Source organism: Tamandua tetradactyla, chromosome 3 (genome assembly GCF_023851605.1).
Source record: "Tamandua tetradactyla isolate mTamTet1 chromosome 3, mTamTet1.pri, whole genome shotgun sequence".
Taxonomy (NCBI): domain Eukaryota; kingdom Metazoa; phylum Chordata; class Mammalia; order Pilosa; family Myrmecophagidae; genus Tamandua; species Tamandua tetradactyla.
In genome coordinates, this window is record NC_135329.1 from 70,849,836 (window position 1) to 70,971,909 (window position 122,074).

The window sequence follows — 122,074 nt, forward strand, 5'->3', positions numbered from 1 at the left end:
TCTATTCTTTTTAAAACAATTTTATTGAGGTATATTCACTTACCATATCATCATCCAAAGTGTACAATTAATAGTTCATAGTATCATCATATAGTTGTGCATTCATCACAATCAATTTTTGACACTTTCATTACTCCAAAAAATAAATACAAGAATAAAAATAAACATGAAAAGAAATACCCAAAACATCCAATATACCTTATCCTCCCTTATTTACTTTTGGTCCTTAATTTTTTACTCATCTGCCCACTGGATGGAACCTTGATAGGAAGTGAGACCACTGGATTAAGGGTTGTCACCACAAGGTTTTCACAATCACGTGGTCACACTGTAAAAGGTATATATACAATTGTCATATTGTATATATAGCAGGCTACTGGAGTGAGGACAACAGAATCCTCACTAGTCAAAACCCTCACTCTGGGGGGTTGTTCATATGATACTTATCCCCGAAAAAGAGAGGCTAAGCCTACTTAAAACTTTGCCTAAGCGTCACCCTCAGAGAACCTCTTTTGTTGCTCAGATGTGGCCTCTCTCTCAGCCAACCTGGCAAGCAAACTCACCGCCCTCCCCTTCTCTACGTGGGACAAGATTCCCAGGGGTGTGGACCTTCCTGGCAACGTGGGACAGAAATCCTAGAATGAGCTGGGCCTTGACATCAAGGGATTGAGAAAAATCTTCTTGACCAAAAGAAAGAAGAAGTAAATGAGAAAAAAATAAGGTATCTGTAGCTGAGAGATTTCAAACAGAGGTGAGAGGTTATCTTGGAGGTTATTCTTACACATTCCATAGATATCCCCTTTTCAGTCTAAGGTGTATTAGAAAGGATGGAGGGAAGTGCCTGAAACTGTACAGCTGTGTTCCAGTAGCCACGTTTCTCTAAGATGACTGTATAATGATATGGCTTTTGCAAAGTGACTGTGTGATTGTGAAAACCTTGTTCTGATGCTCTTTTTATCTATGGTATGGACAGATGAGTAAAAAATATGGATTAAAAATAAATAAGTAATGGGGGACAAATGTTAAAAATAAATTGGGTAGAGGGAAATACTAGTGGTCAATGAGAGGGAGGGGTAAGGGATATCGTATGTATGAGTTTTTTCTTTTTATTTCTTTTTCTGAAGTGATGTAAATGTTTTGAGAAATGATCATGGTGATGAATATACAACTATGTGATGATATTGTGAGCCATTGATTGCACACCAAGTATAGAATGTTCATACATTAAGAATGTTTGTATGTTGAGTGGTTTTATTAATAAAAATTAAAAAATAAAACTACCCTAGAGGAATTGATTATTAAAAAAAAAAGAATCAAAGCTACTAGAATACAGTTAAGCACTTTGTGGTATTTCCTTCTAGCTATTCTAATACACTAAAAACTAAAAAGGGATATCTATATACTGCATAAGAATAACTTCCATAATGACCTCTCAACTCTATTTGAACTCTCTCCGCCACTGAAACCTTATTATGTTTCATTTCTCTTCCACCTTCTGGTCAAGATGACTTTCTCTATTGCATGATGCCCAGTCCAAGCTCATTCTCAGGAGTCATGTCCCATGTTGCCAAGGAGATTTACACCTTTGGGGAGTTATGTCCCACATAGAAGGGAGGGCAGTGAGTTTACCTGCAGAGTTGGTTTACAGAGGCCACATCTGAGCAACAAAAGTTGTTCTCTGGGGCCAACTCTAAGGCATTATAAGCAGGCTTAGCTTCTCCTTTGCAGGAATAAGCTTCTTAAGGGTAAGCCCCAAGATTGAGGGCTCAACCTATTAAATTGGTAGTCCCTAGTGCTTGCGAGAATATTAGGAACTCACTAGGTAAGAAGTTTAATAGTTATACATTTTTCCCCAGTCCTTCAAGGGAGCTGTGCTGGTTTGAATCTGTTGTGTACCCCAGAAAAGCCAAGATCTTTAATCCTCATTCAGTATTGTTGGGTGAGAGCTTTTGATTATTTCCACGAGGATGTGACCCACCCAATTGTGGATGGTAAATTTTGAGTAGATGGTTTCCATGGAGATGTCTCCACCCATTCAAGGTGGGGTTGCTTACTGGAGCCCTTTAAGAGGAAAACATTTTAGAAAAAACTTTAAAGTACAAGAGCCACCAGAACCAACAGAACAGACAGAACCCTGGGGAATCCGTTGAAGAGAAAGCTAGCAGATCTCGCCATGTGCCTTTCCAGCCAAGAGAGAAACTAATGTCATCAGCTGTCTTGAACCAAGGTATCTTTCCCTGGATGCCTTAGATTGGACATTTTATAACCTTGCTTTAATTTGGACATTTTCATGGCCTTGGAACTATAAACTAGCAACTTAATAAAATCCCTTTTTTAAAAGCCACTCTGTTTCTGATATATTGCACTCTGGCAGCTTTCGCAAACTAGAACAGAAGCTTTGCAAATACTTTCTTAATTTTCTGTCCAAATTACTCTGGGATGTATCAGGGTATCACACTAACCTGTACAAACCAATAAGATCTCGATCCCTATCAAGGTTCCATGTAATTGTGGTGCTCAAATAAATTGACCATACAAGTTAAATTAGATAGTATGCTGCAAAAAATATAAATTTTACACCAAATAAACATCTCTCTTTGATCTCACACAGAAATTGCAGTTTTGAAGCACAGTCAATAGCATCCTTTACCCTTTAGTCTGATTTACCTTAGTTCTAACCAGATCTGCTTTGTTCATATTTCTTTTTCAGTCAACCATTGCTAGATGGAGTAATATTGACTTTCATAGCTGCAGAACACTTGCTTTGGGTCTCAAGACTTTCCTGTTAAGCTACACTCTTGGATGCAATTCTCAGAGTTTTCACATTATTGTCAGTTCATAATAGTGAGTCATTATACTATTTGTCTTTTCGTTTCTGGATTATTTCATTCACCATCCTGTCCTCAAGTTCCATTCACCTAGCTGCATGCCTCACAACTTCATTCCTTCTTACATCTGCTCAATATTCCATTGTATGCGTACATCACAGTTCCCCTTCCATTCCTCAGTCGATGTACCCTTAGGCCACCTCCATCCATTTCAAATTGTGAATACTACCACCATAAACACCAGAGTGCAAATATTCATTCATGTCCCTGCTTTCAGTTCTTCCAAGTATATATCTAATACAGGGGTTGCAGGCTCATATAGCAATCCTATATTTAGCTTCCTGTGGAACCACCTCCCTGCCCTCCAGACGGACTGCACCATTCTACTTCCCTACCAACAGTGAATAGGGGACAGTACATCCTCTCTCCATATTTTCTCTAGCACTCGTATCTTTCTGTTATTTTTTTTAAACAGTTTTATTCACACACCATACAATCCATCCTAAGTAAACAGTCAGTGGTTCCCAGTACAATCACATACACTGAATGTTTTTCACCCTAACATGAGGAATGAATAGGGATGCCTATTTTCACTACTTCTATTCAACATTGCATTAAGGTCTAAGCTAGTGTAATAAGACAAGAAACAGAAATAAAAGGGATTCAAATTGAAAAAGAAAATTATCTGTATTTGTAGATGACATGCCAGTCTATGTGGAGCAGTCAGTAGGCTTCAGGAAGACCTAAATAAATGGCGGTATGTACTATACTCATGGGCCAGAAGACTCAATATTGATAAGATGTCCATTCTTTCCAAACTAATGTTAAAACTCTATATAATCCCAATATTTCATCGGGGGGTTAGGTAGAAATCAACAAGCTGATTCTAAGAGTCATATGGAAATGCAGAAAGTCTAGAATAGACAAAACTACTTTGAAAATAAGAACACAAGTTGAAAGATTTGCATTATCTGAATTCAAGATTTATTATACAGCTATGTAACTGGGACAGAATGATATTTGTGCTGTTAGACAATTAGATTGATGGACTTGAACACAGGTCAGAATTTATTCACACGTGTGGTTGATTTATATTTGGCAGAGGTGCAAAGGCAGTTCAGTGAATAAAGGACAGTGTTGTCAACAAATGATGCAGAAAGTATTGGCCACTCATGTATAAATGGTAAAGTCCAACCATACCTTACACCATATAGAGATACTAATTCACACTGATCATAGATCTAAATGCAAAACCTATAATTATGCAACTTTTAGAATAAAAGTTAGGAGCATATCTTTGTAACTTTGGGTCAGGAAAAATTTCTTAAATATAACACCAAAAGTGCAATCTATGAAATAAAGATTGATTAATCAGATATCATCAAAATGATGAAGTTCTGCTTTACTAGAGAGCAATTTCAGTAGTGCCAATGGGGTAAGTGATAAACATTTGCTACTAGGTCCTATTTTTCTCCCTTGCCCAAATGTGTCATTGAAAGATAACCCATATATGAGATCTGTTTTAGTTTGAACATCTTGGGAAAATGTTTATATTGGAACTTCTTATCATAGATCCTGGATAGATTTATCTAGCTGAGAGCAGCAGAACTAAGGAGAGGCAGATACACTGGGAGGAGTGATAGGGATCCCATGGTTTCTGCATGGCCTGGAGCATGGATGTTGCAGGTCATACTCATTTTATGAGGATACAAAAGATATTCCTTCCTCAAAGCCCATCCAGCCCATGTCAAGAATCATGGCTTGGAGGATAAAGTCAGAGCTTGGTTACAGTCCTCATTGCCAGGCACCTATTTCATACCATGTGCAGTGCCTGGGAACGGAATTCTTGGCAAAGTGAAGCCCCGACCAGAGGGAAAACAGTAGGCAGAGCTGCATCTGTGTGAAAGCATGCGAGTCTACCCTCGCATGATTGGTGGCATGGCCTTGGCTTCAGCCTTGGATGAAATGAGGGAATTCATTTTCAAATGCACCAAATACATAATAAGTGCAAGCTTTCAGCTAGGTCATGTAAAGAGAGGGTTAAATCAGACACGAACTTCAAGAAATCCATGGTCCAGTGAGAAAAAAATGTCTCCAGGTCCTATCATTGAAAATTTTAGCTTATGGGTGACTTAGGAATAGTTAATAAAATGCAACTTTCAATTTGAAACAAAAAACAATCTGATGTTTTTTCTTTTGAGGGGGGAGAGAGAGAGATTACTTCTGCTTGGGTGGGACATGGAAATTTCAAAGAAGAAAGTATATTTCAAAAATGCCTTGAAGAGTGAGTAGAATTTTTCCAGGCAGGTGAGGGGAAATAGAATTTTAGACAGAAGGAACAGCACTATCAGAAACAAATACATATGAAAAAAAAATAGATGATGTGTTCAGAAAACTGTGAATAGCTTGTGAGCATGGTGAAATGGGATGCATGTTTGAGAGCAGGTGACTGAGATGAGGACACTAAACACAGTTCAACTCATGGAAAGCCTTATATCTTAAGCAATTGTGATTGAATTATCTTATTGACAGTGTTTCTTCGGAGTTCTGTCTGCGAGAACCTATAGATGTTCTGTGAAATATAAAATAATTTCTTCAATTGAGAATTGTTATATAACATATGCCCCACCTTCCTATGGAGATTTACAATTTATGCAAAAATCTGGTAGTAATATGAACAAGGATAGAAAATAATCTGTTTAACATTATTTAAAAAATAATTGAAAATTGATTTTTTCATGAATACCAATTAATATCTATGAGAAAATATTTTAGGAAATAAAACTAAAGAAAACAGTGTGCCACTGACCTGGTCAGACATATGTCTTGGAAGAGAGGGCAGTGGCTATGTGGAGTATGGATTAGAGAAGGGAGAGTAAAGGTTGCTGATCTTCTTTCTAGGGAAGAGATGACGAGGCTTGGAGTAAATAAAGCAAAACCCAATGGAGACAATGATTGATTCTGAGAGTTCTTTAGAAAGCACATTTTAAAGACTTGATTGATTGGAGGCGTGGAAGTTGTGAAGAAGAAGAAAGAGCCATTCCTATGAGTTTGGCTTGACTCTAAAAACCCCATAAATATGAAACCTCAAAATGATTCTTCAGCTTTTCCCAAACCACTTTCTGCTCATCCTATGTGATCTTCATAAGTCTCAGGACAAAGGAAAATGCTTTCCAAGCTATCTATTAACTTTATTTGAGGAAGGAACTTATTATGTTTGATACTTGGAGTTCTAGAGAGGAAGCTGAACTAACCAATAGGATTTGTAGATTCCAACATAAAAGGCTGTAGACTGTTATGGTAGCAGTGTTCCTGGATTGCTATCCAAGGTGCTGAATCAATTTGTTCTGTCACCCTTCTGCCTCTTATTACTCAGCTCTCTGACCTCGTAGCTTTGCCCCACATCAAGGAAAAACACACCTGGCTACCATGTTGGCTGACTACCCTTGCCAGGATTAGCTGACTCTGGCTTTTGATTAAGGCAACAGCTGGACTTCTGGCTGAAGCCTTCTGTGTCCACAGAGGTTAAAAACATCCCTCATAGGTTGGTAAATATTTCCTCCAGGAATAAAACTGGCCAGTGCAGGAAGCAGATAATTTGCTACTGTGGATACTTGGTGAGCTGCAGAAATTAATTCAGAGTTTCATTTCAGCACAGTCTTGTTTCAGGACCCTGAAATTTCCCCTTTAAAGTCAGCCTCTATTGCTCACTGACCTATTGAACTTGACCCTCTGAGGGACATTCTCTGCTCTCAAGCACATAAAATCTAGTGGAAAAAAACAATCACAGAATTTTAAATATCATGGGCAATAATCAGTAGTATGTAAATTCAATGCATTAGGAATCCAGAAGAGAAGACAGAGGGGTTAGCATGGGATGAGGTATTTAGGGAAAGCTTCTCAAAGGTGGTGGAGAATGCCCTGTTGTCATGGTTAGGGACAGGTGTCAACTTGGCCAAGTGGTGGTACCTGTTCATCTGATTGGGCAAGCACTGGCCTGTCTGTTGCAATGAGGACATTTCATAGGATTAGGTCATGATCACGTCAGCTACATCCACAGCTGATTCCATTTGTAATCAGCCAAAGGGGAGTGTCTTCTGCAATTAGTGATGCTAAATCCAATCATGGGAAGCCTTTTAAGGAGGACTCAGAGGAGACAGATTGCATTCCTGCTTTGGCTGGTGAGCTTCTCCTGTGGAGTTCGTCCAGGCCATCCATTGGAGTCATTGGCTTTGCAGCTTGCCCTGTGGATTTTGGACTCTGCGTTCCTACGGTCACGTGAGACACTTTCATAAATTTTATATTTGCCAGTGTTCCCTGTTGGTTCTGTTTCTCTAGAGAACCCTAACTAATACACCTGTCCCTTGATATTTGGAGGAAAACAATTTGAAATCCTCCTCCAAATCCTTTTGATATTTTCGAGAGACATACCTTTTCAAAGTATAAAGAGCCTCTTTCAGTTACTTGCCTTCAAGTCCTATCATTGAAAACTTCAGCTTGTGGGTGGCTTAGGATTGGTTAGGAAAATGCAGCTCCCAATTTGAAACAAAGTCTCCTCGTGGTGCAAAAAAAAATTAAGCAATGAATGGAAAGTGCAGGTAGGGGAGCAGGAGGAATCTGGAATGTGCAATTTGATGGGGAAAACTGGAAGATTTGAAAAACAAAAAGATTTTCTTGAGTGAGTATATAAACACTTTCAGCCTAAAGATACTTTTCAACAAAATTATGGGATTTTTTTTAAAAATCCTACTTATCACCATTTCAGAGGGTATTTTGATGGAGATATTTTGCATAAGGTATTTGCAAAGTACCCACTTTCAGCATTCCCAGGAATTCCAGATGCTTCCTCATGAGACAACAGACACAGGAAAAGCTACCGCAATAAAATACCATCTCTGGAACTTGATGTATGCAAGGCAGAAAATCTCCCTTCTCAGGAATTTGACCCTTGAGCTAAAACAGAGTGGCTGAGACCTCCTTTCACTTACCATGTAAGATGTACTATTTGGGTGTGATCAGCTGAGTTTCATACTAACAGAGACCAGGATTTTAGTATTGGATAGATTAATATATTTAATGACTATAAATACATTAAAAATTAACCAATCGATACTATTTAGTATTATTTAATCAGTCAATTCTGGTATGATTACCAAATATACTGAAAACCTTTCAAAAGGCAAATGACAAATTCTGCTTATTTATAAGCCAGAAAGTGAAATCAGGCATGAATACACATTTCAAATGTTCACCAGGTTTAAAGAATGTGGCCATTTACCCCTACCTTTTCCAAGAGAGCCTTAAACAACAACTGAGTTTCCGGCTGTTATGAAGGTTTTTATGAATCACATCCCCCGAGTTCTCATTATCTGTATTCCTCTTGAAAATCATATGCATACCCTACTTCCAATTTTTTGTAACTTTTGGCTTTCAATTAGTTCAATTAGGGGCACAAACACACACACAAGCTCCTCTTTTAAGGCCCCCTTTCTTCTTTCGGTTTCCAACCTTTATCCATTTACAATTTGTTCATTTGTCAATTTAAGAAAATTTTCTCATTCTTATTCATTTCTCTCTGTTACCCTCTGAGCACTGAATAGTCCAGTTATCGTGCCTTTCTCTTATATACAGGACAGCATGGAAGGTCTCTCCTGGGGACTCTGACCCACTGAAAGCACCACAATTAGATTTCAAGCAATCCGCTTGAAAGCTGCAGGAATTCAAAGTAATGTTCTAGAACAATCACAATGTTCAATAGTTAAGATAATTGTTTTAGTGCTTAAATTGTCTGAAATACGTTCTTACGCGAAATAGGTTATTTGATGATTCTGCAAAATCCACACAGTGCTGCTGCAGTCGAAAGAATTACAGAGCATTCCGCAGTTACCCTTGGTCAGAAATACTGATTATGGCAGGAGTTGATTAATTTTTACATCATCCTCAAAATTTAAGTCATACACACTAATATATTAATATTTAATAGTAATTCATTATGGCTTATTCTCTATGGATGTGTCTAAATACTTAAAAATTATTTCTAAAGCACTTTGCTGAGTAATAATTATGTATTCATATGTAGGTATGCAATAAGTGATTGCCTACTTATATGCAGATATATATACAGAATTGCTTTCTAATTTCAACTTCCAAAAGGTGTGTGTGTGCACACATGCATTTTGGGGGGCAGGCTGTAGGGGCAGAGTTTCTTAGCACCCCTGGACAAGTATGTCTCTTGTATCTTTAGATTCCCATGTTGTCACTGTTTGTTTTCTGCCTTTCTCATAATGAAGAGACTTTGCTGATATGAATAAAACACAGCTGGGCACCAAGAGTAGTCTATGTGGGCACTTGTTTCTGTAGTTGAGGAAACTGAGGCTTAGAGAGGTGGAGGGCAGATGGTGTGACTTCCTGGTCCTCAGAGTAGGTGCCAAGCAAGCATCTATGTGGAACACTGAGCACATGCTTCTCACCCACTCAGCCTTGAGCAGAATATAAAATAGAAGTGTCTTTTTAAATATATGTACCAAACTTTAATTTTCATTTCACACCCAAAACTTCTGTACAAAAAAGAGGCAAAGCAGGCAAAAAATTACAATGACTTTAGCAAACAGCACGTGATACCTTTAAAACAGCTTTGTGTATGCAACAGCCTTCATGGATGCAGCAGGGAAATTGGGTTCCAACATTTTTGGTTCTTTACGATAAGGTTCCAGTGTTTATCATTGACATCGAGAAAAAATGAGTAGCTGTCTAGGACACAAGCTTCAATGAGAAATCTCTGAATTCTATTGCACAATTGTGTCCCAAGATTAAGCAGGCTTCATTTTCGAAGGAGCATAAACTTATTTTTACCTAAATGTAATGATGTGTGAAAAAACTAAGTATACCATTAATATCTTGATATAATGGTGAAGACTAGCAGCAAATAGTGATGAAGCATGAGATTAGGTGATAGTTAGAAGATAATATCCAAGATTTTCTTTCTGGTTGTTACTTCACATCACAGTCTTAGCGGGCCCCCACAATTCAAAACATCCACTCACACTTGGTTTTTATTACTGATTGTTAATGGCACATGAAAGGTTTCTGAGACAAAGTTGTAATTCCAAAGTAGCAGTGCATCTGAGAGATGTGATTTTCACCTTGTTGCTTGCCCAAAAGAAATATCTGAGCTATGGCAAACACCCTTTATTTGAAAACTCTGAGACACTGATTATGAACTATGGCCAACACTGACATTGACATCGAATATAGCGTTTTCCCCTAACCCACCCACAGGTCCTAGACACGTGTGCATGCAGCACCAAAAAAAAAATCAGTGATTGTTCAAGGGTTCCCGGTGCCTGGTGGACAGTCTGTTAAAGGAATTTGTCTCCCATGATAGCTCTGGAGTGGACCCAATGCCCACCCCTGCTACTGATCACAGACACTCAGTTGGCCTGTCCGAGTGATAGTCAGGCTCGGGCTTTTCCAAATCCATGTGTTGGAGTCTCCTGGCTATGAAACAAGGTGGCCTGGCTAAAGTGGTACAAGCCAGCAGCCTCTCCCGTATGTTTGGTCCCATTTGATAGAAATCCTAATTAAAAATTATAAATGCACTCAACTATTTGATAGAGCTCTTGTTATATCTTTTTTCATTTTTAAAAAATTTGACAGCTATTCCTAACATTTTCTCATTTAACCGGTTGCGAGGCAGCTGTGGTGTGGACGTACAACTTGGGTTTAAGTTCTGGGTCTGTGCCACATGAGTTCTGTGACGGTTGACAAGTTCTTTCCTCTGTCCAAGCCTGGATTTTCTTACCCGATAAAGGAGGAAGATGGACCCAACGAGAGCAAACATTAGATGCCTCTAAATTCTAGTCTTGACAGTTGATTGCCCGAGCAAAACACATGACTGCCAAATAGAAGAACAGTTCTTAAGCTGAATATTTAATAAATTTGCTCACCTGGAGTTATCCCATTTTCTGGCTCCCTCCAGGGTTTTAGAATCCCTAAGTTTGAACAGGTCTTGAATGCCATCTCACGTAGTTCTGTTCTGATGAGGAGCCCCCATACAAGCAGCTGTACTTGTTCTGCTTGGAAAACTCCAAGGAAGGGGTCTTTCATTTAGATATAGACCAAGGAATCTATAGAAAAGTACTGTCCTGACACGTAAAAGCATTTCTTTGTTCAAACAAAACAACGAAAAAAGTATTTCTCCCCTTTTCTTAGAAGACTCAAGGGGATGCCAGCTGGCCACTGAAGTCTGAAAGCAGTGGTATCTGACCACTCATTCTTTGGGATGTGGCTAATGATGCCAAACACCGATAGAGCCAGACTTAACTTCTGGGGCTCTCATTCATGGGCAGTTCGCAGTCTTCTTTCCTTCTAGCAGAAACAGACAAGTCATTATATAGGCCAGACTGAGGATTTATTCAGAAGGGACCAGCCTCATCCCCGATTGTGGACCTGCAGGCCACAAGGAGGGAAGGAAAGAGCATGGAGCCAGGGGTGGGGCCTGCAGGGCTCGGGAGCCACAGTGTAGGGATCATGGTGGAGATGGAACAGGAGATGCCCAGGGCCCCATCCTCGTCTACACCCAGGCTGTCCGATCTACAGACACGTGGCCTTGTACTCTAGCTGGTCCTCCAGATAAGGCAGGTTGCTTCCTGGACTTGACCTATTAAGGAAGGGGGGGGGGGGGGTGGGGTGGTTCAGCCATTGGTGGCTCTGGCTTTAAATCGGTTCTTTGAGATGATCTACTTTCATTGACTGTTTTAAACATGAGGAAGATGAGATGCTGTGACCTTGAGCAAATGTCCCAAGACTGCACTGTGGGTCATTAGTAGGGCTGCATCCAGGCACCCTCAGGCCAGAGCTTTAATACCACAACAGGCTTGGGGAGGAGCTGCCTCGTAAATACAGGTACCCAGAAATCCAATGGTTCCAGTTCTCCTGTAACTAATGGGCCTACACCTCTGTCCCCACACGAATGGACCACAGAGGATGAAGCTTCTGTTGGGGGGGCTGTGTTGCCAGCACACCAAAGAGAACCGGAAGCTCAGGAAACTTACCCATAACTTCAAATCCCTGTCCCCAAAGACAGAGGGTGGGGGCAGAGCTGACTGCTGCCCGCGCCACCTGTTTCCCGCCCACCACCGTCACCTGTACAGCTGCAGCAGCACATCCATCCATCCCTGCTTTCCTCTCCGTGACTGACTGAATTGCAGGTTGATTTTCCTCTTGCAAAATTAAAAGTGAACATCAGAGGGATATAAAACCAGACAGAAAAGGGCATATGCTGATAAATAAAACACGTGCAAACAGAAAACTTGCACGTCTGGCTTGCAGTCTGAGGAAAGAGAGGGGGGCGTGATGAATTCAAAACACTTGGGGTTTGATACCCCACACATGCATTTTCCTTGGATTCCTCTCGCCTCTAAGGATAGCAGTTGTGTTTCCTGTAGCTGAAATGACACAGGAAATCAAACGCTCTGTGTTTCTATGACACTAATTCCTGGAGAGGAGCACATCTAGAATTAAAGCACTACCACGGAGCAGGAGGGACTTCCGACTGGTATAGTTATAGCGGAAGGACTTCAGTGACAAAGACCAAAGTCTCCAAAGCTGGTCGGTCCTTGGAGTCGGGGGTTTTGTTTCAGACGGCAAAGGTAAGGCTCTCGAGTCGATTTATGTTCTGCCGGGTTGAGTCAGTCTGGATACAAATTATGGTCCATATATTTTCAGTGACAAGAAGGAAAGGGTTATGTAAATACACAAGTATTAACATCAATCTGTATTAAATTATGTAAACATATACATCTTCTGAGGTCAGCACATAGATCCTCTTCTTGGAGCGGAGCTCTACTGAAGCATTGCTCGAATCTGTTTGGAAGTCGACTCGTCATTCAAGTGCTTCGTGGTGAACCTGGGCGGAGAGAAAAGGAAGAATGTCAGCCTGCACGGGCGCTCTGCGGACGCCACGGTAATGGCGCGCCAGCCCCGCTCTGCTGGGAAACAAAACCGGTACTTAGAAGTTAGACTTTGGCTTGGTTCTCTAGATCAAGAGCCATACTTTGGGGCCCAGGGTATTCTCAGCCAGATTTCAGTTTGATTCTTCCTTCTAAAGGAGTTCTGTATTACAATGATTAAACAAGCAGATCTCTCACCGATCCAATGCTTACACAGGGGAGATAGAGGCTATATAATTTTCTGGGAAGACTTCGTGAGATGGAGTGCAGAACACTGACCATCTGTGCTGCCCCTGCTGTGCCTCAGACTCCAAACCATGGATTTGCACACCAACATGGCCCAAAATGTTAATGCTCACAGCTCCTCATTCCCCGCTGCCATGACTAGGGGCACAGTACAGACCCACCAACCCCGCAGCAAGGAGTCTGTGTCCCCAGCTTCAAGAAATGGAATGAGCAGAAGGGAAAGGGGGAATTTACAAGCAATGGATTCCGGGCACGCCTTGTAGGTTCTCATTCAAAGCATTTAATCCTCCCAAGTTATAAATCTTTGCAGAAGAGGTTATTGCTTCCATTTTATAGATGATAAAACTGAGGTTCAGGGAGGTTAAATGGCCCATTCCAGATCAGAAAGCTAACCATTTGTGATTTGTGAACAATTTGTGATTTTGGATTTGAACCGACATCCGGGGGCCTCAAAAGCCTGTGCTCTTCGCTCTGTCGTCTGCAGGAGGCAGATGCCAGCACTCGGATGGAGCCCGTGGCCAGACCCAGGGCCCCTTCTCAGTGGAGCCTCGCCCGGAGCAGACTGAGCTGCGTACGCCTGTGCAGGAGCCCCGGCCGTCCTTGTTCGCAGGGGGCAGCTGTGACAAGCTGGCCACGCTGGGGCGGATGGCATGGAGCCGAGTCCCCGCGACACTGTCCGCCCACGGGAACCACCAGGAGCTCGAGAACAGGCCAGTTGACCCAAAATACATACGCAAGCCCCACCCGGTGACTCTGATTCCTTTCACCTGGGGCTGGAGCCCAAGCATTGGGATTCCTTAAAGCATCCCATCCAATTCCCCTGTGCAGCCAGGCCTGGAACCACAGGGGAAGGGAGAGGGACACCCAGGCAAGCCTCTGCCTCCAAACACAGAGCACAGTGGCCGGGAGTCAGGCTGGTGGCTTGGAGGTAAGGCCTGGCTTTTCACTCACTGCGTGACACTCGGCAGGTTGAGTTCTCTGAACCTCAGTTTCTTGCATCGGTGAAATGGGGTGACAGAAATGGTGCCAATGGCTCATGAGCTTGGTGGGAGGACTTAATGCGCCAAAATGCACGTGGGGTTTAGGCAGGCGCTTTAGCCCTTGGTCCCAAACAGTCTGTTGCCCTAGCAGCAGATGTGAGGCTCACCTGAGGGCGTTCAGCAGCCCCTCCACGCTGTCGGGAGCCTGCTCCTTCAAAACCTTTATGCAGCCTTTCATCTGGAGGTAGAAAGCACAGTTGCCCATCAGAATCTGGGGATCCCAGCCTGGATAAAATCTGTCCATAATTACGCATTAGTTCTGTCCACAGAACCCAAGCACAGAAAGGACCAACACACCTTCCCACGCCCCCAGGCAGCGGGGCGACAGCAGCTCCCCTGATGCTATGGGGTTCTGTGCTAAGTCGATTGGGCCACCATTCGCTAGAGACCACAATTGTACATTTTACTGTTCCAGTATTTGGGGACAAAGAATTGAGACTTGATTTTTCCTCCTTACGTCCCAGGGGCCAAGCATAGGGCTTTCCCTGTCGAAGGCGCTCACTTCGTATTTACTGAATGAGTTAAAATCCCGATCATCTTATGCCATCCTTCAGCCCAGAACCTCCCGCTCCCTCAGCTCTTCGATCGGTAAAGCGTAACGATGTTTCAGAACTCAGCTGAAGCTCACTGGGTCTGGGTAGCCTTTCCTGACCCTGCCGTCCTCACCCCTTTTGTGCTCACAATTGTTCTTTGGCACCTGTCAGAGTACCTCGGGGATTTCCGTGCCCAAATTAATTTGCAGCTGTTGGAGGTACAGGACTACGTATCTCAGAGGTGGTGAAGGACCATAGTTGAGAACACACACCATATGGGGGCAGAAGGCCTGGGTTTCGTCCAGACTCGGTGGGTTAGTATCTGCACCATCAGAGCACATCTCACAGCTCTTCATGCCTTTGGAACACCGTTTACCCATAATTTGAGAAGGGCATGAAAACTAAACATCTACAGGTCACATTATATTATGCACATCCTGGGGTGTTGTCTGGCAAAACAAGAATCTTTTGCAAAGAAGACATTCACTTGCTTTAAACTCAGGAGTTCGTGCCATCTGTTGGATTTGATCATACTAAGGGCCTCTTTTTAAATGATGGCTTCTAAAGGTTTTCTGCGGATCTGCTTCTGGGATGTCAAGGTTTTATCCCCAAAGCTTGATGGACCCGGACAGAGTGATGGAGGCAGCGGGAGCACAGGGTTGAGAATAAACTGGGGTCATGCAAAGGCCCACCAAGAGAGACTGTCAGGTGTGGGCAAGGCCTGGGGAGGCGGAGATGCGGCCCCTACCCCAGAGAGGCTGGCACTGCAGTGGGGGGAAAGAGAAGCTTGCTAAGTTAAGCCTCGGGGGCGGCGGGGACACAGAGGTGGGGAACAGGGTGGAAGAGGAGTGGGTGGGCTTCAGGAGCGGTCAGAGCCGGAGCAGGTGTAATGTCATGGCGTCTGAGGGGTCCGGGGGCTGGAGCGGTAGGAAATGGAGAATTCAGGATATCTCTTGATCAACTACAGGGAAAGGGGTCAGAAAGAAGCCAGGCTGGCGGAAAGGGGTGCGATGGGAGCCTCTGCAGGCGTGAAGTGTGCAAGCAGGAATGGGGGTGAGGAGGGCGGGCAAACGAATCGAGGCAGATTCCAGCCGGCAGTGACAGGCAGGAGGGGTGTGGGGTGAAGGAGAGGAGGCGTGCGGGCAGTTCCTGGAAACTGGGCTTGGCAATGGCGGGAGGTGTCAGAGGCCACCAGGAGGAGGACCTCATGTCTCGGGACGGCTGGGCGAGTTGGGATGGGGGCAGGGAATAAGGAGTAATGACAGATGCGCCGCTGAAAGGGACTGCAGGGAAATCAGCTGAAAATGGATTTGGGTGCTTGGCACCCAGAGTCACCCACTCTTTCCTCCACAGCGCATTCCCCGTGCCCCCGAGTGGTTTGCTCCGACATGCCCTCTGCTGAAGGGTCTTCCTTCCCCCCGTCCACCTGGGGAAATCCTCAAGGCCCACCCAAGCACCACCCTCTGGCCCCTGTCTCTGCCTCCCAGCAGGAAGGGCTCCTCCCCCACTGGGCGGGGGTGGCAGGAAGCACAGCTCTTTCACACCCCGGGGCCTGTCCTTGTAACAGCATCTGCAGCCCCCACTCTGGGTCCCGCCAAATAAGCACTGATGACCCACAGATGATCCTGATTCCCTCAGGATCTAGAAACCCAGTGCTTATCACGCCAGCCTAGAAGCGGATGGGCCCACGGGGGAGGCCCCTGTAGCATCAGAGGAAATGGCCATGTATATTTGTCCTCAGCAAACCCGAACCTGTTTTAGACACATGCAAGCGCCAATGTGAACAAACCATTCTCAGTGAGAGTGGCATGAACAGCCCATCAAAAGGACGTGTGAGTGGATGTGACATTATACCCTGGTCATGCACTCAGCAGAAATCCTAAGTGACATGTAAAGCCACACTTAGCAAAGATCAGGGCTGCAAGACATAATTATACCCTGTGTATTTTTAGTTGACTGTGAGAAAAGAAATAGCTATGATTAGAATGTCCTATGAGTACCAAGTACTAAACTCCATCCACGTTCAAGTGAAATTTACGGGTTATTCAGTTATTTATACTCAATCTATGGTCTAGAGATGTTGAAGCCTCACAAAGAATATGACAAAAAAAAACTTACTGATGTGAAAAAATGTCCATAATATACTGTGATGTGAATGATGTTTTTAAATAGCACATAGAGCATGGGCCTAATGTATTATGTACGTACACACGTGCACATAAATACCTACTAAAGAATGGGCATATACACCATGACTTCTTTTTTTTTTTTTTTTTTAACATGGGCAGGCACCGGGAATCGAACACGGGTCCCCGGCGTGGCAGGCGAGTGCTCTGCCGCTGAGCCACCGTGGCCCGCCCTGCATGATTTTTAACAGTGAACATCTGTCAAGGGACACGTTCCCACAGATACACTGAATTTTCTGTATTTTGATTTCCTATATATCCCAATTTCTTATAGTCAATATTTATTCTCTTGGTAAGTAAAAAATATTTATATTAAAAAAAGCTATGGAGACCCCATGAGGAGCTGTGCCCAGCTGTGTGAGGAACCCAGAATCTCAAAGCGAGTAATCCAAGTGGTGTCCTTCATGGTACTAGGTTCCTTGTGCTCTTCAGACTTATGACCAGCCTGGGCATCGGACTTGCTCTCTGTGCAGGGCTGGGGCAGCAGAGACGCTGGTCTGTGCGGGTGAATGAACACACAGACAGCAGGCCGTGTCAGAGCCAGTTAGTACAGGGAATGCGTGGCCCTCTTCTGCCCCGAAAGGTTTACATTCACCCCAGGGGCACACTATGCGGTGTGGGGCTGAGGGCAAAAGCTGGGTTAAAGGGCGGCGTGCTTCATCCCACAATCAGCAGGAAACCGCCTGCACACGGAAGTCACGTGTTGTCCATGTACACTCATTATTCGTGCATTCATTCATGCAGCCGCTTTAGGGTGCTGTGCCCTAGGTGCCGTGTCCTACATGTTGTGCCCTATGTGTCCGTGCCCTGTGTGCCACGCCATATGCTGTGCCCTATGTATCGTGTCCTATGTGTGTGCCCTGTGTGCCATGCCCTGTGTGACATGCCCTAGGTGCTGTGCCCTGTGTTCTGTGCCCTGTGTGCCATGCCCTCGGTGCCGTGTCCTATGTGTGTGCCCTATGTGTCCGTGCCCTGTGCGACATGCCCTAGGTGCCGTGCCCTATGGGCTGTGTCCTACATGTTGTGCCCTCCGTGTCTAGTGCTCTGTGTGCCGTGCCCTAGGTGCTGTGCCCTACGTGTGTGCCCTGTGTGCCGTGCCCTTTGTGCCATGCCCTAGGTGCTATGCCCCTATGTGTGTGCCCTGTGTGCCATGCCCTGTGTGCTGTGCTCCGTGTGCTGTGTCCTATGTGTGTGCCCTACATGCCATGCCAGCAGTGATGGGTCACGGTCTCTGCCCTGGTGAGAACCACCTGCGTTTCATATTTGAAGGTTCTGACCGAATGCAAGCGTCTCGGGGGCCAAGGAAAAGGCTGGCTCTGACCCACATGGGCACAGGAAATGCGCTCCCACACAAGGTGATCTTTGAGGAGTGTCTTACAGGCATTCTCCCATCAGAGAGGAGGAGGAGGGACTGTGTGGTAGGGAAAGGGCGGGAGCCCGTTCAGGTCAACAGAAGGCATAAAATCCAGGTGGGGCAACATGGAGGGCGTGTTGGGAGGGAAGTGGGCTCTGACCCTGGTGTCTTGTGCTCGGTAGGTCCCAACTCTTCACAGTTGAGCACGCTTAAAAAAAATAAAGAATATATGTGCATGTCCCACTGGGCAAAGCGAAGAGTGGTGTGGGGCTCCGTGACTCCCTCCACTCAGCTCCACCCGGGGACCAGCTGCTCTATCTCAGCCTCGCTGGCCTCCTGAGAAGTAGGGAGGTTTTGTTTTAGGTGCGTGGTGAAGCCTGGACCCCTGGCTCTGAGGACAGTGGCTGCGCTGCGGGTAGAGCAGGAAGGACTGTGGTCAGCGGGAGCCGGAGGAGGCAGGGGGCGAGGCAGGGTCTGCTCAGGCACACGCATGCGGGCCGCGCGCTCCGCGGCTGGCTCACGTCAATCTTGGACGTCTTGCAGAAGGCTCCCACGGGGTGCACGTGGTCGTAGAGGATGATGACGCCCACCATGACGCGCATGCAGAACATGAGGGTCTCCTCGCTGGTGAACCGGCTCCTGTACTCCCTGCAACGACAGCACACAGCCTCCGCACACGCGCCTCCGCGGGCCTCGTGGCTGCCCGCTATGCACTCCTCCACCCTGCTCAGGGGGACGGGGACAGTCCCAGCCCTGCTAGCGCCAGGTGAATATGTTCTTTAAGAAACCCATGATGATAATTCTCCTTGGCTCTACCCACCCGGCAATTCAGCGTGAAAATAAGGTAAATTAGAGGGTAGTAAATTCTCCGCCCGCCTGCCCTTCAGCCAGCCAGCTCATCATGCACATCGCTTCCCTGCACATCAATCTTGAATATTTTATAGCAGGTCCCTCTGGCTGTCCAAGATTATAGAGAATAATGGCTTCATTACAAAGAAAAAGAATCAGGCTCATTTCTACGGAGCAGCTATCTTGTCTCCAGCCAGAGTAACTTCCTTTGTTAAGATGCTGACTGCAGATCGAATTGGACTGGGAAAGATACCCGAAAGAAATGATGCACCATCCACTGGGCTGAGGGCATTGGTGGAGTTTGAATTTTGTGCCTTTCCCTTGACAGGGTCTTTGATGCTTCAGATGAGTCGGGCCGTTCTGAGGGCCCTCTTAGCACCCGCCCACCCCACCCCGAGGAAGACGGCGACTACTTCTGTTCTGGACTAACCCTTGACTTTGCTGTGAGCGAAATACTTGAAACGAATGCCATCTTGCACTTGAGCAGAGCATTAAACTGTAAAAACACTATTGACACCTCCGGCACTCAAAATACTCTGAAAGATGAGGGGTGCCCTGGGCGCGTCACTGGGTACAGAGAGTAAGGCTGAGGGAGACGAGATCCCCTGTGTCCTGTCTGGGGGTCCCGGCCACAGCGCACCCCAGCTGGGGCGTGCGCCTTCCCCATCCCCATTGCCGCCGCGCCCTCCGTAACTTCCACCCTTTCTTTAAAGTGAGGAGTTGGCCTGTATGCAGAGAAGCTGCTGAAAGAGAGAGAGACACAGAAGGTAGCCTGGCCGGGTGGACTCGGGACGGGAATTAAGGTCTGCTCTCACTTACGGGGTTTCCAGCATGACTTTGCAGACGCTCGTCATGGTGCTCAGGCAGTCCGTGGTGTTCTCAATGGGCAAGGTTTTGCTCTACATGGGAGACACCAGCAGGCAGTCAGCCCTGCGGCCGCTGGGACGCGCGAGCCAGGGATCACGCCTCGGGGCTCAACCGCACTTACTTCGGACACAAAATGCATCGTGGCATTGCTGAGGGTTTTCAGCATGGGGGTAGCTTCTGCATAGAAGAGGGACATTCGATTGGCCATTTCATTGTTGACTTCATTCTCAATGTCTAGCTGAATGAAAAGAAGAAGAGGAGGTGCAATTTGCAAAGAGATGAATGACGTGGCAAACTCACTCTTCTCCTGGCGCCCTTCTAGAAGCAGAAAACAAAACTGCCAAAGAGAAGGGCGTACGGCCCCTCGGGCCAGGGACTCACGTGCATGTTGTTGATCCGATTGCGGCTTATCGTCCTCCGGTAGTAGCTGAAGTCATTCTGAATCGCCGGGTTCCGCATCTGAAACGCAGACAGGAAAGAAGGACACTTCTCAGCCTCGGATAGGGGATGCATTAGGTGACTGATGCTAGAGGCTCAATATAGCAAGACTTCGCTTTGTTATGCAAGAGTCGGAGCAACTTCTAGTTAAAAAAAAAATTTTATATATATATACATTATATATATATATATATATATATATATAGCTTCATTATTTTAAAATATGCCCTGCTTTTACAGTGGGCTAGAATTCAGGGCAAGTATATTGTTCTCAGTGAGGAACGACACTTGAAAAGGTTTTTCTTATCCCATTCAGCAGATTCTGAATGTCCATGGACAAATCCTATCTTAAATTCGCGTGACTCCAAGGAACACAGACTTTTGCCACTTTATAAATACATCTCTGGGGCAGGACCGAGGCCTTCCTCGCCCCGCCAGCCCCCAGAGTGGCAGTGCGCCCACCGCTGTGGGTTCTCGGTGAAGGCTCGTGGTTACGTTTTCAAGGCGTTTTGATCCTAACCTTCAGCTCATCGAATCGGAGGGTAAAATGTAGAATTTCTGCAAACTCCTTGGCCAGGGCCTGCTCGCGTTCCAGGTGCTGCGTGGGCGTGTAGGGCGGGCAGGTCAGAGATTCTAATAAACTCTGAAGAGCTTTTTCTGCAAGTCAATGGATAAATAGAAACATAAACATGAAACAGCCTACGGAGATCCTTCAGAAACACGCTTCTCGGCCATGTGAACAATCTTGCAGATAACCTGCCTGCATCTTTCCTCTCCATGTCGCCTGCAGTGACTGACGTGTGGGGACAAGGAGAAGGCATCCCACAGGTGCCCAGGCAGGTGTCCTCCCCTGCCGGAGACTCCCAAGGCCACGAAGTTTTGTAACTGTCTCTCTAAACTCAGCTTATTTTATCATCACTCCTAATTCCTCAAACTCTTAGGAAACCAGATTTGTGGTTTTGGATCATGTGCAAGACACAGGATGAGATGAGGCTGCAGTCTGCACAATGTGAGCCAGACTGCCTGCTTGGCGGGGAAAGCCTTCTGGTCCTGGTTGAGCTTTTCTCTGCATCTGCCCGCTCACCTAATCCCAGGTTCGAACCTAATCCCTAAGCTTCTGACACAGCCCTGAGCATATCTTTCTTCACTCTTGTCCTTGCAGCAGACTCATTACCCCCACTTATCTGTTTCAAACCTATCCTTTTGTTTTCTCTTCCATATAATTCTAGCAACCCTGAGTCATTCAGCCAGCCCTGTCTACCAGAGACTGACAAACTGGCCCAGTGGCCAAATCCAGTCCATTGCCTGACTTCTTTTTTAAATAGCTTTACTGGAATGCAGCCATGCTTATTGGTTTAGATGCTGCCAGTGGTTGCTTTGGTGCTACAATGGCAGAGTTGATTAGTTGTGAAAAAGACTGCATGGCCCGCAGTGCCTAAATACTATCTAGCACTTTCCAAAAAAGTTTGCTGATACCTGTATACATAGTCCTTAAATGCCTTCCAGAGCACCTTTGCAAGAGAAACTTCTTGCCTTTGTTAAACATTTCCCACTCCAGGATCTCACTGCACTCCTGAGGCAGCCACTCCTACCCTGGCCTGCTCTGACCCTGATGTACATCTTCCCTTCTGTTGAACTATAACTTGACTCATTAGGAGCTCAGTTTGGGGGGCTTAGAACTGCCCTTTGAGGAAGCAGAGAGAAGTCCATCTCCTCTTTTACCAGACAGCCTCCAGGAAAATTAGTTCAATTCACTCAGCTTGGCTCCCATGGGGGCTTGGCTTTGAGTCTTGTGACCATCATGGCCATCTATCCCTCAACTTATTTCAACTCTTCTAAAATGAAGCACTTATTTTAAGGCAAAAGTAGAGTAGGACATGACTCTGCTTCCTTCTTCTTGACCCACCACAGCAACTCGTGTAACCTGATGCAGAATTCCTGCTGCAGAGAACATCACACTGATGAGTATGTTGAGCCTATCGTCAACCAGACCCTGCTTTACACTTGCTTCCTCAAGGCCATCCTCTACCTGCACAGTTTTTTAAAGCATATGGACAGAACTTTATGTTTGTTTTCCTTGTATTATTTATATTAAGTTCATCACACGACTCCAGGCAACCAAGTCTTTTTAGGTCTAGCAGGCAGCATGAGCTCCCAGTTCCTTTGACCACTGAAATGTGATGAGCCCACCGTGAAAGTGTCAGCAGTCGGACACAGCTGAGAACATGACCAAAGGGACATCCACCAGTGGAGACATTCCCAAGGTGCCACTGATTTCGGGGGAAGAAGCTCTGTGGTAGGCTGGAAGAAATAAAAGTGATGGGCCCTGCCGTCCACGAACCGCCTCTTAATACATGACAGGTGGGCACAGGGGCCCTAACCAATCCGTCAAGTTGATGCAGCTCTGTCCCCACAATAGAGCGTCACACGTGGGGGATGAAAACTACAAACACATACTCACCTAGCCTTATGGAAAACTCGTAAAATCTCTTTAGCCTCACAACCAGAGGACACACAGCATTCCAAGCTTTTTCTTGAAGCTGAATGTCATTGGGATTTTGAATTGCCTACAAAAAACATGATAGAATTGTCTGTTTAAGAAGGAATAAGCTTCACCTCAAAATGCCTTAAGATTGAGAAATGATTTTAGTAAAAAACACAATTCCTGGTATACTTTGTTAATATGGACTACTTAAATCGGAATCAGTTCATCAGACTGTCCTCTAAGATGCTCCTTTAAAACGGAGACATTAGCACCCGGGCATAATGTAAATGGCTCTGCAGTTGGGGCCCATGCAGCGTACTTGTTTCTGCTGTCCTGAATGCAAACCAGAAAAAGAAAACCCTGCACATCTAAACTGGAGGCAATTTGCCCCTCATCATCACCATTTGATTCTTCTCAGGTAGAGCTTGTGCGCGTCATAAAGTCCAAATTCTGTACTTAATTTCCTTTCTCTAAAATATGCATTACATTCCTGCCGATCTGTGATGTTACCTAAATTGCCTAAACTAAATCATGACCCCTAAGTGGAAAAATAACCTCTTAATAGGCTGCTGCTTTCCTAGATACACTGTCTTGTCAGGGTTTTAGCAGCCTGGGTGCTGTAATGGGAGCAGGGTTCTTTTCAAAAGGATGGCAGAGTGGTGGTGTGTGTGTGACTGCGTGTTGGTGTTTATATAAAATTAATTTTTTCAAATAAAAAGTGCATGAAGTGTCTTGCCTTTAAGGCATTATGAAGGCCCAGAAGTCAAATCAACAGTTCCCTTTCTTTTCTTTTCTGGTTGCTATTCTTTTGCTGTTTATTTATTTAGTCTCACATTACAAGATGACAGACCTGCGGGCTACTTGAAGCGAGGTCGTTTATAGCTGGTGTTTGTGACACTGGTGGGACCTGCCAAAATTCTTAAACTAGGCTGGAAAGTACATGCGAGTCCAGGCCGAGCAACTCATATTTCAACTCTTATTCATAGGCTTTCTGTGTAAGTTTCCCTTTTGTAAAGTAATATGCTGGCAAATTATTGTTTAAATGTGAGCCCTGCAAGATCAGATTTATGTCTGAGGAAAGAACGGCAAAATGTTACATGATCTACAGCAGGTTGTGCTCAGATTAATGCAGAGAATAAAAGGGGCCATTTGCATGTTTCTTTTTGGGGGGGGGGGGGCAGTGCATGGTCCACAAATTAAACCCTGGTCTCCTGCACAGAAGGCGAGCATCTGACCGCTGAGCCGCCCGTGCACCCTGCACTGTCCTCTGAAGACCACGGTACCCTCCTAGTTCATCCCCCTGCTCTAGAACATTCTACGGCTATGGCGCCATCGTGCTGTGTGCATGCGGGTGGGGACCCTTCTCCCAGCGCGCTCAGTGGCATACGTCTCGGATCTCGGGCCCCGCGCCCTTGTAGGCCTGCAGGTCTGCGAGGATGCTCTCGGAATCCTGGAGGACCGTGCTGATCTGGTTCCAGGTGTCCCTCTCTCCCTCTGTGGGCTGGGCATCTGCACGGCAGGGACACAAAGCACACACAGGGCTCGGGTTACACACGGCATAGGAAGAGGACTGACACTCGGTTGTACCTGGCAGATGGTTCTGTATCTTCCAGTGGGTTTGATACTCATACTTTAGCATAAACTGCTGGAAAGGGAAATGCAACTTCTGCCCATTACCCAGTTGAAAATATTCGTCTGTCTTTCTGCACTCAGTAACCTGAGCATGTTGCATGTTGCTACTGCAGCCACTCATTTATTAATTTGTGCAGAACACACAATGCTTGCACACTTTCCATATGCCAAGCAGTGCACTGGGTAATAGAAGGGATAAATGCTGCCTTTTAGGATATACTTCTAATAGGAAAAATGGTTGAGTATTTCTTTTAGATGGAAAACCTGTGAAAATGAGCATAAATGGGGGAAAACTGCCCTCACATTTCCATATAAAGGAAAGCTTAAAATCAGTTAATTAATCTGTCAGAGTCACAACCGAGAAGAATTTTTGTGGAATACACCAGTCTATGGAAAGCATCGAGACTTCTCCACTGAACATGAGCTTTTGCTCAAGAGTTTGGCAAAGAGATGCAGGTAGTTCATACCAAAAACACCTGTTCTGTTTACCTTTGGTGTGATCGTATTACGCAAAGAAATAAATGACACCTTTAGACTTACGTAAAAGAAGAAAATATTCTAACAACTGCAAAAAAGGCCAAGAGGAACCTCCTCTAAGCTCATCAATGAGTTGTCACTTGATTATATTCCCATAGTTGATATATGTGCTTGTCACCAGCAGCCATCCGTAGGAGGGGTAGGAGATGAGGGGTTACTTGCCTGGGGTGTAAGGAGTCAGCTCTCAGATATAAAAAAAGGCACTGCCAATGCCCAAAGGGGACACGTCGCCTCGTAAAATTGCATTTTTAAATATCTAAATCCTAAGGCACTGGGTGGGCCATGGTGGCTCAGCAGGCAGCGTTCTCACCTGCCATGCTGGAGACCCAGGTTTGATTCCCAATGCCTGCCCGTGCAAAAAAAAATGAAAACCAATATAAATCCTAAGGCACCGAATTCTCTCAGCAGACCTCAGTGATGAAAGGCTGGAGAAAGTTATACCTAGCCCAACACTTCCAGATCCCATTCCTGTTTTGACTAATCTTTGTGTGAGTACAAAGAGGTAATAGCTCACCTGGGTAACAGAAGGGATAAATGCTGCCTTTTAGAATACACTTTTCACAGGAGAAATGGTTGAATATTTCTTTTATGATGGAAATTAGGGGAATACAGTATAGTTGGATGGATGGATGGATGGATGGATGGATGGATGGATGGATGGGTGGGTGGGTGGGTGGGTGAATGGATGGATGGGTAGATGGATGATAGATAGACAAGATAAGTAGACAGATGGTTGGACAGATGGATGGATGGACGAGTGGTTGGATGGGTTTTATATAAAATGTATCACAGTATAGCTGCGATCTGAGGCAGGCAATGCCATGCTGACTGGGTCACAGAAACACACCTTCTTTAGAAGGACTACCAGTGAGGAAGCTGGGACAGATGTGGCTTTTCCTGCTCCCAGCACCGCTGATGGACCTGCATGAACCTAAGGCCAGGCCCTTCAGCTGAGAGGCTCTGGGACCTTTAGGACACTTTTCTTAGCAGGTCCTGCCTCAAACCTAAGAAATTGGTAGAGTTACTTGAGAGATGAAGGGCAAAATGTGTAATTATATGGTAAGGTCTTTTTTAAAAAAGCACAGGCACTCACATAATCCTGAAACATTGCGAACTGTACCTCCTAGAAATGAGATGGGTTTTAGCTAGGGAATGAGAAGGTACTAACGGACATGTGCAGCAGGGTTCCAGGAAGGGAAGAGTGAGTGTGGCCTTTGAGTGAGAGTGAGGAAAAAGCTTAATACAAGAGCTAGGACTTGAGCTGTGTAGATGCAAGTTCTGGAGAAATGCTTCCATGAAGAGAGTGCAAGATGAAGAGAGGTTGGCAGATGGAAACAAGAAAGCAGGGGCCAGGCAGAGAAAGGGGCTTCCAGGTTAAAATTAGAAGCTAGTCTGGGAAACAGGAAGGAGAAAAGAATCTTATTACTTTTTGTCCCTTTCTAACTTCCATTGTTTCCCACAAACCATGGGTAAGTTTTCCCAGGTACACTGTTACTCCCAGAATCAATCTACTTCACATTTTATCTTTTCCTGCTTCCCCAAACTGTTCTCAAAATGCAATGGGGATCTGAAACAGAAACACACAATCCCGCGAGCTGGAAGACTTTAACTGAAGAAAGCATTTCAGTGGAACAGAGATCCAGGGAGAGGCATGTAATGTCCCAGTCAGAGTAAATTCAAGGAGGGAGAATAAAAGAGAAATGTGCAAAGCAAAGATCCTAGAAAACAAGTAGAGGGCACTCTAGAGAGGGAAGTTTTCTAATCTTGGTCGTCACATGACTCAGCCTTAGCGAGTCACCCCCTGATGAGCTTAAGTCAAAACAAAACTAAAACCAAGTGGTGGGCTAGAAGAGGAGAGATGGAAAAGCAATAACATTCTTTCGATGATTACTTAAACACAAAAGGAAAACTATTTCAAAGTCAGTTTTTAAAAACAGACGGCTTCAAAAATAAAACCATTTCCAGTAGGGTGGTGGAAAAGCGACAGTGAGCAGAGAGAGAGGCGAGCTCCTCTGGCCATCCCAGGAAGTTCCAATACACCCCAACGCTGACATGCCTATAGCACAAACGGTCACTTGGACTGAGAGTACCAGGTAGAGCAGCTGCCCACCCAGGGGCGGCAGAGCTGGGGGGCCGTGGTGAATATATTCCAGGATGCAGTAACTCCTTCCTGGCACCCCCGGTGATGTGTGAAATAGTATCCTCAGCTCCCAGCCTCGCTCTCTGGGAAACTGTTTCTTTTGGCAATCTTCCTAGTGTCATGTTAGAAACGTTTCTGGTAAGGCCCGGGTTAGCAGGGCTGGGGCAGAGTGGGAGAAACCCAATCCGTCATCACTTCTTTCATCTGGACTTCGAAATCTGCTGCTTCATTTTCTTCCATAATTTGTTAGTCCCATTGGACATCCTGTTTCTTTCCTCCTTCCCAGTCATGGCCACCAAAGTCACCTCCCATTCCAGTTAATAATTAGGCTCTTGGTGCCAGCAGCCCAGTCCCTGTCCTGTGGGCTAGAGAGTTGAAAGCCTGGATTCTCAGGGGACTGAAATCACAAGTGGCATCAGCTTCCAAGCTGGAGCATGCTGGCTGGGAGAAGCTCTAGCCTGTCTGTGCATCTTCCTTTTTAAGTGGGAAAAGGACTGTGAAACCCTAGGTGACATTTAACATTGACCCTAGGAAATCCATGGTTTTCCTCCTTTCATCAACAGACTGTCAGGATGAATTAATGAGACTCTTCTCCATTAGACTGAATGGCTCTGGCTATATTTGTTTTCTTGACATTATATTCCAAAGCCTACCACAGTATGGGGCACATGGAAGGTGCTCAAGGAAACTGTGCTGAGTAAACAGTTGGGAAAATGACTTCAATGTACTTCCCCCACTGTTTGTGATGGTTTATCTCTCGTCTTTGAATTCTGAGAGCCCTGGAGACAGCGTCTCCATTCTCGTCCACACTGTTCCATGCGATGCCCCCATGTTGGGAACAACACAGCTGGGAGGGTTCTCAAATCCAAGCGCCATTGTCTTCGTGAATCCGCCCAAGACTCACGCTGCCCACAGATGTGCCAGGCACACACATGCCTCCTCCCAACAACCTATCTGGGATTGTATGGGAAACGCAGCAGAGAATCGAACAAATTAACACAAGGTAGAGAATAAATGAGGGAAGTGAGTAGGGTGATGGGAAGCAGTGAAAGTAATGAGGATGATAATCCTGCCCAATCATCTCCTCTGCTTCTTCTCCCCAAATGATTTTTGCATCATAACATCTCTGTTACAATGAAGATATCCTGTATTAGTCTACAAAATTTGGCCATCCCACTTTCATTAATACTTGTTGTTTAAAATCATCCATTAGTCATCCATGGCTTCAATGGCCCCTTGGTGTGGTTAGCACACTAATATGGGTTTTGTTGAATTGCAAAACTGCCATGTGCTTACTCTTCCAATCCTAAGGCTGTTATTATTTTCTTACTGAAATATGCCTTAAAGAGGCTTTGGATTCTATACATTTGTCATTCTCCATAGGCACAGCAATTGGGGACCATGTTTTTAATGTTTATTATGTTTCCGGATGTCAAGGACGGTATCCAGAGATCTCAAAGAACTGGTGATGGAAAAGGTCACCATCTTTAACCTATCAGCAACCCCCTAAAGCATTTGCTGAGCAAACAGGAACTCTGAACTATTAGTGTTCTATTCTTAACACAAAGATTGACTTTTAGACAAAGACACGCACCCCTAGGCACACACTGATAACCCATCTGATGGCTATGGGTCCCAATTCCCAGTTGTGGCCAAGGAATTCTGTGATGTTTCTTGTAAGAAGCATATTCTGAACTTCCAGTCATTACCAATGATTTCACTGAAATTGAGGAGATTGGTTACACAGAGCTGGGGATGCTCCTGCCCCACAACGAATCTGCTCAAACTCCCTATGATTTACACAGGCAATTTCAGAAACCAATACCTCTGGGCGCCCTGGAACAAGCCTAGCCAGGTCATTACGCAGGTGATGATTTAAGCCCCTCTTTCTGGATTAGCTAGTGCAGAAAGTATGAAAATGTATCATGTGCACTGTGACCTTGAAAACATATATTTATTGTCAGGAACTCACTAAATTCAAGGCACTTAGAAATTTTAATGGGGAAAAATTCCTCACTTAACAATTAATATAGCTGATGAGGATTAATTGTATTTCAGAGGACATGTGAGTCTTCCTTTGGCTCAATGTGCTACAGTGATACTGAATATTAGCTGTCAACATCTCGGTGTCACCAGAAACAGACTGGAGGACTTCTCTGTGGACTACAATGATATTTATTTAAAGCGGCATGCTTAGCATTCCATCCTGTTAATGGAGAGGAAGGTGGTGATGTGCTTTGTTTGTCAGGAATGTCTTTGATGAACTTACTACAGGACATAACTTCAGGGCTCAAGCTGGAGAACGGCTGTCAAATCAAAGTGTTCTTATCTTTGTAAATCAGCCAAGGCCTCCCTCTGTCTCCAAAGGCACCAGGAACACACATGCCTTGTCCTAACAACCTATTTAGGATTGTATGGAGAATTTGACAGAGAATCAAACAAATTAACCTACGATAATGTATGTAGAGGACCATTTATCTAGAGTTGTCTTTGGATATGAAGGAACTCCTGGCATTTCATCAGTGGGATATATAGCCATCTTTGCACCCCAAAGGTTGTTGTATAAACACTGAAGAAAGGTAGAGCAAAAAGGATTTGCTACAGTCATAAATTAAATGTACAGCTCTTCTTTCCCACACACTTCCTCACTCCTCCATCCCTTCTCCCCTTCAAGATAAACGAAGAAACATAAATAACCATCTATTATTAACATTTGGAGATGTAAAATGGCAATGATTTATAGCATAATATTAACTGCTTACAGACACAACATAAAATTGCAAAGGTCCATTGGAAAATTTAAGTGTGACTGGGCTGACATATTTATTTTTACAGGAATATTAGTCATCCTACACTAGAGTACAGAGCGGTTTCCTACAGAGCCAGCAATCAAGCCAGGGACTGGAAAGAGCTGGAAGGATTCAGGTACTTGAAGGGTTGTCTATTTCCTTCCCATTCAGTGGGATCCTGAGGGCAGAAGTGGGAGCCCAGGGGGTGGGAGAGATGGGGGGGGGGGGGTTGGGGTTTGAATGACTGAGTCCTATCTAATTTTCCCACTCACTGAATTTGGGACCTCAGGACAAACCAAGTAATCTCTCTGGGCCTCAGATTAGCTCCTGTTAAAAGGAGGAAAGAAAGCAACAGCCCTACCTCTTCCCTACCAGGTACGGTTATAATGAAGGTGTTGGCATTAAAGACTGAGCATCTAAGAAGTAGAAATAACAAAAATTTAAGGAATCACTGTGACTCACACCCTGAGTTGCCATAAATGAATTGCTTCCCAAGTCTGATCTGTTTTTCTCACTTGTAAAGTGAGGCCACTAGATCAAAATATGCCTCTCATTTTTTCTGTTTCTCTTCTCCCAAAATTATATAGTTTCCTCTGAATGCCTCAGCAGATAAAACATTCCCAGAGAAGGGGAGATGAAAGAAGAGACCATTAATGACAGGAAAAAAATCCCAGACGATAGGCTAATCTGACTCAACCGCTGTGCTAAATGAGGAGGAGACTGTTGTTCTGAAAGGAAATTGTCAAAATGTTCAGAGGAAACAATGATTTGGAGGCTTTAAAATTTTCTGCTAACTACACCTCCCCCACCCCCAATGCTTTGGTGTCCAGAAAGATGGATTCTGCTTATAAAGATAGATTTGTCTTTTAAAAAACCATTCCTGAGTCACTATCTTCCAAGAAGCCTTTCTTCCCCAAACTAGTCCATGGACTTAAATCTCATCTTTTGCCTATTCTCTGTTCTAACAGTGGAAGACTAACTTCTCTCCTCCCTACACTGTCCCACCTCTTTAGTGTGCTTGCATCTTATCTGCCCAATAAAGTGATACGTTCCTTGAAGAATAATCACATTCTCCCAGTGTCCTGACCCATCGGTGGAGCCTTCCTCTCCCATAAGAACACCCCACCATGCTCAGAATGCAGGAGATACTCTACGTGTTGTTATTCAACAACTAGCATCAACCAAACCCAATGTTCCTACGCTTTTAACTCCCGTCCAGCCCCATGCTGGGCACTGGAAAAAAAATGCATGATAAAAATGCATGTAAGATGCCATCTAAATCCTCCCCTCAGGGAGGTGAGCACCCGTGGAGGAGACAAATAGACACCTTCAGAAGAGCACTAACAAGGCTTGATCATGGACAGTACTTCAGACGGTGGATGATGAAGTGGTAATGGCTCCTGCGGCCAACAAACTGACCTCCTCCTGCTGTTGTAATTCTAATTGACAAACATTCTACACTTCCAAAATAGTTCTCAGGCAACGTATGAAAGGAAGGCAACATCTAGTATACAAAAGAGGGAGCAAAAGATTCTAAGCTTATAGGAAGTCCACCAAACATTTTCTTGAACATCTACTATGTGTCAACGATAGCAACATGCAGTTTTTGAACGTACAGAGCCAAATTTATAGTTTCTGTTCTCAAAAACCACAGGACGTCAAAATCAGTATCATTCAATCAATAAAACATTCAATGAATCTCTTTGGGTGCCTGCCATAGTGACAGGTAATCAGGAAGATGAAGCAATTAATAAAACAAGACTACTGCTCTTGAGGAAAGTTAAATAAATGTACAAAAGATCAATAACAATTAAATACAACAGCACAAATAAAATCACCTTGCAGTGAAAGCTAAGCAACAATGAATCTATAGACAGTTCACAGGAGCAACGAGCACGGGCTAAGAAAGAAGGCATTTAATGTGGAGATTGATCATTGAAGCTATAATGTTGCCTATTCTTGGAAGCCTTCCCAGGTGTGGCGGTTTGAAACTGTACGTACCCCAGAAAATCATGTTCTTAAAGCTAATCCAACCCCATGGGTGTAGACCTATTGAGGTTACTTCAATTAAGGCATGGCCCAGGGTGAATCTTAATCTTCTCACTAGAGTCCTTTATACAGAGAGAGAGAGAGAGAGAGGGAGGGAGGGAGGGAGGGAGGGAGAGAGAGAGAGACACAGGGAGAGGAGAGGAGAAACAGGATGTGTCCCTGTTAGAGCACTTATCCACACTGTATTGTAGATGTTACCTTACCACATAGACTGAACACTCTGCAAGTAGACTCTTATTCATGCCACAGCTAGCACACTGCCTAGCACGCTGGATACTCTCTATGACAATCTGGAAAATGGAATCAAAAGTATTGTGTCCAGGAGTTCTGCTTCTATCTAAGATATGCAAAAGATCACAAAGCATATTTGTTCCACCATAACAAGGAGTGAAGTTGAATAGTCTACAAAATCATTGTTGATTTTAACCTATAAGATAGTGCCTTAATGCACTAAAACCCAAAAGATGACCAGTCTTTCCTAGGAGATTTGAAACATCAGGTGATTTCAGGTTTGACAGAGTAGTGTGAGGAGGAGAAAGATGCCATAAGTGTAGGTGAGAAGAAAATAGCTGAAATTTTAACATAATTTTAAAGGATGCATATGGGCTGGCATGAAAGCATAAAGGCACTGAGAGTCCCAGACAGAAGGGGAATCTGCATCTATCTGCCAACTCATTTCCATCAAACCTCATCAAATGCTAACAAGAAAAATTGTGGGAAGGAAAGGAAAATGGAGGAAGAAACACTCTGGGTAAACATCCCCTGGGTCTGCTACAGTCTGAAGGCACACAAGATAAAGCAGATAAATTTATCCACACTTTGGGTCTTAGATAAATGTTAGGCAGTGGCCAGCTCCTACAGGGGGAGGGGAACGAGAGCTGAGAGAAATGCCCTCTATGGCACCGACATGTAGCAGCAAAGCTGAAAAATTGAGAGATACACATCAGGCACTCCCTAGCAGACAAGGCACTGATTCCCTGCTGCTGGTGAGGAACCAGAGAGCTGAGGGACACCATCCTGAGAAGCAGGTATATGGGGCCTACTGGAATTTGAAGATAGAGCAGGAGAACTGAGACAAACTCTTCGATCCAAAGCTCTGCTAAAGGGATTGCTCTGATCCTGCCATCAAGTAATCTGAAGCTTATGTGAACTGAATGTAATTTAAGCAACAATGAAACCCAGTTCCAGATTGGATTAACTCAACCGTTCACATCAATGCCTTACAGAAGAAACGGCATATCCTTTTTTGAGTGAAAATATCATTTATGTCAGCCACTGCTCTTCCTCAATACACACTATCTGGCATCCAATAATAATAATTCTTAAAATACCAACCAAACAAAATAAAGCAATAAAATATCATCAAGACAATGAAGAGTCAGTAGAACCAGACCTAGAGATTGCCCTGATGTTGGGATTAGCAGATGGAGATTCTTAAATAACCATGTAAACACATCGTACAGCTGGGAAACTTCAGCAAATCTGTCAGAACTATTAAAAAATGGAAATGCTAAAATGAAAATTTCCATATCACAAATGATAAAATATTGCAGTGAGCTTATCATTAGGAGAAAGTAGCAGTAGACTTGAAGACAACAAAAATTATACAAACTGCAACATAAAAAGAAAGAAAAGGATTAATTAAAAAAAAGAACAGAGCACCTGAGATCTGTGAAACAATATAAACTGTTCCTATATATATTCTTATATGCATGCAATTGGTATCCCAAAAGAATAAGAGAAAGAGAATGGGACAAAAGAAATATTTGAAAAGATGATAACCAAGAATTTCCCAAATTTCCCACAGACCCAATAGCTCTGAGAATCGCAAACATATGATCACAAAGAAAGCATATCTAAGCAGATCACAGCCAAACTGAAATAAAACAACAATAAAGAGAAAATCTTGACACCAGCTGGAGGAGAAAAGACACATTACATTAAGGGGTAAGAATTATCACTGACTTCTCATAAGAAACAATGTAGGTTAGAAAACAATGGAATAATATCTTTAACGTGTTGAAATTTTTAAAAAGTCATTTTTTTCCATATCTAGAAATAAGTATCCTTCAAAAGTGGAGATGAAATAAAGATCTTTTTAGACAGTTACAAACTCAAAACTAAGAGAAGAATTAAAAGAACTTCCTCAGGCTGAAACAAAATGACATTAAATAGTGTCATAGTTATGTAAAAATAGTGAAGAGCACCAGAATAAGTAAGCATGTCAGTAAATATAAAGTATCTATTAATATCACACATACATACTTAAATAATTAATGACAGTTTAAAGTAAAAAATAACATAATGAGGAAATGGTAATACAGGTAGTCACAAAATATATAACCAGAAAAGCCCAAAGGTTAGAGAGGTGGTGATGTGAAGTATACTGTGATAAGGTTCTTAAACTGTTCACAAGGTTAGAGAATACATTTTGAGGGTAGATTGTGATAAGTTAAAGATGCATATTATACTCTCCAAAGTAAACACTAGGAGGCATATCTTAAAAAAAATTAACAGAAAAGACAAAATAGAATACCAAATATTAATTGATTTATGCAAAAATGTGATCAAGAGGGAGTAAATACCACAACTAGAAATCAATACCATGATGACAGACTCAAATACAAACACTAATTAAATATACACACAGTAATTAATTAAATAACTAAACACTTCAATTAAAAGAAAGATATGTCAGGCTGGATGAAAAAGCTAGGGCCAGCTGTATGCTTGCTTGAGAGAAGCACTTTAAAGATAAAGACACAAAGAGGACGAAAGTAAAAGAGTGGAACAACATATGCCATGCAAATCCTAAGCATAAATTAAAGCTGATATGGTCAAAATAGGAAACGTTTATGACCATATTCAAGAAAAGATATGCCAGACCTCTACACTGAAAGCATTGCTGAGAGAAATTAAAGAATACCTAAATAAAGGAATGATGCACCATGCTCCTGGGTTAGAAAGATCAGTATTAGTATGATGCTGATTTTCCTCCAATCGCTTTACAGATATAATGCAATTACAATCAATGTAACAGAAGGAGAGCTGAATATAAAATTTATTCAGAAAAGTAAAGATGCTAGGATGGCCAAAACAGTCTTGAAAAAGCACAACAAAGTTGAAGGACTTATTCTTCTTTACTTCAAGACTTATAAACTACAGTCATTAAGACCAGCTACTGGTGAAAAGAGAGATCAATGGGAAATGATAAAGGCCGGAAATAGTCCCACAGGTACTGTAATTAAATGTAATTAAGGGTAAACTTAAATGATTTATGATAAAAGTATTAAAGCAATCCACCTGTACTAGAACAGCTCATATCATGTTAGAAAATAACAAACCCAATGCTTATCTCACATCATATGCAAAAATTCATTTACGATTAGTCATTGACCTAAATGTAGAGCTTAAAACTATAAACTTCCAGAAAGAGATACAGTAGAATACCTTTATGGCCTTGGGATAGGCAATAATATTTAAAAGAGGATAGAGGAAGCACTCAGCATAAAATGAAAAAAAGATAAAGTGTACTCCAACAAAATTAAAAACTTCAGTTCATGAAAACATCATTAAGAATATAAACCACTGTTGTAGTGAAAGCATTTGCAACACATGTATTTCACTAAACACAGGTATGCTAATAAAATGAAAGAATTCTACAATTCTCGATTCTGCAATACAAAGAAAACTAACCCAATTAAAAACAGGCAAAAAAACGTGAGCAGGCATTTTCTTAAAAATATATGCATATTCCCACTAAACAATAAAACATTAACATTACCATTTAACATGGAAATGCAAATTAAGACCCTGTACTCATTCACAGCCACTCTCCATTTCCCCCCACCACGTCCCACCCTAGACAGCCACTTTTTTTCCTTTCTGTCTCTATAGATGCACCTTTTGTAGACATTTCATATACATGGAGTTATAGAAACAATGTGTGGTCTTTGGCTTCTTTCACTTGCCATAATGCTTTCAAGTTTCAACCATGGTGAAGCATGTATTGGCACCTCGTTTCTTTTCGCCGCTGAATAACATGTCATTGCATAGATAAATCACATTTTATTTATCTAACCATCAGTTGATAGTCTTCTGGGTTGTTCCCACTTTGGGAATATTATGAATATTGCTGCTATGAACTTTTATGTACAAGTTTTTGTGTGGACACGTGTTTTCATTTCTCCCAGGTAGACATCTAGCACGGAACTCCTGGGTCTTATGGCAACTCTAGATTTAACCTTTTGAGTCACTGCCAGACTGTTTTCTAAAGGAACTGCCCCATTTTCTCTTCCCACCAGTGTATAAAGGCTCCTATTTCTCCACATCCTCATCCAACACTTGTGATTATCTGCCTCTTGTTTGTTTTTTAACTTTTTAAATTGTATAATATAACATATTTACAAAGCAAAGAAAGAGGAAAGCAATAGTTTTCAAAGCACTCTTCAACAAGCAGTTTATCTGCCTTTTTACCATGCCTATCCTAGTGTTCAATGATGTCTCGCTGTGGTTTTGATTTGCATTTCTCTGATGGCTAATGGTCTTTTACCATCTTTTCATGTGCTCATTGGCCATTAGTTTATGTTCAGATCCCCCAAAGAATCTTTTAATAGTATGAGTTGTTTGCTGACTGAAAAACCAGAGCTTTTGGAAGCACTGAATAGATTTTAATATACTTGAACTTCCTCTTGTCTCAGAGACTCTCTACTCCAAGGTAGGCAGGATGTGAAGGCCTGAAAATTGGGTGCCTTCAGGGTTGTAGCTCTGGTGTTCTGCTATATTACCGCTCAGCAAGGGAAACTGGGAAACGAGGACTAAGCTCTGGGTCTCGGAACTCTAAGAGTTGCCTGGCTTACTCCCGCCCCTAGCACTAGGGGTGCTCTAGTGCTCCATTGGGGTGCATCTGTTAAGTCTGCTCCCCAAACCAGGCTGTTCATCTTTGGGAGAAAGCAGTTCTTAGGACTCTACCACTGAATTAGAATCTTGGGGTACGGCCCAGAAAACTATATCAAAAGAAGATTCACCAGATATTTCTAATGATTTGTGGATCACCAGAAGGACTTCGCTGAAAGGTTCTGCCTGCTGCCCTATGAGGAGCCCCGGTGGATAATGTGATTGATCAGTCATCGGCAGAGCCTCAAGCTTCCTTCGTCCCATCCACTGACCCTAAAACCACGCGTGGTTTAGTGGTTGCATTAACCTTTTTTCCCTCCCATGTCTCTCTGCTTTCAGAGAGGAAATGGAGACATGGGGAGGAGGTAGAGAGAGAAAAAGAAAAAATAAATAATGGGATGAAAAAACAACAATGAAAAAGATGTGAAGTGGTCATGTGGAAATGTGAGCATAAAATACAGAATTCTCCACAAAGGTCAAACAGGCATTTAAAACAGATCTAGGCAACTGGAAAACCCAACGACAGATGTGTCTAATTTTGTCTTATGTTTTGACCCAGCTTAATTCTATCTATTTGAACTAGTTCAATTATATCCCATTGCCAACTTTGAAAAAAATATTCAACTCTCAAACTAGAGGTGCCAAATTCATTTGAGATGGTACTACCTGCTATTGGGCATTCCTTCCTCCTTCCACTCCTCATGCCTTAACACTGCAACCCAGCCTGTGTACCAAAGGTAGTAAATCCTGAAACTCTTTTCCAAGTGGTTTCAGTGGTTGGACAGCTCGCTCACTGCCCAATGCATCATGGCCACTTCAAGCCTCATCCTCTGATACTCTGCAGCATTGGACTCTCCTAACTCTCCCCACTTCCCGAGAGCGTGTCCTCTCCAGTCTGCCTGGGTCCACCCTGTTCTATTCGGCTCCTTCAGCACCTGTTCCTGAGGCATCCCTGGTGCTTACCACTCCATCCTCTACACAGGGCCAGCTCAGGGTCACAAAACTGACCTGCTCTCAAGAATCTCAACTTAGCAAGTTTTCTTCCTTCTTCTACAATGACTCCTTCCTGAATTTTCTTTCTTTTTAACCACAAGACTCCTACAGATCCTATAGACTCAGAGCTGTATGCTCTCTAATTTCCTTCAGGCACTCAGCTGGTCTTTTGGAGATGACCTCCAATTACAGACCTCAGCCTGGCATCTGCACCTGCCATGGTCTCACCCAAGCCAGCCTTTCGTTTCAGCCTCCATTTCTCCTCACAAGCATTTGGTGCTCTGTCTACACTGGACCTCTTGCTGTTGTTCAAACACGATGGCTGACCACACTGTTTCCACCTCACAGGAAACTCCTCTCCCATCTATGCCTGGAGGAATCCTGCTCCTCCTTTACAGCCCATTCCAAATGCCACCTCTTGGAGGACCTCTCTGCACCTTCTGTTTCCTTGCACTTCCAGAACCAAACGTGCCCTCTCCTTCCTCTCCTCCCGTGGCACACTCTATCCCTCTTGAGTCCTCGTTCTGTCTTGAACTGTGCGTCCCTTTTGTCCTCCATCCTCGCCCGAGCCTTGAATAGGCAGTGCCTGCTCTCGCTCGGCTCCAAGTCCCTGACGGTGCACGACTGAGGCTCATGAACAACCATACTCCACGCACCCTCCACTGGCTTCCACTGAAATCCGCCCACCTGGAGAAAAATCGTGAGCACGGCCTGCCTTTTCCACCCTTCCAGGCCATCCTTTCATTCCTGAAAACCACTTTTAGGAAATGGGGTTTCCAAGATCAAGACACAATAATCGGTCTTTTTCCATCAGCCATCTTAGTTTGTAGACTGCAGAGGCATATCCCATTAGTCAGGTATGGGATGATGGCTGCAGCACTTTGAGAAAGCTGCTTGTGACAAGCACTTGAAGCAAAGCAAGGGAGAGAGTCTCGAGAGCCAAATGAGATCTGGCTCCCATCACAGTCCCCCAACATGCACCCTGTGTGATGCAACCAGTTATCTGTCTTCTCCAAGTCTTGTTTTTAATCCTCTGTGAAGGTCAACCTACTCCTTGGGACTTAGGGGAAAATAAATATGGATTTATATAGCTTATAAATTTACATTTTTACATTTTCCTTAATGCTATAGATCCAGTCCTAGTAATGAGTCATCAGACAAAGGAATTTAGTCATAACATCCTTTCTTAAAAAAAAGTATAGTTGACCCACAAATGGAGTTTTGGCACCATAAACCATCATCAAAATTCAAGATTTTTCAACTTTCTCTTCAGCCAATATAACCATCCTTTAAGTAAAATGTTAGGAAAATGTCAAACATACACTATTGAACTGACTGGGGTACTCTGGTTTTTGGGAACGAGGGGAGATCGCAGTCCGGGGCTCCCCTGAACCCATCTGTCCCCACTTCTCTTAGGGGTGGGCGGGTACTCTAAGGCACAGCTGCAGAAAGCTGGTGCTCCAGAGGACACTGCTGGAGGCCACAGCCTTAAATCCCTGTAGATTTTACTCTTCAAAGGCTTTTAAGATCAGACCTGACAAATAACTTAACACCAGGCCTTGTGGAAAAATGGAAACCAAGAATCTAAGAACAGTTACATAGGAAAAAGTGGGTCGCTGGCCTTGGGAAGGCACAGGACAACATCTGCCGCTGCACGTGGAATTTAAGGTTTCCTGGACAAGGACATAAGGTGAGCCTGGGTGGTTCTACGTCCCCCGCAGTGGTCAGTGAATAGGGTATTTTACCACTATTTTGGCCTTTGTACAAACAGAATGCAGCAATGTAAAATGCATATAATGAGAAGTGGAAGGGAGCAATTAAAAATATAAAAGGTAAAATTAGGGTGGAAGGATAATAAATAATTTGTACCTAAAATTCTTTATTATTGTGATAAGTCAGTATTTTAACCACAACAACACAAGATACATTTTAGATGAGTAGCAAAAATTATACTGGTAAAAAAGCACTTCAACTTGACATATCAAATCTATTTGACTCTTAAGCTCTCAGCAGCACCCCCTACCAAACTAAACCAAACCGTACCATTAACAACAAAAACTGAGCTAAATCAGAAGGGAGGTCTCTTTCAGTGAATACAATTTAGTTTATTTTTTTCAGAGCTTTAAGGGCACTTTTTCTTTTCAAGAAGCTCTTTTAAACACACCTAAGAACATTGAAAAGATATATCTACAGGGCTTGCACCTTTGGCTTAGTGTACCTGGATCTGCTAGTGTTTATTTAGAAAATCTCTTTGTTAGAAAGTTTAACCTATGTGTAAGGAAGTTCAAATTATTATTTTAAATATATATATATACACACATATATTCCTTTTGAGAAATGAAAGCTTAAAGCAGAACTGACAGTAAATATGGTGAAAAAAAGACATTCAATTGTGGCTGTTTTTGTGATACTCTAAGTTATGAAAAGGAGGGTACACAAGTGAGGAATAGCTTTTTCTTATTAACATGAAGGTTTCACTCATTTGTAAATATATTAAATCAATAAAATAAACAAGATAATAAAGAATACTTGTATTTACTCTCATGACTTTGAAACCATTTTCTCTTTAGAAAAAATCTCCACGTTTTTGATAAGACAATCTTTCATATTAAAGGAGTATATCTCAAAATCCTGAAATAGTGTTGTACAAATAATTGTACATAATTTGATTGCACAAACAATGGGATGACTCAAAGAATAAATAATCTGAAATTTTTACTTTTGGTTTTGGTCACTTTTTCATGTCTAGTGGAATTCATTTTATATTAATATGCATAAATTACTGTGCTTACCATTTTTCCTTAGAATATGACACAGTGGTTCAAGATATGCATTAGGAAAATATATGATGATGATTAACGCTAGGCCTACAAAAGCTGATCATTTCTAAAATCAAAGAGCACCAGGTTTTTAAAACATGTATGAGGAGAAAGAAGGAACTTATTTTTGTTTGAGGACACAAAGAAATGCAGAGTGATGGTCGGATTTGGTTCAAATATCATTATAAAATCTTTATGTTAAAATTTTCTTATTAACAAGCTAAAAAGAAAGTGAAAAGTTTCCATCATTGTCTTTTTAATTTTTGGAACTTACTTTCAAAATCCAGGAAAAAATGTGGATAGTTTTCAATTTCCCTGGTAAGGACTTTGAGCAGGTTCCCCATCCCAGCAGACCTAGGAAAAGCAACACAGAATTACACACCATTAGCAGTGTGAACACGACCTGTTCTAGTGTGGACGCACTTGGCTGACTCACAGGAAAACCACTGGGCCGCTCCCTGGAGCTGCCTCTGAAGACCAAATACAGAGCCTCTCCATACTGTGGGACTTGCAGTAAGTGAGAAAATCGTTCCTTAACTGGTGGCAGATAACTGTCTCTGAGGTGCTAGGTACCTGAATCTTACAAGACATCTGCCATAAACTATACAAAGTATGACAAAGAGAAAAGTGTCACATGCTTTCACTGGTGAATACCCGTGCGCCTTTACCTCATCTGCTATAAATAGTAACCAACAGACATTCTATTACAGGAATCATGGGTTTTAGTTATAAGAGTGTGTTCTCTCACCTTTTCCCTCCTTCACTAATCCACTGATTCCTTAAACGTAGTATGCTGGTTTGAAAGGATTTATGTACCCTAGAAAAGCCAAGTTTTAATCCTAATTCCATTCTGTAAAGGCAACTGTTTCTTCTAATCCCTATTCAGTACTGTATGATGGAAACTTTGATTGGATTGTCTCCACGGAGATGTGACTCAATTGGCTGTGGGTATTAAACTTGATTGGGTGGAGACGTGTCTCTGCCCATTCCAGGTGGGTCTTGATTGGTTTTACTGGAATCCTTTAAAAGAAGAAACACGTTGGAAAAAATGATGACAGCTGTGAGGGCTTCACAATGACATAGCTACGAGAAGCAGAGTCCACCAGCCAGCAACCTTTGGAGATGAAAAAGGAAAGTGCCTTCCAGGGAGCTTCATGAAACAAGAGGCCTGGAGAGAAAGTCACAGCAGATGCTGCCATGTTCACCATGTGCCTTTCCAGCTGAGAAAGAAAACCTGAACGTCATCAGCCTTCTTGAACCAAGGTATCTTTCCCTGGATGCCTTAGATTGGACATTTCTATATTTTCTTATTTTAATTGGGACATTTTCTCAGTCTTAGAACTGTAAACTAGCAACTTATTAAATTCCCCTTTTTAAAAGCTGTCCCATTTCTGGTATATTGCATTCCAGCAGCTAGCAAACTAGAACACCTAGTATTTTGGCTTGCTTTGTCTCCTTTCCAATTGATAGGGAAGTGTACCATGTCAATGGAGAAACACAACAAAGAGGGCTTTACTAAAATAACTGTCCAGAAAGGTAGGTTTCCTGAAATTCCTAATGAATAGGGTTGAGGAATCACTGATTCCCAATTCCAGGGATGACTCCTGGCCTGCATTTCCTGGGCCTTGGAAGAAGAGCACCTCGGCAGGTCGGGGGCCCTGGAAATGTGCCATCTCGATGGTAATTCGATTGGATACCTCATGAGGGAGAAAAGCGAAAAGGCAAAATGTTCAACAAGTCCTTCTCAATGGAACTGTGTCTTACAAAGTGTCTAAGGGTGCATTAAATCAAGAGGTAAATACAAATTTCTTAGATATATGCAGTTTCAAAGAAAAAAATATTGGGGAGAACGTAGTTCTTATTAAACAGCAAAAATGTCTATTGCTTTCAGCTGTAGAAATGATACCATCTTCTTAGGGAGGCCACTCGTGAATTTATTCATTCCACATGCATTTATAGAGCAGCACCCAGATGCCAGGCTCCGTGCTCTTGAGAAAGCATTTCACTCACTCTGTGCCAAGTGGCTTCCCATGATTCAGAGGCTTTGAGTACTCAGGATCAATCTGAAAAATCACTGGACCAGTAAAAGAGAACTCCAGGGCTGCAGTTTCCTATGCACACAGCTTCTGCATATCTTTTTATGCAGATACAAGGAGTTTTTAAAAATGCACCACTGTAAGAAAGATGTGGTGAGATCAGAATGCCCTAAGAGGATGATTTTACACCTGAAAATATAAAGTGAACAGTTCCGTGGGGTTGCAGAAGGTGGGGTCACCTGGTCTCCATAATGCTGGGCTCACATTATGGAAGAAACTTGCTTGTGCACTGGCTTACATGGCCCAGTGACCCAGGGCACTGCTCAGTATGTGAGGTTAGACAAGAAAGCCGCTTGGGGCTCAGCTTGTGTCAGGCTCCCTAACGGCACTCCCAGCTCTGCTTCCTGTTGGCTCTGCTAGCGTGGGAAAGCTGCTTCATCTCTCTAAGCTTCAGTTTCCTCACCTGTAAAGCAAATTTTTGTAAAGTACTGAATCAATTTACTGGGAGGATTAGTGAGATAAAAGGTAACCTGTTTAACCTAGCGCTTCCAGAATGTCCTTAAGGAATGGCACCTGCTGGCACTTCAGGAGATATATCCATTATTGCTTCAGAAGGCTCCTAAGGCCTTCAGATCATCCTTAGGGTCATCCTGTGGACGACGGGTCAGGCAGGGAGAAGGAGGAAGACTGATGCAGAAAATAATGCCAAAAATCTTCATTTCATGCCAGGAAAAACCTTTTAACAATTAGAGTTGTCTCAGTACGAGGTGATCAATTTTGCGAGACAGTGAGTTTCCTGTCACTGGTGGTGTTTACGGAGAGATATGTTAACATTTAACAGCGCTGGAAAATGAATTATGTGTTGGGCAAAGGCTGTGCTAGACACTTCTCAGATCTCGCCTACCCTGGGGTATATGACTATTTGGACACACACACACATATTTCTCTCATTCCAAAGAATATTCCTTGGATTTTATGTCTTCTCTCCTTTCCTCCGCTGTCTTTATGCATATTTCCTTCGAAGATCATTTGAGCAGAGCCCTGTAAGGTAGATTCTGACAAACAAAAGCCCATACAGTCCACCCTTGCCACTGGGCCGTCTCCTTGTCACCCTCGCCCCTCCCCTCTGCCCCGGGGTCTCTAGAAAAAAACTTGTTTTTCTAATGTTTCCAGCCTAATGAACATTTTCATCTCATACCCAGAGGCATTGCTTGTAGGAATATGATTCCATTTAGTAGCAGCCCTGACTTTCATATAAAATGCCTTAACAGAAGTTAAAAATGATTAACATCTCCAGTTTTCTACTATTAATATGTCACAAGAGACGTGCGTGGCTTTAGCTTCCTCTTAAAATTCTGTCTCGTGCATGATTTTACTGTCAGAGTTTCTGGGTGGGAAATACATCAAGCCTTTAAAATTAGTACCAGAATGAAGAGAACACATGTGGCAATGCATCCAAATATCAGCTGTGGAATGCTCCCTCTCTACAAGATTATTTGAGATGGTTGGCTCATCTGGTCAAATATTTTGGAACCTGATTCTAACAACCCTTAGGTCGATTACTTGGAATTTCTAGTAGTCCAGATGTTGTGTCACATTCCAAATAGGAACCATCTGGAACAATGACAGAGGGACATCCTGTAGCATGAGGGGTCAAGTCTACCCTGCAGAATCTAGAACACGTGTGTTTCAAACTCAACAGAAGGGTCATTCCTAAGTAGGTACAGAAAGATTTCATCTCATCTCCATTATGGCAAAAAGATTTGATACTGCCGGCCCTCATCCAAGGTCATTAAGAATCTGTGGCAGAATACGCTGGCTCAAGGAGACAGTGAATAGATACCATGCAATGGTGGCCAAGTAAAGTCCATGGTTATTTTTCACTGAATCAGGGCTGCCCTTGGAAAGGTGCCTCACTCATAAGACTTCCCTACAGCCACAGCCAGACTCCTCAGCCAGAGATCTTCCACTCTCTTCAAATATCCCCTAAGTGAATTCAAAACATATTACTATGCACTGCGTTACTAGTGAGGTGGCTTAGCTAACTGATCCTGGCCTGAGACAGTCCAGGTGAGGAGAAACCTCCTCCTGCTAACCACGGAAGGGCTGAGACAGAGGGAAAGTTGGGTGTGTGGCTCCGCTGAACCTCAGAGCTCCCGGGGGGCAGAGGGGCCTGGGTTGGAAGCCCATGGGTATATTCTAGAGAGCCGCGGTTCTGGTGATTCCACAGCTATGCGCCTACTGTGACCTGGTGCTGGGTCTGCCCCAAGCAGACAGCAGCTACTTGCCAGTCCTTTTCACCAGACAGAATACGGCAATCTAGCAGGAGCTCTGAGCCCCCTAGAACGACCCTGTCCTCACTTGATGCCCTTAAACTGGTGATTCCTGGGTAAAGGAATAAGAAGCTGCCTATGTAATTTTAAGGGATAGGAAAGGTCTCTCCAGCAATAAAGGAGGGGAAGGAGAGCTACTTGAGGATGGAGAGTAAGACAAAAAGTTTAGACACACAAATGCCAAAATATTAGAGGGAGAATTCATAAATTAGAATGGCAAGGGATATTCCAGGGCTAAAATAGTTCGTCATCATTTATAGAGCAGATTTATTATTTAAAACTAGTGCCCTATTTACACAAAGTTTAGGCTTACTTGAAATACACACATACACAACAGTGACGTGGTGTCATTGTCAAAGATCACTTGCAAAGCACAAGTCCTCCTCAGACATTATACGTCTACAGTGGTGCAAATGCCTGTTCCAAAATCTAAATTCGCTCCTGAGGGGAGGGCACGAGAGGGTGGAGCAGGGGAACATAGTACAAGGTCACCTCCGCCAGGTGGGGAGGCTGGATAGGATGAGCCCATTGGATGAGACTACTGAAGGGGTGGGACCCTGCACATAGAGTCTCTGGCCCGCTTACTTGGGAAGTCTCCGACTTTGGAGAACGGCCTTGGAAAGTGGTATTCCCTTCATTTACAACCTCTCTGGATGCCCATTTGTTCTGGGATGCACTGGCCTTTCCCCATGCCTGGACGTCCCAGGACACTGGCTGCTTCTCTACCAAAGTGACAAAGTGTGGGCGTCTGGGTTACTGGGTCCCTGGCAGGTTGGTATTGGGTGGGCCTGTTTTCCCACGGCCCTGCAAGCTGGGACTTATCCATAAAGCTGAAGACACAGGCTGGGAAACCTGAAGTCCAGAGTAAACCGAAGGGATAAAATGGCCAGCTGATGCTCTCAAAAGGTTTGAAGTGCATGTAGTAGGTAGATGAGTTCCTACAGAAGAGAGTTTTAAGAGCTGGACAAATATAAGGCACCATCTCATCCCCATTATTCTGAAGCATGTGATTTGCGCTGAGTCTGGGGCTCCTCATCTGCACAAACAGAACACAATGCTGCCCCCTGCCCAGGTCAGGACTGAGTGAACAAGCATTGTGTATAGTGTAAATAATTTATTCAACGTTATAACTCATTCTGCAGTTTAAGATATTCAGGGAACCAAAAAATGCTTGTTAAAATCCCCAAAATGATATAATTTGCATTTTTATTTATTTTTCAGGTTCTGTCTTCCAATATCCACGATCCTCCATGCACACGCCTTTCACATCACACTGTGACCAGGCAAATGCTCATAGGTATCAATGGCTAGCAGGGAAAGACACATTTCTAGATGCCAGACACTGTAGTGTAGATGCATTTTCTTATTTCAGCCTGATAATTTACGTAGGAGGAAGCCATACTTTAGAGAATAGAAAACTTAGGCTTCTGAAAATTAAGTGTAGAAGCTATGAAAATTCTAAATCCTTACTAAAGCAAACTATCTTTTTAAAATAAACCCTGAAATAAAATGTGTGTAGGTTTGTGATAATTAGATGGTTATCTGCTATAGAATGATCAGAGGTGTGGGTCTTCAGAGACCTGTATAGGGACCAAGTCTTGTTTTTCAACACAACAATTCTAAGCACAAACCAATGCTTATAAAAACGTGAATAGTGAGGATGCCTTTAGTAAATGCTTGAGAAGTCAATCAAGAACCGCAATTTTTAAACAATAGCTGCATCTATGTTTACCACATTTCATAAACTAGCATAAATCCCAAAGCAAACGCTAATATCAAATGAGGAAAGCCCTACATAAATAGCTCATGAACGCCTCTATTGCAAAGGACAAGGGATGAAGGATTGTCACATATGTTCACCAACCACCTAAAGAAGGAGATGTGTTTGAAATTACTTTGGTTCCACGAACCCCGATTTATGAGTAAGTCACTGCCTTCTTTACTGGCTCTCTTGGTGACTAAGACAGTATCTAAAAAAGTAAAAGGAAAGACACCTCCTATAAAGTAGAAAAGGCCATCTGAGATCAGTTTGTTGACAACTTTCTTCTTCTCCTTTTGGTTTCCTATAATTTAAAATTATTAAATTAAAAATCACACTTTAATACCTGCCTCGAGAGAATTAATCAACCATTTACAACACCCTTAATAAACAGGGGTGGGGATGCTGAGGGCAATTCTAAAAGATGGAACACATGGCGTCTGCGCTCAGGTGATATAAATACTTTCTAAAGAGATAAGATACATTTAAATAGAAGAATTTAATAATGTAATCCACCTTGCAAGCACATATCAAAGTTCTAATAAATGGTGAGTCCTCACAAATGTTAGTTGAATGTGATAATGATAGTACCAAGCAGGGATCATAGTTTTTATTTTTATTTAAGAGAGACAAGACCGTGGACACTTCTGGCTGCCCACCACGTGCCTGGTTCTATATCTGGAGCTTTTGTTCATGCTATTTAATTCAAACCTTCCAGCAACCCTTCAGGCAGCTATAATTACCTTCACACTGATTTGAAGAAAAAGAGGCTCTGAACGATTAAGGAATGTTCCCAGAATCACAAGCTAATAAAGGATCGGGTTGCATTCGACTTCGTCAGTGTGTGGATTCAAACCCTACGCTATCTTCTGCACAGGAGGGGAACTGGGGCTCCTGATCCCTTGGAGGTCCCTACTGGGGCTTTAAAGAGTTCTCATGCCCCGAAGGTATATGCAGAATTTTGTGTGTAGATGCTCATTTTTCTGGGGAAAAAGATTCTGCAGCTTTCATTCGACCCAAAGGGGTCTGCTCTACCCCAGCCCGGTGACCTGCATAGGGAGGCAAGATTTCCTTCAGGGATTCGGGATTTCCTTCACTTGGCGTGAAGGCTGCAGGGAGAGTCTTCTTCAAAGGAGAAGCCAGGATGCCCGCCAGACATGGCGGATATTGTCAAATGAAGTTGGCTGAGAGGAGCCTTCCACCTGTGGGAAGAAGGCTGGGTCTGCGAAGGGAACAGGAGACTCAGGTTGGGTGACTTGTCAAGTCTTCCCAAAACAAATGGGTCCTTCCCATTATTTTCCTAAATAGTCTAGAAACAGGGTGTTTCCGGAATCGCGTGAGCAGGGCAAGGTGTGTGACCAGTCTGTTCCTGGGTCCTCGCCCAGGGAGAAACTCATCTACATGGGGTGAAAGTTCTGGACACACATGTTATCCGTGATCTCTTTCCTGGCTGTGGGACCAAAACTACTTAGATGGGAGGTGGGTGGAAGGCCAGCTGCAGGGAAACAATCGCTCTCTCAAAGAAACAGTCCACTGGAAATGGTTCCCTGGAAACGTTTCCATGTTCGGAAAAGAGGCGAGAATTCTTTTTTTTAATCTCTCTACCTCTATATAGGTATCTCCTTCTTTGGAACTTTCGTGTGAAGAACACACGTAAATGATCACATCAGCTATATTCCCAGAGTATAAAACCAAATAAAATCAACCAGGGCTTGGTTTTTATTATTATTTTTTAATAACACGATTGTACTTTATGAGGAAGTTTGTTTTCTATAAATAAGACATAATACGAAGGACTCAGACCCAGGGTGTGGAGCACTGTGCATGGGGACTTTTGCCAAAATTTCAGTTCTTAATTTTTATGATTCTAGAGCAAGTGCTTAGAAGATTTCTGACAGTTCCAAAGGAAAATTCCTACGCCAATACCTCCTCTTATCCATAAAGGATGAGAAGGTGAGAAAACCAAATCATTAAATAGCAACTCTTCAAGGGTTTTATGTTATGGAATATTTCTTAAGTTGATGAATACTCAATGCCTCTATCAGAAGGGATGGGTTTGTTGGTACTTTGAATGAGCCAACAATTTCCACAGTACCCCAGGTACAAAGACTTTGAGGAATCAAAGATTCAGATTCTTTGTCACCTCAGTAGTTTGGCGATGAAGATGACCTGACAGATACAAATACTCTTGGGCAGCATGATTAGTTTAAAAAACACAGGCAGTTCACAGATATTGCAATGGCTTATATTTATGTAGTGTTACATCTCTCAAGACCATGTCTGGCTGCATTTATCCTCAGAGTGAGATTCTGTCAATGGTAGGGCAGGTGTATGACCCTCATTTAAGGAACACCTTGGAAAGTTCTTCTAGAAGGATCCTGGACTTCCTGATCCTGGAATCCCACTCTATTCTCAAATTTCATCATTTCAAACCTCTTACTTTACAAAGAAGGACTTGCCCAAGAACCCACAGCACATTAGGGGCAAAGAAGGGCCTGGAAGGGAGCTGTCCTGATTCTCGATTGCATGCTCTATCCACTAGCGCAAAGAGTTCATGGGGCATCAAGTCCATTTTCTAAGACATGAAAAGATAAGGCATAGCAGGTTGCTGGCAGGAGACACCTGCTCCACCTCGTAGGGTCTTGCTAGAGTTTGCTGGACTTGGAATGCTCATCGCTAACCAACAGGGACAGCCTCACTCGTGGTTGAGGCCAATTCTGCACGTTTCTCTCCACCCCTGTCTTTATTATCCTAATTCTATCCTAATTCAATCCCTCCCAATTGGTCTTCCTGCGTCCAGACTTGTCTCCCTGCCACTCATTTCCATGTAACCTGGCAGCACCATCTTTGTGAACACAAACCAGATTATGTTCCTTCCTTGCTTAACCTCCCACCCAGTGCCTGCACGGTAATGTCCATCCAAATGCAGAGAAAGCCTGGTCTCTGACCTTACATTCCAGCCACATGCACCACCTGACAGTTCTCTAAAGAACCCCTTTCTTTACTGTCACAGAGGCACACGTTGCTGCTTCTGCTTAAAATTAGAATGACAGCCATTATCTTTTAATAATAGCGAGAACACTGTGATGGGAGCATTTCTTGTATTGCCAAATTTCAATTTCCACAACAGCCACATAAGGTGGGAACTGTGCTCATCCCAGTTTTGGAGAAGAAATCATCTTACATCTGTGCTCTAAGCACTGGCTCTTGGTAACTGCTTCCCCGGCAATCCCTGTCAAGCCTTACTTTGGAAATTAGGTATGCTAGAAGGAATCCCTGACCCTTCCCTGTCCTTCTGCTCCACTCCAAGCAAAACACAATCCATTCCCTTGAGCGAGGCACTCCTCTGCCTCCACCTGACACTGTCGTAGCGTGCAGTGCCTCCCAGCACATTGCAAGTATATGCCTTCTCATAGACCTCTCTAGACATCAGGTTTTCCTGGGCAGGGCTGTTTTCACTCCTCATTATATTCCCAGCATTGACCACAGGGTCCGGGAAAGAAATCCTTGAGGTCAGTCTGTACAGCGGTTCTCAAGCATCCATCGGTCCAAGGCAAAATGAGGAAAAGAGAGGCTGTGTCATGAGCATTTCAAAAAGTTATTCAAATGTGACCGTTTTTCTTATTTAAAACATACGATGGTGGTGGTTGCATCCTAAATCCCCAAAATTTCTTTCAAATTTTACTGGTTTATGAAATTTAAAAGTCTAAGAACTCCCACCCTTATCAGAGACTTGTTGAGCTGGGGAGCAGGGCTGCAGCTGGGGCACAGATCTCTTCTCTCCCCGCCAGCACCTTCAGCTGCCCCTTGCCTCTGGGCTTACTTAATTCACCCACAAGTCCCACTGCCTAACTAGAGCAATGCACCTAGAGTTCTTCCAGGAGGATGGAGGAAAGAAGGTCAGCTCTGGCTTTGGGGAAGTTTCTGGGGACCGGAAGTGATTTTAGGAGGGCTATTAAAACAATCTACCTTTCAACCCGATCAACACGGCTCAGAATTGGAAAAATCATGAAGGGCAGCCAATTGGCAGCTGCTCTCGGTTACCCTGGGGGCTTGGAGGCTTTGGCACTCCCCTGCAAAGCCTCCGCTTCCTTCCCCCGGACCATGCAAAGGACCTGTCCATGGGGGAGAGACCCAGGCCCAATAAGTCGAGGATTCACACAGCCCAGAGATGCTCTGGGACACTCTTCGGGTACCCGTGGAACCCCTTCACGTGGCATCTATGCTACTTGATTATTTTGAATTATATGCTTTTAATTTGTAAACAAAACCCACTACCAACTTCCAATTAACCATCTGCCTATGATATATCAGCTGCAAAACAGCTGGCTGTAAAAGACTTCCCAACTAAAGTCGAGGTCCATTTCTCAAATGACCCAAGCAGCTGTTTCATCTGGGGGGAGGGGGCGGGGGCCACCAGTGGAATGAAGTATAGTAGTTCAGCTCATAAATTCCGGGAGCCTGGATTTGCTAAACATGGCGAGCAATTTTCAATAGCTGGGTGGGGATGCAAGTTCCTTTCCCATCTGCCTCTTCTGCGATGAAGTCATAAGGTTTTCTGTTCCGATGCCGAATGGGTTGCCAAGAATCCAACAGATGATTTCATTCCAAAATGAAGGAGGAAAACTGAAGTGGAGCGAGTCTATTAAGCACTTTCATCTGACAATAAAAATGAGTTAATGGCTAAAATGTGTTTTCAAAACGTTTAAACACCACAAGTAATGGCACTCAAATGGGGAAATGTCTTGAATATGCTCATCGATCATCAATGCATGATGTCTCTCAGAAGGGCTTGGTGCCCCCCATGGAATACCAGATGCTGGAGGCCAGTTGTAAGGCAATCCATGGGAATTCTCAAATATATATATATATATATATGTATATATATATATATATATATATATATATATATATATATATATATGATGAGAGGCCATTATGGAATTGAACAATTAAGTGTAGATTTAAAATAGCCCTTTCGACATCTGAGTTCAGTCCCTCTATGATAGACTATTACCTCATCATAGCAAATTTTTCCCATAAACATCAACATTACAGCTGCAAAAGGTCTCCAAGAAGTAAGGGCAAAACTAGATTCTTTTTCTGAGAGAAAGAAAGCCAACGTGTTCCCCAGTTTCAGATGTGAGTGAACATGGAAGCAATCAAACTGTGTCTCAGCTCTGGGTACAGCTCCCCCTCCCCCACTCGCTGCTGGGAAAGCGACATTTGGTTGGTGAATTTGTCCCCTTTCATGTGTGAAATCAAGAACACAGCTGTGAGGAAACTGCTCCATGCGTCTGCCCCTTCACTTCAAGCAGCGCTGACAGTCTCAGCCCACCCAGGCCAGAGCTGCCTGATTTTACAGGGAAAGTGACCCTGAGCAGAGCTAACACCCACCCTGGGAAGTGCTGGGCAGCTGCGGTGTCATCCTGGGCAAGTGTGTCTCACACCCATCCCAGTTGGCCTCAACTTCATAGTGAATAAAAAGTGAAAGGGAAAGCCTCGAGTTCCTCAAATGAGCGGTTCCTCTCAGTCAGTGATTTTGAGTGTAGACTCAGTTCTCATGGCTTCCAAACCACCTTTCCCCAGAAGTCTTTATCAGACATTGAAATAAACAGCTCCGTTTCCTCCATCTGAGGCTGCAGAGAAGGCTTGTCATGCGACCTTCTGATAAACCCTCGTCCCCTCGATGCTTCAGGACCTCTGCTCTGTGTTCTTTTCCCAGCTCTCCGGATGGTCCTTCTTAAATTCAGCTTTCTCTATCTGACCTGTAGACTTTTGTCTCCAAGACTCTTGACGCCTTTTCTCCTTTTCCCTGATGAGAGCCTCCTGTCTCCAATTTTAACCAGAGGCAGACGACTTGTCAACCTCTCAACCCAGAAAGGACCCTGCTCCTTGGCTCCAGGCCCATAAAACCCTCACTTCACGCCCCTTCCTCCCAAATTCAGTGAAACTCATCATCATCAGAGCCCATCTAATTACATAAGCCGGAAACACGGGTGCACCTGAGATGTCTCCATCTACCGTACCTCTCTCACCAAACCCTAACTTCCCACATCTCCCTCAGATCTGTTTCTCTTCTCTTCTCCATGCCCTTCTTCTCGGGGCAGTCTTTTCTCGTCATCCCCAGTTCGTAGTTGCACCTCCCTCTCTCCTCCCACCAGTCCAACACCTGACACTTTGAGCACCCACCCACCTCCCCGCCTGCCCCGAGAAAACTCACCCCTCAGGAAACGCCACACAGAAAATGAATGCTGATGCACAAAATCTCTTCCGTGTTATGTTATCTTACAGCAGAACTTAGGGCAAAAGCACCAGGCTTTTCCCTCGTCTTCGCCTGGCTCGCATTCCACGGGCAGCTGCAGCACATGTGTGTGCTCCACGCATCTCTGCCTGCAGAGGTCTCTGCCAGGTGATGAAATACAACCTAACGGTTCCCGGTGAAGAGAGGAGCTGCACTATTGAAAAGAGTCCTTCTGTGAAGCAAAAGACCCCAAAGAATTTTGACAGCCCCAGAGCCCTGAATTGACTTGACTTGTAGGTCTAGATTTCCATATGCGGGGGTCTCTTAAGTGGGGAGCTGCCCATGTACCAAAGGTGGCTTCACAGTTCACATTCAGAGTGGTGGGAGAAATAGCTCCTAGATCAAATTTATTTTGGGGGGGAGTGGAAGGTGTCAAAAACGATATAACAACAAAAAAGACTAACAAAAGCCATTTCACACCTGAAAACCTGAAGAATTTCAGGCCAAGGGAGGTTGGCATGCCCCATTAAATTTCAAGCATCAGGACCCATCAAAGTACTGAAAGCTTTACTCTACCATCTCCTCAGAGGTAGGTATGGCTCTGCCTATGCTTCCAAAGGCAAGGAATGGTATGGTTTCAAAGTAGCCTTCATTGCAAAAAAAAACAAAACCACAAAAAAGACAAAAGCTTTAAAATAAAATCCCTGGCTTGAACACTAAGTTCACTTTGGGACCATCATCCCAAGAACAGGATGGAAAAAGTGGATGGGATGAGTGTCTGTGGCGTGGAAGGTGAGAACTATCTTCTGAGATAGACTCCACAGGTGCAGGTAGCTGGCAGATATAGCTGGTGTGAAGAAGGAAGGTTTTAATAGAAATGCTTTCCAAGTGGGCTGTCAAAAACTGTGGGTTCAATTTTTTTACATGGTATTCAGGGCCATAAAACTTGTCCGCAATCTCTCTTGAGGTTCAACTCCTCTTATGACGCTCCTCTAAGCATCGTGCATTAGTCGCACAGAATAGTCACCATGTGCACATTTCCTCTTCTTGGAGCCACTTTTCCTTCTTCTCTGCCTACAGTCGTCCCATCTATCCTTCAAGGCCCAAATGAAAGAGTTGTCTCCCTTTCCCCTAAGGAAACTCCCTCCCGACCCCCAGGCAGAATTAACCTAGGAGTTCCCGTGAATTCTTTCAAGGGATAGGTCGTACTCATTTCCATTCCAGTCGCTCATTCCCACTCGTCCACTCCTGAGGATCAAGCCGACATCTAGCGCTTCCTACAGTCCACCCAAATGGATCGGACGTGCTAAACACAGCCATTGCCAAGAGCAACAGGTCAGAGAAAAGGAGCATTTCCGACAATATAAATATTTCTGGTGGTCTGACTTACTAGCATTTGTTTAGGATCACAGACTACTTTCAGAGCCAGATGAAAATCGCCGTTCTTCTCAGAATGGTGCACACACACACACGGACCCCACACTTTTCCATGCAATTCCCAGGGACTCAGGAAACACATGGAAGCCCAGGAAAGAGGAGCCATCATCTACTTAAATCACAAATTTCAGTTTAGAGACGGCCAAGCATAAGTAGTTTCCCAGTGTGGGGTCCACAGATAAGTCCGTCTAAAAAAGAAAGAATTGCTCAGTGGAAATGGCATGGGCTTTGGAGACTTGGGGATGTGAGGGAAGCCATTCTACGCTTCCTCATCTGTCAGATGGAATTCACCACCCTTTCTCTGCAGTACTGTTGGTAAGATGTGCAGGCTCAGTACCTGGTGCAGTGTCTGTTATGCAGCAGAAAAGACAACACATGCTCGTTATCCACGCCTCCTCAACTGCCCTGAAAACATCGCAACCACAACGCAAACGAGCCATTCCTCTTTTAGCACTAAAATTCTGCACCTTCCATTGGAGAGAGGGAGGAAAGCAGACTCAGGCCACCGCGTCAGTGAAGAGGTGAAGCCTGGTGTTGAGTGGCTGCTGTGGCTCATTCACAGGGCTATTCGCCATAAAGAGCCCATTTAGGACAAGCACAGGTCACTCCCTTTGCATGACAGGGCGCACGGGTCCACAGAGCCTCGTTATCCAAAGAAAACAGAGCATTGTGGGCGATGCGGGCGAAGCCAAGTGCACACACACAAGTGGACATTGTGAGGCTGTTTGCACAACCCCGCAGTGCTCCTCTCGGATTTCCTGTCAAGGAGACATTCAGCTCGCACAAGGTCTGCTGCAGACATTTGCTCATTCAACATGGCCTCAGGCCGCGGGCTGTGGAAACCTGGGCGCACGCTGGCCTCTGCTGGCTGTGCCTGGAGATGCAGGCCAGGGATGCTGAGAACATGCTGGAACCAGCCTGCTCTGTCCCCAGGATCCAGCCCTCTCCTCTCCTGGCCCTTCTCAAGGAGTGCAGCGGAACTGACCTTAGCTTCGGGGTCTGGAAAATCTGCCTTTAAGTCTCAATGGTAGCATTTTGTTAGCCATAGCACCTTGGGAGGGCACCCTGCCCCTCAGACATCAGCTGCCTACCTGGACATGGCTCACCTGTCCGTAGCAGGGCCTGCAGGATAAGGCAGGTGCAAGACCAGGTGCTGCCACCTCTGCTCCGCCTGTCTCCAGAATGGGAGAGTAAGCACTGCCACTAGACTTCGGGAACAAGGGCAAGGAGTGGCTAAGAGTCTCTCGACAGTCTTCGAGGAAACTGCAGCCAGCGTTAGGGCTGATCCGTGACCTTCCCAGTGGCACCGCTGCCTCAGCTCCCACTCTTCCCGGGGGCTCTCCCTTGCTGTGCACGTGGGTCGTCACTGAGTATTGAGCGTTGGCCCAGGCCAGGTCCCTCCGTGGGCTACTCCACTTGGCATCAGGCGAAGGACTGGCAGCAATGCTCAGCTAAAGCACAGTTTTCAAGGATGGAGGCAAGGTCACTCCACTGAACTCCAAGCTGATCCGCGACCCGGTTCGGAGGCCCAGGGTTAGTAACCACACGAACTGTGGCGTCAGGAAGACCTGGGTTTGGATCTCGGCTCAGCCATTTACTAGCTGGCTGGACTTGACCTTAACCAATGCCATTAGCAGCATTTGCTTACCCTCCCTATGCCTGAGTTTCATCAGGAACAAAATGGGATTTTTCTAGAAATAATGAGCCCACGTAAGTATACAGCCCGACACGTAAGCGGTAGTTGAATATTCCACCCACTAGTCTCAGCTGCAGCCCCCTGAACTCTTTCCTCCACAGCTATGGATAGCTACGAGGGTTCTAAATGCCAGCCTACAGCGAGTGTGCTGATGACTCAGAAATTTAAAACTGCCACTTTGCCTCTCTTCAGTGAGCTGCAGATTATACCCAGCTCACTACTGACTGCCAACAGGCACCTCCAAAACCGAAGTCTGGGCTTCTCCCACAAAGCCTGCCAGTTCCTCTATTCTCCGTTTTAATCAATGAGTAAATGGCACCTCCATAATTTCAGGGGCCCAGCCCAAACATGTTGGTATCCTCCTTGACTCCTCTGTTCCTCTCCCCCTTATCCAGGCTAAGAGAACTCCTCAGCTCTGCTTTTAGGAGAAATGAATTCCATCATTCCTCATTCCTTGTATCACCCAGGCACATGTCCCCACCGTCTCTCCTCCTGAGTCCATTCTCACCTCCTAAACAGATCTCCTGCTCCCACCTTTGCTTACCTTCCCACCACTCAGTCAAGTTCCGGAACAGCAGCTAGAGCAACACTTGAAAGTAGGATCTTTGTCACTCCACTGCTTAGATCCCTTCAAGGACCCCCCACTTCACTCAGCAAAATGCAAGGTCCTTTTCACAGTCAACTCCAGCTCTGTGCTAAGCTCCTAAGACTCCTCCCTCTTTCCCTCTGATTCAGCTACTCATTCTTAAATTTATTGCAGGCATTTCTTTTTCCTGAATTGTATCTTTAAGTTGCTCAGTCTGGAGTGCTATTCCCCAATTTATTTGCATGGGTTTTCTTTTGGTTCCTGCTCAGATTTTACTCTCAAGTTGAGCCTCACTTATCCAAATAGTACCCCATTCCCCAACACTGCCTTTATTTGTCTTTTCACTGGACTCCATTGCCTGACATCTGTATCACCAAGCCCTGGAATGTGGCAGGAACTCCACACATCTGCGTTGAATGAATGACGACAGCCCCCAGGCTTCCCTGCAGTTGTCCTCTCCAACAAAGCATCAAGTTTCCTCGAATTCTCAGGCCACACTCCTATTCAGGCCTCTGGACACTCTCACTGGTTCAAGTACCGAGTACTTTACAAAATACCTTTACTAATGCCACCAAGATGGAACTGAGGAATTTGGCAGGGCTGGCACACTGCCAACAGGCAGTGATTTAAGGTCAACCAAATATGAAATGGAGTGTAGATTGCCTACTTAGTGAGCCAGATGAAAATAATAGCTTCCATGCAGCGTGTGCTCGGCATCAGGCTAAATACATCACACACATTGCCTCATACAATACACAGTGTAGCGGGGTAAGCACTATTATCATTCCTGATTTATAAATGAGAACATTGGACTGAGCTGAGTACTTGCCCAGGGTTGCTCAGGTAATTACTAGCAGAATTTGGGATCTGAAGTCAGGGCCTGAAAACACACTAAATCAGCCTGCTATCCACTTGTTGGATACTCCACAGCTATTCCTGGATGTTGTTAAGAAACGGAAAGTCCAAGACCCACCTGGAATGTGGCCTCTGGTCAGGGCAGGAGGGTGGAATAGCACATCCCATAACAACGTAACTATGCACCAATGTGGGCGCTGAATCTGTAGAACTGAGTAAAGTTTACAAGAGCGGTGTAGGCTGGGGATGGCAGGGAATGCATCTGGAGGAGACAGAAAAGGGCTTTATGAAAGTAATAGGAAGAACCTCTGGACAAGAATGGGGGTGAGGAAATGCATGGTCAGTGAGCATGGTCCTTGTGAGGGACAGCACAGAGCAATGAAAGGGAAGGCATGTGTTTCAGTTTGCAAGTTGTCAGAATGCAATATACCTGAATTGGAATGCCTTTTATAAGGGGAATTTAATTAGTTACAAGTTTATGATTCAAAGCCCATAAAAATGTCCAAACTAAGGCATTCAGGAAAGGATGCTTTAATTCAAGGAAGGCCAATGGGTCAGGAATAACTCAGCTGGGTAGTCATGTGGCTGGTCCCTTGCCTGTGGGGTCCACTGCTTTCAGCCTCTGTTACTGTAGGGGTTCCTCACTTTGCTTCTAGGGCTCATCTTCATCTCTTGGCTTCCCTTGGCTCTCTCCATGTTTTGGCTCGCTTAACATCTCATGGCAGCATCTGCTGGGCTCCAAGAATCTCCAAACATCCGTGTCTCTGTTCTCCAAGTGCCAGCATCTGAAGTTCCTGTTGGCTCTCTGTTTGTCAGCTCTGAACTCTCTCCAAGATGTTTCCTCTTTTAAAAGACTCCAGTAAACTAATCAAGACCCACCTGGAATGGGTGGAGTCACATCTACATCTAACCAAAAGTTCATACCCACAATCAGGCACGCCACATTTCCATGGAGATAATCTAATCAAAAATTTCCACCTACATGCATTATTGAATCAGGATTAAAAGAAACAGCTGCCTCCACAAGACTGAATCAGGATCAAAACTTGGCTTTTCTGGGGTACATAATACATTCAAACCAGCACAGCATGTTTCATGGGGCAGAAGAGGGAGAATGCCAGGAAAAACTGACTGAGGACTGTTTTTACAGAATTATATAGGAGCTTCCTTGAGCAGAAATGTAGCTTGGCCATTTAGAGCTCCAAAGTTTGAAGACTATTATGTAACTGTGGGCCCGAAGGACACGGCAACATACCAGAGATTGAAATGTCCCTGAGTGGACAGGTAGTCATGGGTTCTGCATCCTTATCTCATTTCAGTCTTGAGCAGAGTCATCACCTACACTGAGATTCATCCTTACCTCCCCATTCCAGCAGGACTGCACGAGGTGACCAGGGCACCTCTGTCTTGTCCCAACATTTTGCGGTTTTAAAGAATGAAAACCTCAAAAATTTCCAAATACGTATTCAAGCAACCTAATGCCAAACCATGAGGTCGGTACTGAGAAGTGAGATCCCATGCAGACCCACATACTGAAAACACTTTCGTAAAACATCAGTGGTCTTGTTCGCTGAAAACCTTTGGATTTCAAGTTATTAGAAAGAACAATGATGACAGAGTCATTGCAATTTCAAGTTACCTCACAATTGGCCACTGCTTGGATCAGGGAAGGCTACAGAGTTTATCTATGTGAAAATGTAGCAATTCAGAAATTAGGTAGAATGTTCAAACTACAAAACAGAAATTGCTTTCAAGTCCCTTTGTACTTTTGAAGCATCAAACATCATGAAATACACTGATATGCTAATTACAAATCATTTTCTTATAGTCAATAAATTGCAAATACTAGGCAATGCTTGTTCAGTTTGACCTAATCTGTCATATATCTTCAACAGTCGAATATCATGTTTCTCTAATTCAGTCTTTCCCTTTGGAATCTGAGAAGCAATTGAGTATACGTCATATTCCTAGCCTTAGAAGCCCAAATCTGGCCTCACTGTAAATATCCTAACAGAAAAGTTAGAGCTTTAAGGCATTAGGTTGGGAACATCTGCAAACACCAAAGAGACATCCACTGGTTTCCAAAAACATTCCATGAGATGACCGTACAAAGCTGTTAAAAAAAAGATCCCACGATATCGGACTTCTACTTAAATTGCACAGGAAATAGTAGCATTCAGTTATAGTTTTTTTTTTTAAAAACAATATTGATTCTACTTTTATTTAATACTTCCTCTTTTTTTAACTTTTTTATTGTATATTATAACATATTTACAAAGCAAAGAAATAAAAAAGCAATAGTTTTCAAAGCACTCTTCAAAAAGTGGCTACAGGACAGATCCCAGAGTGTGTCATGGGCTACCATACAATCCTCCCATATTTTTCCTTCTAGCTGCTCCAGAATATAGGGGGCTAGGGGCTTATATACTTTTTTTATCATCACAATCGACTCTTTTTTTCTTTTTTTGTGAACAATAACATAATACAAAAAAGCTATAAACTTCCAAGCTCAGCACCACAATTTGTTGTAGAACATATTTCAGACTTTGATGTGGGTTGCAGTTCCACAATTTTAGGCTTTTACTTCTAGCTGCTCTAAAATACTGGAGACTAAAAGAGTTATCAATTTAATGACTCAGCATTCATATTCATTTGTTAAGTCCTATCCTCTTTGTATAATTCCATCATCACCTTTGATTTTTCCACACCTCTCATTGGGGTTGTTTGGGCTAGGGCAATTCTAAATTTTTGATATTTGAAGGATCTGTCACTAATATGGGGTAGGGAGATGGAACTAGCTGATGTTCTGGAGAGGCTGGGCTAGGTTTCAGGACTTATCTGGAGCAGGACCCAGCTGGAAGAAAGTTATTCTAGTGCATGGAACCCTTGTGGAGTCTTATATATTACCCTAGGTGTTCTTTAGGATTGGCTGGAATGGGGTCCTGGTTGGGGGTTGGTAGGTTATGATAGGTAGCAAGGTCTACCTGAAGCTTGCATAACAGCAACCTCCAGAGTAGCCTCTCAACTCTATTTGAACTCTCCCTGCCACTGATACTTTATTAATTACACTTCTTTCCCCTCTTTTGGTCAGGATGGAATTGTTGATTCCACAGTGCCAGGTCTGGATTCATCCCTGGGAGTCCTTTTCCACATCGCCAGGGAGACTTTCACCCCTGGATGTCATGTCCCATGTAGGGGGGAGGGCAATGATTTCACTTGCAGAGTTGGGCTTACAGAGATTGAGCCCAGCATTCAGTTTTAATAAGGTATGAATTTTCAAAGTTTCTAGAAATTATAAGGATGACCTCAAATTCTGGTCAGTTAGCAAAGGTCTATTGTTTCTGCTCAGAAAACTACCCGCATTCACTTCAACTCAACTGGCACCCCACTCCTACCCAAACCCGCCAGCCCCCCCTGCTCTAAGTAGAGCTGCCTCTTCCTTCCTAAGGGCCTAGTACCCCCTGCACACCCCGTGTATACTCCTAGCACACATATACTGTAGCACACACGTCTGCCTGAGCTCCTTGCAGCCAGGCCTTAATCATGGCTCCCTCCCCCACACCAGTATAGCTCTCGCTGCAGTGCATAAAGCTGGTAACCAGTCAAGGGAATGAAGGGGGAAACATCTGCTCCTTGAGAGTGGTGCTGAGTAAAGCATGGTTCCGGCAACCTGGGAGCGCAATCTAGGGAGGGCAAGAAGCCTTCTCAAAAACAATTGTAAGAGATGAGTTTGGGGGAAGGGGTGAAAAAGAGGAGGTGACTAACCTGAGTGGGAACAAACTGAGAAGGTTTCCCACAGACGGGGCAGTGAAGTGAGATGAAAGAGAGAAAGGAGCCCACGAGCTGGTGAAGACCCACGGATGTTCCTTTTGGCTCTGCTGACAGCACACACCCGGGGCTGGGGGTGTTTTGGGAGCTGCCGCATGTAGGAGACAGGATTAACATAAGACCTGCGGAACTACTTGGGAGTAGATGGCATTAGGGTGGTGGCAGCAGTAAGCTGCTTTATGTTATCTGATTTATGTAAAACAGTTTAGGAGGAAGAGAATGTTTGTTTACCCCAAATGGTTATTTTAAGTATGAAGGAAGAACACTGAAAGATAAGAACTTTGTTCCCTCAGGAAATGCATGCACGTCTATTGTCATCCTGTGGTATATAACCAGGATCTGGTTAAGAATAAAATTGTCTGAAGTCTGTCTGAAGTAAACTCAAGCTTCAGACCCCCTGAGCCCGTCTGTGTCTTTCTTTCTCTCCTTCCTTTCTTTCTTTCTCATCATTTCTTAATATCCTTCGAGCTCCGTTCAAACAGGAAGCAACAGCTGCAGGCTTGGTTTGGAGTTCCATCGGTGGGTTCCAGACGGCCGGTTATGACAAAGCAGTGAGACCAGCCTTCCTGGTGCTGCGCAAAGCTGTTCTGAAGGAAATTCCCTGCCAGGCAAGCTTACCTCCGTCACTGGCCCCCGAGGGTCCTCTGAGAAGCTGACCCCAGCCCTGTGGGACAACTCCTGCTTCCCTGTGTGCCTCTCCCCAGAAGGTGCACATAGCCAGGGCAGGCGCTAGGCCTGGCTGACCCACATGTGTGTCCGGCCCAAAATGAGCTCAGTAGTGTTTGTTGTGTAAAGGAAACAACGAATGAGCAAATGATAGTGGGACTGTTCAAATCTATATTCCACGGCCTCCTTCCTGCCTGAGTCCTACCACTTACTTAGGAAAAAAGAGGGAAGGAGGAGATGGTGGGAGGGAGGGTGGAAGGGAGAAAGAGTCAGAGGGAAGGAAGAAGGGAAGCAAAGAAGGGAAGGGGGGAGAGCATAGAGGAAGAAGGAAGGAAAGAGGGAAGGAAGAAAGAATAATTGTTTCACGACATTCACATCTAGTTTAAAGAAAGGAACTGGTTTCAGGCATGTGAAGGAGCAGACAGGGATCCCACCCTACGCTTGAAAGGTGAAAGAAAGAACCCCTGGGTCATCAGAAAAGCAAAGCGTGGCCTCAGTGATGCAGGAATTAACTCCCGAGAACAGGTGGGGCCGGATTCGAGCTGCCTCCTCCCAGGGGCGGGGTAAGAGGCCAGGACCACTGTCATAGAGAGGAGCGTGTGAGCGAGCAGGTGGCAGCGGGGCCATCCCAGCACGTTCCCGGCCCGCGCCTGCCAGTCAGCTCTGGGAGATCCCACCATGAAAGGTCCAGCATCAGGGGAGGCCATGGCCAAGGGCCAATTGTCTCCACCTCGCTCTGGAATCCAGATCCCTGGTGGGTGAGCATGCCTCAGGCGCACGGGCCTCAGCACAGTTTCAGGAGGGGCCCTGCCTCTACCTCTGGGCAGGTGGGCCCGCCCCAGGGGCGCTGTCCCAGGTAAGGACAAAGCACAATGCAGAGCAGAGCTCTATACAGAGCACAGCTGATGTAGAAACTGAAATCCAGCAGAGACTCGGGGCCCTCCTTTTCTTCCCTCCGTCAGGGAGGGCCTAAGTAAAAGTACTGTGCGCATACGGCCCCCAAAAGCAGTCATTTAGCGAGTGTTGACTGCACGCGGAGCTGGGCTAAGCCCTGTACACAGCTGATCTCAGCTAATTCTCACAATCACTCTCGAAAGTGAGTAATACTTTCTCCCTATGAATAAGGAAACAGAAGTTTGAAGAAACTAAATGATTCACCCACACCAGCAGCAAATAGGCAGGTCTTCACGCTTCTGTTTCAATGCCCACACTCTCCAGTACTGCATTACTGTGCAGATAAGCCCCACCTCATTCACGAGCATCCTCAGGAATGAGCGTTTTAGACGTGTCTCTAAATCACACAGATTAACGTCTACTTCCGATTATAAGACAAGGAACCTTTCCCTTAAGCTGTAAATTAAGTTGCATTCCTGGATTATATTTGTCTTTCACTGAAAATGTGGTTAGAGCCACAGTTTCTTTTTCCCTTGAATCAAAGACATAACACACTTGTTTTAGAAACAGTCATGACTTGAGGTCTTCTCCCTAAGGTATTTAGAAAATTCAATTTTCACTATTATGGTCGAGGATGTGTTTAATTTAAATTTCATATCTCTTTTTTTGTTGTTGTTTTAACATGGGCAGGCACCCAGGTCTCCGGCATGGCAGGCAAGAACTCTGCCTGCTGAGCCACTGTGGCCCACCCTAAATTTTATATCATTTTTGAATTGGTAATATAGCTACATATTAAAAGTTCAAAAGACATAAGAGGCTTCATAGTGAAAAGTCTCTTTCCCACGTCGCTTCCCCAGCAATCCATTTCACTTCCCCACTGGGGACCACTCTTAGGATTTTCTTGTGTATATTTCCAGGAATATTTTTGCATATAAAATCAAACATTTCAATATATATGTGCAGATATTCCTTCCTAAGGCCAATAAAGCCCTATAATATACACTGTTCTTAATGTTACATTTTACCTGTGGCAATAGTTTTGAGGATTATACTACTGCAGCACATAAAGAATACCCTCATTCTTTTTAATAGCTGCATAGTATTCCATGGCATAAAAGTGCCAGTATTACTCAGCCAATCCTCCTTGGAAGGAACAGCGTCCTTTTATAAACTACATTCTTGCAATACTGTCTTGCCTTTTTTTTTTTTTTGCTCTATTTTTAACTAATTGCCTCAAGAACATAACTTGAAACACTTTCCTCCCGACAGCAGTTTCAGAAAATCTTTTATAACCTGAATGTATGGGTGTCTCTAGTTACATCCGTCGTAAAATCTGTTTCTTTATCTCTTGGTGCCAAGACCAAGGTACTAACATGTTTACGAAGGTCTAATTTCTGTAAATTACTTTCAACATACACTTGAAAAGTTAACTGAACTGAAATTGAAAAATGTCCAACTGCTTACACTCAACCTAATGGCATCTGCAAATTCAATCGATACTGATTTGGGACGCTGAGGGCTCAGAGGACTTTCGGGGTGGAGAACCCCCATGAGAACAGGAAGCCATCCCTGCCCTGCTCTGTCATCTAGGTGGCAGCCCTGCACCTCAACACCCGCTGCTTTCCCTCCGAGCTCGTGCCCCCCGTGGACGGCTCAGCTCACCCCCACCCCGACCCCGCCATCCTTCTCTGGGCCCTGCTCCAAAGGTCAGGAATGAGAAGCACCTTCGGACACGGCTCAACAGCTCCTCTTGGAGTGACCTGGCGTGGCCCAAAGCCGTGGCCGCATCTGGATCAGGAGGTCGGCATGTCCTCAGCGTCCGGAGCACAGCGGACGCTGGGGACCTCTGGGTGGGCAGAGCCGAAGGCTGCAAGGACCCCTCATGTGGGCGGGGCCCTCCCGTCCCCAGGTGCAGCGCCCCACACCGCACCTGTGCCCGAAGACACCGGGCAGTAACCAGCTCCGCCACTGCGCCATCGCTGTTGCCGTAAAAGAATATTGCCTAGTTTTGAAGAAAGCGCAAGGCGCTTCTACAATGAGAAAGGACAGAAATCATGAAACAAGGGACTTAGGGTGGAAGACAAGCATCGGCACAGGGAAGATGGGAAGGTCAGGGCAGAGATGGCCACACAGATAGACAGCAAGGGGGCGGGGAGGCACGGCCTTGGAAATCTGAGGGAAATGTCCCCCAGACCCTCAGGTGCGGCCGCCATGTGGCATGAAAGAGGGGACAGCAGGTGCCCTGCCCATAAGACGCTTGACAGCAAGCTTTGAACGGCTGCCTTATAACGTCATTCAAAGTGGGCCAGCGGCAAAATGCAAAGGCAGGTTTGTTTTTTGTTTGTTTTTTTTAATTAGAAAAGTTGTAGATTTATAAAACAATCATGCAGAAAATACAGAGTTTCCATGTGTCCCTGTCTTATTAACACCTTCCCTTAGTGTGGTACATTTGTTACAATTCATGAAAAAACATTTTACAAATGTACCATTGACTAAGTCTGTGGTTTACAATAGGGTTCCCTATTTGTGGTGTTCAGTCCTATATATATATACTTTAAAATTTTTATTCTAGTAATACACAGTCAACCTAAAACATCCCCTTTTAACCACATTCCAATATATAATTCAGTGTTGTTAATTACATTTATTATGTGGTACTACCATCACCTCCATCCATTACCAAAAATTCCCCATCATCTCAAAACATAACCGGTATAATTTGAAAGTGTGTATTTACACTAAAGCAGAGAGCTTTTCCTGCGGCCAGTAAGAGCTTGCAGTTACGTATTCAATCCACTAAGGGGCAGTATCACCTCACATTAAAAAGGCCAGACCTGGGCAGGGAGCTGCTGGGCACAAATGCGGACCTCTGTGCAGAGGGCACACAGAGGGAGGGGTTCGGCCCCCTGCCTGATTTTCAGCCTCATTCCCCAGCAGCAGCAGCAGAGAGTTCACGCTCGCAACTGTGGTAACGAATGCTTCCTCAATGCACTAATTCACTTAATTCAAGGTCAATTCAAAAACATGAGTCTTGACCAGTTTGCCAGAAACGGAGCCATGACATCTGGGAAGGAAAAATTAATAGATAGGCCATTTGGCTTAGTAATCAGCCTCCCTGCCCCTTCCGCTAATTTCCTAAATCATGTTTTCCACCCAGGGAAACATCTGCCTTGTGGATGAATCAACTTGACTACAGTCACAACGTGGACAGAAAAATAATTAAATAAAAGGGCTGAAGTCTCGGTCAAGCTTACCCAAAGGGGTTTATCTCACTTTGGTGAAACACCATTTAGACTTGCCTTTTGAATCGGGAAAACTGGCTGGAAATGAGAGTATAGACCGTGGGGTGGGAGCGCCTCGAGTGACCTTTACCCCACACCTGGCTTTTAAGGGCGGTGGGGGCAGCACTGCACCCCCAGGGGATGCCCCGGCAGGAAACTCCCAAATATACAAGGGAACGCCAGGCCGGAAAGCCACCGTGGAACTTCTGTTTAGTTCGATAGACCAAGACCATAAGCAGACCAAACAAACAAACAAACTCAGTTTATGTCTGAGCTTCAGTTCCGGCCCGCCCTGCTCTGCAACGTTTCCAGCGCGCACCATCCCGATTTCAACCCGGCCCTGGGTTCAGCATCCTCAGCCGGGGTGCAGGGACACAGAGACACCGCAGCTGGAAGGCCCGGCTGGAGTCCGCAGCCCCCTCCCCCCCCGCACGGGTCACGTGCTGCTCGGTCTCTTTTAAAACTCCACTCGGAGAGAGCAATCTGTTACTCAGTCGCTGTGCCTAGAGCTTCCCGCTCCAGCACCCGCTCAACACACCCTCCTAGGCGGCCACGTGGCTCCCTGCGGCGCCCGGAAGAGGGTTGTGAAGCCTCCTCCCACGTGGGCGCCGCCAGGACGCACCGGCCTGGGCAGCCTCCTTTCGTCCTTACCTGCTTTCCTGCAGGGCCCACCTGCCGCCCGGCTCCTGGCTACACCCTTTGCAACCCCCAAGATCGCTCCAAAAATAGGCAAACTGGAAGAGAGTGCAGGGCGGTGCTTCCCCAAGACGCAGCTGCGTGGTTCCAACCCAGCACCGGCTGCTCTTATCCCTAAAGGCGCCCCGGGTTCATTTATTTCCCAATGGTGCAATAGAAAGTCGTTTTCTTCTTATTATTATTTTAGCTTTCTGGAATCTTGGGTCTCAAAGCCGGGTCCCGGGACCTGAAGCCGTGCGCTCAGAAACGCCAGCCCCTTGCGACTGCTGAATGAGTACCCTCCCTTTTGTGCAGCCTCTGAAGGGAGGCGCTGAAGCGGGTGCCACGGTCTAGGCTAAGGATCTGCAGTCCCACATTGCACAAGTAAACAGCGCTTTTCGGACGGGGTGCTAAATCAGGAGTTCTTCTCATACTAGATTATTAGCCTTTCTGTCTTTATAGGTTGCGAGTCACGTATTGATCCCACATTGCGGAAGCAACCACAAAGCGAACCAGAGATACCATTCATTGGGAACCCACTGTGGGCGCACCCTCGTGCCGCATGCTTCACGCACTATCTGTCCTTCGCTGGACCTTTCTGGCCTCGGTTTCCCCTCTCTGACCTCAAGGCTGCCTCCGGGCCCCCAGCCTCACTTCTCCGACCTGGAATAGGGAATATTCGAGATAAAACTATAAATATTGCTTAAAATAGAAAACTCAGGTGGGTAAAATGCAAAACTTGCTTATTTGTTTAAAAAAGAGTAAAGAAAACAAGGGATCAATTGTAACGGGCAGCTAATTCCTCTGGTCCTCTGAGGTTCTCACGGATAAGGCAGCTAGCTTTGTTTCCAGGACCTGACCCCGACCCCGGCAGCACCCAAGAGCTCAGTGACGGGGACACACTGGGCCTGGGTGAGGGCTGGAAGGAGCCAGTGCACGCCCCCGCAGCCTCCTCCTGACTCCTCTCCTTTTTCACTCTGTTATCTCTGTGTGAGATCTCACCCAGGAGGACAGAGAAACCCGAGGGTGGGCTCTGATGTCAAGGGAAAACAAGCCTGCCTTTGTCTGGCCCCATCGAGGACAGGCCCTGGCCGGGCTTTCAGGCCGACACAGAGGAAGGCCTGTGCTTGCTTGCCCTGGGGTGGAGCAGCCAGCCCTGTGCCCTGCAGCAGGCCCTCCCCTCACACCTCCTGAGCCCTCTTCCTGGCGCTCCACCAGGGCTGCAAGGTTGGAAGACTCCATTCGGGGACCGGAAGGCCTCTCCAACTGAAAAGGAGACCAGGATGCCTCACCTGTACCCACACCAAAAACTGTAAATATCAAGGAGTCCCACTCTCACGTTGGAAATGGGGCCCTTCGTCAATTCCTCCACCTCCTCTCAACCCACCGACTTCCTCCAGAGACCCACACACTGACTTTGCAATTTTCCAACCCCGAGAAGTAACAGAGTCAGAGCTGCAGAGAGGCAACGGTGGAAACAAAGGAACTGAACAAAGGTGGACGCTACATAGGTGCTCGGCTGGGTAGAGCAGGGTGAGACAGAGACCCCTAACTCTTCAGACTTCATCAGCTGTTGGGGCTCAAGGCTGGGGATGGGGGGGTACACCATGCAGAGGGAAGAGGTCTGCCCTCTCACCTCCTGACATGCACACACTGCAGACCCACGGGCTGGCTGGTCTGTGGTGGAGTACAGAAGGACTCAAGGGCTGTCCTTGGGGTGGGCATCTGGGGACTACTGGAGATGGGCGCCCCTGGACAGTCAAGTCCAATGGCTTCATACAGACCAGGGGGAAGGAATAATGAAGTGGTTGGGAGTTGCCCAAAGTCCGGTGGTGACTCAATGCCAGCACGGGCGCTAGGACTCAAGTTAATTTCTGATGTCACTGTCCTTTTTTTTTTTTCTTTCTTACCCAGAGTGTCCCAGAGAGGCGGCATGGTGGGGTCTGTGGAAAGGAGCTCTTTCCAGCTGGACCATCGAGGACGGCTTCCTTGGGGGAGTGGCTTTTGGTGTGGAATTGGGAGGACATAGAGGGCAGCAGGTGTAATCAGGACGAGAGGGCATTTTAAATGGAGGCACAGCCAGAGTAAAGAGGCAGGAGTGGAGCAGGAATGAGGGACAAACTATGCTGGCCTAAAGAGAGCTCAGGGCAGGAGTGGGGGGTTAGGGGGTTAGAATACCATGCTGTTCCAAAAAAGAGAGCTTTGCTCCTTTCCCTCAAGAAGCTTCTCTTCCTAGAATCTTCCCTTTTCTTTAAAAAGAAAATCTTGATTGTCACTTTATCTGTTAAAGGGCCCCCCCAAAGGAAATGCTCCTTCCCTCTGGATACAGCCAGGGTTCTTGAGAAAAGAGGGCTGGGGAAAGTTAGTGTTGAGGTCTTCCCTTAGAAGGGGAGAGAAGAAACACAGAAAATAGGCCTTTCCTCCTACCCAGCCTACCAAGAACAAACGGGTCTACCAAAAGTGAGACACAAGAAATCTCTGGCTTTGCCAAGGGCAACCGGTTCTCCAAAAGAAATGAAGAGGAGGCATGTCATGTAGCTACCCATGTCTCCAGAGAATTCAATTAGGGCAAAGCACCCATCCTTTATGGGATTTTTGTGCCGATTAGAAATGAGACACGGTTAGGCTCATCAATGGCTCTGTCAGGAGAGAAGGGTACCCAATGTCTGGAACCGGACAAGATACCTAGCAAGGTAGTGAGATCCCTATCCCTAGAAGAGTACAAGCAAAAACTTTAAGGGCAACACGTAGCGAGGCTGTTAGAACCAGATGGGTCCTTAGAGGACTTCCATATGTAGGGCTCCCTGGTTCCACAAGGGGAGTGCCAGCGCTCTGCCTAGTTGTGCATTTGGGAGCCCCAGGGAAGCAGCATGCCCAGGGATGGCTCTTAATTGTGGAATCTCCTCCTTGGTCTGCCAGAAGCCCCATCTCCTTAGAGAGGGTGACACACAGCACATGCAGTGGAAGGGGGAACAATTAGGGAAGAGTCTGCATTCTGACCATCTAATAGCTGTGGACTTTGGACAAGCCACTCATCTCTCTGGGCTTCGGTTTCATCTTCAGTGTGAAATGGCACTGATGTTCCCACCTGGTATGCTTCTGAACATTAAATCCCAGGGCAGGCACAGACCCTGGCAGCTCAAGGGAAGCATGGAGGTCAGCCAGGTCTGTTCTAAACTCAATAAAAAGACTAGACTGTGTTGACCAGGCCTGAGCTACATTCCACAGTACATTCTCTGCAGTACATCCATGCATACATATGCACACATACACACACACTCACACCTTTTTTTTCCAAGAGGAAAGTAGAAGGACAGATGCAGTGTTAGAAACCTCTTCTAGTTTTCCCTGGTAAGGAACAGAGCCAGGTTTCTGTAAAGCTGAATTTTACCACCTGAGTGCTGCTTTGCAACCTATGTTGTTATGTCAGTTTTTGGAAGACGGAGATGCTGAATCTTCCTCCTCCTCTTTCTATTTCTTTCTTTGGTCCCCCTTAATCTTTTCTGATCACCAACACCTCCTTGGGGTCAGAAGAGAACAAATCAAATTAGTCAATTTTCTGCTTTTTAGTCACTTTTGGGAACAAGGTAGGAGGATGAGGAGGTGGCTACTAACGGCTTTTAAAAAGCAGAGCTGAGGCGTTATCTGTGCATGACAATCACGCTGGCTATTTCCTCCCCACCACCACTACAAAGAATTCAGTGTTAGTACCTGTTTCATAGAGCACTGCTCTGGATCAGGAGTCTTTCTTCCAGCTCCCAACTCCTACACACCCTTCAATGCCCAACCCACCAGGCCCCTCTTGTTAGCCTTCCCTGACTTCTCTGGGCAGACAGCATACACTCTCCTCCAAGCCATGTCACTCCATCCATGCCAGGGCTCTCCTCCCCATATCCACCCCTCTGTCTCTGTCACATGTTCACGGGCCCCTTGAGGGGTTGCCCATGTCTGACTTTTTTTTAATGTTCCCAGGCCTGGCACAGAGTCTGGCGCATAGTGGGTACCTGATATCTGTTTATGAGGACACCCTTATTTTATATTCAGAGGAGACCACGCTAAGGGATGGCTGCTACCCAGTCATTCCTGACTAGAAGAAAATGTAGCAAGACCTCCGTTCCATCCTTTCTACTAGAGCAGCTTGGGCTTTCGCCAGGTCCTCTCTCCTGTCAGAAACAAGGCATGTGTCCTAACCATTTCCCAGCAAAATCTCTTCTCGTGTGCATGAGTGCACAAGAAACGTGTCAACCCCGAGAGTTCACTAAGCACGTGCGGGTGGAAGTGCACCATCCACAGCCCTCTTGTTCACTGGAGCTGCATTAACCCACTTCCCAGCTGCGAAAACTACAATCTTTTCACAGTGAAAGGCGCAGGTGCAAAAATCGGCTTTTTAAGGGACCAAGGATCAAGTGAAAGGAGGCCCTTTGCTTAACAAGACGCAGATCTTATCACATCCCCAATCTCTGCTTGACAGCCACAGACAGCCGTGAGGAGCCTACAGGACAGACTCGAGCCCCCGGGCCTGCCACCTGCTGCCTGTCGCAAAGACTGTCACCCTCCCACCTCAGTGACCTTCGGTGCCCGGGGGCACGTCCTGGCCACCGTGAATGGCAGCACGCACAGCGACGTTCTCCCCCGCCCCGAGCCCTTACTTCTGCTTTCCCTCTCCTGGGTAGCCCCACTTCTCTGCTGAAGCCCCTCACCTGCCCATCTCTCCCTGCGCAACTGCTCCTCAGCTCTGCCCTGAGTGGAGACAATGGCTCAGGGAGCCAACCCGGTTCTGTGCTCCTCTATCCCTCGTCTGGGTGACAGGCTCCCCGCACGGCTCCCCAAACGTCCCAGTCCTACCAGGACACTGATATGGCGCTAGGATGTCTTCCCAGTAAAACCACGAACAACGCGGGGGCAGGGGCTGAAGCTGGGTGCTGTGCACCCCCGGTGCCTGGCGGTGGCACCGACGTGGAGCAGCCACTATGCTGTGCATGGATTCCAAGAGACCTGGTGGAAGGAACTATGGGAGGCTTTCCTGGAAAAGTTCCACTCTTGCAAAGTGGTTCCACAAGACAAGATTAAGACAACTGTTTACTGCAGACTAATGTCCCACTGAACCTTCCCAAGCAGCCTGAGCGAGCACTGGTTCCTGGGCTCCCCAAGGACAAGCGCAGCTTCATTTCTCTCCAGACCCTCAGTGCCTGCTGCCCCAAACCAATTTGTGAATGAATGACTAAAATCTATTGGGAAAGAGCATGCATTTCTCTGTTCAGGGATGCTTTAGAGATTGTGTCTTTGAGATGCCTCAAGGGAGGGAAGAAAGCAATCCAAGGGAAGACATGGTAGAAGTGCCTCAGGAAAATTCCCACAGTGACACACAAGGCCCCACACAGCCTCCTTCTTTGATCTACCTCCTCCTATTTTTCCCCTCCATCCTTCTGCATCAATCCTGGAATTTGCAGTTCCTTACAACCCAACCCCAATTCCATCTCAGAGTCTTGCTGCCCCTCCTCTTCCTTCCAGTCTTGCCCCAGTATTGCCTGATCAGAGAGGCCATCCTCTCTGGTGTACAAAATAGAAGAACCCACTTCCCCCAACCCCGCATCTCCCTGGCTCTGCTGGCTTGCTTTACTTATTTTCTTACTTACTTACTTGCTTTGTTTCCCCCCATGACACTGAATGCCTCCTGGCATAAGAGATGCATGTTCACCTGTTGACAATGGCCTGACTCCACGGGATGCCGGTTCCATGAGTGCAGGGACTTAGTTCTGTTGGGTGCTGTATCCCAGCACCGAGAGCAGCACCTACCTCATGGCTTGTGCTCAGTAAACACTAGGGGAATGAATGGATCGGGCGGATGAACTCCCCCAGGAACTACAGGTGAGGTACAAGGACCAGACTGTGGCTGGATGAGCACATCCGCACTGCTAAGTGCACGGCCGGGAAGTCTGCCCCCAAACCAAGTGAGCAGGGTGTCAGGACATTCCCCTATCCTGGTCTGCAGTGAAAAAGCTGCTGGAAGGGACTTTTTTTTTTCAGCTATTACATCATGGGTTGGGCAAGCAACAAAGGACGGATGTCAGGGTTCTGAGACAGCTGTGACCCTGCGGGTGCACAGATCAGAGCAAACTTTCCATGGAGGTGAACGGAGAGGGCAGTCTGGTCAAGCCCAGGCAAGAGAAGGCCTCAAAGGAAGAGGAGCTCGGGAACCCAATGTCTGCTCACAGCCACCTTCTCCTTTAGCTGGAGGGGCGTATGGCGAGCATGGACAGGGCTCCTGGATTTTAGGAGCCCAGATGTGGAATCAGAGCTGTGTTTAAGTAGCTCTCCAAATATGGTTGGTGGGGAAATGAGCTAACATTTGTTGAGGCCTACTATATGCAAAACCTGTGCTGTATGTCTTATCTAAGCCTATACGTGTAGGGCTTTACTGTCCCCACTTTGCAGAGAAAAACACGGAGGTTTGGGAATTTTAAATGATCTAACATAAATCACTCGAGTAATAAACAACAGAGCAGAGATACGAAGTGAGGTTTGCCTAACCCCAGAATTCTTCCTCCGAATTCTGTGACAGCTCAGTCACCACTCTAGGAAAAGCAACCAAGAGAGTCAGAACGGAATAGATCAGCCTTTTGTCCAAGAAGTGAAAAGCTGGTGTAATCAATAAGTCTGGGGAAAAGGGTCCTAGAAAATCAAAATTGCAAAATACCCTGGAAGTCTGCACTGTGCCAGGTAAGTCAACATATCTAGATGGAAAAGAAGAGCCTTAGGACAGAACGCAGCAGGAGGTACCATGAGCAGAGGCCTATGGCTATCTCGGGGTACCACAGCCCCTCCCTGGTCCAGAGCCCCCTGGGGTGTGTGGGGTGCCCAGCCTGCCTGCAGGAGGGGGTTAGAGGGCCCCAGTCAGAGGCCCACCCCAACGCATCATCACGGCAAGTCGGGCGAGGAAGTTCACGTAGATGTGGTGTCCAGTCCTCGCACACACAGAGGCGACTGTCCAGGACTGATTAGGAGGAAGTGAGAAAGGTCACCAGGGAGAGCCAGCGTGCTGTGGTGAGAGAGGGGAGGGCAGGGCATGGCGGGCAGCTGCTTGCAGCAGTGCTCTGGGTAACACCTCGGTGAACGGAATTTGTCTACGATGCTTTAGCAAGTGGGACGCCAGCCAGGCTTCCCCACCTGAGACTCCAGTTCCACCTCTCAGCAGCTGCGGGAGGACTTTGCACCTGCTCCCCCAAAGCTGGGCTGGCCAGGATGCCCAGAGAGGAACCCCGAGTGCGCTTACACACAAACAGATCCCTGCGAGTGCTTAAGTGCAAACGACAGCTCAGAAAACAGAACAACCAAGAAATACAGATCTAATCCCTCCCGCTGCGTATAGTTCTAAGCTACTCTGCTGTGTGCCTAAACATCCAAAAGACTTAAGATAGCAATAGATCACACTCAGAAAATAGCCACAGAACCCAGGGGCTTGTAAATGCTTCCAAATTATAGCTATGTCAAAATGCATGCCAAGTATTAATTGTGTCCTTCTAATTATTTTCACATACGTGGTCTTAGGAGGAATCGCTCCAGTCAAAGTGAGTGGTGTGGTGAAACGAACATTCTTACTACTTTCAAGTGTTCTGTAAGCACGCGCTATTACACACCTCTGCACCCCGAAGTGCTGGCTACCGGTTTTCTCTAACCTAAGCCAGTTGTTTCTTACCTGGAAATATCTCTTGCGATTCAGGCTCAGCAATCCAGGCTGCTGGGATGCACCAGCGGGGCAGCTGTCCGGCTGTGGCAAGCCTGGATCCCAAATTCAGCACTGCGTCCCCAAATCCTGTCGCTTCTCTGTCCTGAGCTCAGTGATAATCTGGAAAAGGGGAATGCAAGTCATGTTACTCGGAGAGGAATTTCCTGTTCTCGTCCAGTGACAGTATATCTTTTTAAGGAGGGTAAAAAGAGTTGCAGAATCATAGCTTACCCGAGCTGGAAGAAATTGATGAGATCACCTGGTCTGGTTCTTTCCTTTTGTAGCTGGGGGAATTGAGGCTCCAAAGCAGAGGCCTCATTGAAGGACTCCGCAATTTGGGAGGAGAGTCTGGATTAGAACATGTATCTGAGTCCCTGTCCTTTGGAACATCTTTAAAAAAAGCGTCCCCACGGGCAGGCTGACTTCTCAAACAAGTGGTCATCGACCCTGAATGGGAAGTGTTTTTGAACCAGATTTTTTTTTAAAAAAAGGGAGGTAGCACTTTTTCCAGATTGCTGATGTGCTCTGTTTTCAGTTTTGCCCCTGGGAACGAAAGTAGTAAAACAGGCCACCTCGGTATGTGGTCGGGAGGGTTCTCCCTGTTTCCCATTAGAAAAATATTGTCCTGGAACACCATGGCCCCTGAGGGCAGTGGAGGCTGTTTTTGGTGACAGGCACGTGCACACCCAGCCAGGGTCTGTCACCGTCTCCCTGTTTCTCTGTCTCTGTTCATGTTTCAGGGAAACCCAGTAACGGACATGGACTCCCCGACAGGGCTACCATTTATGATGTGATTTTTCGGCTATGTGCATTTGAATTGGTCATTCCCCGGTGCAAAAAACCAAACCAGAGAAAAAGAAAAGGGAACTCGCCTTTATGAATCAACTAATAGGTGCCAGGCATACCATGACTATTTTATTGATACATTTTCTGCTAACGTCCTCAGAATTTCCCTGCGAGACATCGTGAACCCCATTCTCCAAGGAGTTAAGAAACCAAGCGGTGGAGAGCTAGAGTGAGCTGAAGAGTAAAGGGAATTCAAACTGGTGCTTATCCAACTCCTAAATCTATTTTTTTTCCCCATTTAACCTGGACTCCAGTTTTCAGGCCCAAACACTCGTAGAACTTGTCCTAGTTTTCCAGCATGTTCGCCTGCCGGCACACAACGTGCTTTGGAAACAGTGAACTGCTGTGAGGATTGAAGGGTCTGCATTAGGTTGTCTTCCAGGCAGGGGGTCCTAGAGGCCGTGCCTGCCCAGTGAGAGCCATGCCAGGAGATCACGATTCATTCCTGCTCTTAGACAACAAGGGACAGAGCTGGAGGGCTGAAGCGGGGGGAGGGGTGGGGGGGGGGGGGGTGGGGGGGGGGGGTGGGGGGTGGAGAAAGAGGAAGAAAAAACAGGAAGTGGGGGGTGGGTGGGAAGGAAATGATAGCGAAAACACAGCAACTTTGAAAGGTCCTCAGCCTGATGAGAAAGTGATTTCTGACCCGACAGCAGCTGGAACACCAGGCCTTGGTGGGACAAGAGAGCAGAGCTTATTCCCCCTGGGTTCGGAGTCGGCACCCAGCTCTGTCCCCACCTTGGTGCCTGGCAGGGGAGTGGGCCCCCGGCTAGATGCAGGGGTCAGCTTCCCAGGAGGGAGCAGGGAGAACGTCTCTCACCTCTCAGCTGCCCCAGGCAGGCCACGAGCGAGCGTCACACGCCGATCTGTAAAGAAGAGAGATGCCGCCGTGAAGGGACCAGGTATGGGAGAGATGCCCCATGCCTGCTGCTTCTCCCCCCACAAATGCTCTCAGTACTATCGCCTGCTTCGGAGCATGCAGGATTGGGGACTGGCCTCCCCAGAGCCCTGGTCGGGCCCTGCCATGGAATCCCTCAAAGGAGATCGGTCTTGGGGGGCAGGTCCACCCCAGGCCGCTCTTGACGCTCAGTTCAGAGCACAGTATTATTGGGCAGACTGTTGGCTCACCACCAGGTTGTCGTCAAACAAATGGTGTGGGATTCCACTCCTATGAAGTACCTAGAATAGGCAAATCCAGAGTCTGAGAAAGGATCAGAGGCTCCCAGGGGCTGCGGGCAGGGAGGGGCTACTGCTTAACGCATAAGAGCTTCTGTGTGGGGTAAGGAGAAAGTGTCAGCGATGGTTGCACAACATGTAAATGTAATTAATGCCGCTCGACTATACCTTTAAAAATACTAAAGTTAAAAATGTTATGGTATATATATGCGACGGCAACAAAATTTAATCAGTAAATAAATGCCAAAACAAAGAGAAAACATCGCTGCTACCTTCTAGCATAAAACAAAGGGGGTCAGTCCTGCAGAGCGCTGAGCCACCTGCAGACCATGATCGAAGAGACTGCCAGAACTTTTTCCTGTCCATTTTGTTTATTTCACTCGATAGATGTTTATAAAAGTTCCCCAACCCCAAGAGCACATCACACTGTGCTCAGTGACCCCTGCCACAGACCACCGAATTGGCACTTTGCAGCCCCCCAACGGGCACGAACGAGGCAAGGGAGGCAATGGGGAACAGCCGAGCCAGCAACCTTGCAGATTCCAGCCCCCCCCACCCCGCCACTCCAGGGTTTCCCCCAAACTGGCTGTGCATTTAGGGAAGCTCATAAAAACTACGGGCCCAGCTCAGAGCAGGGGTTGGGGACTGCTCGAAAGCTTCTGGGGCAGTCCTGATGTTGCCAGTCTGGCCCTGGTCCCCGGACTAGCATTTGGACAACGTGGATCCCATATCAGCCTTGCCCCCCACCACTCTGCCCCCCACAAGGCCCCACAGCTGACGGCCTTGCAGGGATTGGCCCGGTTCTGTAAACAACCCCCTCACCATCCAAACAAACAGGGCAGCAGAAAGTAAGCAAGTCTTGAGAGGAGTCCAAGGTTTTGAAGTGACTGCTGGTGGTTTACTGCTGGAGTCACCCTCAGACCAGATGTCACCGAGGGAGGATGGACCAAGCCGGAAAAGAGACGTAAACCCTCCCGCCACCCGGCCACCCCCACCACCACGTACGGGCAGGCAGCGCCGGTGCACGTGTGCTGCACAGCAGGTGGTGGCCCGGCCAGCACCGCTTCCACGGGGCCTCCACGCCGCGCCCGGAGCCCACCCCGGCCGGAAAGGCCACCCTGGTCTGTGCTGCTGGAGCACCTGGGCCAGGAATGGACGCCCAGGGCCTGGTCCCCTCTGGCCGTCTTGAGAAAGCAGCGAAGTGAAGGCGTAGGCACCTTGTTTTCAAGGTGGGGACACTGACGGCCAGGGCATGATGTGGCTTAACCAGTCCAACAGCAGAACTGGGCTAGATAGGGGGTCTCCTGCCTGCCAGCATGTGCCCCTGTACTTCCAACCACGTGCAGGGTGGGAGAATCGCCTAGAACGTTCTCCCCCTCTTCCACTTTCGAACAGTTCTGGAAGTGGGAGGCCAGACGAGGACCAAGGGGAAAGAGGGTGATGCAGATGTGAGAGGGTGACAGCACCCAGATGGCCCATTCCCAACCCCAGGCTCAGTACACGAGGAACCAGAAGCCCTGGTAGGGGATTGGCCTCTTCAAAGTCCCACAGCTCATGAGGAGCAGAGGATGCAGCGACTGTCTTTCCCACAACACAAAGAGCTTTGGCCAGGGTTCAGAAGTGAGAAGGGTAGGGTTTTAGATAATAAAAACCACTAACATTCACCAACTGCCTCCTGTGGTCAGCCTTGATCAGCTCTGTAACTCTCTCACCGACACGGGAGACGGGCCTGCGTCCTTACTGCCCTTTCTTCCTTACAGATGAGGAAACGGAGGCACAGAGCAGTTGTCACTTGTCCCAAGTAGCCACTTTTGAATGGGAGAGATGAGCTTTCAATTCGGTCAGCCCAACCCAATTCCGCCCTAACCAACTGGGACACACCCTTTCCATGCGTTTACAAATAAAGGGAAGAAGGGTGAGTGGGAAGGAGAAAAGGGTGGAAAGGAAAAGGAAATAAAGCAAGTGCAGTAGGAACAGATGGTGTCTTTGCTCAGAAGTCAGAGGAGGGAGCGAGGAATCTCTAGGCCAGGAGTCGGGAAAGTTGTGCAGGCAGGACCAGCATTCAGCCCCCAGCCCCCTTGGGTGGCAGTCCCCAACGAGGGTCTGCCAGACCCCGGCAATAGGGTTCACTCAGACCACTCCTAGAAGACCTGGATCAGGCAGGAGGGTGTGGTCGGAGGCCAAGACAGGAGAGCAATCACAGTGGGTGCGGGAGGGACAGTCGAGCGGACAGACGAGCCACCCTCTGCTCTCAGGCCCCGGCACCAGCAATGCACACACGCCCAGGGGCACGGGACTTCCAGGGGTGCATCTGAGTCCAGCCTCACAGTTAGGGAGAGAGCAGGGCAGGGCTGACCACTGGCCACCACTGTGGAGACACTAAAGCCAGAGAGCAGTGGCAGAGGAGTGACACAAATAACAATTATTATAATAATAATATTGACAGCCACCATTTGTTGGCAGCCCCTTATGTGTCAAGAAATAAGCTTGATGCGCTCCACCAATCATTTAATAATTACACCAACCCTTTGAGGTCTGTAGGATTATTCCCAATTTTTAACTGAGACAAGTGAAATAATTTCCTACACCCCAGAAAGCAAGCGTGCTGGGAGGAAAGCTCTGACCCCTGGCCTACTGGACCTTGTGGCCAGGTCCACTTTTGAACTGCACAGGGCTGAGACCCAGTGCCAGGATGTACCATGCCATGTGAGCTAGCATGCAGGGCTGGAGGCTTGAGGGAAAAGGATCCTGCTAGCAGTATTGCTGGGGTGGGGGGCACATGCCAGGACCTTCTCAGGCATCAAGGGCACAGAGCCACCCTGATTCAACCCCTGGCATCACTTATACTGATGCCCAGGTGTGTTGAGAGAGGTTGCACTGATGCCCAGGTGTTTTGGGGGGCTTGCACTGATGTCCAGGTGTGTCGGCAGAGCCTTCACCTGGATAAGTGCCCCCACCCACCAGCCACCTTCTGCTCCGGACACATTTATTCCCTTGCAGCACTGTTCTCCCCTGGCTCACGGGCTGTTCCTAAAATGGTTAAACTTGCAGACCTTAAACATAAGCCCGCTAACGTAACTCGATTATGAGGCTCTGACACCATGACTTCAGATGTAAGGCTCTGACTAGTGCTAACAGTGTACTTTCAAAGGACTGGCAGGGTCCTTGAGCCCTGTCTATCAGCCTCCAAAGGCGCCACTGGTCTGATGACCAGTTGACCCCAAAGGTGGGCTCTGCAGCTCTCCTGTCGAGGGCAAGCGGGCTGGCAACCAGCATGGGGTGGGGGTGGGGGTAGCCACCGCCGCTGCTTCTGCCGAAACCCTCTGGAGAAACCGCTGAGAGGACGCAGGGCCTAGTTTCCCCAGGGGTCAGCATGGGGCTGGACCAAGGCCCTGCTGTACCCACCACCCCACCAGCAGGCAACAGCCCTGGGGCCGGGGACCCTCCCCTTCAACCTTGCAGGGTCGGGAGAGGAAGCAGGCAGCTTTAAAGCCCGCCTTCATTTTACTAGTCCCTTAAGAATCTGCCTTCTTAAGAATGTCTGGTCAAAAGGAAAAAGAATCTGCTGACCTTTTGAAACCAAGAAATCAGTCTTCAATCAAACTCGCACACAAGGACAGGTAAGTAAAATGCTAGGAAGAAAGAATCGGGCTGTTCTCTGAAGAGGCCCTTTGGGTGTTGATTTAACTCTGGGCTGTGAGGCTGGGGGTCTTCAGTCCAGGCCTAGAGAAGCCCGAGGGCGCTGAGGAGGAGCTCAGTATCCCAAGGAGGCCTGGGTCCACAGGGCTGCAAACCCCCACCCTCCAGGATGGCTCCGGACCCCACCCTCCAGGACGGCTCCGGACCCCACCCTCCAGGACGGCTCTGGACCCCCACCCTCCAGGACGGCTCCGGACCCCCACCCTCCAGCGGGGCTCCGGACCCCCACCCTCCAGCAGGGCTTCAGGGCCCCCCACCCTCCAGGAGGGCTCCAGGACCCCCACCCTCCAGCAGGGCTCTGGACCCCCACCCTCCAGGACGGCTCCGCCCACCCCCCCCTCCAGGACGGCTCCGAACCCCCACCCTCCAGGACGGCTCCGCCCCCCCCCTCCAGGAGGGCTCCGGGACCCCCACCCTCCAGCAGGGCTTCAGGGCCCCCACCCTCCAGCACGGCTCCGGGACCCCCCCCTCCAGGAGGGCTCCGGGACCCCCACCCTCCAGCAGGGCTCCGGGACCCCCCCCTCCAGGAGGGCTCCGGGACCCCCACCCTCCAGCAGGGCTTCAGGGCCCCCACCCTCCAGCACGGCTCCGGGACCCCCCCCTCCAGGAGGGCTCCGGGACCCCCACCCTCCAGCAGGGCTTCAGGGCCCCCACCCTCCAGCACGGCTCCGGGACCCCCCCTCCAGGAGGGCTCCGGGACCCCCACCCTCCAGCAGGGCTCCGAGACCCCCACCCTCCAGCAGGGCTCCGGACCCCCACCCTCCAGCACGGCTCCGGGACCCCACCCTCCAGGTCGGCTCTGGACCCCCACCCTGCATAACAGACATTGAGGCTGGTTCTGCACAGGAGCTTCTGCACATGATTAACTTTGGTCAATAGGTGGGATAATTAAAAACCAAACCAAGAAACCTGGGCGTCCAGGCGGGAGGCAGCTCAGCCTGGTTTAAAGCACAGAATCCAGAAGCAGACTGCCAAGTGTCAAGTGTGTAATAAGCCCCAAGCAGGTGTTAGCTGTTATTATGATTGTTGACATTACTTAGGGGACACTGAGGCCTGGAAAAGGGAAGGAACTTGCCAGATGCCCCCCGGCGAGCAGGTGAACAGCCGGGACTAGAGAACACAGTCCTCCCGGCCACACACAGCCTGCCTGCTGTGGCAGACACGCGGCCTCAGGCTGAGGTGAGGGAAACCCAAGGGGGGCCACCAGGGACCAGAGAGAACTGAGGGTGCTGGGCTCCTAGGCTGTGGGAGCTCAAGGGGCCTGTGATCGCAATGAGGACAGACGCATAGCCACTGGCCTTCACTGAGCACTGATTCTGGGTCGGGCACGGAACCAAATGCAGCACGTGGCTCTCACCGAGCTCACTGCTGAACCCCCACCCTCACCTTCCAGAAAAGGAGCTGGAGGGGGCCCAAGGAGGCCAGGGCCAGCCCTGTGCTGAGACCAGGTCCAGCGTGCATGGGAGCCGAGTCTGGCTGATCCGCGCCACCTGCTCTAACCCTTTGCAATGGGGTGGGGTGGGGGGTCCATTCCATTATTCACAGATTGGATAGCAGAGCCGGGGAGGGAGGGCAGAGCACAACTGACGCTCGTTCCCTTTCCCAAGGCTGTTGATGGCCACCTCTCCGCGACCTCTGTCACACCTGAAGAGCTGCCCAGGTGACCCTCTCCACGACCTGTCACACCTGAACAGCCGCCCAGGTGACCCTCTCTGCGACCTCTGTCACACCTGAACAGCCACCCAGGTGACCCTCTCCGCGACCACTGTCACACCTGAACAGCCGCCCAGGTGACCCTCTCCGCGACCTCTGTCACACCTGAACAGCCGCCCAGGTGACCCTCTCCGCGACCTCTGTCACACCTGAAGAGCCGCCCAGGTGACCCTCTCCGCCACCTCTGTCACACCTGAACAGCCGCCCAGGTGACCCTCTCCGCGACCTCTGTCACACCTGAACAGCCGCCCAGGTGACCCTCTCCGCGACCTCTGTCACACCTGAACAGCCGCCCAGGTGACAGTCTCCGTGTGAAGCCGCAGGTGGGCACCAACAAAGGTGCCAGGGCCTTCGGAAAGCTTCCCCCAACCTCTCAGAGCTCACCCGTCCTGAACCAACCACTGGGGGGGTGGGCTGGAGCTCCTTCTCTTTGAGAAAGCAGTTCACAGTGTGAGTGACCCCAGGCCCTTCTCTAGGATTGTGGGGTGGGGTCTGGGGGATGCATTGGAGACCCAGTGAGGCCAGCCTCCTCCTCTCTGTGACAAACCCCGGCGACAGTACAGCTCGGTCCCAGACAACAGGCATTTTCATGTTCTCTTTTCTCAAGGCTGTGACTGCAGGAGATCTACTTTTGGGTGGCGCCCAGTTAAGGGGCACTGTTTAAAACAGAAGAGATTTGAGCAGCTGACACCTGCCTTCTTCCCCATTAGGAAGGCGGCAGGAATAACAGGAACACTCAGCCCAGACCAGGAGGCCATGGCCGCCCATCATGCTTTCTAGGGGGTAAAGAAACCTGGGTCTACCTCCCCTCCCTAACTTGGCCCCGTCTGCACTGTGTAGCCTTTAGCCAGTCACATCACCTCTCTGATCTGCAGATACAACCTCTGTTAAACGCAGGTAATATGGAGACCTACACCAAGTGAATCTTAACAGGTAATTTTGAAGATCAAGTGAGTTTCTCTTCTAAGTGGCCATGGCTATTTGCATTCATGTTTTATCTCTGCCACTGAATGGAAAGTAACTCAAGACGGGGGACCATGTTTTGTTCATCTTTACGGGATAGAGTCCTATAGTGAGAAATGTGGATTGCTGAATTTATAAAATGCCATTTCCTAGAGGCAGTGGACAGCTCAGCGTGGCTGGGGAGAGAGGAGAACAGTGGCAGGAGACAAAGCAGAAAAAGAGGCGGTCGTCAGGCTGGAAAGAACGTTCTACACCTCTGCTTTGCTTGCTCACTCTGTAGCCGGAGAGTAGGCTAGCCGGGCAAATGCACGTACGTCTCAGTAGGAAAACAGGCGGTGGAAACACTCAGGGCTCTGCCTCTCAACAGTCGTGGAGATCTCTGAGCTCTGTCTTCCCTATAAAAGGAGAGTTAATAGCTCCATTTGGGCTATTAGGTCACCCACCACAGCGCCTTAAAAAATGACCGGCACAGACGGTGGCACACGCCGTTGGGATCATGATGACAGCACTGAAATTGATATTCGAATGCACTTAGAAGGGGAATGGTTAGTCTGTATAGAACATAATAGAATAATTTGTTTTTTAATTCCATGGAACTACTTCAAACCAGGGACTATATAGCACAATTATAAAAATGTGCTTTCGTTAGTTTTAATGGATGTTCTACCCTAAAGCAATAGTAATAGGGTAGCATATGGGCATCCTGTATTTGTGTAGGATTGCTCTGAAAGCCACAACTTCTGTAGTATAAAAGCATCGCCAGGGCAGTCCCTGGCACCCACTGGGCCTTTCGCACGCATGGCTGCCCCTCAGTGCGCGGGCCAAAGCTGCCCGGAACCGTCAGATGTGAATGAGTGTGGCAGAGGGCTCGAGGCCAGTGCAGCCAAGAGTAAGAGACCAAGATATGGCACTGCGAGCCCAACAGGCCAGTCATTTGCTGTCCAAGCTTCCACGCACTCTGGTCTTCTTTTGAAACCAGGGAGTCAACCTTGAATCAAACTCACACATCCAGATGGCATGTGTGCAATGCCTGCACCACTCACACAACAGAAGCCACTCCAGGCCCCAAGGCAGGTGCTGCCTGCATCCCACAGACACCTCTGAACTCCCCAGGCGCACTGAGTCTACAGAGCCACCAACAAAAGACGCCTCTGGGGGGCTATGCTCAGGGTCCGGCATAGGGAACCCACTCACTCAATGAGGCTGGACAGAAAGGCACAGCATGCAGGGCTGAGAAGCAGAAGACCTGGGATCTGATTTCAGCTTTGACCCTAAGTCGCCCTCTGACTTTGGGGCAAGTCACCGGCTGCCACCTGCCTAAGGAAGGGGTCCTGGGCACCCTGGAGCCTGGGACTCCCAGTGCCGAGACCAGCCCTTCAGCGCACTGTTTCTCTGAGAGCTTGACCTATGAGGTCTACTACCATTCGAGAAAGTTATTTCCTTATGAGGCAGATCTGTGCTTAAGCAACAGCATGAAAAAGGAGCCCTCCTGAAGGCACCAAACTAATCAGAATCCACTCGTGTCCAGGGGGCCTGGTCTCTAGTTCTGCCCCCATCCAGTTACTGGCCAGGTGACCTTGGATGAGTGCTTTACCCCTCATGGTAGGGGATGATGCCCTGCTCACACCTTCTTCCTGCAAACTCTGTTTCCTCACACTTCTTCATAGAAAGTACAAACCCCACCTCCCACAGACCCCTCTGGGGCAAGTCAGCCCTCACCCTCCAGACCAGGCGAGACGCACTTCCACAGAGCAGGCACAGTGGGGGCAGGGAGCAGCGCCTCTTATCATTAGCGAGAGTAGGAGCCCCACAGGGGACAACCAAAGCAACAGGCTGAGCCCTCAATCTTGGGGTGTGTTCATATGAAACTTAACCCCACAGGGGTCAAGCCCACTTAAAATTAGGCCTAAGAGTCACCCCCAAGAGAACCTCTTCTGTTACTCAGATGTGGCCTCTCTCTCCAGCCAACACAACAAGCAAACTCACCGCCCTTCCCCTGTCTACGTGGGACATGACTCCCAGGGGTGTGGACCTTCCTGGCAACGTGGGACAGAAATCCTAGAATAAGCTGAGACTCAGCATCAAGGAATTGAGAAAAACTCTAGAATGAGCTGAGACTTAGCATCAAGGGATTGAGAAAACCTTCTTGACCAAAAGGGGGAAGAGTGAAATGAGACAAAGTGTCAATGGCTGAGCGATTCCAAACAGAGTCGAGAGGTTATCCTGGAGGTTATTCTTATGCATTAAGTACATATCACCTTGTTATTCAAGATGTAATGGAGAGGCTGGAAGGAACTGCCTGAGAATGTAGAGTTGTGTTCCAGTAGCCATGTTTCTTGATGATGATTGAATAATGATATAGCTTTCACAATGTTACTGTGTGAGTGTGAAAACCTTGTGTCTGATGCTCCTTTTATCTACCTTGTCAACAGATGAGTAGAACATATGAAATAAAAATAAATAATAGGGGGATCAAATGTTAAAATAAATTTAGATTGAAATGTTAGTGGTCAATGAAAGGGAGGGGTAAGGGGTATGGTATGTATGAATTTTTTTCTGTTGTCTTTTTATTTCTTTTTTTGAATTGACGTAAATGTTTTAAGAAATGATTATGATGATGAATATGCAACTATGTGACAATATTATGAATTACTGAATATATATGTAGAACAGAATGATCATAATAATAATAAAAAACAAAGAGTAGGAGCCCCATGGGGTGTGTCAGAAGGTCCCGCAGCAGCTGGGAGCCGCTCACCTACAAGGACAGTCACCCGCCCTCTGCAAACAGGCCTCGGCACTCAGCACAGCGGTTCAGGCCCCGGGTCCCCGCTGGGAGGCAAATCAGGAGTCTCAGGACCAAAGCCCAGAGCCTCCTCCATCCACAAGACACAAGGGGGTCCCGCCTTCCCCTAGGGCGCAGGGCTGCAGGGCACCCCCACCCTGCCCAGGGAAAAGGCAAGGGGGGGCAGCGGGCCTAGGAAAATGGCCAACCAAACCCAGAAACCAGTTCCCCATGGAGAGCCACCACCTTGTAGCAAAATCCATATTCTTCAACCGAGTGTGCAAGTCTCTCCATAATCTGAGCCCATACTGAAAAAGTACATTAAATGGAGATTATATAAAGATTCATATAAAGTCAGCTTCAGCCCAAACACAGTTTACCACACCTTCATGCTTTCTTGCCCTTTTGGCAGCCCAGACTTTCACCTTCATCCTTTCTACCATCTTGCTAGGACAGCAGCAGCCTCGCTTCTTCCAGGAAGCCTCCTCTGATACCCCAGCCCACCCTGAGCTCTCCCTCGTCTGGACTCTGTCCATACCACTCGGCATTTAGTATCTCCTGGTCGCCTCATCACTTTTTCACTGGACGGATGCACCAACCTCCTAACTGGTGTTGCCCCACCTGCGGTGTGGTCCCTGCACCCCTGCAGAAGGAACTTTCTAAAGCACAGATCTGAGAGTCTGAAAATCCAAGCATCTTCAGGAAGAAACCTAAACGCCACACCTAGCTCTGGCCGCTCCCGGGCACTGCCCACATTCCAGTGACATCGGTCCACGTCCCAACGTTATACACAGAAGTGCTGCAAAAGCAGGAGGGGAGCCGGGTCTCCTAGGGCCAGCGGGGGGTAATTCCCTCAGTCCCGGCTCTCTCAGGGCAGATGCTGGGCCCAAGAAAGACAGCTGAGCACAGGGCAAAGAACCACGCCCAGGAGAAAAAGTCAAGACCTGATAAACCCTCAGGCTTGAAGCGCTTACAAGACAATGAGAGTGAGGAGGGGGTGTTATTCCTCCTTTCACAAAGGCTTACAGTGGTCCCAGCTCACTTCTAGGCTAAAAATTCAGCCAGGATCTTTCCCCTAAGTTCAACAGCTGGTCACTACTACCTTAATACCTGCCAAGGACCACAAGTTCAACCTCTCCACAACAGCACTGCTGGTAGAGTTGAGGACAGAGCCCGGTTCTGCCATGGTGGAGGTGAGGACAGAGCCCAGCCCGGCCTTGGTGGAGGTGAGGACAGAGCCTAGTCCTGCCATGGTGGAGGTAAGGACAGAGCCCAGCCCGGCCTTGGTGGAGGTGAGGACAGAGCCTGGTCCTGCCGTGGCGGAGGTGAGGACAGAGCCCAGCCCGGCCTTGGTGGAGGTGAGGACAGAGCCTGGTCCTGCCGTGGCGGAGGTGAGGACAGAGCCCAGCCCGGCCTTGGTGGAGGTGAGGACAGAGCCCAGCCCTGCCATGGTGGAGGTGAGGACAGAGCCCAGCCCTGCCATGGTGGAGGTGAGGACAGAGCCCGGCCCTGCCATGGTAGAGGTGAGGACGGAGCCCAGCCCGGCTGTGGTGGTGGTGAGGACAGAGCCTAGTCCTGCCATGGTGGAGGTGAAGACAGAGCCCAGTCCTGCCATGGTGGAGGTGAGGACAGAGCCTGGTCCTGCCGTGGCGGAGGTGAGGACAGAGCCTGGTCCTGCCGTGGCGGAGGTGAGGACAGAGCCCAGCCCTGCCATGGTGGGGGTGAGGACAGAGCCCAGCCCTGCCATGGTGGAGGTGAGGACAGAGCCCAGCCCTGCCATGGTGGAGGTGAGGACAGAGCCCGGCCCTGCCGTGGTAGAGGTGAGGACGGAGCCCAGCCCGGCTGTGGTGGTGGTGAGGACAGAGCCTAGTCCTGCCATGGTGGAGGTGAAGACAGAGCCCAGTCCTGCCATGGTGGAGGTGAGGACAGAGCCTGGTCCTGCCGTGGCGGAGGTGAGGACAGAGCCTGGTCCTGCCGTGGCGGAGGTGAGGACAGAGCCCGGCCCTGCCATGGTGGGGGTGAGGACAGAGCCTAGCCCGGCTGTGGTGGTGGTGAGGACAGAGCGTGGCCCTGGCTATGATGGAGGTGTGGGCAGAGCCCAGTCCATCCGTGGTAGAGCCGGTTCTGCCCAGAGAGTCCTGCTCCCTAGCGACTGCCCCAAGACCAGAATTGTGTACAGCTCTCGCAACCACTAAGATTGAATTATTATGAAAACTCCACTCTCACCACCTTATAACTACCCAGAGAAGTGATCAAAACCCTTGCCAGGCTAAAGCTTCTGAGATGGTGCATGGCACGGCTAAGTGCATCTACTGGGCGCAGGAGTGATGTCCAGGAGAGAGCCAGAACTAAAATCTGCATAAAACTGGCAAACCCTCCGAATTATTTTATTTTATGAGCTTTTAGTTACATATTTTAAAGGAGTCGGTGATTGACCACAAAGCACTGCGTCACTGCGTGGGTGCAGGAAACACCCTGGGCTGGAGAGACCAGGGAATTCTCTGGCAGCCATCCCTCCGCCCTCAGCTCACTCCCTCTTCGGACCTCCACTCCCTTATCTGTAAAAGAGGAGCAAGATCCTTGCTTTCCTTCCACATAACTGGGAGCGTCAAGTGAGCCACTGGGTGTGAGGACACTCTAGTAAATGGAGGACAGTGGGGAGACACTTTGGTTGTCACCTCAGGGGCAGGGGGCTCTGTTGCTGTGGTGTCTGGTGGGCAGACGACAAGGACGGTGCTAAACATCCTAAAACACAAAGGACAGACCCCACCCCCACAGCACAGATACCTCCTCCCTAAACATCCACAGTGGCAGGGCTGAGACACCATCCTATAAAGACGTACAAGCTCAGCGACCCACCCGAGGATCCACAGCACACCACAAGACAGAAGAAAAGGGAAAGGACCTGGGGACCATTTGCAGGAGCGCCGAGGGGTATCGAGTCTGGTGGTGTGTGCACAGGGCGGCAATGCCAGCCGAGGGCACAGCTCTTAGCCCGGCCCGCACGTGGCACATGGCAGGAACCAGGGCTGAGGCACACCGCGCTCCCCAGCAGTCCCCCAGTGTGTGCAGCCCCCACGGTGCACCCGGGAGAAGAGTCCGACAGAGCGATTCGCCTTCCCTGGGAGCGCAGCGAGGCGGGAGGGTGTGAAGTCCCTGCCCCGGAGACTTGGGGGAGATGGTCCATCAGTGTCCTTGCCACCTCCACGGCCACGGCCAGTAGGGCAGTTTTACGGAAGCCGCTTTCCACTCAGGGTTGAAACATCTTGAAAGGTGAGGTTTCCAAAGTCTCCTCTGGGGATACAACCAGCTCAAAACAAACAGAGGGCAGCCTTGCTTCTGACACATTCGAAACCACGATTTTTTCTTTTTAGACAATCCTCTTATTCCCTGCGCCACTTGAGATTGAAAATGCATTTAGCACAAACCACCCGCAGGGCAGATAGCCCTGAGCAGGAGGCTCTGCAGGTGCTGAGCCGGGACGCTGCAGCCGAGGGGAAGCATGGCGGGCGTGGGGAGGCCGGCGGGACACAGCCATGCACGGGGACAGGGAGGACCTGCCCCCCAGCCCACCGCCCCAAGTAGGCAAAGCCCTAAGTGATGCTTCCCCACAGCCTTCCTGGACCTGTCCTGCAGACCCCCTTCCCAGTTCTCACCCTGGGAAAGAGTCGGTTCTGAGAAAGCAGGCTGCTTCCCCTGGCATCTCCCCGAAGCTTGGCATCTGACCAGAAGCCATGACTCACCAAGCCTGTGGATGGCGGGCCCGAGGTGCAGAGGTAATTCTGGAGGTGGCCCCCGCTGGCTTCCCGGACTCCAGGGCCGTGAGCAGGATAACGAGAGTCACTGAGTTCTTCTGGGTGCAAGAATGACCACTCACACAACCACACGTGAGATGGCTGGACACAGCGCTGCAGCCGCCTGAACAGCTGTGTCCACCGGCCGCCCCTCTGTGGGCCTCTGGCTCAGGGCAGAAGGTGGTGGGCTGTCCCAGGCCCGCTCCCAGGTTTTCACAGACCATGTCGAAGGCTGTTTTTGCAGACCGATGCTGAGTCGCATCTCTAGTCAGAGAGAATGTTCTTGCTCGGGTCTCCACACCTTCTCCAAGGTTTTGGGCTAAGGACAGGCTGGTCAGAAACACCAGGTAGGGCCAGGGCCCAGGAGGAAAGCAAGCTAGCTAGAGGGAAAGAATTCCATCCTCACCCACCTTCTGAAAGCCAGCCTGTCCTTTCCGAGCTCGGCCCTTCCTTTCGTCACTTTTCCTGCATTCTTCACATCCACAGCCCAGCAAGGTGGACCTTACTATGTCCATAATGGAGAGAAGGAGATGAGGCTAAGGGAGGTAAAGAAATAAACCCAAGGCCCAAGTGCTAAGAAATTTCTTTGATTCCAGTGCTCATGTCTTAAACATTGTTTTCTACTTTTTTTTTAAGCTATAATATTTAAAGCAACAATACGGCTTCTTCAGTAATGGCAAATCATTTTGTTATGGTATTACTAATTCCCTGAATTGCTGGGACTGAAAGCTTGAAATTTTTCATAATAATATGAAAAACACTAAAATATTTATGAACATCCCTGATGTACTAAGCCCTTTAACAGAATAAACTCTAATACAAAAATAACTCCACTTAGCATCTCTCTCACTCTTGGGATGCAGAATGCAACCCTGAGTATCCCGGATGTCTCTGAGCGACACAGCTCGCCGAGGGTAGAGGCAGGACAGACCTGTGCGATTCGAACGTGCCTTCATCCTACCAGCAGGCCTGCTTCATCCGGGGAAAACGTGATGGAGGAGGGCTCTGCACTACTGCCCCCTTCCAAGCATGTCGGCTGCACAGTGGCCAGCACTGGGGTCAGTGAGGATGGCAAATGGAGCCCCAGCTGTGACCCCCATGTCGGGGTCTGGCTTCAGCCACACACCTGGAGGGCCCCCGGCTTATTTTGGGTCATTCACCCAGGCCCACCCTGCGGGCTCTCCCTAGCGCCTGCATTGCTTCCACCTCTGGAAAGTTCTGAGAACAAAGCTGGGCGTCTAGCTCTTACTCGCTGGTGGCTCCCGGGCCATCAGAGAAAATGAACACATGACGTGACAACGACTCAGGCTCGTGGGGAAGCTGTGGGGGTGGGGGGGCAGCTGGCCCCACCCACGTGGTGGGGCTCCAGTCAGGAAAGGCCGTGGGGGGACAGCACCTGGGCCGAGCAGTAAAGTCTGCACTGGGCTGGGACAACAGGGGACCCGAGAACCAGGGTGGGGAAGGTGGGGTGAGGCCGAGCTCACCGGACCAGCGCAAGGGCAATGGAGAGGACCAAGGCAGGCCTGCTGAAGGGAACCACACGTAGCTCTGGATAGCTGAGCTGAAGCGTAGGACAGAGATGGGGTGGGGTGGGAGAAAAGCCTAGACAGCAAGGGATGCGGGCAGGACACAGAGGGCCTGACAAATCCAGAGGAACCTACACTCTAAATGGGAGGCTGTATTATTTGTCAGGGGCAAGCAGATATGGTCATTTGTATATTACATTATTTATATATGTCCATCACATATCAGATCATGAGTCTAGCAAGAATGACCTTGGCCAACTTCTCTCTCCAGTCAGGCTGTCAATTAATTCATCTCTAAAATGGGAAAAAACGTGATGTGCCTTCCACATCCTGCAAGCGTTACAGCATAAAATGAGGTCTTGTCAAAGATAAAATAGGAACCCTATAGGAGGAACAGGCCTGGCTTCTCTCCAGGAGATGCACAGAGCAGGAGAGTCTCTTCCAGGCACCCACCTGGGAAGAATGAATGGGGAGGGAGCTCCTGGCACCCAATGCAGGAGGCTCATCCCGCAGCTACAGCTGCTACGTCTCGAAGGTCCTCCTGGCACTGTCCCCCATCAGGCCCCGTCCTCGGGACCCCGTCCCAGGCTATCTCCCCAATCCATGTGCAGATGGGAAGCAAAGGAAGCAAACACAAAACCCGAACAAACCAAAATGCCTCTCCTATACGTCCAATTAATGCTTCCAATTTCAGACAAAAGAATTATTGTCACAAGCATCGCGTGCATTTCTTAAATCTTGGAGAATAAATAAGTGGGTAAAGATTGTTAATATTCAGATGAAATAACAAGGTTTTTCTCGAAGGGTGGGCGTAGGAATGCAAGATGACTTCCGTGTTCCCCACGGTCAGCCCTCACTCCATGCTGTCTCTGGCCCCTGTTGAAAGGAGGCAGGACAAAGCAGGAGGAGGCTGTGGGTGGCAGTACCCGGCGTGCACGGACAGCGTGGGGGATAAAAGCCGGTGTTCACAGGGGAGCCGCTCCCAACCATTGCACAATTACCTTTATTAGCATAACGTCTGGTTGTGCATTTTGTAAAACACTCTCCTGCCCCATCTCAGGGAGAGCTTGGTGACAGAAATTGCTGCCGCTGGGAAAAAAAAAATGCTTGAAAAATCTAAACCGTGGGGCATTTGTTCAAGACTCCTGGGTAATGATGCCCCTTGATATATAATTCATGATGGCTTTAGAGCTTGGCCTGCTTCTGACAAAAAGATCATATATTTTGGAACATCAGGGAGGCCGGGGGGAGGAAAATCACGTTTAAATGAATGCGCCAAGCTTCTCTGCACAGAGAATGCTGCAAACCACTCCCTTCTCTACCGTGAAAACCTCTCTCTAAGTGCTTTTTGATTTTTTTATTTTTTTCCTCTCTGAAATTGAAGAGGCAGCATATCATCCAGTCTCAGTTTAATCTTCTGTAACACCAGATACAAGATGAGGCCGAATCCATCTGTTAGCACGTACAGGCTGCAAAGTGTGTGAAAGCAGCACACCCGCGCACGCACACTCATAGATCCCTGCGAGGGGGGGAGGATCCACGCTTCTAAAAAATGTATCATCAGCAGTCCTACCCAATGCCGACCAGATAGCAGCACTTTTATCCTTTTATGGGCAGACTCAGGAGGAAGCTCGCCGCAAAGGCGGCTCCCCCGCGCTGCCAGGCGACCGGGATGCGGGCTGACTGCCGGCCAGCCTCACCCACAGCACTGGGCGCCCACTCGTGGGGATCGGCCCCCTGGGGGCCCTTCCCTGCCGTGTCACAGCACATCCGGGTACAGGCTCCGAGAGCCGCAGGGTGCGAGGGGGCGTCCGTCCTCTGGTACAAGCGCATGTCCCAGGCGCTGTCCTCTCGGGAGGATGAGCAGGATGGCTGCCCACTGGGGTCACTGGCATTTTCTGTATGGCTTATCAGGGTGGCGCCGGGTACCCCCTCCTCTGGTCATGGAGAGCTGCTTTGGCTCAGCAATCCCTGAAATGCTGAGTGCAATTGATCAGGGCACAGGGGATCAAACACCATAACAGGTAGGAAGTGACCAGGACAGCCCCTGGTCAGTGCTTGCGTCTCCCTAGGAAAGAGGGCACAGTGCAGATGGGGCCCTGAAGGGCACAGGGTCTCTCTGTTTCTTACATGCAGACACCGCGCTCATCACAGACTTCTGAAAGTGATACAAGCTTCCTTCCATGAATGGGGTGAAGCTCATGCGCTCGCAGGTTCAGGAAAGATGGGGTGTGGGTGAGGGTGAAAATGCGAGGTCACTTCGGAAATTGACCTGGCTTAGGCAGGGCCCAGCCCCAGGAGCTGCCTTCAATCCCGAGAGCCGGTCCCACGGAGCCTGCTTCTGGAGGGGGTCCCCTCCGCCTCCTCTTTATTCCCACCGCCACTGCCCAATTCCGGCCCTTCTCATCTTTCTCCTGGACGGCTCTGCACCCACAGCCAGACAACTCTCCTGAAGCAGCACCGCTGTTACTGCATCCCTCCATGGCTGGAAAACATGTCACGACCCCCACTGACTGAGAAACAGAGCCGAATCTAATTTCCATGGCCTCTTCCTTGGGTCCTGAGCCAAAATTCTAACTTCCTTCTCCTTCCCTTACCCCCTCGTCCAGCTCAGAGCCACCTCGCCAGCCTTCCCACCCATAGGCTCTTGTATTTCTGTGTTCTCTACCTTGAATATTCTTCTTCAACTCCAACTTCTTGAACCAAATCCTATTCATCCTTCAAGACCAACACAAAAGCCACTTTAGCTACAGAGTCAACCTGACCTCCCGAGAAAATTCCAACATCCTTGGAACTGCCATACTTTTACTCTATTCCCGTCACGTTGTCACGGCATAACAGAGTATACCTGCCTTGCTTTTCTCCTTAGACTGTAATATTTTTGAGAGCAGAAGAGGACCTGATTTATCATTGCACAATCACTGGGTCAGGCATCGTTCCTGATACACAGCAGGTGCTGGCTAATGTCACAGAAGGAAATTAGTGGCCATGCCTCCAGGATTGCAGAAGCAAGCAATTCTGCAGGGGTCCATCTCTACAGACAGACCCTGCCAATCCAGGCATGCCTCAGAGACACTGCAGGTTTGTACCCAGAACACCACAATAAGGCAAATATCTCATAAAAGAAGAGTCACAAGAATTTTTTGATTTCCCAGTGCATACAAAAGTTATGTTTACACTATACTGTAATCTATTAAGTGTGCAATAGCATTATGCCTGAAGAAAACAATGTACACACCTTAATTAAAATGTGACAGCCACACGGAGTGAGCATAGGATGTGGGAGAAAAGGCGCCGATACTTGCTCGATGCAGGGTTGACACCAACTTTCCATTTATAAACAACGCGGTGTCTGTGGAGCACAGTGAAGCAAAGTGCGATAAAACGAGGCATGCTCGGTCAGCGCCGATGAGCCTCGCTAGGGAAAGACAGAGCATGCAGCGGAAAGGGGCTGGGGGGCATGGGGTTCCTGGTGGACAACAGTGGCCCATGCTGCTAAATCCAATGGTCAACTCTCAGTCTTCACCTTTACTAGACCCATCGTCAAAATTTTACATGACTGAATCATCAGCCCTTCTAAAGACTTTATTACTTGGCTGACCTCCAGCAGGTCAGAGTCTCTTAGTTTCCCTTCTAGTTGACGATAGTTCTTTCACAGTCTCTTTGGCTGGTTCCTACTCTTTTCCCCAAATTCCTAATATTGGCATTCCTTCGGAATCAGCCCTTAGGCCTCTCTACCAGGACTCATTCCTTTGTCCGCCTCTCCCAATGTCAGGGCTTTTATATCATCTACATTTTGATAAACCCCAAATGCATATTTCCAACTTTGGCTTCTTCCTTGTCTGCAATAACCCACAGCCCACTCAAAACCTACATGTGATGTCTAACTTCAACCTAGCATGGCCCACAGCTGAACTCCTGGTCTTCCTCCCCAAGCCAGCTTCACCCACACGCTTTCTCATCTCAGTTAACGACATTTCCATTCTTCCCGTTTCTAAGGACAAAAATATTAAGTCATCCTTGCCTCCTCTTTATTTCACCTCCCTCAACCAATCCTTCAGGAAATCCTTTTGGCTTATCTTTAAAATATCTCCTGCCCCCATCCACATCCCCGATGACAGCCTAGCTGACGGGCTGCGAGCGCCTTCCAATGGGTCTTCCCGCTTCTATCCCTGTCCTGCTCAGGTCTACTCTCCACACGGCAGCCAGCCCGAGGCTACGCAAACGACCACGCCTCTGCTCTCACTCAGGCTAAGGTCAAAGTCCTCATACTGACCTTATGGTGCCCCCCATCACCTCGCTGATGTCACCCTCACCTCCTCTTTCTCTTGAGCTTCCCCTGGGTCCATCAGCCACACTGTGCTAGCCTAGCCTTCCTCTCTCCAAGAACACATTTCTCCACATATGTGCATGCTTACTCCCTCACCATTTTTTTTTCTTTTTAAGATTTTTCTTGAATGTCCCCATTTCCAAGAGTCCATCCTGAGTTATTAAACTGGAGCCCACCTCCAGTGTTCACAATCCCATTTACTGCGCTCCATTTCCCCCCCATTGTTCGTCTCACCTTCTAACTTACCAGAAGGCAAGCAGCATTACTTTATTACCTTTACTCTAAAGGTATCATATTATTTCATTGCCGGCTCTTCTTTTGGCATTGATGCATCATATCCCTGGTGCCTGGAACTCTGACTGACTTTAATCGGTGGTCTGTGAACTGCAGCTTAAAAAAGTGAATAGAATTTAGCTTGTCTACATCTACAGCAAGGGAGCTAAATGGCATTTGTGGGCAGGGGAAACCATGGGACAATGATTGAAAATATGACCTTCTTCAACATCTTAAGAGGAAGGTTTCTTTATTCGGCCCCACTTTTATAAAAGCCTTCCTGAATTGTGTGATAACTCTAAAGGAACACAGCTGGGCAGCTTCCAACTTGCCCAGGCCAGCAAAAGAAAGTCACAAGGGGCTTTAATGTACAGCTTCAATGTATTGCTATGGTTTTCTTTTTTCTAACACACAGCCAAATGGGAAATTAAACACATCAAAGTTGGTAAGCAATTGCATATACGCATTCCCTCTACAACTTTGTTTACATTACATTTTCACATTTTTTCCTAAATTTTCACAATGATAAATACCCCAAATCCCATCTATATTAGCACATAATTCTGCTTTCAAGGCCAGGCCAGTGTCAGTCTTGTTCACTGCCATATCCTCAGGGCCCATCCATGCAGATGAACTGTCTTAAAATGATTTGTTCAATGAATGAAGAAATGAATGGACTCCTCCTGGAGGGCCACTGCCCAGCCCGACTCCCTGATGTAGGAATGTGTTCTGGGACCACCACCAGACCAGTCCCAGAGGCAGACTAGCATTCACCATTCCTCGTCCCCAGAGCTGGCACTGTCTGGCTCTGATACATCCGATAAGCATTCGCTGGCTAAGAGCTGAACCCATCTATCTGCAGGCTGGAAGGAGGAAAGGCAGCTCCCTTTTCTTGACTCTGAACCAGCCTGTCCGGAGTCTTTGCTCTCTTGTTGGATCCCGAGGCAGAGAGCTGACCTTGATGAGGTCAGACATCCCCTAGGTTATGGTGCACACCCCGTCACCCAGGGAAGCCATCCCTGCGATCAGAAAGCCACTACTGGCCTGAGATCAGTCACTCGGGTGGCTGGGCTGAGTCACCGGGTCTCCCTATTCCCGTCCATAAGGAGGGAGTCACCAGGCCAGGGTGGGGCCCGGGGTATGGCTGGTGAGCACTGGTCAGCCCCTCTGAAGACTGGTCTCATTATGTTCTCACTACAGGTGGCCAGCTCTTCTAAGGAGACCCCCTGGCATGTGCTCTGTGTGACGAAGTTCATCTGGTTATTTTAAATGCATCTGCCAAACAACTGCTGCAGCTTTCCTACTGTCGTCTCTCAAAAGCTTCCTCTTGATGGTTTTCTTCCCAGCTGTCTGGGGAAAGACTGGCCATTACCAGGCTCAAAGGCATGGTCAAGGGCTGCTGGCCTCCAGTTAGAAACAGGAATCACCTGAGGCTCAAGGAGCGCCTTCCTGAAGGCCACGCTTAGGGGAACCCAGCATCTCTGTGCACACGTGCTTCGACCTGGGGTGGGGCTTGTTAACACGGAAGGGAGTGACCTACCATGATGGGAAATAAGGAGGAAAACGAGGCAGGACATACACAGCTCTGCACACACGCACGCACACGTACAGTCACACCAGGCCTCCGAAATACAGGGAGACTGACATCAAAATGAAATGAATAAATTCCTCTTTTCTTTGTGGAGAAAATCAGGGGAGAGAGACTTGGGACAGCTACAGCATTCTTGCATCTGAAAGTCATATTTCAACCGAACTTGCAGTCACTCCAGGGGACAGCTGGCAGGTGGACAGAACATACCCATGAGAACCAACATTCTTTTAATTTTTTCCAACATGAGGGTACTCTTACGACTTACGTCCAAGCTTTCGTTAGCCTCCAAATTAATCAGCTCATGTACTTCTTGGCTTGTATATTTACTCAACTAACATTTTCTAAGGTAAGCAAGGAAGTATCCCAGGCTACTACATGGGGTGGGGGGATTTGGAGCCTGGAACCAGGAACCCAGCCTCTTTGAGCCTCGCTTTCCTTATATAATAAAATGGGGCTAAAATGCCATGTCACCTCAGCGAGCAGCTGTGAAGTGTAAACTGTAAGAATGACGGAGTGCAGGGTCTGATGTAGAGCAGGCCCTCCAAAAAGGCGGACTCTAAACTGGAGGCCAGCTGAGGAAGGGCCACGACGGCACCCACACCAGCCACAGTCTGTTACCAGAGCTCGTCACGCTGCTGCAGAGGGAGATGCGACGCGTTCACCCACCTCTCCGATGCAGATGCGGGGAGTGGACAGAGCCCGAGGACCTTTCAGAGAGAAGGCTCTGGAAGGTCAGGCCAAGCCGAGATGATCTATAGGCACAGACTTCAGGGAGGGCTTTCTGGGAAGGAGGGACACTTGGACCAGGAGGACGCTGCGGTTAATTCTAATGCCAGAGACGGACAATTAACCTGTTTTGTGTGGTAAGAAAAAAAGGGCACATAAGAAAGAGCCTGTCTTCAGAAAATGTATAATCCAGTTGGGAAGAGTCCACACACACACTCTCACGCTCACACACACACACACACACACACACGCGCGCGTCAGCTATTCTTAACCCTTTCGGGACACACGGCAGATGACTAATTGAGAAATTCAGTGACCAACTTGGTGCAGCCAGCTGCGTTCAGAAGGCCCTGGGTGAAGTCGCCAGGCAGGGTTTTCTGTTTTCTCTCTAGCCTCAGGATCCTGTGGGTGAAACCAAGGGCTTGGTCTAAATCAGACTAGCAAAGGTGCGCTCAGCTCTGCCCCCAGTCTGGGCGGCTGGGGGGCAGCTGGCGGGGTCGGGGTGACCAGAACCCTGGGCCACTCTGGGCCACTCTCTTCTGGTTACAACAGCGTCACCCACGTCCTCTGCCCACTGGACAACTCTCACCGCTTTCCACGCGGCCAGGACACGCGGCCCGTGGAATTGCCTGGTCCAGACGGCTGCCAGGAGGCCTGTGGGTTTGCTCGGTCCACGAGACAGAACCTCAGTGCGGCCCTGGAGACACACGAGGGTTTGAACTGGCCAAAACCGAGAAGCCCGGCTGCTTCTACACAGCCTTGGCCTCTCCTCCCCACGCTGGCCCTTGACCACGTGCAGCTTCTCTTTCTCCTCTCCAGACCCACTGCCCTCTTCTCAACTCTGAATCAGCAAAGCGTGCTTTCACCTGGGGTCTCAGACTTCCTTTTGCTTCTGGCTGAACAACCCACACACTTCATTAGTGGTGCAGCTCACCCCTCACTTCAGTCCCTGCCGTCCCTGAACAACCCATTACTCAGTTCATTTTTCTTCTCATAGTACTTAGCAATAACATACACGTGAATACATATGCAAATCTATACGTGCGCATGCATTAAAGTGATGAAAGCAGGGGCTTTGGTTCAGAGTGGGAAACTCAGTAGTTTCTCCGATATTTGTGACCGGATGAGTGGAGTGAATGGATGACTGAATGGGACGCATGAATGACTGAAGGGAGGACATGGGACCCAGTCCTTGCAGCCCCAACATGGCTGGCGTGCTCTGAGATGGAAAAAGTAGTGAGCCGGTCTTGGGGAGCAGCGCCTAAGGGTGGGATGGGAGCCCTGGTTGGGTGAGCCCAGAGTTCTCCTCACTCCACATGCCAGTGGCAGGGCTGGGGGACGGCGGAGTTTGGGAACCACCGTGCTGGCCACCCCGGCTGCCCCACAGGGTCTCGGTGAGCCACCCTGCTGCGGTTTCTAGAAACACAAGCCCTGATCCACCTGGGCCCCCGGTGGCAGGAGAGAGAAAGGTCCTCAGAGGCCTGGTCGGGCCTGCTGGGCGGGCGCCCACCTGGCCTCCCGCCTCACAGGAAGGGCACAAACGGGAACACACCATTCGCATGACAAGGTGACAACCACAGGGACGCCAAGCGGTGATGATCCCGGTCTCCTGCCCTGCACCACGCCTCCTGAGTGCCATGCTCCGACAGCGCCAGCCCGCGGAAACCAGAGGGGCGAGATGAACATAGAAATGAGGGGGATATTTTCACCGCCCTTACAAAACATGCCATCTTAAATGTGCCATTTTGTCCTGCAAAAAGCTATGAATCCTGGCGACGAAAGAACGGGGTGGCGAAGCGGATGCTGAAATGTCCAGACGCTCAGGATGAAATGATTTTGAATTAAGCGTAGTAGAGAAACGGTGCATCTCGATGACAGAATATCACATCGACGGGCGTTTTATTAATTTCGGGTCCCTACTGCAGCTCGCACCAGCCTGTCAGAGCACGAGCTAATCACGGTCTCAGGGACAAAGAGAGAATGATGGTTTACCATGACCCCCCCACCCCCACCCTGAGAATACTGTAATGCAGACGGCAGCCCCAGCCTTGTGAGCTAACTAGAAAGCAGGACTGTGTGTCTGCACTTTAAACCCCGGGGCCCCCTGCCCCAAGTCCCGGCTCTTACCGTGGGAGCGCACCCACGGAGAAGTCCCAGGGGAGACACAATCCAGACCCCCAGCAGGCAGGGGTGAGGTCTCGGGGCGTGCCCTTGCACGGCAGGTGAGCTTCTGCCTGAGCCCCCCACAGCAGGTAGAGGCCCACGGCTGCGACTGGAACAGACACGGGCTTTCCTGGGTGTGTGACCAGGGGGGCCAGAAACCCCCAAGTCCCGCCCGGCCAGCAGGCCCACCCAGCGCCCCAACTCTCCCGGGCGAGGGGCCCTTGCTCCTCAGCTGCCACCAGCCCCTCAGCCCCGGGCCTCACTGCTGACTTCCGCTCTCCCTCTTGACAAGACTGGAGACCTGGAGACTATTCCCCAGGAGCAAGACGGCGTGCAAGGCTTCTCAGGGCTCACAGCTAAAATGAGTACTAAATTAGGAGAGGCGCTGAGCACCCACTGTGTACCAGGCACGGCTCTAAATGCTGTGCGTGCATCACCTCATCAACCCACCTGGAGACCTCTCAGGAAGTCCTGACTACTATCTTCCACGTTTCGTGGTTGTGAGAGTGAGGCACAGAGACACTGAGCAACTTGTCCAAAGCCACACAGCAAGTGAGCAAGTGGAGGAACGGTGGCTCACGTGGTGCTGCCCCCTGAAGGAGCTCCACGGAAAAGCTACAGCTTCTGCCGCCCTCACTGCATGGCCTTGGTCCTTCCTCTAATTTACAAATCTGTCATTGCTCCCAGAAGGAAAGGGTCAGGAGGGGAAGGGGAAGGGGGAGAGCAGGGGGATGGAGGGGAGGGGGAGGGGGAAGGGAGAGGGAGGAGAGGGAAGGAGAAGGGGACAGAAGGGGAGGTAGGGGGAGCGGGAGGGATGGAAGTGAAAGAGACAAAACTGGATACTGTCATCATAGCAGATTGTGATTAAAGGCAAGACCAGCTCACCTTTAAGGTAAAAATCTCTTCCGCAGAGCCACTAAAAGGCTCACTAATCATAAAAAACTCACTGGTCCCTGCACCAGATCCTGATCTCAGGGATGATGGCCCAAAGTACCACCCAGCACCTGGCACCAGAGGGAAATGGGGAGAGACAGAGCAGGAGGGGAAGAGGGGAGGGGAAGAGGGAAGGAGGGGGAGGGAGAGAAAGGACAAGCTGTGAGGCATGATAAATGTATGAAACTGTCCCAAAGAAAGAGCCCCACGGGCCACCAGCACAGCGAATGCCCCCCCTGCCGGGACCATGAGACATCTGCATCAAGAGGGCCCCCTGCTGTGATGACCTTAGAGCCAACACAAGGCAGAAAGAAGGCTTCAGAGAAGAAAATCTGCTTCTCTCTCTAGCACACCGTTATAATATATGCTTTGCCAAATATTCTAGTCTTAAATAGACTAGCAGGGAACATTAATTATATTTGATTTTCTTGGGTTCTCAGAGATTTGGCATAGCTGTGACTTCATGTGTTTGTTCAGAGCAACTAACATGAGTGAATACTTACTACATGCCAGGCTTTTCAGATGCAGGGGTAAATGACACAAAATGCCTTCCATCATGGAACTACTCCATTTTAGTGCAATATTCCCCGCTAAGAAATCAGTAACATCAGATTCAAGCTCAATTCCTAGTATACCTTCCAATCTCACTGTGCCAAGAACATCCCCCCATTCACATGCCCTTCTCCGAGTATTCAGTGCACGAGTGAGACTTCATTATTTCCCCGAGTAAAAGGCCCCTCGTCTTGCTGGTGCCATACGACCTGCACACACAACTTCTCCTCCTGAGGGGTGGGGGATGTGTTGACGAGGGGCTTGGCCAGATGCCCTGTTTAGCAAATCTGGTGAAAGTAGAATAAAGAATGCCACATGCCAGCAATAACTTCAAGAAGCATTTCAACGTTCTGCTACCTTGCATACCCTTTTCCCTCTGTCAGGAGAATGGCACGCCCCATTCCTGATGGAGAAGCTGCCCTATCCACTCAGTTTCAGAACGAGAAGACACAAGGAGGAGCACCGCAGAAGCCACCTTGCAGCCCCTGATATGTGGCCTGAGCCAGATGCTTGTGGCTTCTGGACATGGAGATCTGGAGGTTATTTGTTACTGCGGCAAAACTGACTAATACACTGTATCTTCCAGATTAAATCATGTTCTCTTCGCAGGTATTATGCTGAGGCATGCAAAGAAGAGATCTTGTCCAATTTATGGCCATAGTCCCTACAACTTAAGAGTGGTGAAGTGTTTGGCCAGAAGAAAACTGCAAAGGAATGGAAGTGAAATGAACAAAACTGGATACTTTCATCATAGCACACTGTGATTAAAGGCAAGACCAGCTCACTTTTAAGGTAAAAACCCCTTCTGCAGAGCCACCAACAGACTTGCATATCATAAAAGATTCACTGGTCCCTGCACCAGCAACTGATCTCAGGATGACAGCCCAAAGCGAGAATGCCGCCCAATAAAGAAAAGCAGACCCAGGGGCCAGAGCTTCCCTCTCCCTTCGACCTGGGCTCCCAGCCTCAGCTCTTTCGCCCCGAACGGATGGCACCACCTGGTGACAGGGGAGCTCCTCGGGCTCCCTGAGCTGGACAGAGCAGCTTTGCAGCAGCTACACGGAAATTCCCAGGCCTGTCCCACGCAGGAAACCAGTCTGAGAATGGGAGCACGGAAGGACGTGGAATTTCACCAGGGAACCCAGTTTAATCCCTACTCAGGAAGGTTGCAATTCAGGATGGAGATTCCCGGGACTGACACTGATGTGAGTGACTAATTCAATTTTCTTGTTCCCATTGTTTTAAATTCAAACCCTACTGCTCTTTCTTTCTTTGTTCTAGTCTCTTCTTTCCCTCTTACTTTTACTTTTTTTTTTTGAAGAAAGCTTATTTCCACGGGGGCGAGTGAATCACCTTAATCATTTATTTAGACATTTCAGGCTAGCTCTCGCATCTCTGTCCCAGCTTGCTGACATATATGGAAGGCACTCTGCAGCAGCTAATCTTTTCACCAGGAAACTCAACTTTCAACAGTTATTTTTGGAGGTTCTGGGGGAGTTGGCATTGAGTGTGGCTTCCCATGACAATTCACAGTGCTGGTTTCCCACCCTGACCCAAGCCAGGCTGACTGCTCACACCTCCGCCCCCGGGGGCCCACAGGTGCTGTTTTCATGCAACACCCAAAGGTCCTTGTAGCCTGAGCTGCTGCCCTGCCCTTCATCTTCCATCCATGTTGCATCAACCACCTAAAACAACCGACCCAATCGTATTTACACACACCTACGTTTTTAAAGCAGTACACCGAGCTGCAGAAACCAAACACTCATCTCAGATCAGGCAAAGCAATTCGGAAAGCTAGAGGGAAGCCCAAGCCGGCAGTTGGACACAAACCAGAGGCAAGGTTTATAAAAACTGTGCTGTGAACAAATGTTAAACTTCGTTCAGAACCTTTCATCAGGCATTACATCATGAGGAACAGAGGTCCCTCGTGTTATTAACACCTTGCAAACAGCACAGAGCTTTTAACTCATATTCAAAACCTGTCATCGTCAGAGTGTCCCTGAGAGGAGGGAGGGGACAGAGACCAGCACCCCATTTGTGGATGAGGAGACGGGGGCCCAGGGAGGCCGGCTGGAGGGAAGGGGACCTGGGTTTCGGCAGGGACAGAATTAACTCTTCATGCTTCTCATCTCAGGTGCTGTGAAACTTTTCCTTCCTCCTTTAAAAACAAACAAAATGCATATGAAACCAGGAAATCCAAGTGGCCCTATGCTAAGAGCATGGAGGAAAGGCCCCTCAAACACGGCCGCACCTGCCCAAGCCCCTGAAAGGGACCCTGCACCCAGGACATCCTCAGTCCTTCTCTGTCGAAAGGTCAAAAGGAAAATCTTTGTTTTTCCTTTTTTTTTCAATTTTTAAACAAACCCACCTCCTGACGCCCAGCTGGGAAGGACTGGGAAGGACTTACTTCCCTCCCCAACCATCACTAATGAGCATATCCGCAGTTTTCAACTGTGTCCTGCACACACTGACAGCACCTGCTCTTGGTGGGAAGCCCAACCTCGTCGCTGTCCTGTTAAAGCTCCCTGATAGCTTCCGACTCCACTCCCAGGCCGGCTGGTGCGCAGACCTGAGGAGGTAAGACTCTAAGGGGAGCGGCTCTGCCACTGGAGGGGGCACGTGGTCGCCGGGAGGCCATCCCCTGGGGTCACCGGGGGCCACCTGCTTTTACTTTGCTTTGTCCCCTCTGCGCCCCTTCTTCTGCCCAGCAGCATTCCCTATGGATTTTTCCCTGCCTCAGAAGAAACCCAAGCTGCTCAGAGACCAGAGTTCTGCTCTACGAGGGAAATTCCCTGCCAGGGGAGAATGCTCTTTTCTTTCCAGAAAGGTCTCCAGGGACGGAGCCTTCCCCTGAGGTCTCCAGGGCTCTCCTGCTGCCCTCTGAGTCAGCAAAGTGGTAAGTGGAAAGTCCTGGCAGCATCCTGACACACTCTGAGGGTGTCTCGAGCGCCTCCTCGTTCCAGCCTGTGGTCACGTTAAAAACAACAGTCCCCGCAGGGACAGGGCAGCCCTGTTAATCCTGGGGATTTCTAGAGAACTCCCTTCCTCTTGATTCCAATTAACATTCTCCTCTCCCCCGCTTTCACTTCCTGCTTTTTCCTGGAACCGTGTTCTATCCCAGCCAGGCCACTCATCCAACAGGGGCCCAGAAAATAACCAGAGGTTTGGGGTTCACAGCCAGCATCCTTCCCAAATTTCTTTCATCGTAAGAACGGCAAATGCTCTTTAACCAGGACTCTTGGCCTTAAAAGAATTAGGAGCAGACACACTCACGAAGCGGACGTGCCTCCACACCAGGTCCTGAGCTGGGTTCTAGGGGGGCCAGGGCTACAGAGAAGCATGGGCCTTTCCTGCAGGGTGCACAGCCGGTGTGGGGCAGACCAGTGTGTGGGTACAGTCAAAACGCAATCCAGACCTCAGTAAGAGGGAGTGCCAGACTGGCCCTGGACCCACTGGCTGGGACCCTGCCACCTCGCCAACTTCATCGCCGGCCACCCGTCCACTTGTCCAGTCCTTACAGCACGAGCTGGGCACTGGAACAGTGGGCTGGGACCCTGCCACCTCCCCAACTTCATCGCCGGCCACCCGTCCACTTGTCCAGTCCTTACAGCACGAGCTGGGCACTGGAACAGTGGGCTGGGACCCTGCCATTGCCCCAACTTCATCGCCGGCCACCCAGTCACTTGGCCACTCCTGACAGCTTCCTGGCCGTTCCTGAAGCCCAGCAGACACACGGCACCCCAGGTGTCTGCACTGGCTGTTCCTTCCTTGGCTGGGACACGGCTGCCCTTGCCATCCACGTGGTTTGTTTTCTCCCCTCCTCCAGGTCCTTCCACAATCACTGTTTCCTCAAGTTTAAACCACCATGTTTAAAACAGCAACTCTTTCCCCAAATGCTCCCCCTACCCACCCTGCACTCTGGATACCCATCTCTGTTTCAATTTTCTTCTTGTGATTTAGCACATATTACAGATTTTACCTGTTTATATGGATATGGCCCATATTTCTCCAACAGAATATAAGCTTCATGGTGGCAGGGAGTTTTGTCTGTTTCGTTCACTGGGGTCACCCCAGGAACAGAACCAGAGAAGGACCTTGACTCACAGTGGGCATGCTTTACATATTTATTGAATAAATGGACAGATGGATGAATGGATGGACAAATGAATGGACCAGTATGGGAGCATTTCTAGGAGAACGTAACACCAGAGCTGAGTCTCAGGGTATATATTGGGGAAACTGTATTGTAGTTTTCTTTTCTGTAATAGGAAGCTAATGCACAATATTTGCAAGTCTGTGATGAGTCATGAAACTAACAAAGGAGTTGAGAACAAGTAAGAATTGCTGGGGATGGTGCAGGCTGATGCAAGATGGGAAAAGGTAGAAGAGCTGAGGATGGTGTAGGCTGATGCAAGATGGGAAGAGGTAGAGGAGCTGAGGATGGTGTAGGCTGATGCAAGATGAGAAGAGGTAGGAGGAACCAGTACAACCCCCAGATCCAGTTAGGATGACAGACGGAAGACACTGGGGAACTCAGACCAGCAGAGAGCAGCTGGAGCCCAGCTCACTCTCCAGCAAGGGGGCTTCAGTTCCTGGCCAAAGACAAAGCCCGGGCACCAGACAGTATTGTACTCTGTGAACTGTTGTGTCACAAAGCAAGTCACAGTGTTTCCTGTGCTATCTGCCTTTGGGTCAACAATTGCATCTCCCTGAGTCTTAAATTTGATCTCTACAAAATGAAAACAACCACCTCTTCTTTCATTAATAACACATGCGCAAGTTTCTAGAACAGTATCTGGCACTTTGGACATGTGTGGTAAAGAATGTGAAATAAAAGGAGAATATGTTATTTGCATGAAGTTTACCTTGAGGTAAGGAGAATTGCAGGAATTCATTATGGAACGAGGCAAAGAAATCAAGCTAGGATAATTGTGTTTTCTGAGGCTTAAAAGCAGTCATGACAGGAAAAAAGAAATTTATTTTCCTAATTTGTGGCTTAGAAGCACTATGAGTGTGTGGTGTGGGAAAGTGTAGGACTTGCAGAACCAGGCAGAATTGAGTTGAAATTTTGGTTCCCATTTGCAGTCTTACGCCTTAAACAAGGTATTTTTTTGTTACCCTTTCTTAGTTTCTGTGTCTTTACCTTCAAAAAAGGAGTAAATACACCTACCTTATAAATCGTCTATAAGGACGAATATGAGAAATAAATACAAGGGGTATAGCAAAATAGTTAGAATGAACAGGTGCTAAATGCATGAGAGACAGCATGATTCATTATTATTAATAGAATTTAAAATTTAGGAATATCTTGAAAATGTAGGGACCATGACAGTACTGGGTACGTCACAAATCGTTAGGTAGAAAAAATAATTCACACAAACCTACCACGAGATAAGAAGCATGTTGGAGATATTTTAGTTTGCATGAGCCACTCAAATTTAACAGATATATCTGTACCACGCAGGGTCTTCCTAGCAGGTTTCTGAGTGCTCCGTTTGAAGGGAGAGCAGCTGAGACCTGAACATCCACTGGTTTAAAGAGGGGAAAATGGGATGCGCACAGAGGTTTTCCTCTCACACAGTCACGGTCACTCAGGGGACACTCCACTTGGGCCCACTCTTGAGGCTGCAGCCCAGACACTCACAATCTTATTCCCAGGCCAAGAGAGCTTATGGGCTCTCCTTGCCAATGCAGGGATTGCTTCAGACCTCAACTAGTCAGATGCACACTTCAGAGATGGAGGAACTGAGGCTCGGAGAGGGAAAGGGGCTTCTGGATGGTTCAGCAGTGAACTGGTTGCAGAGCCAGAAGGGGCACCCAGAGCCTCCCGGGGCAGTACTTTCTCCATGGACCTTCCCAAGCCTTAGTAATCCTCAAAGCTGTGCAAAGACTCTAAAACCCCTCTTCTGTTCCTCAGCCTTGTGTCCATGTGCAGGTTCCCTAAGCCTTGCTGGTGTCTGACCCAGAGGAAGCTGAGTAAGGTGTCAGCAGGAGGAGGCTGGGGCGGGCCATGCTTTCACAGGGGCTAAGGCAACTCTGCTAGTTTCTCCTTCTGTGCTTCTCTTTCCCCTCCCCTTTGTCTCCTGTTCATAATCTCCTCCTACCTCCCGCCAACCAATGACAAAGTAAAACGGAAATATATTCTTAGTCTGTTATTTTTTAAAACCTATATTAGGTTTTATCTTGGTTTATTTTTTATTATTAAGTGATATGTGCAAATGAGTTGAAACTTCAAATATTCACAGAATAAGATTTCACGGTGTCCTATGTCTCTGAAACAGAAGGACTGGACATTTCTTCCCAGGAAAACCTAATGTAGCTGCTTGCTGCCTGCCCCCTCCCAGTGCCTGTCTTGGGGGTCACTGGTCCCTGAAAAAGAAAACTCCTCTCCCAGGGGGAGCAGGTCAGGAGTCAGCCCCCTTCCCGAGCTCCCTGGAAGAGGTTGAGGGGCCAGCGGGACCCTGCCCGGGGAGTAGCTCGCAGGGCCCACACTTGGCAGTGCCACTGTGGGTGTGACCAAGACCCCAGCAGACAAACATGTACACACACTCACAGCACACACAGACGCAGCACATCAAACACAGGTGCACATGCTCACAACACACATGGATACAACACATGCACACACACCACACACATGTGCACACATGTGCATGTGCACACAACACACTCAACACACACATGCACATGTGCACACAAAATACTCATAACACACACATGCACATGTGCACACAAAACATTCATACCACACAAGCACACTCACAACACACATGCACACACCACACTCACGCACACTCACAACACACAACACAAATGCAAACAAGCACGTGCACTCACAACATTCACAACATATGAAACTCACATTCTCACACACTCATACTGATATACCACAATCATACACATTCATATACAAACACACCACATACCTTCATACCTCCACACACACACACACACACTCACACCTCTACACATATGCACTGATACACCAAACACAGACACTCAGATACACACACCACACAACCTCACCTCCCTGCACTCAGACATATTCTGACATACTCAAGCACTCACGTAAACTCATACACTCACTCACACGAGTCTAGGTCTCTAACGCATGAGGACCAGCCATCCCCAGAGAAATCCCCACCTCTGAGCTCCCTGAAGTGGATCATATTTACAGCCCCCGAACGGCTCCCACAGTTAGGTGCACACAGGCCTCAGGATCCTAAAATATGCTGCCACTTCTGCATCGTGCAGGCCTGCTGCGTGGGGTCGGGCCACTGGCTCCTGGCAGGATGCACTGCTAAGTGAGAGTCTCCTCCTGGCCAGCAGGTTAGATCCTTGGACAGGCAGGGCCACCAACTTCTTAAAACCCATTAGGTTTTGAAAGAAATGTTAAAGTTTCAATCTGGCAAAAGTCATAATTATAATACATTAAGCATGAACTCCAAAGAGGAAGAAAGCAAGAGAGACAGAGAGAGAGAGGAGGGTGGGAAGGGAGGAGGGGAGGTAGGGGGAGACACAGACACAGTCAGTGAGCGACTGCCTTGGCCTCCTGCCCTCCGCACTGGAGCTCTCCCCCCCTCCTTGCTCAGGGCCCCTCAGCAATGCCCGCCATCACCGCCACTCTTGCCTCAACAACGCAGAGAACCATTGGCCTGGCCCCAGCCATGCCGGCAGCGGCCCCCGCCGGACGCTCAGTCCGGCATCCCCCACGCACTGGTGTGGTGGGGAGGGCACGTGGTGGGGTGGGGGCACACGTGTGGTGAACGGCAGCAGAGGCACTGGGGCCAAAGTGAACCCCACACAGCCAAGCCTAGGGAACCCCAAAAGAGAGCCCACCACCTCCTCTGGGCACCTGCCTCCGGGCAGGATGGAGGCCTCGGGAAGACAGACCAGCGGCTCAGAGAAACAAGACGCCCAGGGCACCTGCCCGTGTCCCGTGACAGCATGGTGGCCTCTCTTTCTGGTCCTCCTCCTAGAACCTCAGATGGAGCAAGAGAGGAATAAACCCTTTGGTGAGAACCTGAAGACCCAGACAAGGGAGGGAACCAGCCCCAAGGCAGCCAACAAGCTGAGGGCAGAGCCAAAACAAGAACCAAGACCAGCTCACGCTCGGCTCCGGGCTTTTTCACTTCCCCAAACTCGCTCCCCAAGCCCTGGTTCTTTCTTCCTTGGGAGACTAAAAAGATGAACAAGATTTAAAAATTCCCTCTGCCTTTCCCCTCCCCCCAAGACCAGTGATGAAACTTCATTATGACACATACTAGATCAAAAATTCCCAGCTTATTTTTACCTCTAAGGACTTTTTTAGACATTACTTTGTCCCAGTGAAACTTTGAAACCCAGGCTTTAAAAGGGGGATTTCGTCTTTGGGTTTTGTTTGGTTTTGCTTTTTGGCACCAAGCATGGTCATTTACTTCCCTTTTTTAAAAAACGGATGAAACACAAAACTGGCCATTAATGCTATTGATAAGCATGTGATGAGCCATGCCCCTGCATGCATCTGATTTCCCCAGGTCAGGCATTCGAAGGGATGACCCACACCTTCCCAACCCCAGGGGTGCTTTCACTTCCATTGGGCTTTTGAAATAGTGGTTCGCAAATGCTTCTTCAAAACCCACTGCTCAGACATGCTTCCAAACTCAGGTTTTGGATTTTAGAAAGGTCAATACAGTGCATGTGGCCTATACGATGTATAGCCCAGCAGGGTTTCGGAACTCACCTTTCTGTAGCCAAAATATTCATCCTAACTGTGTCAAATAAAATCTAGAAATAGCTCATGTCGCAACAGGGCAGTTTTTACCTCCAAATGAGTTATGAAAAGCTTTCCATTTCCAGAGCTTTCTGGATTTCGGACTTGCAAGCAAGAGAATGCAAACCTGTCAGCAAAACAGCCTATGTGCCCCATTTACTAGTATGAAATCTCAGTATTACAGAAAAAAAATACACATTAAAAAATAAGAAAATGACTTAAGGTGGCAGAGCAGTAAAACAGGAGGTCGACACCAGAAATCGTCCTGCCACCCCCCAGTAAACAAGCCATAGCTCGGTTCATTTCCAGCGGATTTCTGGGGACTTTGTCAGGGGGAAATTCAAGAGTGTGACTGTCAGAGAAAGAAGAAGTTCCATGTCATTTTCCACCCAAAATAACATATAAAGAGGAACCTACAGGAAGTAGCAAAAACTTTTCAAACAAATTTTCTGCAATTTGGGGTAAAAAGGGATAGTCGCATATATTTAATTTATTTAATCCTCACAATTTCCATGAGATCCAGACATCATTCAACTCAGTTCACAAACGTAAAAATTTAGCAAGATTAAGGAACTTGTCCAAGGGAGGAGGCCGATTCCAATGCTGTGCATTTTTGGTTCCAAAGGCATGTGCACCCCAAGTTCTGGAACATTCTACCAGAACTCCCAGGTGCTCACGTTGGCTCTCTGGAACCCAAAGGCTTGCAGAAGCTGAGTTCTCATCTCGGCCCTGGAAAAGCCTCCCCCTCCCCCCGCACCAACACTTCAGCTGTGTAAAACAGAGGTGTTGGACTAGAAGCATCCATCCAGCTTTGACAACATGAAAGCCTGCAACCCGTAAGCTGAGAAATACTTTTTGTGGTGCCACGACTTCGAGCTGTCCCAGCGAGGAGTCTGAAAAAGAAGTCATACAGAACCTGCCTCAATTGGGTGGAATGCACAGCTCAGCAAGGCCACATGCTGCATACAGCAGAGGCTCAGCGCATTACTGCTGGATGGCAGCCCCGATGAAGTGAGTAAAGGGCAGCCTGGAAGGACATCTGCCCAACACAGACGTACAGGCACAGGGATGCACTTAAATCATCTCACATATATATATTTATATATATATTTTCAATGTAAGGTATGAATTCATGCTGGCTAGCATGAATTTACTAATTCTTTGAGCTGAGTGCTTTTTCTAAGACATGTGCGTGTTAATTCCATGCTCTTCACAGGTGCAGCTCTTAAGTGCAGTGAGGTGGGAGAGAGAGATGGAGCTTTGCAGGAACACAGAAGGGGATTCAAATGCCAGCTATGCAATCTCCCAACGAAGGGATGGTTTGCACGTTCCTTCTCTGGGCTTAATTTCCGCATCCACAGAATGGGGATAATCTCTACTTCAAAGGCTGTTCAGAGGACTGCTAATATGGGTATTAAGTGTTTGTGTTATCCACGCTGATAATTCAGTAAGGGGCTGCTCTTGCACTTCGCTGAGGGGGGCATAAGACTCACGAGATGAAATAACCTGCCAAGGCTCAGGTTGCTGGAGTGTGGGCACAGACGCTCTGGGCTCCCACTCCCCCAGCGACAGCACTGTCTCTCTGCCGGCTCAGCGGGCAACCGGAACCCAGCTTCCTATCTGTCACCTGTGCTTACCAGTGGGAATAAGAGAGCCCAATGGTGCATTGAGCAGTTCTGAGTTAGTTCTCGAGCCTGGAAGTCATCGAACCATTACAACACACGCATTAACGTGAAACAGAAGGGCACACTGGCAGTAACCAAAACACCCCTGAGGTCTACCTCCTCCCATCTATGCTGGTGGAGACCCTGGGATCCTAGAGACCTCTGGGGATGTCCTCTCTGCCTCCAACTCCACTCAACTCCTGTGTCTCTTGCCTGTTCCCATTGTCACCAGCCTTGACTTCCTTTTACCAGCATGTTCAGGCAGAAGCAGCTCCCTTTCTGGGGCGGGGGCAGAGCAAGGCTTTGAAACCACGTGTGGCTCTCGCCTGCCCGAGCTCCCCAGCTCTTGGCAATCTTGTTAATGGGGGCTGCCAGGTTTTGCTTCTTCCCCTGTGGCTAGAAGAAAGGGAGCCCAAGGCTTATGAGAAGCATCAGGCTGGATGAAGAAGGACCCCATTCAGCCATCCCATCTCAACAACAATAAACCTGAAGCAAAGAGATCCGCTCCTCACTTGCTTTCTTGATTCATGCTTCCTCTTTGTGCAAAATGGCAAATGCAAGGTGCTCCAAAGATGATACTTCACGGTGAGAGAAGTGGCCAAGGTTGCAATAAGAGTTCAAAGAATTACATTACCCCCTTCCCAAGTGCACTGTACTCTACACCACTCCCCCTAAGCCCACCTGGACACACACTCACTCCTCTGACTCCTGTGGAGGGCACAGGCAACATGAAATGGTTCACAGTATCCACACCATCTAGAGCAGCCAAGGCCAGAACTCCGCATTCATCTGTTGAATGTATGAGTGATCCCATTTTTATGCTAGGCACATCAAAAAAACTGCAATTAAACTCTTTGGGGCACTCCATTTCCGCAGTTTCATTTTAAACATCTAATTATTCATGCCATGCAGAATTTTTATTAGAAAGTTAAGTAAGCAGACACCAGCCTCAGGCCCAGAGACAACTGCAAATAGAGACCCATCTGTCTGTACCGCTAAGCTGGGCCTGGCAAACATGGCACCCAGTTCCAACCATTGGAATCTCTGGGCCATGGGGCTCTTAAGGCAAGCAAAGTAGGCTTCTCAATTACCCAAGGAAGTTTAGTGGGCAATTTTATAACTGCTTTTCAACACCTCCATTTTTCTAGACATGAGTTATACTGACAGACCGAATCCAAAGCAGCCTTGCACCTGAAGAGCCCTCAATCCATATTTTACAACCTGGGTTGCTTCTCCTTCCTCTATATTCCTAGGTTGCAACATTCATGCTCTCCATTCTTAAGTTCAGCTTAAAATCTTGGCCTGTTCAAGGGTTCACTTTATTTCAGTGACAAGCCAGCAATTCATTCTTGGGCAAAGGAAGCAATCTCTAGCACCATTAAGCATGTTCTCCTAACTCAGACACAGCAAACTCCCCTTCTATCCATCACTTACTGGATATAATCTCTGCCAATTGCGGGACACTTTAATACCATGCTGACAGCAAAACCCTAGTAAGGTCTCTAAATATTTACTATGAGTCTGAGTTACAGCCCTGACCAGGTCCACCCCCATTAAATCTGCTCGCACTGTCCAAATGTAATCCTTATAGGTCACTGACACGCTGACCAAAGAAATGAAAAGACTGGGCAACATATGCAAAGAGTAAGCAGGACACAGGTTTAAAGTCTGGCCCTGCCACTTACTAGCTGGCAGAGGCTGTGCAAGTAACTTCACCTTTCTGTTTTCTGCACCATAAAATGGGCACAATGATACTGTGGCAGGTTGTTGTCATGCTTTGAGAAAATGTCTGTACGTATATACAACTTAAAAAGGAAGCTAAGCATGCCCAGGATGAAAAGTGTGAAGCATTCATTTTAAAATATTCTCACAAGTAATTATATGTGTCTGAAAGTCAAGCTTTGTTGCCATTTCAAATGTGTCCCTTTGAGAAAAACAAAAGGGTTACTTGACACCCAGTGTTGGTGATTCTGGCAGCTTATGCAGTGAAAGATAACTCCAAGATTAAACTTCCACGCTAGGAACCTGAGCCCACGTGTAGCCTTTAACCTTCACAGATAATGAATGGATCTCCAAAGACCAGAATTAGGTCAAGGGCTCCCCTCCATGGTTCTAAGAGGACCCAAGGGTCCAGGAACTGAGAACTCTTTTTTTAGTTAGTACAACTAAATAGCAGCAAGCCCACTGGGAGGTGGCCCCAATGCTAGACTTGTAAACACATCGCATCATTTAATTCTTAGAAGGCCAGTAGTATTATCCCCATTTGGCATGTAGAGGAATTAAGGCTCAGAGAAGTTAGGTAACTCCTACAGGATTCCACAGCCAGGAAGTAGCAGTAGTGGAATTTGAGCTCATCTGATGCTAAAACCCGTTTTCTTTCCAATCACCATGTCACCCTTTTCAGGCAATTCGAGCAGCCCCTGAGAAAGGATGCTTTAGCTGAGGTGAGGCAGGAGCTAGAGGTCACCATAACTGGGTGAGTTCAACCTTGGCGGGGAAGGCCAGGCCTCCTCTCTCCCGCCCAGGGCCCCAGGGCTCACAGGCTCTCTGCAGCAATGGGCTGAGGCTGTGAGGGCTGACAGTAGGGCTTCCCAAGTGGGCAGCGGTGGGACAAAGTACAGGCCACCTAACTCAGCTGTAAGGGGCGACCCGGTCAAGTCTGGTCCTCGAGGCCCGTCTTTCCTCATATCCCATCACCTCTCACCGTGCTGCCTTTATCTCTGGACTGTTCTTTAAAAACAGAAACTGTCTATTTTGCATCCTGCAGTTCCGGTTCCCCAAACTGTGTGTGGTACAGAGTAATGCAAAGCACATAATGGAGAAATGGATTCGACTGCAGGAAATTCCTCTAGTCAGGAGATTTGACGTTTTAATCATCCTTAAACCAGCCCCCAATCTCTGGACCACGGTTCAGGGGTCTCTTGAATGCTGGGTTCCCAACAGTTCTAGACATCACCGATCCTTCTGACTTTCAGACTTTCAGAGCACTCCCCTTAAGCTGTTCCATCTAACCTGGAAAGAACAAGGACAGTGCCAATCCCATCTTAAAGACTGTAAAACTGAGGCCCGTGAGCATGAACAGGCTCTCCCAGGGCCAACATTTGATAACAGGGCTGCTGCTTCCTGGCCTTTTACACACTACTCTAATGCTTTATCAGCTTATTACTAACAAACCTAGGTCAATGGCAATGTGAGGGAAACTGGGGGACGGGGTTGAGTGGGAACAGAAGAGAGTTTAAGATCAAGGGAAAGAGAAAAAAGGGAAGGGAGGGGGCAACTTCACCAGAGAGAGTCACCAACAGCTGACACTCGGTGACCCCACACCCCAGTCAGCTCTGGCTGCCTCTCTCAGGGTTGTCTCCCCAGGGTCTGCCCTGTTCTCAGAGTCCCTGGCTCATCTGGTTGCATCCAGGCCCTGAGCTGAGAGTAAAAGCAAACTGAACTCTTCTTGGTTTGGGTAAAACAGGAAGTCACAAGTGGCTTAGCTCTCCTCTCAGCTTGGGTCCCTAACAGTTCAGGCCAAGGGTGCACCAGCCCGTCTCCAGAGGAGGAGTGGGAAACTGGGGAGCACATTTCCGTGAGCCTCCCTGGAGCTCGGGTTTAGGGGGATGGGCTAAGGGAGGTTCTGGATGTCCCCCTGGGACCAGGAAGCCTAGCAGGGTGAAAAGACAGGGAGATCCAATTTCATTTGGCAACTCCAACATTTTTCCATTCATATAACAAAAACTACGGGCTGACTATGTGCTAGCAATCAATATGGCCTTGCCCTTGGGAAAACAGCTCAATCTCTCTGGGCTTAGTTTCCTCATCTGCAAAGTGGGAGCAGCCCCTTCCCATGGAATTGTGAAGATGAAAGAATATCCACGAAGCTTCTCCAGCACCCTGTCTTTTATTAGAACGGAGGCGGTGTGCCACCCCCTGTGCCCGGGCTGTGATGCCCCCTCCCAGATCCCAGAGCAGGAGGTGTGGGCACGTCTGCCCCTACCCCCAGGAGCCCAGGGGAAGGAGGAGGTGAAGTTCTGCCTTCCCCAGCCTGGGCCAAGCACAGCGTTTATGACTGTTTATTTCAGAGCAAGTAGAAAGGAGAAATTAGAGCCATAAAAGACAGGACAACAGACCAATAAAAACCAGCTCCCAGAAGAGTCAGAAGGAGGAAGAGAGGCAAAACTGTCACCATAGCAACCCAAGACAGTCAGAAACACGCAGGAAAAACAGCCCCTGCTCCGCCACCTCTCTTCACTGCAAAGCGAGCCCAGGGACCCCACCGGGGCACAGTGAATGTCGGCGATCACCCGCCAACCCCCGCCCCCCTGGTCCAGACAGCCAGCCTGGCCTGGCTCGCAGCCACCGCCCTCGAGCTGCCCGGCACAGGTCCCAGCCCTCCATGGTTCCAGCCCAGCTCCCTGTGCTCTGGGGACCCGCTGCTGTGCAGACAGCCCCAGCCTTACCCCGAGGAGATGGTGAAAGGTGAAAGAGGGGGAAAGTTTCCGACAGAAAGGAGGGAGGGCCACTGAGGCAGCCGGGACCAGCCCCGCATCTCCATCCTGGGCTCCCCGCAACGTGGGCAAGGAAACAAGGGCTCAGAGGAAGAGACCCTGACCCAGACCAGGCCCAGTCAGGACCAGTCCCTGAGCCCCCAGCCCAGTGGATGGGGGGATTCTGGGAACCTGGTGTGGGGTGGGCAAATAGCTTTGAGGCCTTAAATGGCAAAGTTCTTGACCCTGGGCTCTGTGGACTCTGGCCAGCAAGTCAGAGAAGCCTGGAGAAGGACCCAAGGAGCAGCTGGCCCATTTTGAGAGAGGCGTTCCTGGTCCTTCGGCTGGAGGGAGGGACAGGTGTCACTACCAAAAAGCACAGCTGGCCTGGGCCCAGCCTTTGGGGAAGTGGGTCAAATTGTTCCCAAACCCCAGCATCCATCAAGATGGCAAGAAAGGAGCAGGGAGATGGAAAGGAGGGCTGGGTCTTGGGGAAGCAGCTTGCCGGAGGGCAGGTGCCAGCGGAAGGGCCCAGGTGAGGGGCTGGAGGCCGGCATCCTCCCTGCCTCTGAGGCTGGGGAGAAGGACGGGAGCTCCGGTGGTGGGCGGGGGAAGCGGAGAGCTGGGGTCTCACGGAAGAAGAGGCTTCAGGGCTGGAGACACTGGGGGTGCGGGGCCTGAGTGGCTGAGGGGTGATTGGAGCGATAGGGAGAGGGTCAAAGGCAGTCTTGAGGGGCGCCCTTCCCCGCTCCCTCCCTCCCCCTGCGGCTGGTGGGCCGGACACCGCGGGCTGGGGGCGCTGGTCCGGCTCGCCGGGCTCCCCGCACCGCGGCGCTGGGGCCCGCGCCTCCCAAGTCCGTAACGCTGCAGACGCCCGGCCCGCGCTCCCCGCCCGGCCCCACTGCACTCACCCGGAGCCGCCGCCGTCCACGCAGCCGCCGCCGCCGCCGCCGCCGCCGCCGCCGCCGCCGTGGCCGCCTCTCCCGGCCGCAGCCACCGCCTGCCCGCCCCGGAGCCCCGCCCCGGAGCCCAGCCCTGCCCCGCGGCCCCGCCCCGGAGCCCCGCCCCGGAGCCCAGCCCTGGAGCCCAGCCCCGCCCCGGAGCCCCGCCCCGCCCTGGAGTCCCGCCCCGTGCGGACCGGGTCCTCTAGCCTCCAGCTGTCGCCAGCCCCGCCTTTCCTTTGAGGAGGAAGCCTGGGCCCCTTTTGCTCGCACCAGCCCAATTTCTCCCGCCCCCTGCTTTCTTCTAGAAAAAGGTCAGGGGGCGCAGAATGCGCCGTGCATCTCTGGACGCTCCCACTCTCACTCAGCGCGCCCCATTCAGCCAGAATCATCCCAAACCCTGTCCGGATGTCAAAATGACTTTGGATTCTGCGCTCCTCTCAGTCTCCCCGATAACAGAGCGGCGGTTACCTGGTAGGACCCCCAAGAAAGTCTTCCCAAAGTTTCGTCCGAAATGCAATGACCCTAATGAGAAAGCCTGCAAAAACACTTTGAAAAAAATTCTGTGCGCGGTGCAGGATGCCATGGGAAGTAAGGGTTTACAGCATCCCGGTCATCATCATTGTTTTAAAACATCTGCCCGGGAGGCTGTTTGCATTAGAGAGAGGGAGGTTCAGGAAGCTGAGAGAGAAGCTGCAGTGCCAAACAGGCTGTGAGTCAGAGCTCCTGTTGGGGTCCCTTCTGCAGGCCCAGGCTTTGGCGGCTTCCTTTCCCAGTCAATCAGGCAGGGTCTCAGGAGGCATTTAGTAAGTCGTCACACACTGTCCCTGTGGGAGGGCGTGGGTCCTGAGCACGAGGGAGCAAAGCACCTTCTCGGAGTGTCGGCAGCGTCAGGGGAACTTAATCAAGTTTACCCAGTTCTGAGAGTCAGTGTCCCAGCAGGACTTGGTGCTGAGCGGGCTTCCTCTCCACTCCTACCGTCTGCAAGGCTGAAGGACTTCCACACACCACCTAGAGTGCCTCCTGCTCTGGCTTTGCCTGGACTCAGGAACCGGTGGCAGGAGGACCAGAGAAGTTTGCCAAGCACGGAACAGGTCTTCAGGGTCAGAATGGGCATCTTCCCATTCCTTGATTGTCTGTCGGGGTCCCCCATGGGCAGCTCTCCAAAGCGTAGATCTACTAGAAATTCATTCCTGCCATGAGCTAAACTGCCCCCCACCCATGCACACACACGCACACACGCACACATACACACACGTGCGCAGTCTGAAATTTCTGATTTATTCTGCCCACCATGAACGTGGCCAGGGCTTGTGAAGGACCAGAAACAAACCAGATAGGAATGCCGTCCATCCCCATAAAGCATGGCCATTTCAGACCGAAGGAGGACACTTGACTCGGTATTCCTCTGTCTTTATTATCCGGCTTAAGTTGGTGAGAGGAAACTATGGGATGCGTGAGAGCTCACGTGCACACCTTTAAACGAGCCCTCTTTTTCAGTAACTGAGGGATGCCTGGACGGGACTGCCTAGCCCATTATGAAATAACAGAGTTTTCTAATTTTCAGTGGGGAGTTTAGTAAGCAAGTATTTCCTAAGAACAGTAATCAGATAAAAGTGGTTTTTCAATTTTATCAGCAATACTAATAACAAGCTTACAGGTTACTACAATAAAGATTACAGTGACACTCAACTGTCCTGGGGGGGCCAGGTAAGTTGAGGTTGAATTTTAGATGGTTTTCATTCACAATATTCAGCTTACTAAAAGGAACCGTGACATCCTAATTAAACTAAATTTAAATGGGACTGTTCTAGTTTCAAGGACATCCTCTCCAGGTATTTATTTTTTTAAAGAGATGTATCAGGCATTGACAAGGTGCCAAACGTTGTGCTAAACGATGAGGTGAGGACATGTGTCCCTGGCCTGGAGAGGAACACAGCCCAGTCTCTGACAAAGCAGAATGGGAAAGAGGCTGAAGCAGAGATCACTGCTGTGTGGGCCCGGAGAAAGAAGGAATTTCTTGTGGTTGGGGGGAAATTGGGACCAGATTCTTGAAGAGGATGGCATTCAAACGGAACCCTGAGAGACAAACCAGGCTTCAATAGGCAGAAAATGGGGTCACGGGCATTCCAGGTTGAGGGAAAAGGGGAGATGCTGGTGGGAGTGGTCCCCTGTATTGGGGTGGGGGCTGCACAAAGTGAGACTGGAGAGCGCAGAGGTGGCCCATCCCCCTGGGAAGGCAGGACTTGATCCTGGGAGCTCTCAGGGGCAGGACAGGCTTGGCCAAAGCCTCTAATAAATAGATCATGGTGGGCAAGGGTCTTTGAAGACAGAACATGGAGAAAGAAAAGGCAGCAGCAGTGAGGGTGGTGAGGAGAACAGGACCCTCGTACCCTGGGGCTGCTCTCCCAAGCTCTGCTCCCTTATATTTGCAAACTCATTCGCTGGAAACCCCCTAGTGCTGAGAAGAGAACTTGGCACAGACAGCTGCCCAGTAACATTTACTGAATGGATGAAAGTGTCATGAAAGCTGGGAGGCCTCCCTGGAGACCTGGCCACCAGGCCTAATCCCACCTAGGGCTCCTTTCCATCCTAGGACAGAGGACACAGTCCCTCTAAACCCCTTGACAAGTCACCATTCCGTTCTCCATGTGACTTCCTGTTCTTTCTGCTTCTGAGCCTCAGAGGTTGTATCCACCTGAGATGGCTTCTTCTCCCCCATCTCCAGCTGTGACAGATCTCCTCATTCGAATGCTAATAATGCCTTGGTGATGTTGGTGGAATGAAAGGCTCGGAATCTTAGTTCTCTCCTCTGACTCCTAGGAAACTGACAGCCTCAGTCACTTACCCCTCTGGAGAATGTCCCCCTGCCTTCTCTCACTACTTGTGTCGGTAATCTTTCACATATGCAAGTTTGCTGAGGACGCTGCCTTTTCCAAGACACAGTTAGAGCCCCCACTACATCTGGAGGGAAAGCTGAGCATAAATCCTCTTTTTGCCACTTACTAGCTGTGTGAACTTTAAGTTACTTAATCCTTTGGCATTTGGTTTTCTCTTCTATGAAATGGGAGCACTAAAACCTACTTCAAAAGGTTGAAATGAGAACTAGTGTAAAACGCTTTGTAGCTGTGAAAGAAAAATTGTATACAATGTGTGTGTGTGTGTGTTGACCCCATAACCCCTTGAATAGTGCTGGGTATACAGTCAGTGCTCATTTTGAATTCCTGATGGAGGAGCTGATTCATGGATGAGGATGTGGAGTCCAGCATGGATCCCTTATCATCAAGTCCTATAGTGCTTGCTGCTCTACAAGGAAGAAATCTTTATTCTACCCTCCAGGTTCACTTATGCCGCAGCAGGAACTATAGATAGCCTGCCCTCTGATTCTACTATAACGGCTTCCAAAGATGATGGGTTTTCGGCCAAGTACTGGCCAGGGCCCCTCTCTGTAACTAGGAGTTTCTACGGAAACATGGCCCAGGCTTCAGAGGGAGCATAATAGACTTGATTATGAATATTGAGCCAATTTCCACAGCTGATAAGCTACAGTCTTCCTTGTTGCAGAAATCGCAACCCAAACTACGTAGAGGAACTTTTTAATGACTGGAAATCCTTGCCCCTGACTGTGTAGGAGCATAGGACTTAAGAGCTCTGACTTTGTTCCTTTCACACGAATGTGCTTGTCACTCTCTTAACCCTCCCTTGCTTTGCCATGCTTCCTCCTTGCCTGGAATGTCCTTCTGTTCTGGTCCATTCATTGAGCTCATCGGTATAAAACTCAGCAAAAAAAACACAAAAAAACAAAAAAACAGTCCTCTCTTCAATGCCTCCTCCACCTCTCCAAGGCAGAATCAACTGCTCTTTCTTGTTTGCTTTCACACCATTTCAGTCTCACCTTTATGTCAGCACCCGCCAAGCTGTGCTGAGAGCATATGTTTATATCTGGGCCTCTCGACTGGAGTATGAACTCCTTGAAGACAAGGTCTGTTTTATTGGCCTTTGGATCTCCTCTGCACCTTGAAGAGCATGTGACACGTCAAACCCTGATGCTCAATAAATGCCAGTTGAGTGAGAGAACCATTCCGGTCTTGCTGCTCTTTAGAGACTGCCCCAACGATTTATTTACTTACGTAATGAGGCAGCAAGGATAGCTCTGGTCGTTTCTGTTGTTGTTGTTATCTGAGTGAAGCCCTGACCTGTGGACATAGGACGTAATCCATGTAAGGTAGATCTCTCACGTGTGGTAAATCTGGATAACACAGATGTTGGCTTCCAAGATTGATTGAGGAATGATGAACACAACCATCCATCCAGCTCTCCCAAGAAGACACTAAGGAGCAAAAAATTCTTAGAATCTGGGAAAACTGGAGCCAAATGATGGCCAAAAATGGAGAAGCATTAAGTAGCCCAGAAACAGAAAGGAGAAACTGGTGGTGAAATATCGGTTGGTAATAGGAAGGGAAAGTGGACAACTGGAGGAAGCGGGGGTCAGGGGGACAGCACAAGAGCCTTGCAATAAGGTCAAGAT

The 122,074-nt window shown here is 48.0% G+C and overlaps 1 protein-coding gene across 5 annotated transcripts; it reads right to left on the bottom strand.

The window, feature by feature from the left end:
• Positions 1–7,921: 7,921 nt before the first annotated feature.
• Positions 7,922–117,576, bottom strand: CYRIA (CYFIP related Rac1 interactor A). 5 transcript variants are annotated; one of them, XR_013172549.1, is made up of 13 exons: positions 74,879–75,968; positions 74,618–74,767; positions 40,906–40,985; positions 24,164–24,285; positions 22,753–22,858; positions 20,812–20,948; positions 20,235–20,312; positions 19,975–20,091; positions 19,806–19,885; positions 18,659–18,785; positions 14,172–14,242; positions 11,973–12,735; positions 7,922–11,487 (listed from the first exon to the last, which is right to left on the bottom strand). XR_013172549.1 is itself a non-coding variant. In XM_077153246.1 (13 exons), the coding sequence occupies exons 4-13, from the start codon at positions 40,973–40,975 to the stop codon at positions 12,672–12,674; spliced, it is 972 nt and encodes a 323-aa protein (XP_077009361.1). In that variant the 5' UTR covers positions 40,976–40,985; positions 74,618–74,767; positions 98,007–98,191; positions 117,517–117,539; the 3' UTR covers positions 11,506–12,671. The 5 variants fall into 5 exon arrangements, 4 of the variants coding, with proteins under 4 accessions (XP_077009361.1, XP_077009360.1, XP_077009362.1 ...); XM_077153246.1 differs by lacking the exons at positions 7,922–11,487; positions 74,879–75,968 and adding exons at positions 98,007–98,191; positions 117,517–117,539 and having other exon boundaries at positions 11,506–12,735; XM_077153245.1 differs by lacking the exons at positions 7,922–11,487; positions 74,879–75,968 and adding an exon at positions 117,517–117,576 and having other exon boundaries at positions 11,506–12,735.
• Positions 117,577–122,074: the final 4,498 nt, after the last annotated feature.

Coding starts and splice junctions, on each gene's coding strand:
- CYRIA (XM_077153245.1), bottom strand. CDS start 40,975: ATGGGGAACCTGCTCAAAGTCCTTACCAGGGAAATTGAAAACTATCCA. Junction 20,092..20,234: donor ATCGGATCAACAACATGCAC/GTGAGTCCCTGG, acceptor CTTTTCATTCAG/CTAGACATTGAGAATGAAGT. Junction 14,243..18,658: donor GCAAGACGTCCAAGATTGAC/GTGAGCCAGCCG, acceptor TTCTACCTCCAG/ATGAAAGGCTGCATAAAGGT.